The following is a 144,179-nucleotide window of genomic DNA, read 5'->3' as shown; positions in this document are numbered from 1 at the left end:
TCAGATTTTTGTCCGAGGGCAAAGCTTAGTCTGCTGTCTTTGGGTCAGTGAAATTGCAAAACCAAGCTGTCTTGCTGACTGAAGGATCAGAGGACAAATTTGGGGCAACAAAGTTGGAAAATCAAGGGGGAAAACCCCACTGTGGTGCAATTAATTGCTTTTGTGTGTGGTCCTTCTAGCCAATGTCTTCCAATTCCTACCCTGGTGACTGTGTGATAGGGTAGTTGTGGCCTACCAAGGGGATTGGTCAGTTTTGCCTTAAAAGAGAGCCAATTCCAAAGCAGAGAGGAGGAGATGCCCACCACCATCACCAAGTTAGGAGGAACCAGCAGGAGACCCAGCAGCAGAGACCCAGCAGCAGGAGACTGCACAGTGGACTTCCTAGCCCATGAAGAGAGAAAGTGGAGTGCCTTTGGGCAGAGGCTGAGGGCCAGAGAGAGGTGGTGCCTGTAAGCAAGGCTGGGGAGAGGCTATCCTGACGAAAGAACTGTATCCTGAGTGTTCCTAAGCCTGAATTACAACTATTACTTCCCTTAGAATAAACCTCAGAAACGTGAATTTGGTCTTTGAGGTCTGTGTGGCCATCTCAATGAATTATCAAACCCAGTAGAGAGTGCTGTGGGAGGGACAGTTGGTGTCAGAATTGGTAAAGATGGTGGACAGAAAAGCCTTTGTGGCCTCCACCTCATGGGAGCCAGCCTTATGCTATGGAACTTGATTCTCCTTTCCCCTTGTGAAGTTAGAGGAGGTCAGACATCACCCCTATGCGGTTTTTACACCCAGAAAGGGAGAATTCATGGAACGGAAGCACCAAGCTCTGTGTAAAAACTCTGCCCGAATTTCTGACTGACCCCTGAATTATGCTTGTATGGGCAGGCACCCTCCAAGCAGTCCAGCTGTGGCTAAAGGACTGAAATGAGATTTTGCCTGCTCTCCATTGCAGAGGAGACAGTGTTTGCAGTTTGATATAAACCAAAGTAACAGCCTGCTTTTAAAAACAAACAAACAAAAATTCAGTACACTTTATAATACATAACAGCCAAGAGTCTCTACCTTTATCATTCATAACATCTACAATACAATCCAAAATTACACATATTACTCTACAAAATTATTACATAAGAGAAAGGAGAAAGGTGGCGCATGGTCAAGACAAGACAATCACGGGAGACTGACCATGAGAGGTCAGCTAAATGTTGGAAGTAGGAAGCAAGAAGTTGTAACCTGTAATTACAACTATGCTCCAGATTGTAAAGTAGAAGATGACGATAATAAGTGAAAAGATAGTGAATCTCATCAGGAAATAATAATTATAAATTAAGACATCACCACCTACAACTGAGGAGTCCCAAAGAATGGAGGATAGCAAAGAGTATAACAATGCCTGTCACCAGCAGCAACAACACTAGGATGTCTAACACATTCCAAGGCTTGCAGGTGTTCCAATATAAATACAACACACTCAGGCATTCATAACGCCCAGTGAAGCATCAGAACACTTTACTCACATAGGGAAGAGACAGCATGACCAACTTCAATAATAGGTGTCAGCCCTCTGTGGTCAGCAAATCTCACTCAGCAGCCGAGTTGGGGAGATGGTCTGCATGCTCTCCTCTGGTGCTGCAAGAGAGTGATCCATTCCCTCCTCTCCGGGAAGAAACCTAGAAGTGGGATAATGCACACCCTTAGCTAAGTAGTTTCTAGAAATATTAACAAGCTCTCATATTCTCCTCTGCCTTCTCCTTTGGCAGAGATTTGAGGTTCCGTGCAGGGGCTCTTCTGCATCTGGCCCTTGCAGTGCACCACAACTGCAAAAATAAGGAGGAAGATTCCCCTGCCTGACAGTTGCTGTGTGCCCTCAAATCGATGCCAACTGATAGTGACCCCTTATGACAGAGCTCAACTGCCCCATGGGGTCTCCTAGGCAGTATCTTTAAGATCCCTAGGATCCCCAGGTATTTCTCTCCTGAAGGGTGACCTTTCTCTAAACTGCCACGTGTTTAACCCTTGCAACAGCAGGGCTCCTCTGTGTGATAATACACATTGCAAAGGAATTTACTTACCCAGAATAGCAAAAGCTCCAAACCCTAAGGGTTAGACCATCAAGGAGCCACATCTGGCTACTTAAACCCTGAAGAAGTAACTAACTCTGCTTGAGCGGAGCTCTGGGAAACCCAGGCCCGCCTATCCTTCAGGTGGCGAGCTGCTCCTCTAGGGATCTTCCTGCACAGGTCACTATGCTCCTGCTTTCTTAAAAAGTGAGCCTGCACGCGAGGCACCAAGCCCTCCGGAAGTCCACTGACTCACACGGGGAGCTCGCAAGGTCCACAAGTCGCAGAGTGAGTTGGCTCTTCCCGGCCTCGCCTCAGAATCCACCTAGAGATAGGCAACAGCTCGTGAAGAGATGAGCCTCAGATGCACAACAGTGGACCGGGTTGCCGGGAGGAGGTGTGGAGGGAGGACGCCCAGGGTGAAAAGGGCCCCAGCACAGAGTCCGCAGGGTTGCCCTCGTCATAAAGGACACAGATGGATGCGGGAGCGGAGATAGCCTGGATAGAAAACTCTTTCAAGCAGGGCCGTGGGACCCTGAACTTGTTGTGCCCCTAAAATGTGCTGCAGCTGTACTTTTCCATTTTATTTGACGGCAACTCCATCCTTCCACAAGCTCGGGCCGGTAATTTCATCAGACTCCATAACCAATTAGTCAGCAATTAGTAGCGTCTCCTTGGTCAAGTGTGGACACTAATCTGCTCCACGGTTTCTCATGCCCGGCACTACTGCTGTTTTGGATCAGATAATTCTTTATTGTGGAGGGCTCTCCCGTGTAATGTAGGATGTTTAGCAACACCCCGGGTTTTGCCCACTAGATGCCAGTAGAATCTACAGACCCCCAAGTCATGACAATCAAAATGTCTTCAGACACTGCCAAATGTTCCAGCGGGTGCGGCAGGGGACGAAATCGCCCTCTTGTCAGAAACAGTTAGAACTATTGATGTGCACAATCCCTGTTTTTCTTGGTTTCCGAGCTTGGACTAAGGACTCTCTTGATGAAGGCGCGGTTTCGGTTCAATTCGTACCCCTCGGCTCACTCAGAGGTCAGGATTTCAGATCTCGGTATGTGGCGAGGATTGGCGCCAGATCGGTTGGTTGCCAATGTGTTGGCGACACCATCGTACCATTTCCTTGGCTGCTCTTTAGAATTGGAGCCCTGGTGGCACAGTGGTTAAGAGCTCCACTGCTAAGCAAAAGAGTGGCAGCTGGAATCCACCAACTGCCGCCCCTCGGAAACCCTATGGGAGGGTTCTACTTGGTCCTATAGGGTCGCTTTGAGTCGGAATCCACTCGAAGAAAAAGGGTTCGATTTTTTTTGTTTTGTTTTGTTTGGTCTTTGAAATTAGCCTGTTTGGCACTTGTCCTCCAGGGCTTAGCAGGGGGCTGGGTTCACCCAGCAAGCTCTTCTCTTTTGGAACCTTTCTCTTCTTTTGGTTCAGTCTCGGGGAAAACAAACAAACAAACTTGAGGGGCCAAGTTTTCCTTTTCCCCCTACCGGGAGGAGCAGGTGAAATGGTGCAGGCTAGCCAGCAAAGTCAGAGCGCAGTCATCCCAGCATTCGCTGCCCTCGAGGCTTCTCTTGGTCCCACAGGTTAGCACCTGAGTCAGCCTGAGCTCTACAGACGCCCAGGTGGCTGAGGGAGGACATGTAGGAGAAATCAGCGCACCCCAGTCCAGGAAGGCCCCAAAAGGGTCCTGAAGCTAAAGGAAGGTGGTGAATCCTCTCTTTTTGGGGGAGGGGGAGGCAGGAAATAGAACACAGAAAAGGAAAGAAATCCTAGAAATTTCCATTTCTGAAGTTACCAACAAGTGGGCCTCCTCTGGAATCAGAGAGTCCTCTAGTGACTGGTGAAGGTGTGTTGAGTCCCATTTCCACTTGCCAAAGAACACAAAAAGAGACACCCTTGGTCTGTTGCCAGTGAGTAAGCAATCCCCCTGTTTTCCCAGTTGAGTAGCACTTGAACTTCCCCACCCCAAATTTCTCTGAATTTCAAAGATGAAACTGAATTTTTTTTTTTTCAATTACCCTCATCTGAAGAAAGAATTAGGTGTGAAGGAAATATGAAAATCACCGCAGTGGGGAAAGCGACTATAGTTGAGAATGTCACATTCCTCCCCTCCCTTTAATTACAATTCCACTTTTCTACTAGATCTCCTAGATGGGGCCCAATGCAGAGTCTGTGGAACCTTAGGTGAGTCTAGGTTAGAGGAGCCTGGGAGGTCCACTAATGAATATTTGTAGTGTGAGAAGTCACTTTATATAGACATGCATATGCATTTATAAAAAATTAACAAGTCAATCAAGCACACCTGCATCATATTAGGAACATGGCAAAGAAATATTGTGTATAAACAAATGAAAAGCAAATAAAATCTGACATTCACTACCAAACCCTAAAACCAGTTTCCTTGTTCTAGTCTATTTTTCCATTCTGTATCTCGGCTTCTTCCCACATCTTCTTACATGTGCAGAAAGAATCAACTCTCCCTCAACTTTTAATCTCCAACATCATACCCAACAAAGAGTGAAGCAAATTATGGGCACTTGTAGGACACTTTCTTCCCAGAAAAAAAGAAAGAATTATAAATAACATAAGGATTTGCAAATTCTATGGTTAAAAATAAGGAAAACATCTTATGTGAATAAATGACTCAAATCTTAAATATATAGAGAATTTTTTAGAAATTGATAATAAACAGCCAAGGTAATTAAAAGTGTGAAAATACTTGAGTAGGCCTTCTTCACGAAACAGGGTTTCTTAATGGCCAAAATATACAAGAAAGTACGTTTCAACATCATTGCTTGCTATGGAAACACAAGTTAAAAGCTCGAAGATGAACAACTGCCGCCTTTGCCATGAGACGGGAAGAACCGGATGGTGCCCGGCTACCACTACTGAACATTTTCAGCCAGCATTCTATAAAGGAATCCTGATCAAAAGGGGGAAAAGTAGAACAAACTTTCAAATTCTCATGGACTCTAGACTTTCTAGGGCCATGGAGGGTGGATGAACCCCTGAAACTGTTGTCCTGAGACAATCTTTAAACCTTAAACCAAAAACACCCCCCTGAAGTCCTCTTAAAACCAAGCAATACTTTAGCGTAACTAGTAGAAAATATCTGCCCTGAGCGTTATGTTCTTTTTTAAAAAATAACATTCTGGCAGTTGGAAGGAAGGACGAAACCAGGTCCTGGTAGTGGTGTAAAGGCTTAAGGAAACAACTGAACAATGTGGAATGCCAACGCCAGGCAGACAGGGCCAAATCCATGTCCCCGTAGCACTGCGTACTCTGGAGGTTCCAACACTGTCCTCCAGGCCTCTTTCCCACTCCCCCAGAAGTTCCCCAGGGGAATCCAGCTTTCCCCCCATGTGTACCCCCTCTACCTGTGCAACAACCAGGGTATCCAGGATGCCATCCCCCAGGATCCTACCTACCTCCTGACCCCTGCCCTCCTCCATACCCACCACCTGCCCCTGGAGTGACTCCAATGAATCCCTTGGCTCCTGGCATAGTAGGACCAGGAATAGTGAAGGACAAGAAGATGCAGAAGGAAACGAAGAAAGCTCATAAAAAGATGCACAAACACCACAAGCATGGCAAGCATTCCTCTCCCTCCTCCTCCTCCTTCTCCTCCTCTCCCAGCAGTGACTGTGTCTGAATACAGGGCCTGGACCCTTCCCTCAAGTCTCAGGAGGTCTGCTCTCCCATCAAGCTTCAGCTGCCATATTGTACTGAAGGAAATTAACCCTTGTGCCTCTAGCCTGAACCTCACCCTGCCTCTGAGTCCTAACTGCCTAGGGAAAGTGGAACAAGGATTGCCGGAGGGCTAGCAAAGGCTTTCTTGCTTCCTGGATAGAATTTTTAACTAATGAGTTTAGCAAGGGAGTTGTTTTTTGAAGATGGTGAGCCCTTCGAACGAAATGCTGAAGACAAGTTTAAGATCTGTAAAATGTGATTTAAAAAAAAAAATCTTTTGTAATGGTGGTTGGGGGTGTGTTTGGAAATTTAACCATATAAAAAAAAATCCTGTACCTTTTTTGTAATGGTAGTGTAACCTGAAGCCACTCAGGTTCTTCTTCTGTCTTATTAGCAGATTGAAATAAGGAGGACGCTGATTGCAAAGGAAACAGAAAATTGCAAGTTTTTTGTCTGTGTATACAAGGAGCACATGGGGTCTGGTGACCATAAGGCCACCTGCTCCCTGCCAAAGGGGCTGGGGATCTTTTTGTTTCCAGTGGGGTCAGAGGTTGGGTTTGGTACCTGGAACTTTCTTCCCTTAGGCCTCCTGTGACCATATTTGGGGGTGGGGGGGTGGTCAGTTGAAGGATGTGATTTCTGCAATCTGTGCATGCTTCAAGGTGTAACTGGGGCTAGTTCAGTGGATGGGGCCACTACCTGCTGTGACTTCCTGAAAAATGTTGCTCAAAACAAGCTTGTGGTTAGCAAGACAAAGGGGAGGGGGAAGGGGTGTTGATTGGGGTTTCCAATATTACTAAGCAGCCTTTTTCAGTGGCATAATTCAGTAGTTCAGGGTCAAATACAATTCCCAGCAAGCCTTTCATTGTTTCTACTAACTGCAAGCCTGCTGGGAAGTGGAGTCCCTTTGGTTGGTGAGCTCTGACTGCCATTTGGGAACTTCATCTCTACTCTTCAGCTCAGTAAGGTATCTCAGGTCCACTCTCATTCTCCAGCTCTCAGTCCAAATAAAGCTATTTCTCCTGGAAAATAAAAAACAACATTCAATTGTGTTTTCAGTGAAAGTTTATACAGCAAACGAGGTTCCCACTTAACAATTTCTCCCCGATGTGTTCAGTAACAATGGTTACATTTTACACAGCGTGTCAACTTTCTTATCTCCATTGGGTTGTTCCGTTTCCACTAATCTAGTATCCCTGTCCCCTTGCCTTCTCGTCTTTGCTTTAGAGTCAGTTTTGACATTTTGGTCTCATACAGATGATTTTTTAAAAAAATTTTAAGGAGTATACTACTCACAGGTGATATTGTAACCGAATGCCACTTGGGTTCTTGTGCTGTCTTATTAGCAGATTGAAATACCACGGACACTGATTGCAAGGGAAACAGAAAGTGGCAAGTTTGTCCTCTGCGCATACAAGGAGCACGTGGGGTCTAGTGACCTTAAGGCCACTTGCTGGCTCACTAAGGGGGCTGGGGAGCTTTTTGCTTCCAATGGCTTCAGGGGGTTGGGTTTGGTACCGGGAATTTTCTGGCTTTAGCCCTCCCATGCCTATATTTGGGGGTGGGCTGGGGGGGGTCAGTTGAAGGATGTGATTTCAATCTGTGCATGCTGTGCATGCTTCTAGGTGTAACTAGGGCCAGTCAGTGGACAAAGCCACACTACCTGGTGAGACTACCTGCTCAAAACAAGCTTGTGGTTAGCAAGTCAAAGGGGGGGGAAGGGGTGTTGATTGGGGTTTTCAATATGGTTGAGCAGTCTGTTTCAATATCATTTATTTTATGAGCCAATGTATTATTTAGCTACACGATGACCTCAAGGAATAGTTTTGGTTCAAGTTTTAAGAGTATCTCGTGGCGATAATCATGGGGAGTCAAGTAAGTGTGGAGTTTTTAAGAACTTGAGTTGTGTTCCACATTTTGCTTCCATTCTATCAGAATCCATCAATTATGCTCCTGATCAGAACGGTCCGTAGTGGTAGCTAGGTACCATCTAGTTCTTCTGGTCTCAGGGTAGATGAGGTCATAGTTTACATAACCTATTTGTCCTGTGGACTAATTTCTTCTGTGATTTTTGGTATCCTTCATTCTCTTTTGCTCCAGGTGCATAAAGACCAATAGTAGTATCTCAGATGGCTGCTCGCAAGCTTTTAAACCCTAGAGTCTACTCACCAAATTAGAATGCAGAACATAAACTTAACGTACTATATTATGCCAATTGACTGAGTTGTCCCACAAGACTATATGGTCCTAAGCCTTCAGGCCCCATAAACCAATCCCACAAGGCGTTAAATAAGCATCCGTTTTTGTGCCACCTGTGTGCTCTATTGCATATATGCATATATACGGACGCATACACTTACATGTATATACATGAACACCTGCACATACTAAAAACAAAACAACTGTTGCTATTGAGTCAATTTGGACTCATAGGAACCCTATAGGACAGAGTACAACTGCCCCATAGGGTTTCCAAGGAGTGGCTGGTGAATTCAAGCTGCCAACTCTTTGGTTAGCAGCTGAATGCTTAATCACTGCACCACCAGGGCTCCTACACCTGTTTTACTGTGTATATGCTCAACAACAGTAACAAAATAAAATAAAAATCTCACCTAGAATGAAACAAACAAACAAAAAACCTCAATGAGATAGCATTACACTACCCACCAACACAGGCAACATTGAAAAGACAGAGAACAGAAAGCCCTGACAAGATACGGAGTAAGTTATTGCTGGTTAGAATTACGTTCTAGAAAACTGTCTGGCACCTTCTGATGAAGTGAAACTTGCACCTACCCCATGACCCAGCCATTCCAGTACTTGGTATATGTGTACTGAATAAAAATGCAACATATCAAAATTTGTGGGGAGCAGGTAAAGCAGTGCTGGGAGGGAAATTTATGGCACTAAAAGCTTATATTAGAAAAGAGTCTCAAGTCAATAACTTTAAGCTATCACCTCAAGAAAGAAGAAGAGTAAGATTAACTCAATTCAAACACAACAGGAAATGAAGATAAGAGCAGAAACCACTGACATTAAAAAGTGAAAAAACAACAGAGAAAACTAAAGGAACAAAAGTCGGTTTTCTTCATGGAAATGCTTGGCTCTGGAGGTTTGAAAGAGGAGACTCTGGAAAAGGCATACCTGGGGGCATGTGGTTTGTCCGCATCGTTTTCATCAACTCTTTTCTTCAGCAAAGCTGTGTAGTCCCCGGATATCATATCAGAGCTACCACATTGGTGGTTCCAGTGCACCTGATTCTTTCTTGAAGGAGCAAGAGGCCATTGGAGTGAGATGTAAGCACAGGACTTCAAATGCTTTTCTCCATCTTGTCCTATGTCTGCTACATCTGCACCTGACCTTTCACACAACGGCTCAAAATAGCCCATATTCTCTTTGTTTTTGTAGTTGTGGGGTGCCGTGGGGTCGATCTCAATTCATGGCAACCCCATGAGACAGAGTAGACCTGCCCATAGGGTTTCCTAGGTTATGATCTTTACAGAAGGAGCCCTGCTGGTGCAGTAGATAAGTGTTTGGCTTTTAACCAAGAGGCGAACAGTTGGAACCCTCCAGCCCTCTGCGCAAGTAAGATGTGGTCTTGGAAACCCTATGGGGTAGTTCTACCCTGTCAAATAAGGGTTTGATGAGTTGAAGGAAGTCATCGGAAACGGGTTTAGTTTTCCTTCAGTCTTTAAGGGAGCAGATCGCCAAATCTTTGTCTTGTGGAGCCTCTGGATAGGTTCGAACAGCCAGCTGAGCAGTTAAGCAGCCAAGTGCTTAACCGTTGCACCACCTGGGCTCCTTTTACAGTGTCTCAAAAGGTTTACAATTCTTCATACTTCCTGGAAGTAATGTTTCCCTCTTAATCCTATAATTCCTCCAGGACTGACTCTTTTGGAGAGCCAATCAGTATCCCGGACTAGTTCAACATCCTGAGTTACCCGAATTTCCCAAACTGCCATAATTATCACATTTACAAACCAATAACCCATATAACCAATCATCTGGCTCTACCGCTCCTTATCTCTAAAGAAATATTCTCGTGCCTTGATATTCCAGTTTTCCACTCCAGGCCCTGCAGACAGCCTGCAAGGGGAAAAACGCTGTGCATATGGGTTGATGGGTGCATCGCCTGCTAGTCAACAGCAAGGAAGCCCACAAGGCTCTTCGCTTGGCTTCCACTCACTTGCCAACCAACTTAATCCACTTCACCTGTACACACAGTGAAAGGAAACTTTGCAAGAACAAATACCAGGCAAGCAGCTTTGAGGTTTATGGGTGGAACCGGGTTCTCAGGTGGGACAGGAAGCGATGGGGGCGCTCCTGAGTGAGGAGCTGAGGTGGTTCACACCCAGCAACTGAAACCGCTGCTGTGATCTCCCACTTCCTCTTCGTCCCATTCCCTAGTTCCTCCGTTTTTCTTTCCAATTCTTTTCTCTGTTCTTTCCAGTCTCTCCTCCTTCCTAAGCTATTTTCTGAGGGTTTCTGAGAGTTCAGTTCCTGAGGAGGAGACTAGTGGAAAAGGAGACCTGGCTGCGAGGCAGAAAAGCCCACGGAGAACAGGAGGGGAGCCAGGATCTGTAGCTGCTCGCGCTTTTTCCCTCCGGCCCGAAACCTTTGTACCTCCTAAAGGAGGATCAGCGGTGGCAGGAGGAACAGGGAGTACCAAGTTCTGTTCCCAATTTAAAGAGGTTTTTTTTTTTTTAATCCTTCATTTAAAGGAAACCCTAAGGTTCCACCGAGACTTGAACTTGTATCGCTGGATTCAGAGTCCAGAGTGCTCACCACTACACCATGGAACCACCACAAGACTTTGCAATCCTATGGCGGTAACCCAGAAAAAACCCAGTGCCTTTGAGTCCATTCCGACTCATAGCGACCATATAAGACAGAGTATAACTGCCCCATAGAGTTTCCAAGGAGTGCCTGGTGGATTTGAACCCCCAAATCCACAGCCCCAAGGGAATCGATTCAGACTCATATCTATGATCATTTCAATTAAAAAAAAAGAACAAACCTCTTGCAGACTCTTAGGGACAGTGCATGAGTATCTCAATAAAAAAAAAAAAAAATAGACGTGTGTAAATACTCATTCAGCTTCCATAGTTTCCACAACTAATCTGAAGGCAATCCTCTATCAGAGGCGACTCGAGGATCCTTGACATGTGTGAGTGGACTCATCCATCTTGCTTTCTCTCTGCATCTCTCCTTTTATTGACTTCTATTATTTCATTCGCATCTCAGGAAATGGAGGTAAAATTCACTTTGTGTTTCAGGCGATGGCACAGCTCTTTAAGCCTCTGTCAGAAATCATATTCTCGGCCTCATTTACCAGAGTTTCCTGCCCCAAGGTGAAATTTCTGCAAACAACAGTGTTATTTTCCTTTTCTTTGCCTCCACCCATTTCTCATTGCCCAGGGAGAGTAGATGATTGTCAGGGCAGGACTTGGGAGTTTCGGGGTGCCTTGTCCAAACAGCACCTATTACACTCCAAAGCCACCACAGCTTCCTATGTGTAATACAGAAAGGTGTCTCAGCAGTGTTTTATCTGGGGAGTGAGTTTGCCAGGCAGGAGAACTCTCATTTTCTTCTTTATACATTTCTTTGTTGGCAAGTTTTTCTTACAAGAAACATATTTGTTAGATATACAACAAAAAACAATTAACCTTGTTTTTTTTTTAACATTCATACACTCAGACAAACCAGACTAACCACATCTGCTGTGACTCAAAATCGACCACATGCTGTTGAGGCTACAAGACAGGGCTCTGGCACTTATACAGCCACAGTCTGTTTTCTGAGAGATTGGCTACATCCATTACATTCCAATTTCCCAATGTATCATGAGCGAGAAACTTCACAGTTTTTTATTTGTTTTTGAAGCGCAGGAAAGATTTAACTTCATCCAAAGAAAGTACTCTTTGTCCTTGGTTTCTTGAAGATAACTCCAAAACAAAGACAAGCAAGCAAACAAACAAACAAAATACTAAACACCTTCCTGTCAGGTTGATTCTGACTCCTAGTAACTCTATAGGACAGGGTAGAACAGCCCAGTAGGGCTTCCAAGGATGGAAATCTTTACAGACACCCATTGCTCCATCTTTCTCCCTCGCAGTGGCTGGTGGGTTCAAACCATCAAGCCTTTGGTTAGAAGCCCAGAACTTACCCACTGTTTCTCCAGTGCTCCTTGAGATAACTCTAAATGTTTGGAATTTGCTGAGTAATTGAGATGCTTTTGTTTTCTATAGGCCTCCAGACGACACTCAAGGGTTTATGCTAACAAAGTGACTCAAGTGGCAAGGCTAGAAAGAGGACCTCCTGATATTAGCCAACCTAGGGTGAGGGGTGCAGAGGCTGGGGGAAAATTCATTCAGTCATAGCTAAGTAGTGAGGCTCAGAAAAAGGCTGCGGACACAGAAGCTCCATGGGCTTCCTGGTTGGTGAGAGACATCTATACACATGGAAGGGTAGTAGAGCCCTTTTTGAGACAAGGGCTCTCCATGTTTAGAACCTTCCCAGTCCTTCCCTATGTGTCTCCTCATTTGTATCCTTTTTGCTATAAAACTGTAATTGTAAGTATAGGACTTTCTGTGAGTTCTGTGACTCATTCCAGTGAATTATCAAACCCAAGGTGGTAGTGAGAGCCAGTAGGTCAGAAGTGAGGGGAATGAGCACCTCCGAGCTTAGGGTTGGTATCCTGAAGGGGTAGAGGGAACTTCTGAGTATGTAGCCAGCAGGTCAGAAGTGAGTGGGTCACGAGGACTCCCAAGGTTGCAGCTGGTGTCTGTGCCCTATACTTGTGAGGGCTACTCTAGCTCCAGATGGTTAGTTAGGGTCAGAGGAAGATGCTGCATGTGCACCTGGTGTCAGAACAAAAGTGGAAGAGAATTGAATTGATAGTAGGTAGATTTGGGTTGATCAATAAATATTTGGTGTTAGAGAAGTGGGAATTGATTTGGGCTTTTCCTACATGTAAATATATCAAGATATCCAGGGGCACCCATTGCTGTGTCACAGGGTAGGTGTATCCAAGTTGCCTTACAGTATTGTCTCATTATTTCATTTATGAACACAAAACACCACAACACTATCTATGTGTGCAATAGATGTAAACTTTGTATTTAAATTATACACATAGTTTTAATACCTTACAAACAGATTATTATCATGCATTCCTTTGGCAGTCAAAATTGCCTTTCTTCTTCCTAAGGCTAGTTTGTGCCTTCGAAAAGTGAGTTAGATCTCTTAGGCTAATGCTTTCAAAATGGTTAGACTGCATATAAGACATTAAAGAATGACCTGGTCATGCATACACATAATGGAGTTCTACGTGGCCAAAACGTGAGGGTCTCTATGGACTGCTGCTGAGTTATTGCTAGGATAAATTGTTTATGTGAAAAAAAGCAAAGCAAGAAGTGCAAAAATGTATACAGTAATCTACCTTTTCTTTAAGAAGGGAGAGGATAGAAGTGTTTGTACTTATTATTAATACTTGCTTATTTTTCAGGAAGGATAAACCAGAAGGTAATAAAAACGTTTTCATCTCGGGAATGTGGTTTAAGCTATAGGCATGATGGTGAGACTTTGCTAAATATTATCTTTTTTTATAATGTTTTGATTTTTAAACCATGTGATGTTTTCCATTTTCAAAAAAGAGAAGAAAAAGAAAACACTGCAAGTGATAAAAGTAGAAAATTTTAAATTTACCTGTTTATCAGAATGATAATACAATCACACAGAAAATATTCACATGAATTTTTTTCACCTCTTTCCAGAATGCTCTGCTATATCAGCATCCATTTATTTTATTATTTTTTAAAATAATTTTTATCGTGCTTTTAAGTGAACGTTTACAAATCAAGTCAGTCTCTCACACAGAAACCCATATGCACCTTGCTACGCACTGCCAATTATTCTCTCCCTAATGAGACAGTCTGCTCTTTTCCTCCACTCTCTCTTTCCATGTCCTTTTCTCCAGCTTCTAACCCCCTCCACCCTCCCATCTCCCCTCCAGGCAGGAGGTGCCAAGATAATCTCAAGTGTCCACCTGATCCAAGAAGCTCACTCCTCACCAGCATCCCTCTCCAACCCATTGTCCAGTCCAATCCATGTCTGAAGAGTTGGCTTCGGGAATGGTTCTTGTCCTGGGGCAACAGAAGGTCTGGGGGCCATGACCACCAGGCTCCTTCTAGTCTCAGTCAGACCATTAAGTCTGGTCTTATGAGAATTTGGGGTCTGCATCCAACTGCTCTCCTGCTCCCTCAGGGGTTCTCTGTTGTGTTCCCTGTCAGAGCAGTCATCGGTTGTAGCCAGGCACCACCTAGTTCTTCTGGTCTCAGGATGATGTAGTCGCTGGTTCATGTGGCCCTTTCTGTCTCTTGGGCTCGTCCTCGTAAATCACCTTGTGTCTTTGGTGTTCTTCTTTCTCCTTTGATCCATGTGGGTTGAGACCAATTGATGCATTTTAGATGGCTGCTTGCTAGTGTTTAAGACCCCAGACGCCACTCTTCAAAGTCGAATGCAGAATGTTTTGTTAATAGATTTTATTATGCCAATTGACTTAGATGCCCCCTGAAACCATGGTCCCCAGACCCCTGCCTCTGCTACGCTGGCCTTCGAAGCATTCAGTTTATTCAGGAAACTACTTTGCTTTTGGTTTAGTCCAATTGTGCTGACCTCTCCTGTATTGTGTCTTTCCCTTCACCTAAAGTAGTTCTTATCTACTATCTCATTAGCGAATACACCTCTCCCACCTTTCCTCCCTCCCGCCTCTTGTAACCACAAAAGAATGTTTTCTTCTCAGTTTAAACTATTTCTCAAGTTCTTATACTAGTGCTCTTATACAATATTTGTCCTTTTGCAACTGACTAATTTCACTCAGTATAATGCCTTCCAGGTTCCTCCATGTTATGAAATGTTTCACAGATTCCTCAGTGTTCTTTATCGATGCGTAGTATTCCATTGTGTGAATATACCATAATTTATTTATCCATTCATCCATTGATGGGCACTTTGGTTGCTTCCATCTTTTTGCTATTGTAAACACTGCTTTAATAAACATGGGTGTGCATATATCTGTTCATGTAAAGGCTCTTATTTCTTAGCATATATTCGAAGGAGTGGGATTGCTGGATCATACGGTAGTTCTATTTCTAACTTTTTAAGGAAGCGCCCAATCGATTTTCAAAGTGGTTGTACCATTTGACATTCTCACCAGCAGCGTAGAAGTGTTCCAGTCTCTCCACAGCCTCTCCAACATTTATTATTTTGTGTTTTTTGAATTAATGCCAGCCTTGTTGGAGTGAGATAAAATCTCATTGTAGTTTTTTTTTCTTTAAATTTTATTGTGATTTAGGTGAAAGTTTGCAGCAGAAATTAGTTTCTCATTCAAAAATTTCTATACAGATTGTTATGTAACATTGGTTGCAATCCCCCACAATGTGTCAGTACTCTCTCCCTTTCTCTTTCCACTCTGAGTTCTCCATGTGCATTATTCCTGCCCCTTCCTGCTATCTTGTCTTTGCTTTTGGGCAGCTCTTACTCATTTGCTCTTGTATACTTGGTTGAACTAAGAAGTACATTCCTCACATGTGTTATTGTTTGTTTTATAGGCCAATCTAATCTTTGACTGAAAGGTGGACGTCAGGAGTGGCTTCAGCTCTGAGTTAGCAGGGTGCCTGGGAGCCATAGTCTTGGGGGTTCTTCCAGTCTCTGTCAGACCAGTAGGTCTGGTCTTTTCTTTGTGAATATGAATTTTGTTCTACATTTTTCTCCCACTCAGTCCAGGACCCTCTATTGTGATCCCCGTCAGAGCAGTTGGTGGTGGTAGCTGGGCACCATCTAGTTGTTCTGGGCTCAGGCTGGTGGAGGCTGTGGTTCATGTGGTCCGTCAGTCCTTTGGACTAATATTTTCCTTGTGTTTTTGATTTTCATCATTCTCCTTTGCTCTGAACATGATGGGACCAATACATGTATCTTAGATGGCCACACACAAGCTTTTAAGATTCCAGATGCTACTCACCAAAGTAAGATGTAGAATAGTTTCTTTATGAATTGTGTTATGCCAATTGGCCTAGATGTCCCCTAAGACATGATGCCCAACCCTCAACCCCAATAACTCAGTCCTTCAAGGTGTTTGGATGTGTCTAAGAAGCTTCTATAACTGCCTTGGTCAAGTTGTGCTGACTTCCCCTATATGGTGTGTTATCCTTCCCTTCACCAAAGTTACCACTTGTCTACTGTCTGTTAGTGATTTTCCCTCCATACCCCTCTCCTCCCTGGTAGCCATCAAAGATTATTCTTTTTCCGTGTGTAAACCTTTTCTTGGATTTTTATAATAGTGGTGGTCTCATGCAATACGTGTCCTTTTGTGATTGACTTATTTCACTCAGTATAATGCCCTCTAGATTCATCCATGTTGCGCCCACATATCATGTGCATCTAAAATTGGAAGGAGCTTTGGAGTGGTTGAACTTACTTTTCAGTTGGGGCAACGGGATTCTGAAGAGGGTAAGACACTTACTCAAGGTCATCCAGTAATTTAGTTGGTGATAGCAGGCTCCCAGTCCTGGGCTAAGACCATTTCATAACATGCATCCATCCATCCACAATGCACCTTAAGAGGATCCAAGTGAAAAAGAGGAAATGCAGACTCAGAGCAATTCATTCCACCACATTGAAGATTTCCTAATTGACATTTCGGTCTGGGAGTCATGGATGCCTCTGCATCTACCTCATTTCCATGGCTCCCTGGTGAATACAGCCTCTCTCAATGTCGCATCCTTGCATTCCTGCCCCAGTTTCTTTCATGAAAATGAATTGCAGCTGTTCAGCATCTCTGTAGAGGGGACCAAGTTCTTAATCCTAAACTGAGCTCATCCTGGGGAAAGCATGTAGTGAAATGGGGAAGTGCTCTTTCCTGTAAGAGCTCACCCTCTTTTCCTCTTAGTCATGTTTATTTCTAGTCTGCTGCCTAATTATTTCTTCAAAGTGGGTTACTTGAACCCCTGCCAGAGACATTTCCAATGAGTTAAGAAATCTGGCTTTCAGAATTGCATTTTGACCAATTTCATTTTCACTGATGTTATGCTTTCTCTTCCCTGAGCCCTTTTCTTTTCTTTTTAAATAATTTTTATTGAGCATTAAGTGAACATTTACAAATCAAGTCAGTCTGTCACATATAAGCTTATATACACCTTACTCCATACTCCCACTTACTCTCCCCCTAATGAGTCAGCCCTTCCAGTCTCTCCTTTCCTGACAATTTTGCCAGTTTTTAACCCTCTCTACCCTCCTATCTCTCTCCAGACAGGAGATGGCAACACAGTCTCAAGTGTCCACCTGATACAAGTAGCTCACTCTTCATCAGCTTCTCTCTCCTACCCATTGTCCAGTCCCTTCCATGTCTGATGAGTTGTCTTCGGGAATGGTTCCTGTCCTGGGCCAACAGAAGGTTTGGGGACTATGACCGCTGGGATTCCTCTAGTCTCAGTCAGACCATTAAGTCTGGTCTTTTTATGAGAATTTGGGGCCTGCATCCCACTGATCTCCTGCTCCCTCAGGGGTTCTCTGTTGTGCTCCCTGTCAGGGCAGTCACCGGTTGTGGCTGGGCACCATCTAGTTCTTCTGGTCTCAGGATGATGTAAGTCTCTGGTTCATGTGGCCCTTTCTGACTCTTGGGCTCATAGTTATTGTGTGACCTTGGTGTTCTTCATCCTCCTTTCATCCAGGTGGGTTGAGACCAATTGATGCATCTTAGATGGCCGCTTCTTAGCATTTAAGACCTCACACACCACATTTCAAAGTGGGATGCAGAATGTTTTCATAATAGAATTATTTTGCCAATTGACTTAGACGTCCCCTTAAGCCATAGTCCCCAAACCCACGCCCTTGCTCCGCTGACCTTTGAAGCTTTCAGTTTATCCCGGAAACTCCTTTGCTTTTGGTCCAGTCCACTTGAGCTGACCTTCCCTGTATTGAGTATTTTCCTTCCCTTCACCTAAAGTAGTTCTTATCTACTAACTAATCAGTAAATAACCCTCTCCTCCCTCCTCCTCGTAACCACAAAAGTATGTGTTCTTCTCGGTTTATACTATTTCTCAAGATCTTATAATAGTGGTCTTATACAATATTTGTCCTTTTGCCTCTGACTAATTGCACTCAGCATAATGCCTTCCAGGTTCCTCCATGTTATGAAATGTTTCACAGATTCCTCACTGTTCTTTATCGATGCGTAGTATTCCATTGTGTGGATATACCACAACTTATTTAACCATTCATCCGTTGACGGACACCTTGGTTGCTTCCAGCTTTTTGCTATTGTAAACAGAGCTGCAATAAACATGGGTGTACATATATCTGTTCGTGTGAAGGCTCTTATTTCTCTAGGGTATATTCCGAGGAGTGGGATTTCTGGCTTGTATGGTAGTTCTATTTCTAACTTTTTAAGAAAACACCAGATAGATTTCCAAAGTGGTTGTACCATTTTGGATTCCCACCAGCAGTGTATAAGATTTCCAATCTCTACACAGCCTCTCCAACATTTATTATTTTGTGTTTTTTGGATTAATGCCAGCCTTGCTGGAGTGAGATGAAATCTCACTGTAGTTTTGATCAGCATTTCTCCAATGGCTAATGATCGTGAACATTTCGTCATATATCTGTTAGCTACCTGAATGTCTTTTTTAGTGAAGTGTCTATTTATATCTTTTGCGCATTTTTTAATTGAGTTATTTGTCTTTTTGCAGTTGAGTTTTTGCACTATCATGTAGATTTTAGAGATCAAGCCCTGATCACAAATGTCATAGCTAAAAACGTTTTCCCAGTTTGTAAGTAGTCTTTTTACTCCTTTGCTGAAATCTTTGGGTAAGCATACGTGTTTGATTTTTAGGAGCTCCCAGTTATTTAGTTTTTCTTCCACGTTCTTTGTAATGTTTTCTATACTGTTTATGCCATGTATTAGTGCTCCTAACGTTGTCCCTATTTTTTCTTCCATGATCTTTATCGTTTTAGATTTTATATTTAGGTTGTTGATCCATTTTGAGTCAGTTTTTGTGCATGGAGTGAGGTACGGGTGTTGTTTCATTTTTTTGCAGATGGATATCCAGTTATACCAGCACCATTTGTTAAAAAGACTGTCTTTTCCCCATTTAACTGTTTTGGGGCCTTTGTCAAATATCAGCTGCTCCTATGTGGATGGATTTATGTCTGGATTCTCAATTCTGTTGCATTGGTCCATGTATCTGTTGTTGTACCAGTACTAGGCTCTTTTGACTACTGTGGCGGTATAATAGCTTCTAAAATCAGGTAAAGTAAGGCCTCCCACTTTGTTCTTCTTTTTCAGTAATGCCTTATTTATCCGGGGCCTCTTTCCCTTCCATATGAAATTGGTGATTTGTTTCCCCATCTCATTAAAGAATGTCCTTGGGATTTGGATCAGAATTGCATTAAATGTATAGATCGCTTTTAGTAGAATAGATATTTTTATAATGTTAAGTCTTCCTATCCGAGAGCAAGGTATGTTCTTCTACTTATGTAAGTCTCTTTTGGTTTCTTGCAGAAGCGTACTGTACTTTTCTTTGCATAAGTCTTTTACATCTCTGGTAAGATTTATTCCTAAGTATTTAATCTTCTTGGGGGCTACTGTAAATGGCATTGATTTGGTGATTTCCTCTTCGATGTTCTTTTTGTTGATGTAGAGGAACCCAAGTGATTTTTGTATGTTTATCTTGTACCCCGATACTCTGCTGAACTCTTCTATTAGTTTCAGTAGTTTTCTGAAGGATTCCTTAGGGTTTTCTGTGTATAAGATCATGTCATCTGCAGACAGAGATACTTTGACTTCTTCCTTGCCAATCTGGATGCCCTTTATTTCTCCATTTAGGGTGATGTGGGCTGTTGGCTTTGTATAAATGCCCTTTATTATGTTGAGGAATTTTCCTTCTATTCCTATTTTGCTGAGAGTTTTTATCATGAATGAGTGTTGAACTTTGTCAAATGTCTTTTCTGCATCAATTGATAAAATCATAGGATTCTTGTCTTTTATTTATGTAGTGGATCACATTAATTGTTTTTCTAATGTTGAACCATCCCTGCATACCTGGTATGAATCCCACTTGGTCATGGTGAATTATCTTTTTGATATGTTGTTGAATTCTATTGGCTAGAATTTTGTTGAGGATTTTTGCATCTACATTCATGAGTGATATAGGTCTATAATTTTCTCTTCTTGTGATGTCTTTACCTGGCTTTGGTATCAGGGATATGGTGGCTTCGTAGAATGAGTTTGGTAGTATTCCATCCTTTCCTGTGCTCTGAAATTCCTTTAGTAGTAGTGGTTTTAACTCTTCTCCGAAAGTTTGGTAGAACTGTGCAGTGAAGCCATCTGAACCAGGGCTTTTTTTTTTGTTGGGAGTTTTTTGATTACCTTTTCAATCTCTTCTTTTGTTATGGGTCTATTTAGCTGTTCTGCCTCTGTTTGTGTTAGTTTAGGTAGGTAGTGTGTTTCTTGGAATTCATCCATTTCTTCTAGGTTTTCAAATTTGTTTGAGTATACTTTTTCATGGTAATCTAATATGATACTTTTAATTTCAATTGGGTCTGTTGTGATATCACCCATCTCATTTCTTATTCAGGTTATTTGCTTCCTCTCCTGTTTTTCTTTTGTCAGTTTAGCCAATGGTTTATCAATTTTGTTGAGTTTTTCAAAAAAACAGCTTTTCGTCTTGTTAATGCTTTCAATTGTTTTTCTGTTTTCTATTTCATTTAGTTCAGCTCTGATTTTTATTATTTGTTTTCTTCTGGTGCCTGTGGGTTTCTTTTGTTGCTCTCTTTCTATTTGTTCAAGTTGTAGGGATAGTTCTTTGGTTTTTGGCCCTTTCTTCTTTTTGGATGTGCACATTTATTGATGTAAATTGACCTCTGAGTGCTGCTTTCGCTGTGTCCCAAAGGTTCTGATAGGAAGTGTTTTCATTCTCATTGGATTCTATGAATTTCTTTATTCCAACCTTAATGTCTTCAATAATCCAGGCTTTTTTGGACAGGGTATTGTTCGGTTTCCAAGTGTTTGATTTCTTTTCCCTCCTTTTCCTGTTATTGATTTCCACTTTTATGGCCTTTTGATCAGAGGAGATGCTTTGTAATATTTGAATGTTTTGGATTCTGCTAAGGCTTGCTTTATGACCTAATATGTGATCTATTCTAGAGAATGTTCTATGTGCACTAGAAAGGAAAGCATAGTTGGTTGCCGTTGGGTGGAGTGTTCTGTATATGTCTACAAGGTCAAGTTGGTTGATTGTGGCATTTCGATGTTTTGTGTCTTTACTGAGCTTCTTTCTGGATGTCCTGTCCTTCTCTGAAAGTGGTGTGTTGAAGTCTCCTACTATTATTGTGGAGCTGTCTATCTCACTTTTCAATGCTGTTAGAGTTTGTTTTCTGTATCTTGCAGCCCTGTCATTGCATGCATAAATATTTAATATGGTTATATCTTCTTGGTGTATTGTCCCTTTAATCATTACATAGTGTCCTTCCTTATCCTTTCTGATGGATTTAACTTTAAAGTCTATTTTGTCAGAAATTAATATTGCCACTCCTGCTCTTTTTGATTCTTGTTTGCTTGGTATATTTTTTTCCATCCTTTGAGTTTTAGTTTGTTTGTGTCTCTAAGTCAAGGTGTGTCTCTTGTAGGCAGCATATAGATGGATCTTGTTTTTTAATCCATTCTGCCACTCTCTGTCTCTTTATTGGTGCATTTAGTCCATTTACATTCAGGTTAATAATGGATAGGTATGAATTTAGTGATATCATTTTGACGTCTTTTTTTGTGTGTTGAGAGCTTCTTTTTCCCACTTGATTTTATGTGCTGAGTAGATTTTCTTTATATATTGTCCTTTCCTCATATTTGTTGTTGTTGATTTTGTTTCTGCTGAGTCTGTATTTTTCACTCATATTTTATTTTGATGAGTAGGATAGTTTGTCTCCTTTGTGGTTACCTTATTATTTACCCCATTTCCTAAATTTATAACTAACTTTTATTTCTTTGTATCACCGTACCTTCCTCTCTATATGGAAGGTGTATGATTACATTTTAGTCCCTCTTTATTATTTTAATGTTGTCTTCTTTTATATAATATTATCGCCGTTACACTGTGTTGTACTTTTTTTTTTTTTTTAAATCTTGCTTAGTTTTTTTTATTTTTTTGGATTTCCCTGTCTGGGTTGACTTCTGGTTGCACTGTCCAGTGTTCTAGTCTTGGGTCGATACCTGATATTATTGATATTCTAACCAAAGAACTCCCTTTAGTATTTTTTGTAGTTTTGTTTGGTTTTTACGAATTCCCTCAATTTGTGTTTATCTGGAAATGTCTTAATTTCACCTTCATAAATAAGAGACAGTTTTGATGGATATATGATTCTTGGCAGGCAATTTTTTTCCTTCAATTTTTTAAACATGTCATTCCATTGCCTTCTTGCCTGCATGGTTTCTGCCAAGTAGTCTGAGCATATTCTTATTGGCTCTCCCTTGTAGGTGACTTTTCTTTTATCCCTCGCTACTCTCTTAATTGTCTCTTTATCTTTGGTTTTGGCAAGCTGGATTATAATGTCTTGGTGACTTTCTTTTAAGATCTACCTTATGTGGAGAGCGATGAGCATCTTGGATAGATATCTTCTCATCTTTCACAATATCAGGGAAGTTTTCTGCCAACAAATCTTCAACAATTTTCTCTGTATTTTCTGTTATCCCTCCCTGTTCTGGTACTCCAATCACTCGTAGGTTATTTCTCTTGATAGAGTCCCACATGATTCTTAAGGTTTCTTCATTTTTTTTAATTCTTTTATCTGATTTTTCTTCAAATATATTAGTGTCAAGTGATTTATCTTCGAGTTCAGAAATTGTGGCTTCTACTTGGTCAATTCTGCTCCTCTGACTTTCTATTGAGTTATCTAATTCTGTTATTTTATTGTTAATCTTCTGAATTTCTGATTGCTGTCTGTCTATGGATTTTTCCAGCTTATTAAACTTTTCATTGTGTTCCTGAATAATTTTTCTAATTCCTTCAGTTGCTTTATCTGTGTGTTCCTTGGTTTGTTCTGCATATTGCCTCATTTCCTTCCTGATGTCTTGAAGGGTTCTGTATATTAAACTTTTGTATTCTGCATCTGGTAATTCCAGGAATGCACTTTCATTGAAAAGATCCCTGGATTCTTTGTTTTGAGAGCCTGTTGAGGTGATCTTGGCTTGTTTCTTTATGTGACTTGATATTGACTGTTTTCTCCGAGCCATCTATAAGTTATTGTATTAGTTTATGCTTGCTTACTGTGTCATAGCTGCTTGCTTTGTTTTGTTTTGGTATACCCCTATGGGTTGCTTGAGTGAGCTAGCTTGATTATTTTCACCTTTGGTGCTCTGGTGTCCTGTCCCCAGATGGCTAGAGCTGTTATCAGGTATATCAGTCTAGAAGTCCATTCAGTTTTCTTGTATGAATTCAGCTCAGGTTTCCAGGTAGCTGATACCAAGTGTGTGGTACAGGCTCTGTCCTACAGTCTTAGAGGGGCAGGGTGATTGGCGTATATACCCGTATCTGATTGTAGCAGGGGATCACGCCCTGAACAAGGCAGGGGGCTGAGAACTGACCCCCAAATGTCTCTGAGGAAAACGCGTCTCTGTTCCCTAGAGCGTGCTGGTGGGTGGGTTCTGCAGAGGGACCATGGGCACCCAAAATTTTTTTTGTAAGGACCGGGAGGTACCAATTACCCCTGGAACCCTGACGCGGGTGGCTGTGCAACCCAAGTGGACCCACCAGTCCTTAGGTCCCTGTTGTGGGTAGGTGAGAACCTTGTTTAATAGGCAAAGCAACATCAAATGTCAAACACCCACCTCTCCACCACACCGCTGAAATGGTTGGAGTTTGCCAACAAGGGCCTATTCTCCCAAAATAGGCCCACACAGGTCTATGCACAAGGGAAAGACATTCATGGTACATGGACAGTTTATGCCTGGAAAGGAGCCTCTTCTGTCCTGAGCTCCCCCAGTTAATTCAGCTAGCAAATTATCTTTTGCCCCCAGTTGCAATTTTTTTCCTTCCCCAAGGCTGGGAGGACAGCCCCAGGTGCTCACCAGGGTCTATCTCAGGCCCAGGGATTCAGCCACTGAAGCTGGCTTCGGGGTGAGGGTGCGGGTGTGGCACGGTAAAACATACACAAGTACTTAGTTTTTGCAAGAGCACGCCATTCTCATCAGGTTCCAGAGGTGTGAGTGGGCTGTGTGGCTGGCTGCTTCTCCCTGAAGAAACAGCGGCCCAACGCTAGGAGCAGCCTGCCACCACCGTTCCTGCTCCTGGAATGGTGCCTGAGGGCTCCCCGTGATTCAGATCCGGTAACTCCTCCCCACTTCTGAATGGCCTCTTCCTTCCCCTGTCCCTCAGTTCCTCCTCTAAGCTTGCCTTTGATACTCAGGGCTCCCAGCTTGTCACAAATATTTTACTTTCACTTGTTTTTTCAGGTGTTTGTTCTAAAGTGGGCTCAAGGGAACCATCTGTCTATTCCTCATCTTGGCTTCACCTCCTCACGTGAATTTTAAATGCAGTTCTCTGATTGTGATCCACAGTGGTGTAAGTTCTTAAGTCAAAAGCATCTACAAAGAAATTTTGAACTTTACTTTGTAGATTTATTGTTGGTAGTAATATTGATGGAATAATTTCAAAACAATTTTGTGTGTATTACAGGGTAGAGCTCATGAGAAATGTATTAAAAATTGTTTGAAATCAGGGTTATCAACATGAGAGAGAAGAGATGAAAATATGGACTAGGGGAAGTTGAGAAAGAACCTCGTGGTGTTGAATTGGAATTGAAAGTGTCGGTATAAGCTCATGAATTAAAAATGAATATTTTCTTACCATGTCCATTTACAGAGCCTAGAAGCAATGCTACCTAGTGGCTATATCTTTGTTGTGAATGCCATTCTCCACCAAAAGAACCGGATTCCTAGGAGAAATGACTGATTTTGGAAAAGGAAATCACAAGTTGAGCTTGGAACTTCTTGTGCCACAAAGGAAGAATGTGCTCCTTGATTCTTGGAAGCAAGTCAAAAGATCACAGGAACCAACCTGAAGAGATCCAAACTGGTCCAAATGGAGACAATTTGAGCATCAAAAACAATAATGGTAACGGATAGTAACACATTGAAGTAAAAAAACGAAGTTACGAGTTCATAGAATCTAAGATTGGGGACGAAAGTGGTATAATAAGATAAGAATGCGGAGGGAAGCTGTAAATAAAAAGCCCTGACTAGAGAAAAATGCAGTTCCACTGGTGAAAACTAGTCCCTCATCCTCTCAGATCGTGGCAGTGTATTCAGATATTCTGGTGGCTTGCACTAGTGGGCGGAGAAGAAGAGCCAGAGAAGGAAGTAGGAGGAGGAGCAGGAAGGAAAGAAGAAAAGAAAGAGAGAAACCAGGAAAAGTTTAAGAACTGCACAGTGGGGAGCGAGGCAGCTGGACACACTCACTTAGCAGTTTATATCTACGGATTCATTTACATATGGTAACAGAAGTCTCATTCAAGTCAGTGTTTGAATAGCTGAGGGGAATAGGGTTAAAGGCGAGTCCATCTATAACTAAGGTATTAGTTTGCTGATAGACTTATTTCTATGTATTTGATGGGTTTTCTTTTTATTCTTTCAATTTTTTCATTTTTCTATGACTGTATCTAGGAAAGACTTAGGGAGTAGTAGCTTTATTTTGGAGCCCTGGTGGCACACAGGTTAAGAGCTCAGCTGCTAAACAGAGGTTGGCACTTCAAGTCCACCAACTGCTCCTTGGAAACCCTACGGGGCAGTTCTACTCTTTCCTACAGGGTAGTTATGAGTCAGAAACTTTTGGGTTTTTATAATTTTAGATTTATTTCTAGAAGGCAAAAACATGGTTAATTTTCCTCAAACAATGTTATTGAGTGTCTATCATGCAATTTTCAAAAATCCTTCTCAATTTAATTAAAAAAAATTATTATATTTAGTCACGCATGAATAAATTCCCTAAACCACTGTTTTTTCAAACTCCTCTGCTGTCTACATGCATCACAATCACCAGATAGCTTGGTAAAAAGTAAAGATTCCAGGTACAAGGATTGGTCTTCATTCGCCTGGAGGAACAAAACAAAATGGAAAGTTAGAAAGAAGAGGACAAAATAGAATGTGTGGCTAATTGCCTCCATGAACATACAGCCTCCTTTGCATTGAGACCAGAAGAAAAGGATTGTGCCTAGCTATACTGTACATTTTGATCAAAGATTGTATAAAAGAATTCCGATCAAAGGGGGAAAATACATGTCATGGATTGAATTATGTCCCCACAAAAATGTGTGTATCAATTTGGATGGGCCATGATTCCCAGTATTCTGTGGTTGTCCTCCATTTTGTGATTGTACTTTTATGTTGAGAGGAATAGGGTGGGATTATAACATCCCCCTTACCCAGGACTCACCCCTGATCCAGTACAAAGGGAGTTTCCCTGGAGTGTGGCCCGCACCACCTTTTATCTCTCAAGAGAGCAAAGGAAAGGGAAGCAAGCAGAGAGTTGGGGACCTCATACCACCAAGAAAGCAGCACCAAGAGAAGAGCACGTCCTTTGGGCACCGGGTCCCTGAGTCTGAGAAGCTCCTTGACCAGGGGAAGATTGAAGACAACGACCTTCTTCCAGAGGCGACAATGAAGGAAAGCCTTCCCCTGGAGCTGACACCTTGAATTTGAACTTGGAACCTACTAGACTGTGAGAAAATTAATTTCTTTTTGTTAAAGCCATCCACTTGTGGTATTTCTGTTATGGCAGCACTAGATGACTAAGACAATGCAGAACAGAATTTCAGATTCTCATGATTCCGATTTTCTGGAACCGTGGAGACTAGATAAACCCCTGAAACTATTGCCCTAAGATCATCTTTAAAACTTCAATAAAACTATTCCGTGAAGACTTCTTAAAACCAAAAAATAGTTTACCTTAACCACTAAAGAATGTCTGCCTTGAGCATTATGCTCTTTTAAGATCCATTTCTATGGAAACAAATTGACAACAGCAACTTAAAAGGTTAGATAGAAACTTGGGAGGCAGTGAGTTAATGTTAATGAGGAAGGAACAACTCAGAAAGGAGGGTTGCACACCTCAAAAAATGTAACCCGTGTCACTAAATTGTACATGTAGAAACTGTGAAATTGGTATATGTTTGGCTGTATATATTCTCACCACCAACAAGAAATAAATTAAATTAAAAAGAAAACGCATACTCTATGGCCTCACAGCTATGAAATCACTAGAAGTGGAGCCCAGGAATTTCTTCCAAAAACACTCTGGTAATTCCAGAGCACACGTGAATTAAAGAATCGTGTGGAGTTTTGTATAATAAATGGTTTGGGGAGCAAAGATCACATTCTTCAACTTATAACTCAGTCACTAGAGTGCGACCTTTTTGAAGGCACAGGTTGTAGTGCCATCTTTGTACCCTCAGACCAGAATCTGGCCCAGAACTAGAAAACTAGATGGGGGGTGGTGGAAAAAACCACAATTACTTACTTACAAATAGTTTTCCTTAAAGCCACTGAAAGGGCTAAACTATTTACCTAGTTCTGTTCCATGTTGGACATATCACTAAAGCGATAAGTGCAATAACCACCCCTGCAGCATGTCTTACAAGCTGGGAAGTAAGTTCTGCTGTGTTACAGTGGTATGAAACATTTAGAAATAATATTCTTGTCACATTTCCCTATTTTTCTGGCATATGTGAGGAGCCCAGGCAATGAATCCTAATGTTACTGTTGATCTGTGATATGCATGCTGGGCTTTGGACTGGGCACTGTGCTCACCACACAGTGGGGAATCAAGCAACTGAACCTGCAGAAAAGAGAGTAGCTCTGAGGTGGTACAGATACCCAGTGGTGGTAAAGGTGTTAGCGACCATGGCCTTAGGGTCCCAGGAAGGGTGAGGATTGTTGATAATAATACAGATAGAGTTGGCAGGAAGCAGTCACTAGGACCCTTAGGCCAGAGTCTGGATGAATCAAGAGCCTGTTATCTTCAACTACACCAAATTCCTGTGCTCAGCTGCCCTCAGCAGTGTCATTTGATGCCAGAGAGGAGTGGGACATCCAAGTAGGTGTGAAGCTGAGGAAAGCAATGGCAGCTGCAGTGGCCGGGATCTAGACAGAAATAAGAATGTACAGAGACAAAGCGGGAGAGAAGGGTGGGCAGAAGCAGTGAGAATCTGCCTGGAACTGTACACCACATACCATAAATGCATTTATTTAAATTGTCAGTTCATGTTTGTATGTAGAAATCTAAATTAGGCTTTTAAAGGGAGTAAATATAAATATTGACTTTAAGTAAGGTGTTTATTAGTCGCTGTGGAGTCGATTATGACACATGGTGACTCCATGTGTGCAGAGTAGAATTGCTCCATAGGGTTTTCAAGGCTGTGATCTTTGGAAAGCATATCACCTGTGTTCTGAGGTGTCTCTGGCTGGGTTCAAACTGCCTAGTTGAACACTTAGCTCTTTGCTCCAACCAGGGACTGCTTTAAAAAAAAAACAAAATGATGGAGGTAGATCAAAGGGAGACAGGAGTCCATTGAAAGAGCTCCTAATGTCCAAGCTAACATAATTTTAGCAACAATATAAACACAGTAACATTAGATTAACCCAAAGTATAAAATGCAGATTCACAAGTTCATATTAATATAAACAAATGATTGAAGAAATGAATATAAATGCCCGCATTGTCATAAGAATAGATTAACGTCCCTTGCAGAAGAATCCCAAATAATTTTTGTACTTTTTTTTTTTTTTTAGACTTGTGTTAAAAAACCCACTACTTAAATGTGCTACTCATAGTGACTTCCTTCGAAAGAATTAGCCTGGAAGGGGCCAGTGGGAGAAGAGCACCTTTACAACAAAGACCTGAGGAACACTACCTCAACCAGGTGACCAAAATTAACATCAACATTGCTAAGTCATGTTGATATCATGTGATGGAATAGCATTTTACCTCCCAAACCTATACCCCCAGTCTAATCATGAGAAAAACATCAGACAAATCCCACTTAGGGACATTTTTCAAAATGGCTGACCAACACCCCTCAGCATTGCCAAGCCATCACACACAAGGGATGTTTGAGGAGCTGTCACAGTTAAGAGGAGCTTAAGGAGACATGACAACTAAATATAATGAGGTATCCTTGAAGAGAAAAATGGTATCTAGCAAAAGCTAAGGATACCTGAATAAAATATGTACTTCAGTTCATAATAATGTATCCATATTAGTTCATTAATTGTGTCAAATGTACCATTTAAGATATTAATAATAGGGGAAACTGGTTGTGAACTGTATGTGAAATTTCAGTGGTATCATCTCAACTTTTCTGTACGTATAAATGTATCCTAAGATAAAATGTTTATTTAAAAAGTTAAAAAAATAGAAGTTAAGTCAATTAAAATTGAAGAGGCTCTCTTCACAAAAGAGGATTTTTTTGGATATATAAGATGAGAAATGTATTCTTTAACAGCTCTGGAGGCCAAGAGCCCAAATTCAGGGTGTCAGCAGAGCCAAGCTCTCTCTGAAGGCTCCAATAAAAAACCATCCTTGTCTCTCTTTCAGTTTTGGGTAGCCCCAAGTATTTATTCACGTTCCTTGGCTTGTAGATGAATCTTCATGTGGCCTTCTTCCCAAAAGAGGATTTTTTAATACCCAAAAGGCATAAGAAAAAATCTTTAACATCATTACTCATAATGGAAACAAAAATTTAGGTCACCATGTGTCTTAGTCATCTAGTGCTGCCATAAAAGAAATACTACAAGTGGATGGCTTTCACAAAGAGAAATTTATTTTCTCACGGTCTAGTGGATTATAAGTCCAAGTTCAGGGCATCGGCTTCAGGGGAAGGCTTTCTCTTTCTCTCTCAGCTCTGGAGGAAGGTCTGTGTTCACAATCTTCCCCTCCTCCAGGAGCTTCTCACTCGAAGGGACCCCCCCGACCAAAGGACGCACTCTGCTCCTGGTGCTGCTTTCCTGGTGGTATGAGGTCCCCAGCTGTCTCCTTGCTTCCCTTTCCTTTTATCTCTTCAAAGATAAAAGATGGTGCAGGCCACACCCCAGGGAAACTCCCTTTACCTTCTATCAGGGAGGGGACCTGAGTAAGGGTGGTGTTACAATCCCACCCTAATCCTCTCAACATAAAATTACAAGCACAAAATGGAGGACACCCACACAATACTGGGAATCATGGCCTAATCAAGTTGATTCACACATTTTTGGGGGGACATAATTCAACCCATGACACCATGATATACCATCATACACCCATCAGAATGGGTGAAACGTAAAACACAGAAGATGAAGTAGAGAAAATATATTTCCTTTGGTGTTTTAGTATTGGAATAGAGAAAATGTATTTTTCTAGTGTTTTAGTATAGCTGTCTAAACTGTGATTAATTTCTAGTTTTTGAAACATAATTACTTCTTCTGAAGTCTGTCTCATGATTGTTACTTTAAAGAAAAATAAGGTAATCAATTTTTAGTTACTGCTTTTTTTTTTTTAAGCTACTTTCCTCTCCTAAGGAAAAAAATACCCAAAACCGAGATAGCTGAGCAAAGCTTACATCATCTTGTAAGAGACACCAGGACGGCATGAAGAGGCTTGCAGGTCTCCAGGATGGCATGAAGAGACTTCCAGGACTTGATTAATAGATCAATTTATCGTCATGTTTACCTCAGAGAAAAACCAACATTCCTGAAAACCTCTAAACCCTGACCTTCCCCCTATAAAAAACCCCGCAATTAGTCGTCTAGGTTTAGACAGAATTTGAGAGAAATTTAACCCCCTCTTTCTCTCGTGTGCCAGTGCTCATTAAAGGCCTCTTGCTGCTTATCTCCTCCTGTCTCAGTATTGGCTTTGCGGCAGCCGGCTCGAATCCATGATTTGCGGTAACAAAAACACCAGTTGTTGACAAGAATGTAGATCAACATATCTCTTGTTCATGTTGAGGCAGTAAAATAGCACAACCATTCCGGCAAGCTCCAAAACCCAGCAATCCCCGGAAGAAATGAATCCATATATCCACAAATAGACTTGTACAAGAATTTTCATACCAGTCTTAGTCACAGTAGCCAAAACTAGAAATGACCCAATTGTTCATCAACTGTCTCTTGTTCACACATTGAAATTACACTCATCAATAACACCAAAATAACATACACACACAAATGCAGGGATATATCTCAAAAAAGTTAGGTTGCATTAAAAAAGAAAAAGCACAAAAATGTATAGTCATTTATGTAAATTTCAAGAGTCAAAACTAATCTATGGAGATAGAAAACAGAATGGTGATTGCCTAAAAGGGAGTGAGGTAGAGATTGACTAGAAAACTGTTCAAAGGATCTTTGTGAGTTGATGAAAACCTTCTGCAACATGATTGAGGTGATGGTTATCTTTGTCAAAATTCATCGGAATGTGTACATAAGATTTGTGCATTTTACTAAGCTCACACTTATCCATAATAACGCTGAATGTAAATGGATTAATGCACCAATAAAGAAACAGTGAGTGGCAGAATGGATTAAAAAATACCATGAGTCTTTATGCTGCCTACAAAAGACACACATTAGACTTAGAGACAAAAACAAACTCAAATTCAAAGGATGGAAAAAAATATATCAAGCAGACAACAATCAAAAGAGAGCAGGTGTGGCAGTATTGATTTCTGACAAAATAGACTTTAAAGTTAAATCTACCACAAAGAATGAGGAAGGACACTATACCACGATTAAAGGGACAATACACCAGGAGGATATAACCATATTAAATATTTATGCATCCAATGACAGGGCAGCAAGATACATAAAACAAGTGCTAACAGCATTGAAAAGTGAGATAGACAGCTCCACAGTTATAGTAGGAGACTTCAACACGCCACTCTCAGTGAAGGACAGAACATCCAGAAAGAAGCTCAATAAAGACACAGAAGATCTAAATACCACAATCAACCGATTTGACCTCATAGACATATACAGAGCACTCCACTGAACAGCAGCCAAGTATACTTTTCTTTCTAGTGCACATGGAACATTCTCTAGAATACACCACATATTAGGTCATAAAGCAAGCCTTAGCAGAATCCAAAATATTGAAATATTACAAAGCATCTTCTCTGACCATAAGGCCATAAAAGTAGAAATCAATAACAGAAAAAGCAAGGAAAAGAAATCAAACACTTGGAAACTGAGCAACACCCTGCTCAAAAATGACTGGGTTATAGAAGACGTAAAGGATGGAATAAAGAAATTCATAGAATCCAATGAGAATGAAAACACTTCCTATCAGAACCTTTGGGACACAGCAAAAGCAGCACTCAGAGGTCAATTTATATCAATAAAGGCACATATACAAAAAGAAGAAAGGGCCAAAATCAAAGAATTACCCCTACAACTTGAACAAATAGAAAGAAACAAAGGAAACCCTCAGGCACCAGAAGAAAGCAAATAATAAAAATTAGAGCAGAATTACATGAAATAGACAACAGAAAAATAATTGAAAGAGTTAAAAAGACCAAAAGCTGGTTCTTTGAAAAAATTAACAAAATTGATAAATCTTTGGCCAAACAGAAAAACAGGAGAGGAAGCAAATAACCCGAATAAGACATGAGATGGGCAATATTACAATAGACCCAACTGAAATTAAAAGAATGATATCAAATTAATACAAAAAATTGTACTCTAACAAATTTGAAAATATAGAAGAGATGGATGAATATCTGGAAACATATACCTACCTAAACTAATACAAACAGAGGTAGAACAACTAAATAAACCCATAACAAAAGAAGAGATTGAAAAGGTAATTAAAAAAAAACTCCCAATGACAAAAAACCCTGGCCTGACCGAAGGGCTTCACTGCAGAGTTCTACCAAACTTTCAGAGAAGAGTTAACACCACTACTACTCAAGGTATTTCAGAGCATAAAGGACGGTACACTTCCAAACTCATTGTATGGAGCCAGCATATCCTTGATACCAAAATCAGGTAAAGACATCAAAAAAAAAAAAAAGAAAAGAAAAGAAAATTATGCACCTACATCCCTCATGAACTTAGATGCCAAAATCCTCCACAAAATTCTAGCCAACAGAATTCAACAACATATCAGAAAAATAATTCCCCATGACCAAGTGAGATTCATATAAGGTGTGCAGGGATGGTTTCAACTCAAGAAAAACAATTAATGTAACCCATCATACAAATAAAACAAAAGAGAAGAACCAGATGATCTTATCAATTACTGCAGATGCATTTGAAAAAGTCCAACACCCATTCATGATACAAACTCTCAGCAAAATAGGAATAAAAGAAAACTTCCTCAACGTAATAAAGAGCATTTATACAAACCCAACACCCAACATCACCCTAAATGCAGAGAGTCTGTAGCATTCCCCTTGCGACTGGGAACCAGACAAGAATGCCCTTTATCACCAGTCTTATTCAACAGTCCGCTGGAGGTCCTAGCCGGAGCAATTAGGCTAGCTAAAGAAATAAACGGCATCCAGATTGGTAAGGAAGAAGAAAAAGTATCTCCATTTGCAGATGGCATGATCTTATACACAGAAAGCGCTAAAGAATCCTCAAGAAAACTACTGAAGCTGAGAGTTCAGCAGATTGTCAGGATACAAGATAAACATACAAGAATTAGGTGGATTCTTCTACACCAACAAAAAGAACATCCAACAGGAAATCACCAAATCAATGCCATTTAAAGTAGCCCCCCCAAAAATAAAATGCTTAGGAATAAATCATACCAGAGACATAAAAGAAGTTTTTTATTGAAATGGAGAAGAAAATAACCAGCTTCATATGGAAGGGAAAGAGGCCCCGGGTAAGTAAAGCATTACTGAAAAAAAAAGAGCAAAGTGAGAGGCCTTACTCCACCTGATTTTAGAGACTATTTTACCACCACAATGGTCAAAACTGCCTGCTTCTGGTACAACAACAGATACATAGACGAATGGAACAGAATTGAGATTCCAAACAGAAATTCAAGCACATATGAGCAGCTGATATTTCACAACAGCCCAAAATCAGTTAAATGGGGGAAAAGACAGTCTCTTTAACAATCGTGCTGGCATAACTGGATATCCATCTGCGAAAAATGAAACAAGACCCATACCTCACACCATGCACAAAAACTAACTACAAATGGATGAAAGACGTAAATGTAAAATCTACAACGATAAAGATCATGGAAGAATAAAATAGAGACAGCTCTAGGAGTCCTATTACACAGCATAAACAGTATACGAAACATTACTAACAATGCACAAACACCAGAAGAGAAATTAGATAACTGGGAGCTCCTAAAAATCAAACACCTATGCTCATACAAAGACTTCAACAAAGTGTAAAAAGATTACCTAAAGATTGGGAAAAAGTTTTTAGCTATGACATTCCCAATCATCATCTGATCTCTAAAATCTATATGATACTGCAAAAATTCAACTACAAAAAGACAAATGACGCTATTAAAAAATGGGCAAATGATATGAACAGGCACATCACTAAAGAAGACATTCAGGTAGCTAACAGGTACATGAGGAAATGCTCCCAAACATTAGCCATTAGAGAAATGCAAATAAAACTACAATGAGATTCCATCTCACTCAAACAAGGCTGGCATTAATCTAAAAAACACAAAATAATGAATGCTGGAGAAGTTGTGGAGAGACTGGAACACTTATACAATGGTGGTGGGAATGGAAAATGGTACAACCACGAAGGAAATCATTTTGGCGCTTCCTTAAAAAGCTAGAAATAGAACTACTGTATAATCCAGCAATCCCACTCCTTGAAATACAGCCTAGAGAAATAAGACCCTTTATATGAGCAGATATATGCATACCCATGTTCATTGCAGCACTGTTTACAATAGCAAAAAGATGGAAGCAACCAAGGTGCCCATCACGGATGAATGGGTAAATAGATTATGGTATATTCACACAATGGAATACTATGCATTGATAACAACCATGATGAATCTGTGAAACATTTCATAACATGGAGGAATCTGGAAGGGATTATGCTGAGTGGAAGTATTCAGTTGCAAAGGGACAAATATTGTATGAGACCACTATTACAGGAACTCAAGAAAAAGTTTAAACACAGAAGAGGATATTCTTTGATGCTTACGAGAGTGTGGAGGGAGAGGGGTATTCACTAATTAGATCGTAGACAAGAACTATTTTAAGTGAAAGAAAAGATACTACACAATACAGGAGAGGTCAGCACAACAAGATTAAACCAAAAGCAAAGAAGTTTCCTGAATAAAGTGAATGCTTCGAAGGCCAGCTTAGCAGGGGAGGGGGTTTGGGGACGATGACTTCAGAGGACATCTAGGTCAATCGGCATAATAAAATCTATTCAGAAAACATTCTGCATCCCACTTCGGAGAGTGGCATCTGGGGTCTTAAATGCTAGCACGGGGCCATCAAAGATGCATCAATCAGTCTCAAACAACCTAGAGCAAAGGAGAATGAAGAACACCAAACACACAAGGTAATTATGAGCCCCACAAACAGACTGGGCCACATAAACCAGAGACTCCATCAGCCTGACACCAGAAGAACCAGACGGTGCCTGGTTATAACCCATGACTGCCCTGACAGGGAACAGAGCAGAGAACCCCTGAAGGGGCAGGAGAGCAGTGGCATTTAGACTTCTAATTCATGTAAAAACGCCAGACTTAAAGGCCTGACTGAGACTAGAGGGACCCCGGGGGTCATGGTCTCCAGACCTTCTGTTAGCCCAAGACAAGAACCATTCCCAAAGCTAACTGTTCAGACAGGGATTGGATTGGATTATAGAATAGAAAATGATATTGGTGAGGAGTGAGCTTCTTGGATCAAGTAGACACATGAGCCTATGTGGGCAGCTCCTGTCTGCATGGGAGATGAGAGGGCAGAGGGGGTCAAAAGCTGGCCAAATGGACAAGAAAACAGAGCGTAGAAAAAAGGATTCTGCTGTCTCATTACAGGGAGAGCAACTAGGAGGATATAAGAAGGTGTCCATAAATTTTTGCATGAGAGACTAACTTGAATTGGTAAACTTTTACTTAAAAAAACCATAAAAATTAAAAAAAAAAAAACACCCTTTTTAAAAGAAGCGTCTCCCATTTATCTGATCCTTCCCCCCACTACCCCAGCCCTTGAGCCAGCTTCAGTGGTGGCCAATTTCCCTGGGCCTGAGATAGGTCCTGCTGTGCACCATGAGCCATTCTCCTGGCCTTGGAGAAAGAACAAATTCACAAATGGAGGAAAAACAATCTGCCAGTTCCCCTAACCTGGGAACTCAGGGCAGAAGCAGCTCCTATCCAGGCACAAGCTATCTATGAGCTTTGAATGACTTTCCCCACTGGGTGGACCTGTGTGGGCCCATTTCAGCAGCTTAGGCCCTCGTTGGCATAGTGCAACAGTGTACGTGCCTGAGGTCTGACTTCAACTGTTTCAGCTGTGGGGCAGAGAGGCTGAATTTTGACATATGACACTGCTCTGCCTATTAAGCAGGGTCCTCACCTACCCATATCAGGGGCCCAAGGATTGGTGGCTCCACCTACAGCACCTAGCCACCCACAACAGGGGCCCAAGGATAAGTGCTGCCTGCTAATCCTTACAGCCAAAAGCATTGGGTGCCCATTGTCCAGCTGCAGACCCCACCCAACTGTGAGCTCTAGGGCACAGGGACTCCCCTTCCTCACAGACACTCAGGGGACAGTTGTCAGCCCCTGCCTTGCTCAGAGTGTGACTCCCGGCTGCAACCAGATATCTGCGCCTACACCAATCACCCCTGCTCCTCTAAGACTGTAGGTGAGATCCTGCACCAACTACTTGGACACCTCAGCTGAATCCATACAAGAAAAAAAGTGAATGGACTCCTAGGCTTATATACCCGGTAACAGCTCTAATCATCTGGTGACAGGACGTTAGAGCTTCAAAGGCACCAACAATCAAGCTAGCTCACTTGAGCAGCCTATTTGGGCATATCAAAACAAAACAAAGCAAGAAGATAAGACACAGTAAGCTAACATAAAATAAATTAAGACAATAACTTATAGATGACTCAGAAACAATAGTCGAAATCAAATCACATAAAGAAGGAGAACATGTTCACATCAACAAGCTCCCAAAACAAAGACTCAAGGAATCTTCTGGACAAAGATATATTCCTGGAATTACCAGAGCTAGAATACAAAAGATTAATATACAGAACTCTTCAAGAGATCAGGCAAAATGCAGAACAAACCAAGGATCCTACAGATAATGAGCTCGAGGAAATTAAGAAGGTTATTGAAGAGCATAATGACAAATTTAACAGGCGGCAAAAATCCATAGAGAGAAAGCAATCAGAAATTCAGAACATTAACAAAATTTTATAATTAGACAGCTCAGTAGAAAATCCGAGGAGCAGAATTGAGGAAATGGAGGTCAGAATTAGTGATATCAAAGATAAAACTCTTGACACCAATATATTCAATGAAAAATCAGATAAAACTGACAGGGGCCCTCACACCTGGGGAAGAAATGTTTTCTTGTCAACTAGAAGTTGTTTCAGGGTCTTCTGGCTGTGAAAACACAGGATTTTTTTTTTTTTTTTTTTTACCAACGTTAAGAAGATCATCAAAAATGGTCATGAGGAGAGAGTGGAAGGAGGGAGCGGGCTGTCTCATGGGGGGAGAGTAATTGGGAATATGTAGCAAGGTGTATATAGGTTTTTATGTGAGAGACTGGCACAATAAAAATTAAAAAAAAAAAAAAGTATCAGCCATAGAATTCTCTCTCCCTCTAGTGTTAGGGATTGAATTGTGTCCCCCGAAGGGAAAAATCACACTCCTAACCCCTGTACCTGTGAATGTGACCTTTTTGCGGGTAATAGAATTTTTCGTTGAAGATAAATCCACTGTGGGTGGACTCAATTTTGACTCACAGCGGCCCTATAAGACAGAGCAGAAGCCAACTGCTACATCTTTCTCCTGCTCTTTGAAGAGAGTATCAGTTAAGTAATACCAGAGAAGGGTGGGTCCTAATCCTAATCCTTTCTGAGTGCTGTTTCACAAAAGAGAAGAGACGTGTAGAGAGGGTCAGGCTTGGCAGGTAGACAACATGTGAGGGTCTCTCACAGACCAATGAACGCCAGGAGATACCCGGGGACTACTGACAAGGACAGTTCTTCCTGCATGAGCCACACCACCGCCCCACACCACTGAACTCCTAGAAATTTCACTGAGGTGGAAGGAGCCTGAATTTTTGTGGGATTTATTTCCCAACTCCTAGCACGCAAGTGTTTTACCAATAAGTCCAGAGTCTTTGGCAACTCGTCCTTACTATGTCCAATCAGGGTAGGGTCATCAATGCAATGCAATGGACCGGTATGATGGCCTGAGGGATGGAAATGCAATCAATGTCCCTCAGGTCTAAATTAAGACATAGGGCTGGAGAGCCAATATATCACTGAGGTAGGACAGTAGAGGTGTATTGTTTGCCTTTCCAGCTGAGGAAAAGCTGTTTCTGATGTTTCTTCAAAACTGAAAATAGGAAAACAACATTGGTCAGACCAATAGCTGGATACCAGGTACCAGGAGATATATTAATTTGCTCAAGCAATGAAACCACATGTGGATCGGCAGCTACAACTAGAGTCACCACTTGATTAAGTTTACGGTAATCCGCTGCCATTCAGCAAGATCCATCTGTTTTCTGCACAGGCCCAGTAGGTGAGCTGAATGGGGATGTGGTGGGAATCACCACCCCTTGCATTCTTCAAGCCCTTGATGGTGGCAGTACTCTCTGCAATTCCTCCAAGAATGCAGTATTGCTTCTGGTTTACTGTTTTCCTAGATAGCAGCAGTTCTAATGGCTTCATCTTGACTTTTTGTACCCTGATAGCCCCTATTCCTCTTGTCGCATATCCAGTGTGGAGGTTCTGGGGCTTGCTGAGTAAATCTATGTTGATTACGTATTTTGGAACTAGGGAAATCACTACAAGATGGGTTTGGGGACACACCAGACCCACTGTGAGACGAATCTGAGCTAAGAGTGCAATAAGAATCTTACTTTCATATGCCCCTACTCTGACTGGTGGGCCCCGGTGATGTTTTCGGTGTCCTGGAAGTAGTGCGTGTTTCTAACCAGTATCCAGTAATGCCAGAAAATTCTGATTATTTCCTTTCCCCAGTGAACAGTCACTCTCATAAAAGCCTGTAGACCACTTTGGGGGAGGCTGGGAGAAATTTCACAGCATAAATTTTTGGCAGCCTAGGGGGTCTTTCCTCAAGGGGACCTGGCTTCCCCTTCATTCAAGGGGTTGTGGGTCAGTAAACTAGCTCTAGGCTGGGAATTGATTGAGAGGCTGCAACTCTCTATTCTGGTGATTCAAGATAGATTACCATTCACTTGACCTGGAATTCTTCTGTTTGTAGAGATCAAGTAAACATTTAGCAGGTTTCTTGTCTATTTTACCCTGAGGACGGTTGACTCATTAGCCAAAACCATAATTCCATACAAGTCAGACTATTCTGATTACTGCTTTGACTCTGCTGTCCATTGTGGTAACCGCTAACCACTCCCACCTTCTCTTTGTCAATTGAGTGGTGCCACTTGGTCCCTAACATCACTGGGCCAATCAGCACCATTGTAGTTAGGTGTTTTAATTCAGTTAGGGCAGTTCTCACTGTCAAGTCTTACTCACATAAAAGGGCAATCACAACAGTCTTCAAGAATGCTGTGACCCCCTTAGCAAATTTGTTTCTCGCTGTTGTGGTAAATGGTGTGTCCTCTGGCACTCCATGTGTGCGAATGTGGGTCTAACCTGATAAATACACTCTAATGTACCAATTTTTCTAAGTCTTTGAATACCTTCTTCTACAGTATACCAGGGCAGGTCTTGTACTTCAACTTGATTTACTCTAGGCCACCATGTAATCTGCACTTCATCAACCCAACCAAATAAACTATTAGATCTTTTCCTAACCTCTTGAGCAGAAACACTGAATGAGAATCTGTGCTTAGTGGGCCCATATCAGTAAACTCAGACCGATCCATGTTTGTGTTCCTTGCACCATTATCCCACACTCTTAACAGCCATTCTTACACATATTCCCCAGGTTTCTGTTTGTACATATTAGGAAAGTCAAGCAGTTCCTTTGGAGTGTGGCGTGCCTCCTCCTTGTTCACACTTTGTACTTCACCTTTTGGGACTTAAGTCTAGTTACAGACCTAGAACAAAAACGGGAAGTGAGGGTGAGCCGTGGGAATATTCAGAAATGTCTTGAAAGACATCTACCTAAGGTGATGCCTCAGGCAAAGCACCAGCTGCCGCCTCAGGTGATATCTCAAAGACTCTTCAGACACAGTTTGGCTAATCTCGTCAAATGGGGGTGGAAGGTATAAGGGTTTTACTGGAGGGCAGTGGCTTCGCTGAAACCCTGGTGCCATAGTGGTTAAGAGATGGCTGCTAACCAAAAGGCCGGTAGTTCAAATCTACCAAAAGCTCCTTGAAAACCCTATGGGGTAGTTCTATTCTGTTGTATGGGGTCACTATGAGTCGGAATCACCTCCTATTAGCCGGAAATGGGTTTTGTTTGTTTGTTTGTTATATTTGTTTTGGTGGCTTAGCAGAAGAAGATGGAGTAATCTCTTCAGATGGGTGTAAGAGTGTTGATTCTCCTGGCAGCAATGATTCAACAGAATTTAGAGCCTCAGGGTCCCCAGTTCCCTGATTATCTGCCCATATGTTCCCATTCCAAGTTTCGGGGTCCCATTTCTCCTCAATCAATGTCCTCGTTTTAACTTGAGGCACCATTTGAGGTTAGGAAGTTAATTAAATTCTTATTCAGCCACTCTTACAATAAGACTCTGCCTTATATTTTCAGGAATATCAGCTCTCTTACTACAAGAAATAAGGCTTTCTTTCAGGGCACATGTTGCAACTTTGAGGTATTTCATAAGACACTTGAGCTGTGACTCTGAAGCCCTGAGCTCATCTCTCTCACGTCTTTGTCCAATGAAAGTAGGACCAACCAACCAGCTTCTTTACTTCCCGACAAAATCGTGGAAAATTTTCAAACATGTGATCACCCAGAGCCTTGCTCCTCACCAATACTTGATCTACATCTGATGATACTTGGCATATTAAAATTGCCACTTCTTGCCATGGATTAGCAGCACTCTTTCTACTACTGGAGGTAGAGTCGTCAGCACTTCTAGGACTAGTCAAACTTGAGAACCAATTGAGAAAACTCATCCTTATGATTCTGTTTTTCTGGAACCACTCTCAGCACCAAGTGTCTTCGGCCAGGTTCTCAAGAGAAGCAAAACTAGTGGAGCGTATGCATGGATGTCTGTGTGTTTGTGTGTGTATATGTATGTACATATAACTACGTATATGTGTAGAGAGAGAGAGCTTTATCTGAAGTAAATTGCTCACATGGTTGTAGAGCTAGTAAGTCCCAAGTCCATGGGTCAGATATCAGGTTGGAGACCTCTCCCGTCTCACGTACCTGCAGGGGCAGAGGAACGCAAGTTTGGCAGGAAAGGAAGCAGGCTTCTGGCTAAAGTCCAAGGAACTGGAGTTCAGATGATAACCAGCTGGATGCAGGATCCAGAGCAATCGAGTAAGCTTTGCCAAAACTTCTATACATATATTGGATGCAGGCCACATCCCCGAGGAAAATCCCCTTACAGCTGATTGGCTGATCATATCAGATCACATCATGCAGGATGACTACATCACTATATAACTGCCAAACCAGTGAGAATCATGGCCCAGCCAAGCTGACACACAACGTTAACCACCACACATTACAAGCCCAGTGATTACCTTAATCATTTTCCCAACTGGTAGCTAAAACAGCCTGTAAATAATTTTATCTACTCCTCTAAATGTGTTAAGTCCTGTTTAAATATACATTTATCTACTCTACTTTTCTTCCTAGGAAATGTAAATCTCATGACAGTCGAAGTCAAATAGATGTTCACATTCTAAATTTACCTCATTCTGGTTTCAGTGATGATAACCCTGATGACAATCCTTCTGAAATATTTTTTGATTATGAAAATGAGCTAATAACACACCTAAGGGTTTATACTATTATGGTGTAAATTCCAAATATTCTGGTGTTAAATGATATTTACTAAGAGGTCATTTTACTCGGGTAACTTTGGTGGGAGAACACCATTTGGCTAAAGGCCTAAGACAATTTCTTTCTGACTGTATAAACAGGTTCTTCCTTGAGGGGATCTACCTCTTTTTCATTCGAAGAGCTCTGTGCTTGTGAATTTGTTGAGGATATGAGACTGTCTTGCTGTGATTCAAGTCAGACTATGTTCACCAGACCTAGAGTGTTTCTGCTTATACAAATCAAGTAAGACTTTAATAGATCGTCCATCTACTGCATTTCTAGAGACACTCACGAAGGGGTTCATGCCAAAGAGGTTTGATGGACAGACCATTCTGATTACTGCTTCAGCTCTGTATTCAGTGTAGGAAGTAAGGTCACCTTGTTTTTTAGGCTTAAATGTTGTGACTTGACCCTTCCAATCCCATCTTCCCATCATCCCCATTCATTTCAATGATCCCAGTTCCATGGTAGCAGTTCCCACTATCCTTCATGAAATAGCCACCACAGAGTTCTTTGAGGATGTGAAGATAGCTCTGTAGGATCTATTTCTCACAGCCTTGTTGAAGGTAGTGTCTTCTGGACCTCTCCAGGGGATAAAAGTAGGGGCGAATGAGCATGTCTGTGGAGTGTACAATTAATTTTTCCTCAAAGGATTTGGAGTTTTTTCCTGATTCCTGAGAGGTAATCTCTAAACACCTAAGATTTTCCCAGTGACTGGAGTCTTTGTAATTTCTGGAGGGGCTCCAGGTCACACCTGAGAGTTTATGCTGAAGGGGCAAGGGGGGCCTGATTGAGAGGACAAAGAGGAAAAGTCCCTAAGCGGCTGGTTTAGAGGGATATTGCCAAAGGAAAGGAGTAACCAAAGGATTTTTTGAGATATCAGCAAGTTACTCTGAAATGGGGTAGCAAATACATATATATGGAGGGATGGACAAAGGAAATGTGGGAAATGTTCATTGGCAAATGGACATGAAGAATATATAAAGTCATTACTCTTCCAACTTTTTTATGTTTCTAATTCTTTTGAAAAGGAAGATCGGAAGCTCTTGTCCCAGGTTCTACTTTGTTCTCTTGATATGAACATTCTGAAAGATGAGGACCACAGCTTTCCCTGACCGGGAATCGAGCCCGGGTCGCGGAGGTGAAAGCGCTGAATCCTAACCACTAGACCACCAGGGACCTGACCGGGACCTGTGATCTCCGGACTCCAAAACGTACATGTCTTTGCACCCAACTCAGGGAAACCTGGACTCCTACCTTCCTACATGCTGCCCTCTCTTTCAGCGATCCTCCCCTCTTCGCCTTCTCCAAAACGCGAGACAGCCTTCCACAGGCCGAGCGCTGTCAGGTCTTCCCAAGTTTTGGAGCCAGGTGGCTCTGCCCTGCCGCACCTCAGACCTGACCTAGAGATGCGCCTTTGTGCGCGGCAGCGTGCGGAGAGGCGGCGGCCGGGTCCACCGCAGGGAACAAGCCTGCAGGGAGGAGGCGCCCAGGGTGGGAAGTGGGCCGAGCACGAGCCCCCGAGAACTCCACTATCAAAAAGGGCTCTCAGACGGATGCAGAAACGGAGGCAGCCTGGATGAATAACTCTTGGAACCAGGGTCCCGGGACCCCAAATTGAACTCCGGATTTTCCCCCTAAAGTCCTCTGCCCCTGCCTTTTCCCCATCTTTGCCGATGGCCACTCCATCCTTCCCTATGCTCAGGCAAAAAACTGAGAGTTTTCCTTGGCGACGGTCTTTTCCTCAGACCCCACATCTAATTACTCAGGGATTTACGTGTTCTTCTTGGTGGTACAATGGTGAAGAGTCGGCAGCTCGAATCCACCAGCCGCTCCGTGGAAACCCTATGGGGCTGTTCTACTGTGCTCGCTAGGAGTCGTGATAGACTAGACCGCAACGGATCTTTTGGGTTTTGTCCGTCAAGTGTGGACGTTGCTCTACGCAGTCCCTCCCTTTCCTGAGCTCTAAATTTGCACCGACGACTTTCCTGATAAAGGCGGGAGGCCAATTTAAGGCGTAGCCCTCGGCTCGCTCAGACCTTAGGGTTCCAGACCCTTAATTTCAGGGCGTAGGATTCGGCTGCATTTGCCCCTTTTCTTTGGCTCTGTCTCTCAAAATCAGCCTGTCTCTCTCTGGAGAGTTGCGGACATGCCTGGGACCCCTCCGCTCCTCTCTTGTCTCCAGGTTGGGAAACCAACCCCCTTGGGGTTCCTCCTGCAGAGAAGCTTCGGAAGGAGCTTTTTTCCCTGTCTTGAAGTGCGCGCGCCCCATGTGTGCGGTACGCAGGGGCGCACGCGGTGAGTCTGTGGTTCTCCAGTAGCCTTCTCCTCTCTCCCCCTATGTAAGGGGAGGACAACCGCCCCCTGGGTCCAATTCAGGAGGGATCCAAAAAGGGTCGTGACCCGACAGAAAGGCGGTGAACCCTCTCCTCTGGGTGGGCGGGGAGGCGGGAGATTGATCCAGAAGGGAAGGGGAAATGCACCTTATGAAATTTCCTAATTTAAAGCTACCTGGAAGGCAGCCTCATCTGGAATGGGGTCCTAGGTCGCTGAAGAGCCTAACGTAGTCCAGGTGTGTCCCCGTCTCCACTTTGAGCCAAAAAACAAAGTCGAGCACTGAGTCCTGGTTTCCAGTGAGGAAGGAATCTGCGCCCTCCCCAGGGTGGGGGAGCACTTGAACTTTGGGTGTGAAGGCAGCGCGGTAACCTCAGCACCTAGAGCAGCAACTGCAGGAGAAAAGGGCACATTCTAGCCCCAAACTTTTTTTTTTTTAATCTTCTTTTCCAAAGGAAATCCTGAGGAGAATAACATTAAAGCCTGTGAGCTACAGAAACTCTTTGCCTATTGGCGGTTGTCCTGAGGCGAAGGTGGAAAACCTGCACAAACCGCCTCCGTTAACTTTCCCACTCCATGATCTGTTGAGCAGAAAAATAAAAAAGGTAAACAAAGATGAGTTTCCAGTACTGAAATAAAACTGCCCTTCCAAAAATCTCGAAGAGTGAGGAGGGAGAAGTAAAAAAAAAAAAGGGATTGTGAATTCTGCAGGAGCTTCCCCTAGGTCCTACGGTTTATACTGGGCTTCTTGGTCTGGTGTCCAAAAGAATCCAGCGCAGGCCTTCAAGGCTGGCTTGGCCTGTGTTGGTTGTTCGATATTTTCAAAGAGCCAATTGTCCTAAGACACATGTTTCAGCTTTTGGGAAGGCAGGGCTAAAACATGAAGGCGTGATTAAAGTAGTGGACTGAAATCCAGCCGCACAGTGGAGAGGTGCTGAGGCAAAAGGGCTTGAGAGGAGAGAGCACAGGTCAGACCCCAGGGAGAGTGCACGGTAGGGCCTGGAGGGAGGGTTCTACTGTTCCTGGGTGGACCGGAAGTGTGGACCATTTTGAGTGTGTGTGATAAAATAGGAAACAAAACACTTGCAATTTCAACCTTCAGTGACAGTGCTTAGGTTCACCATGTTGTGGAACCATCACCACTATCCATTTCCGTAGTTTTTCATCACCCCTAACAGAAATCCAGTGCCGCATAAGCAGTCATTCCTCCCTTTTCCCTCCCACCTGCCCCTGGTAACCATTAGTAAACTTTGGCTTCTATGCATTTGCTGTTGTAGAAATTCCAAGTAGGTGGGATCATATAATATTTGTCCTTTTTCGTCTGGCTTATTTCATTCAGCATAATTTTTCTAGGTTCATCCACGTCTTAACATTTATCAGAATTTCCTTTCCCTTTACGGCTGAATAATATTCCATTGTATGGATATACCACATTTTGTTTATCCACTCCTCTGTTGATGGACTCTTGGGTTGTTAACACCTTTTGGCTCTTGTGAATAATGCTGCAGTGAGCATTGGTGTACAAGGATCTGTTTGCATTTCTGCTTTCAATTCTTTGGGGGTATATACCTAGTAATGGAGGTGTTGGGTCATTTGGGAATTCTATGGTTAACTTTTTTGAGGAACCATCAAATGGATTGCCACAGAGGCTGTACCATTTTACAGTCCCAGGAGCAATGGGTGAGGGTTCCAATTTCCTACATCCTCATCAATGCTTGTTTTCCGGTTTTGTGCTAAAAGTTTGAGCACTCAACTACTAACTGAAAGGTTTGTGCTTGGAACCCACGCAGAGGCGCCTCGGAAGGCAAGTGTGGTGATCTGCTCCTGAAAGATCCAAAACTCCAAGCCGTTGCCATCTAGTCAATTCTGATTCATAGCGACCCTACAGGACAGAGTGGAGCTGCCTCCTAGGGTTTCCGAGGCTGTGATCTTTACAGAAGCAGGCCACCACATCTTTCTCCCACACAGGGGCTGGTGGATTCAAACTGCTGACCTTTCAGTTCGCAGCCGAGCGCTTTAGCCAGTACACCACCAAGTCACAGCCTTCAGAACACTATGGAGCAGCTAGTTCTGCACTGCACTCATGAGATGGTCATGAGTCCTAATCGACTCCATGGCAACTAACACCAAGTGGGGGAATGAATAAGGAGTAATGACATTGAACATCTTTTCATGGAAACACGGATCATTTGTCTGGAACATCAGCGCCCTTAAAGGGGCCACCGAGGCGCTGGTCTGAAGCCCCAGGGTGAGAGCCTTCACAGCTCCTGGGCTGTGGGAAGCTGGAGAGCCCGAGAGGAGCTTAGGTCTGAAAATGGAAACTCTAGCGAACTTAGGGTTTTTGAAGCCCGGTGGAGCACCCCACACCACCCCCTCTCCCGAAGTCCTAGCTTCCGGGATAGGCGCAGAAAACTACTTTAAGGCCTAAGGGAGGCCACAGACTCCTTTGCCTGAAGGGATTGTTGGTGTTTTCCCCGAGGGCTTTCTCCAGGACTTTGTTGCAGGCAGTTGAATTACAAATGTAGTTGAATTTCATATGCTCCAAGCCAAAGTACTTGGAGACTGCAGGGCTTAAGATTTTTTGGGACAAATTCTTAGGCTAGCACAGTCACGTGGTTTCCATTGCGTAGTAGTTACCATGTTCGGCTCATGCGGGAAGGGTCCCTGTTTAGAAGGCAAGCTAAAACAGTTTTCTTTTCCTAAAGGGTTAAGCCTTTGCCAATAGCCTTTAAGGAGAACAAACAAACAAACAAAAAAAAGACAGGCGGACTTCATTACTGAGTACCTAAGCCAGACCTCATTTCTCTGCGCTAAGTCAGATGGGAGACCAGGACACAATTCTCACCTGGTTCTTGGGAGGCGGGGCACCAAACAGGACATGCTTTATGTTAGTTTTAGTTCCAGAGAGTTGTAAAGGTTCTCTTTGTTCTCTTCTATCACCTGCACCTTCTCCACAGGCTGACACTGAAGAAGCAAAGGGCCTCAGGAAGCACCGAGCGGACGCTTTAGCCAAAGGAGACTGAGACTCCCGGCGATATGCCCTGGCTTAGGGTTCCTTGCCTACCCTCGAAACAAGGACCATGGGGCCCCACACACTGGATTTGAGATCTCACATCAAAAGCAAACTAAAATGACATGAACAAGAGAAAAAGATAACAAAGAGGCGTTAAAGCTAAGTCTTGAGAGAAATGACCAGTCAAGGCAAATGCAGTGAGCCTTGGTTCGCTTGGTGCTTAACGAGGCCCTTTCCAGGACTTTGCTGCTGGCAATCGAATTTCGAATTGGGATTGAATTTGGTACACTGAAAGTCACAAAAGTTCAAGAAGGCCACCATAAAGTTGTCACAGATGTTCCTTAAGTTACGTGAACCTCATGGTTTCGGTAGTGTAGTGGTGACCATGTTGGCCTCACAGGCGAAAGGTCCCCGGTTGGAAACCCGGCAGACACAGTTGCTTTTTTTACTCCTCAGAGCCCCTTGCTACTGTTCCCCATTGCTTTAGATCTAGAATCAGACACGAGTCCTGGAAAGTCCCAGAGGGAAATGCACAAACTGTGATGACCCATAGGAAGGTGCAATACCACCAGAAGCACTGCAAGATTTTTGCCACTCTATATGAACCTAAATCATAGGGTTCATCTATGGAAATGGATCCTAAGGGAGTAGAAGCAGGACGGAAGGAATATTGTGTTGGATACGGCTAGGTTTACTTCTTGATACAGGTGCACTAGGTAGAAATTCTGGAGCCACTGTATTAGTTTGAGCAGCTGTCAGCAATTCTACATTGTTCACTTGAACCAGTTCACTGAAAACTTGCACCCAAAGGTGGCCTACAGGAAATGAACTCTAAATGCCTCAGTGTCTTTGATACATTTCTTGTAGTCGAAAATATGTAAAGCCTTAGCTGGATTAGAAAGCTACAGTAAATTTATCATGTAAGACATGTTCATTCGCCCACATCTATAGCTCCAGGTATTATCAGGAAGACATAACCTTCAACAAGTCTGTGAGAAACATACTTATGGGAACTGTCCTTGCAACCTCAAAGCATTCTGTGGTGGCGATTTTATGAAGGACGGTGGGAACCACTGCCATTTCCTGGGATTTCTGAAATTAATGGGAGTGTCTTAGTCAGGGTTGCTAAAAGACACAGAAAGAGCGAGTAGAGATAGCTAGATAGCTCATGGTGATTACAACTTTTTTTATATTCATAAAACCATAGACCAAACTTAATTTCCAAAGTATATGAAACGGGTTAAATAAATAATACCAAAACCAAACCTGTTGCTGTCGAGTCGATTCGGACTCATGGCGACCATGTAGGACACAGTAGAACTGCCACACAGGGTTTCCAAAGAGCGCCTGGTGGATTCAAACTGCCGACCTTTTGGTTATCAGCCGTAGCACTTAGCCACTACAGCACCAGGGTTTGAACAAATAATAGTACAAGTAAACAAAGTGGGAAAAAAAAAAAAAACTTGTTAGTCAAAAGGAACTGCGGGGGAGGCGGGGCCAAGATGGCTGACTAGGTAGAAGCTACCTCGGATCCCTCTGGCAACAAAGACTCGGAAAAACAAGCGAGTCGATCACACACATGACAATGTATGAACCCTGACCATCAAACACAGATCTAAAATGTTGACCTGAGTGACAGAGACTGAGAACCAGCAACCATGGGGAAGCAATGACTGTTTTCAGAGCCTGGAGCCAGCGTCCCAGTCAGAAAACCTTGGCACCGGGCTTTGGACTGGGCACAGGGGAGCTGAGCACCGCATCTTGAGAGGGGACAAACACGGGGTGCAGCCCTAGCCCCCAGACGTGACCTCGGGGGAAGCCCACCCAGTGCACTCAGGCAGTGCAGTGACGCGGCTGACAGGAGGAGAAGTCACCGGGAGGCAGTGACTGGTGTTGGAGCCTGGAGTGTGGAGTCCCAGCAGGGGAACCTTGGTGCTGGGCTTTGGACTGGAAGCGGAGGAACTGACAACAACTTCTGAGACACCACAAGCAAAGGACGCGGGCCTGAACCTCGGGGACAGTCTGGACCCAGCCAAGGCGTACAGGCTACACACCCCTCGGGAATCTCAGATAAAACAGTCATCACCAAACAAGATAAGTAACTTTGTCTATATTCCGGGGTGCTACTCTCTCCTATCTATCTGATGCCTCCCCTCCCCTTCCCAGGGGGCTTCATTAACACTGGAATTTCCTGAGCCAGAGAGTGAAGTGCTCTGTGGTTTTTGTTTTCTTTTGTTTTGTTTTTTTGTCTTTTCCTAACCCATTCTCCTGGCCTGAGAAAAACAGCTACAAAAAACCCAGGGACCAAAAATCCTTCTCTGACTTCCCAAAATTGGACTAAAAATACAGAACCAGCTCCAGCCAAGCATATGAGATCCACAGTCTTGGGTTTTCATCCCTACAGGGAACAAGGTGGCTATTATAATGCAAAGGCAATTCTGATAGGGATCTGACTGTAATTGTTTTAGCAGATTACTGGAAAGACAAGTTTCCCAGGTCTGATATCTCTTCATATTAAACAGACCCCTCACTCGCCCACAACGGGGAACTGAGGGCTGAAGCTCCCCCCAGGCCACCTAGCCTCGTGCCTTAGCGGTCTGAGAATGGTATTACCTACCAATCTGTAGAGGTACATGCACTGGGTGCCTAAGGTACAGCGGCAGAGCCCACCCACCAAAGTGCTTTAGCAATAGAGACACACCTACCTCACTGGCACTTGGGGGAAGCATGTCAGTATCCTGCCCCCCCTGGAGTGTGACCCCCTGCTGCTACTAGAATCTGGTGCACACAACTAGCACCGCTACTCCTCTAGGTGGACAGGTGACAGTCTGCACCACACACTTGGTGACACAAAATCAGATTCTACTGAAGAATAGTGAATGGACTCTCAGGCTTATATTTGTGGTAACAGCCCAAACCAGCTGGTAATAGGATATAATTGATTCAAGGGCTACAGCAATCAAGACAGCCAATCTAGTAGCCCATCTATGTATATTGAAAGAAAACAAAACAAGATACGACTCAGTGAGCAAATATAAAATAAATCACTACAATATCTTATAGATGGCATGGAGACAGCAGTCGATATCAAACCACATAAAGAAGCAGGCCATGATTGCTTCTAAAACTCCCCAAATTAAAGAATCAAAATCCTTCCCAAATGAAGATACAATCTTGGAATTACCTGATGCAGAATATAAAAAACTAATTTACAGAATGCTTCAAGACATCAGGGATGACCTCAGAAATGAAATAAGGCAATTTTTTTTTTTTTACAGAAAAAGCCAAGGAATACACTGATAAAGCAGTTGAAGAAATCAGAAAGATTTTTGAAGAACATAGTAGAGAAATTAATAAGCTCCAAGAATCCGTAAAGAGACAGCATTCAGAAATCCAAAAGATTAACAGTAAAATTACAGAATTAGACAACTCAATAGGAAGTCAGAGGAGCAGAATCAAGCAATTGGAATGCAGAGTGGGGGACCTGGAGGATAAGGAAATTGACACCAATATAGCTGGAAAAAATCAGATAAAAGAACTAAAAACAATGAAGGAACCCTAAGAATCATGTGGGACTCTATCAAGAATAACTTGCATGTGATTGGAGTTCCAGAACAGAGAGGGATAACAGAAAATACAGAGAGAATAGTTGAAGATCTGTTGGCAGAAAACTTCCCTGACATCATGAAAGACGAAAGGATATCTATCCAAGATGCTCATCGAACCCCATATAAGATTGATCCAAAAAGATCACCAAGACATATTATCATCAAACTTGCCAAAACCAAAGATAAAGAGAAAAATTTTAAAGCAGCCAGGGATAAAAGAAAGGTCTCCTACAAAGGGGAATCAATAAGAATAAGTTCAGACTACTCTTTTTTTTTTACTCAGCAGAAACCATGCAGTCAGGAAGGCAATGGGATGACATATATAGAGCACTGAAGGAGAAAAACTGCCAGCCAAGGATCATATATCCAACAAAACTCTCTCTGAAATATGAAGGTGAAATTAAAACATTTACAGATAAACACAAGCTTAGAGAATTTGCAAAAACCAAACCAAAGCTACAAGAAATACTAAAGGAAATTGTTTGGTCAGAAAATCAATAATATCAGATACCAGCACAACACAAGGTCACAGAACAGAACATCCTGATACCAACTCAAATAGGGAAATCACAAAACAAATTAAGATTAATTTTTAAAAAGAAAAAAGTGCTCAAAACAGGGAATCATTGAAGTCAATATGTAAAAGATCACAATAATCAAAAAGAGGGACTAAATACAGGAGGCATAGAACTGCCATATGGAGAGGAAAACAAGGTGAAATAGGATGATACAAGTTAGGTTTTTACTTAGAACAATACGGGTAAATATTAAGGTAACCGCAAAGAGATATAACAATTCCATAACTCAAAATAAAAACCAAGAAAAACATAACGACTCAGCAAACATAAATTCAACTACTATGAAAATGAGGAACACACAATTTATAAAGAAAAACGTCTGAGCACAAAAAAGTAAGTGGAAAAATGAAATTGTCAACAACACACATAAAAAGGCATCAAAATGACAGCACTAAACACACATCCATAATCATGCTGAATGTAAATGGACTAACTGCACCAATACAGAGACAGAGAGTCTCAGACTGGATAAAGAAACACGATCCGTCTATATGATGCCTATAAGAGACACATCTTAGACTTAGAGACACAAACAAACTAAAACTCAAAGGATGGAAAAAATATATCAAGCAAACTACAAGCAAAAAAGAGCAGGAGTAGCAATATTAATTTCTGACAAAATAGACTTTAAAGTTATAAAGGATAAAGAAGGACACTACATAATGATTAAAGGGACAATTGACCAGGAAGATATAACCATATTAAATATTTATTCACCCAATGACAGGGCTGCAAGATACATAAAACAAACTTTAACAGAACTGAAAAGTGAGATAGACACCTCCACAATTACAGTAGGAGACTTCAACACGCCACGTTCGGAGAAGGATAGGACTTCCAGTAAGAAGCTCAATAGAGACAGGGAAGACCTAATTGCTACAATTAACCAACTTGACCTTGTAGACTTATACAGAACACTCCACCCAACAGCTGCAAAGTATAGTTTCTTTTCTAGTGCACATGGAACATTCTCTAGAATAGACCACATATTAGGTCATAAAACAAACCTTTGCAGAATCGAAACACTGAAATATTACAAAGCATCTTCTCACACCACAAGGCTGTAAAAGTGGAAATCAATAACAGAAAAATCAGGGAAAAGAAATCAAATACTTGGAAACTGAACAATACCCTACTCAAAAAAGGCTGGGATATAGAGAACATTGAAAAAGGGAATAAAAAATTCATAGAATGCAACGAGAATGAAAACACTTCCTGTCAAAACCTCTGGGACACAGCAAAAGCAGTGCTCAGAGGTCAATTTATATCGATAAATGCACACATACATAAAGAAGAAAGAGCCAAAATCAGAGAACTGTCCCTACAACTTGAACAAATAGAAAGCGAGCAACAAAAGAATCCATCAGGCACCAGAAGAAAACAAATAATAAAAATTAGAGCTGAACTAAGTGAATTAGAGAAGAGAAAAACAATTGAAAGAATTAACAAAGCCAAAAGCTGGTTCTTTGAAAAAATTAACAAAATTGATAAACCATTGGCCAGACTAATTAAAGAAGTACAGGAAAGGAAACAAATAACCCAAATGAGAAACGAGATGGGCCACATCACAACAGACCCAACGGAAATTAAGAGAATCGTATCAGATTATCACGAAAAATTGTACTCTAACAAATTTGCGAACTTCGAAGAAATGGATGAATTCCTAGAAAAACACCACCTACCTAAACTAACACAATCAGAAGTAGAACAACTAAATAGACCCGTAACAAAAAAAGAGATTGAAAAGGTAATCAAAAAACTCCCAACAAAAAAAGCCCTGGCCCAGACAGCTTCACTGCAGAGCTCTACCAAACTTTCAGAGAAGAGTTAACACTACTAAAGGTATGTCAAAGCATAGAAAATGATGGAATACTACCTAACTCATTCTATGAAGCCACCATATCCCTGATACCAAAACCAGGTAAAGACACCACAAAAAAAGAAAATTACAGACCTATATCCCTCATGAACATAGATGCAAAAATCCTCAACAAAATTCTAGCCAATAGAATCCAACAACACATCAAAAAAATAATCCACCACGACCAAGCGGGATTTATATCAGATTTTTTTTTATGCAAGGCTGGTTTAATATTAGGAAAACCATTAATGTAATCCACCATATAAATAAAACAAAAGGCAAAACCTACATGATCTTATCAATTGATGCAGAAAAGGCATTTGACACACATTCATGATAAAAACTCTCAGCAAAATAGGAATTGAAGGAAAATTCCTCAACATAATAAAGGGCATCTATACAAAGCCAACAGCCAACATCATTCTAAATGGAGAGAGCCTGAAAGCATTCCCCTTGAGAACGGGAACCAGACAAGAATGCCCTTTATCACCGCTCTTATTCAACATTGTGCTAGAGGTCCTAGCCAGAGCAATTAGGCTAGACAAAGAAATAAAGAGCATCCAGATTGGCAAGGAAGAAGTAAAATTATCTCTATTCGCAGATGACATGATCTTATACACAGAAAACCCCAAGGAATCCTCCAGAAAACTACTGAAACTAGTAGAAGAGTTTGGCAGAGTCTCAGGTTATAAGATAAACATACAAAAATCACTTGGATTCCTCTACAGCAACAAAAAGAACATCAAAGAGGAAATCACCAAATCAATACCATTCACAGTAGCCCCCAAGAAGATAAAATACTTAGGAATAATTCTTACCAAAGATGTAAAAGACCTATACAAAGAAAACTACAAAGCACTAGTGCAAGAAACTAAAAAGGACCTACATAAGTGGAAAAACATACCTTGATCATGGACAGGAAGACTTAACATAGTAAAAATGTCTATTCTACCAAAAGTCACCTATACATACAATGCACTTCTGATCCAAATTCCAATGACATTTTTTAATGTGATGGAGAAACAAATCACCAACTTCATATGGAAGGGAAAGAAGCACCGGAGAAGTAAAGCATTCCTGAAAAAGAAGAAGAAAGTGGGAGACCTCACTCTACCTGATTTTAGAACATATTATACAGCCACAGTAGTCAAAACAGCCTGGTACTGGTACAACAACAGGCACATAGGCCAATGGAACAGAATTGAGAACCCGCATATAAATCCATCCACATACGAGCAGCTGATATTTGACAAGGGCCCAGTGTCAGTTAATTGGGGAAAAGATAGTCTTTTTAACAAATGGTGCTGGCATAACTGGATATCCATTTCCAAAAAAATGAAACAGGACCCATACCTCACACCATGCACAAAAACTAACTCCAAGTGGATCAAAGACCTAAACATAAAGACTAAAATGATAAAGATCATGGAAGAAAAAATAGGGACAACGTTAGCAGCCCTAATGCAAGGCATAAACAGAATACAAAACTTTACCAAAAATGACGAAGAGGAACCAGATAACTGGGAGCTCCTAAAAATCAAACACCTATGCTCATCTAAAGACTTCACCAAAAGAGTAAAAAGACCACCTACACATTGGGAAAAAATTTTCAGCTATGACATCTCCGAACAGCACCTGATCTCTAAAATCTATATGATTCTGTCCAAACTCAACCACAAAAAGACAAACAACCCAATCAAGAAGTGGGCAAAGGCTATGATCGCGCACTTCACTAAAGAAGATATTCAGGCAGCTGACAGATACATGAGAAAATGCTCTCGATCATTAGCCATTAGAGAAATGCAAATTAAAACTACAATGAGATTCCATCTCACTGCAACAGGGCTGGCATTAATCCAAAAAACACAAAATAATAAATGTTGGCAAGGCTGCGGACAGATTAGAACTCTTATACACTGCTGATGGGAGTGTAAAATGGTACAACCACTTTGGAAATCTATCTGGCATTTTCTTAAAAAGTTAGAAATAGAACTACCATACAACCCAAAAATCCCACTCCTCGGAATATACCCTAGAGAAATAAGAGCCTTTATACGAACAGATATATGCACACCCGTGTTTATTGCAGCTCTGTTTACAATAGCAAAAAGCTGGAAGCAACCAAGGTGTCCATCAACGGATGAATGGTTAAATGAATTATGGTATATTCACACCATGGAATGCTACGCATCAATAAAGAACAGTGATGAATCTGTGAAACATTTCACAACATGGAGGAACCTGGAAGGCACTATGCTGAGTGCAATTAGTCAGAGGCAAAAGGACAAATATTGTATAAGACCACTATTATAAGATCTTGAGAAATAGTATAAACTGAGAAGAACACATTCTTTTGTGGTTATGGGGGCGGGGGGAGGGAGGGTGGGAGAGGGTTATTTACTGATTAGTTAGTAGATAACTAACTACTAGGTGAAGGGAAGGACAATACTCAATACATGGAAGGTCAGCTCAACTGGACTGGACCAAAAGCAAAGAAGTTTCCGGGATAAACTAAATGCTTCAAAGGTCAGCGGAGCTAGGGCGTGGGTTTGGGGACTACGGCTTAAGGGGACTTCTAAGTCAACTGGCAAAAATAATTTTGTTATGAGGGCATTCTGCACCCCACTTTGAAGTGTGGCGTCTGGGGCCTTAAATGCTAACAAGCGGCCATCTAAGATGCATCAATTGGTCTCAACCCACCTGGATGAAAGGAGAATGAAGAACACCAAGGTCACACAATAACTATGAGCCCAAGAGACAGAAAGGGCCACATGAACCAGAGACTTACATCTTCCTGAGACCAGAAGAACTAGATGGTGCCCGGCCACAACTGGTGACTGCCCTGACAGGAAGCACAACAGAGAACCCCTGAGGGAGGAGATCAGTGGGATGCAGACCCCAAATTCTCATAAAAAGACCAGACTTAATGGTCTGACTGAGACTAGAAGAATCCCGGTGGTCGTGGTCCCCAAACCTTCTGTTGGCCCAGGACAGGAACCATTCCGGAAGACAACTCAGCAGACGTGGAAGGGACTGGGCAATGGGTTGGAGAGAATTGCTGATGAAGAGTGAGCTACTTGTATCAGGTGGACGCTTGAGACTGTCTTGGCATCTCCTTTTTGGAGGGGAGATGGGAGGGTAGAGAGGGTTAGAAACTGGCAAAACCGGCACAAAAGGAGAAGCTGGAAGGAGGGAGCCGGCTGACTCATTAGGGGGAGAGTAAGTGGGAGTATGGAGTAAGGTGTATATAAGCTTATACGTGACAGGCTGACTTGATTTGTAAATTTTCACTTAAAGCACAATAAAAATTATTAAAAAAAAAATTTGCTGGGATTTTGATTGGAATTGTATCGAATCTGTAGATCAAGTTGGGAAAAATTGTCATCTTAATAATATTAAGTCTTCCTATGGATAAACATGGTATAACTCTCCATTTATTTAGATTTCCTTTTATTTGTTTCACCAAAGTTTTGTAGTTTTCCTCATATAGATCCGCTACATATTTTAGTTAGATTTATACCTAATATTTCATTTTTATGCTAACAAAAATGTGTGTTTTAAATTTCGAATTCCAATTTTTTATATAATTTTATTTATTTTGTTGTTGAGAATATACACAGCAAAACATAACCAGCTCAACCAGTTTACATGTACCATTAAATGATATTGATTACGTTCTTTGAAAAAAAAACAAAACAAAAAGCAACTCCGATGATTCCTCTTTCAATCATTACTGAGTTCTCAGTTTCCAAGCAAAGAGAATGGAAGGCTAACTAAGTTGCTCTCTGCCTTTATATAGTAAGATGTAAGGAGCAGAAGCTCTGGGGACATCTTAACACTTACAAAATTTGAGGCGCGTCCCTGGGTGGGCTCAACCACCAAATTTTCGGTTAACAGCCGAACGCGCTAATCGATTTCGCCACAGAGAACACAGATAAATGTTTCCTTTTCAACAAGGAGTGAACGCCTGTGAAGCACTAGGCGGTGCCAGACGCTTTCTGCGGAGCCAATTGCGCAAATCCTCGAAAAACGCGACATGCTGGGGCAACAAATCCTGTTGTTCTTCGCGTTTGGGTGAGTCTGAAGCTAGGAGGACAGCCGAATGGCCTTCGCCCCTCCTTGCTCCTCGTCCGCCTCAGATGCCAGCGACCCCCGGAGACCCTCGGGTCTGCAACCCCCGCCTGAGCCCAGTGGGATCCACGGCACGGCTGCTCCGCCTTCGCCCGCCCGCCCGCGCCCTGGACGCCCCCTGCTCTCCTCGGTTGCGGTCGGTGTGGCGGGAGCGCGGAAAATAAACGGGGAAAGGGGACTGGTGAAGAAGAGCGAAGGAAAGCTGGGAGGCGTAGAGGATAACCAGACCTTCAGGAGGCCTGTGCACAGACTCTGGCGAGGTCCTGGGGAGGAGAGAATGGTTTTTAAGGTGTAGCACAACGGGGAAGGAGGAGCTGAGAGACGGCAGGAAATGGGAGAAAAGCGGCGCACCGGTGGCTGTTCAAGAACAAAACGACAAAACACTGTGAATGTTTTTCTCTCAATACAGTTTAAGAAGACCAGCGAGCGCTGGTAGGTTTGTGGTGCGCCGTGATCGTATACTGGTGAGTACTCTGCAATGTGGCCTCAGCAACCTCGGTTCGAATCCGAGTCATGGCAGTATCTGGCACATGTTTTGTCACGTACCGCCGCGCTTCTTATGGCTTGGTTTGCGTTTCATTCCCGCACTGCATCGCTCCCCACCTGCGGCTAGAAGGCAGCAAGCCTTCCAGCTAGGGGTCAGAAGGACAGGAACCCTGACAGTGAGCATACCTGGAGCCTGGTCTAAGGGAAACCTTGCGTGCGCCCCATATCCGGGCAAAAGGTGAAATGCCTCTCACTCAGCCTTAGAAGCACCTTCCACTGTTGAGATGATGTGGTCATAACCGTTTTCCTGGTAAAGGTATTTCAAATACAAGCCTGGCTTTTTTACACGAAACCAGAATTTACTTTTTTTTTTTTTAATAATTTTTATTGTGGTTTAAGTCAAAGTTTACAAATCAAGTCAATATCTCACACATAAACCCATATACACCTTGCTACACACTCCCAGTTACTCTCCCCCTAGTGAGACATCCCACTTTCTCTTTTCCTGTCCATTTCTCCAGCTTGTAACCCCTCCACCTTCTCATCTCCCCTCCAGGCAGGAGATGCCAACAGAGTCTCAAGTGTCCACCTGATCCACGAAGCTCACTCCTCAGCAGCATCCCTCTCCAACCCATTGTCCAGTCCAACCCCTGTCTGAAGAGTTGGCTTTGGGAATGGTTCCTGTCTTGGGCTAACAGAAGGTCTGGGGACCATGAACTCTGGGGTCCTTCTAGTCTCAGTCAGACCATTAAGTCTGGCCTTTTCACAAGAATTTAGGGTCTGCATCCCACTGCTCTCCTAGTCCCTCAGGGTCTCTCTGTTGTGTTCCCTGTCAGGGCAGTCATCTGTTGAAGCCAGGCACCACCTAGTTCTTCTGGTCTTAGGCTGATGTAGTCTCTGGCTTGTGCGGCTCTTTCTGTCTCTTGGGCTCATAATTACCTTGTGTCCTTGATATTCTTCATTCTCCTTTGGTTCAGGTGGGTTGAGACCAATTGATGAATCTTAGAAGGCTGCTTGCTAGCGTTTAAGACCCCAGAAGCTGCTCTCCAAAGTAGGATGCAGAATGTTTTCTTAAAAGACTTTATTACGCCAGTTGACTTACACGTCCCCTGAAACCATGGTTTCCAAACTCCTACCCCTGCTGCGCTGGCCATAGAAGCATTCAGTTTATTCAGGAAACTTCTTTGCTTTTGGTTTAGTCCACTTGTGCTGACCTCACCTGTATTGTGTGTTGTCTTTCCCTTCACCTAAAGTAGTTCTTATCTACTATCTAATTAGTGAATACCCCTCTCCCTCCCTCCCTCCCTCCTCCTCTAGTAAGCATCAAAGAATATTTTTTCTCTGTTCTTATAATACTGGTCTTATACAATATTTATCCTCTTGCAACTGACTGATGTCACTCAGCAAAATGGCTTCCAGATTCGTCCATGTTATGAAATGTTTCACAGATCCATTTCTTTGTCGATGCGTAGTATTCCACTGTGTAAATATACCGTAATTTATTTATCCATTCATCCATTGTTGGGCACCTTGGTTGCTTCCAGTGCTGCAGTGAACATGGGTGTGCATATATCTGTTCGTGGAAAGGTTTTATTTCTCTAGAATATATTCCAAGGAGTGGGATTGTTGGATCCTATGGTCGTTCTATTTCTCGTTTTTTAAGGAAGCGCCAAATTGATTTCCAAAGTGGTTGTACCGTTTTCCATTCTCTCCAGCAGTGTATAAGCGTTCCAGTCTCTCCACAAACTCTCCAACATTTATTATTTTGTGTATTTTGGATGAATGTCAGCCTAGTTGGAGTGCAATGGGATCTCACTGTAGTTTTGATTTGCATTTCTCTACTGGCTAATGATCCTGAGCATTTCTTCATGTATCTGTTAGCTACCTGAATGTCTTCTTTAGTGATGCCTGTTCATATCTTTTGCCCATTTTTTCCTTGGGTTATTTGTCTTTTTGTAGTTGAGTTTTCCCAGTATCATGAAGATTTTAGACATCAGAAAAGTCACAGCTGAAAACTTTTTCCCAGTCTGTAGGTAATCATTTTACTCTTTTGGTGAAGTCTTTGTGTGAGCATAGGTGTTTGATTTTTAGGAGCTCCCAGTTATCTTGCCTTGGCGATCTGGTACCCCCACACCCTTCTGGTTCAACCTGCAGAGAAGCTTAAGGCTGAGCTGTATTCTGAACCCTGCCAAGCACACACGTGTGATGCGAAAGGGCGCACTGGGTGAGCTGTGGTTCCCCTGGGGCCCCGGCTGCTCTTTCTGCTCCTGTAGGGGAAGGACAACTGGCCCCTTCATTCTGTGCAAAAGAACATCAAAGGGACACCAGGATAGAATAGCAGTGAATCCTTTCCTCTGGGTGGGCAGGGGAAGAGGTGCAGGAGACAGATCAAAGAAGGAAGGAAAGGGAAAAAAAACATGTTATGAAATTTCCTGATCTAAAGCTACAGTGAAGTCAGAGTCCTCTGGAACTGAGCCCTCGGTAGCTGAGGGCGGGGGGACAGGTGATCTAGTCCAGTTGTATCCCTGTCTCCAGTTTGAACCAAAGCAGAACAAGGCCAAGCACCGCGTCCTGGTTTCCAGTGAGCAGGCAAGTCCTCACCTTTCCCAGAGTGAGAACACTTGAACTCTGGGTGTGAATGGAACATGGTAAGCACTGCACCAAGGACAGCGACTGCTGGAAGAAAGGGCACGATTTTCCCAACCAGTGGTTTTTGTTCGTTTGTTTGTTTTTGCCTTTTCTTTGTTAAAACTTAACTTTCAAAGGATGAAAATGCTGAGGCACATGAAGTTTAAGACACCTATCCAGGCCATACAAGGGCTGAATCAGATTCCTAACCCAGAGCCTGCCTTCTTGAACACAGATTAGACTAGGCCTCTCCAATTCTGTTTCAGTTTTTTCTGGGTTTCTCAGCTACAGAAAAGGAGAGAGAGAATGTCAGAGATGGAGGAGTAATAAGGGGGAGATGGAGGGATGCATGGCTCCTGTAGCTGTCAGAGAGCAAAGCGCGTAACTATTGTGAATGTTTTGCAATATAGAGAAGATTCCTGTGAGGCCAAGACAAGCTTATTGTGATCAGGAGAGGAATCTGAGATGTCAGAGATTCAAAAATTAAAACAACAATGGTAAAGTCCCTAGAAGAAAATTGGGGAGAATACATTCACCATCCTGGGGTAAAAAGATTTTTCTTAGAGAACACAATAGGCCTTATATATAAAGAAAAAAAAGTTTTTTAGATACATTAGATTTCATTGAAATTAAAAGCTTCTGTTCATGAAAAACCACCTAAGAAAGTGAAAAGGCAAGCTACGGACTGGGAGAAAATATTTACAACATGATTATCTGCAAAATGACTCAAATCTTGTATACAGAACTTTTAGAGATCAGCAATAAAAAGTCAACTCCAATAACAGTGTGCAAAATATTGAATAAACTTTCTCCACAAAGGAGGATTTCTAAATGGCCAAAAGGCTGAGGAAAACAAGACCCATGTCATTACTCATTAGGGAAACACAAATTTAAACCATGAAAAGGTACCCTTACAAACCCACCAGAATGGTGCATTTAAAAGGCAGAGAACACCAAGTGCTGACAAGGATGTGGAACAACTGCAACCAGCTTTGCTGGTGAGAAACCATCGTAGGGGACCCTTTGGCATCTTCTATCAAGGTTTAACTGGCACCTATCCTTTGATCCAGGAGTTCCAGTCCTTAAACGGAAATGGATGCACGTGTCCACACAAAGACTCAGGCGAGCATACTCATAGGAGCGTTTTCACAATAGCCGAAACTGGAAATAGCCCAAATGTCCATCGACTGTGGTTTACTCACACATTGGAATAACATCAACAATACTACAATGAAGAAGTGATAGACGAACAACATAGACATATCTTGAAAACATAATGTTGTGTGGAAAAAAAGAAATAGAGTCAGACACAAAAAATGTGCATTCATTCATGTGCATTTCAAGAATAGGCAAAACTAATCTCTGGTGAGAGACCTCAGAAGAGTGATTAATTAAACCGGGAGGGGGTAAGGGATGGGGATTACCCAGAAAGGAGCTCCTTGGACCTTGGTGGGATGATGGAAACTTTCTGTAACTTGATTACATTTGTCAAAATTCAGTAATTGTTCACTAAAGATTCCTGTATTATTGTTGTTAGGTGCTGTCGAGTCGGCTCTGACTCGTACTGACCCTATGCACAACAGAAGGATACACTGCCCGGTCCTGCACCATACTTAGAATCGGTATGCTTGAGCCCATTGTTGCAGTCACTGTGTCAATCCACCTTGTTTAGGGTCTTCCTCTTTTCTGCTGACCCTGTACTTTGCCAAGCATGATGTCCTTCTCGAGATACTGATCCCTCCTGATAACATGTCCAAAGTATGTAAGATGCAGTCACACCATCCTTGCTTCTAAGGAGCATTCCGGTTGTACTTTTTCCAAGACAGAGTTATTCCTTCTTCTGGCAGTCCACGGTATATTCACTATTCTTCACCAACACCACAATTCAAAGGCAACAATTCTTCTTTGGTCTTCCTTATGCATTGTCCAGCTGTCACATGCATATGATGCGATTGAAAATACCATGGCTTGGGTCAGGTGCACCTTAGTCTTCAAGGTGACATCTTTGCTCTTCAACACTTTAAAGAGGTCCTTTGCAGCAGATGTACCCAATCAGTGCAGCGCGTCTTTTGATTTCTTGACTGCTGCTTCCATGGCTGTTGATTGTGGATCCAAATAAAATGAAATCCTTGACAACTTCAATCTTTTCTCTGTTTATCATGATGTTGCTCATTGGTCCAGTTGTGAGGATTTTTGTTTTCTTTATGCTGAGGTGCAATCCATACTGAAGCTGTGGTCTTTGATCTTCATTAATAAGTGATACTCATACACTTCAATAATGTACTGTTAGCATAAAAACGGAGGGACAAGCGGTGAGGGACATGGCCCGCAAATGGACTATGGCAGGAGGTTTGGATTTTACTGTAAACGCATTAAAAGTTTATTCTGGTTTCGTGTACAAAAGCCCAGCTGGTATTTGAAATACCTTTACCAGGAAAAAGGTTATGACCACATCATCTCAACAGTGGAAGGTACTTGTTAGGCTGAGTGAGAGGCATTTCACCTTTTGCAGGTTTCCCTTAGACCTGGCTCCAGGTATGCACGCTGTCGGGGTTCCTTCCCTTCTGACCTCTAGCTGTAAGGCCCGCTGCCTTCTAGGCGCAGATGGGGAGAGATGCCCCTGCGGGAATGAACTGCAAACCAAACGAAGCGCGCCAGTGAGTGACAAAATTAGCGCCAGACACTGCCGTGACTCGGATTTGAACCGAGGTTGCTGCGGCCACAACTCAGAGTACTAACCACTATACGATCACGGCGCACCGCAAACCCGTCAGCGCTCACTGGTCTTTAAACTTTATTGACATAAAAACATTCACACTGTTTTGTTCTTGAACAGCCACAGGTGCTCTGCTTTTCTCTCACTTCTTGCCATCTCTCAGCTCCTCCCTCCCCACTGTGCTACAGGATAGAAACCTTTCTCTCCTCCCCAGCACCTGGCCCGAGTCTCTGCACCTGCCTCCTGGAAGTCTTGTTCTCGCCCACGCCTCCCTGCTTTCCTTCGCCCCTCTTCACCGCTCCCCTTTCCTCACTTATTTTCCGCGCTCCGGCCCCACCTACAGCAAGCGAGGCGAGCGGGGGGCTTCCATGGTGCGTGCGGGCGGGCGAAGGCGGAGCAGCAGTGTCTTGGACCCTATTGGGGTCAGGCAGGGGTTGCAGACCCGGGGTCTCCGGGGGTCGCAGGCATCTGAGGCGGAGGAGGAGCAAGGAGGGGCGAAGGCCATTCGGCTGCCCTCCTAGCTTCAGACTCACCCAACGCACTGATTTTAACGCGATCAACAACACCATTTGTCACTCCAACCTGCCGGATTTTCCGAGGGTTTGTGCAGGTCGTACTGCAGAGAGCCGCTGGCACCGTCCGGTGGTTCAAAGGCATTCACTCCTTGTACAAACAGGTGGGGTTACCTGTGGTCTCTGTGGCGCAATCGGTTAGCGCGTTCGGCTGTTAACCGAAAGGTTGGTGGTTCGAGCCCACCCAGGGACGGTCCCCAGGTTTTGCACGTGTTAAGATATTCCCAGCGTTTCTGCTCCATAAATCTTACTAGTGAAAGGCAGAGAGAAATGGCAGTCACCCTTCTATCCTCTTCGCATGGAAACTGAGAACTCGGAAATGACTGAAAGAATCAGGGGAGTTGTTTTTGACTAAGAAGTCCCCCCCCCCATATTATTTATTTGTAGTGTTATTTATTTAAGCCCCGGTGGAGTGGTGGTTGGAATCCTTGGTGACGTCGTGGTTAAGTGCTACGGCTGCTAACAAAAGAGTCGGCAGTTCGAATCCGCCAGGTGCGCCTTGGAAACTCTATGGGGCAGCTCTCCTCTGCCCTATAGGGTCGCTATGAGTCGGAATCGACTTGACGGCCCCGGGTTTTTGGTTTGGGTTGGTGTAGTGGTTAAGTGCTACGGCTGCTAACCAAAAGGTCAGCAGTTTGAATCCACCAGGCGCTCCTTGGAAACCCTGTGGGGCAGTTCTGTGTCCTATAGGTTCCCTATGAGTCCGAATCGACTGGACAGCAACGGGTTTGGGTTTAGCATGATTTATTTAACCCTCGCCATATACTTTGCAATTTAAGTTGCTTCTATGCTTTTATAATTACAAATAAAGTTGTAATCACCATCAGTTATCTAGCTATCTATTTATAATCCCTCGTTCTGTTTCTTTAGCAACCCTCACTAAGACTCCCATTAATTTGAGAAATCCCAGGTCAATGGCAGGGTTCCCACTATCCTTCATAAAATCGCCACCACAGAATGCTTTCAGGATGCAAGGACAGGTCCCTTAAATGTATTTCTCACATACTTGTTAAAGGTAATGTCTTCCTGTCCGTACCTGGGGCTGTAGATATGGGTGAATGAACATGTCTTACGTGATAAATTTCCTGTAGCTTTTTAATCCCCCCAAGGCTTTTTAAGGCTTTCGGTATTTTCCTCTACAATAAATGCATCAAAGACGCTCTGGCATTTCAAGTTCATGTACTGTAGGCCACCTTTGGGTGCAAGTTTTCAGTCAACTGCTTCAAGTGAACAATTTAGAATTGCTGGCAGCTGGTCAAAACACAGTGGCTCCAGAATTTCTATCTAGTGCACCTATGTCAATAAGTAAACCTAGCCGTATCCAACATTATGTTCCTTCCGCCCTGCTTCTAACCCCTTAGGATCCATTTCCATAGATACACCCCAGGATTTAGGTTCATATAAAGTGGCATCAATCTTGCAGTACTTCTGCTTGTATTGCACCTTCCTATGGGTCATCACAGTTTGTGCATTTCCCTCTGGGACTTACTGGGACTCGAGTCTGATTCTAGGTCTAAAGCAATGAGAAAAAGCAGCACTCCGCTGTGAGGAGTAAAGAGCAACTGTTTCTGCCCGGTTTCGAACCGGGGACCTTTCGCGTGTGAGGCGAACGTGATAACCACTACACTACAGAAACACCCGGGAAAACTCTCTGCTGCTCTTCTTTAACTTTTGCGGCTTTCAGTGGACGAAATTCAATCCCAGTTCGAAATTCCACTGCCAGCAGCAAAGTCCTGGAAAGGGCCTCAGTAAGCACCAAGCGAACCAAGGCTCACTGCATTTGCCTTGACTGGTCATTTCCCTCAAGGCTTAGCTTTAATGCCTCTTTGTTATCTCTTTCTCTTGTTCCTGCCACTTTCGTTTGCTTTTGGTGTGAGAACTCAAAGCAAACGTGTGGGGCCCCACTGTCCTTGTTTCGAGGGTAGGCGAGGAACCCTAAGCCAGGGAATATCGGGAGGCTCAGTCTCCTTTGCCCGAAGGGGTCGCTCGGTGCTTCCTGAGGCCCTTTTCTTTTTCAGTGTCAGCCGGTGGAGAAGGTTCAGGTGATAGAAGAGAACAAAGGGAACCTTTAGAACTCTCAGGAACTAAAACTAACATAAAGGATGTCTCGTTTGGTGCCCCGCCTCCCAACAACCAGATGAGAATTGTGTCCTGGTCTGAAATCTGATTTAGAGTAGAGAAATGAGGTCTGGCTAAAGATGCTGAGTAATTGGAAGTCTTCTTGCAATGTTTTTTTTTTTTTTTTTCCTTTTTCTCCTTACAAGGCTATTGGCGAACACTTGTCTATCCGCAAACAAAACCTGTTTCTGCCCGGTTTCTAAACAGGGACCTTTCGCGCATAAGACGAAGGTGATAAGCACTGCACTTCGGGAACCAGGCGAGTGAGCTAACCTAAGAATTTGCCCATGAAAATTGTAGGACCTGCAGTTTTCAAGTACTTTGGCTTCCAGCACAGGAAATTCAACTACATTTGAAATTCGACTGCCAGCAGCAAAGTGCTGGAGAAAGCCCTCGGGAAAAGCACCAACAATCCCTCAGGCAAAGGAGTCTGCAGCTTCGGTTAGGACATGATGTAGTTTTCTGCGCCAGATAAAAAAAAAAAAAAAAAAAAAATTTTTTTTTTTTTAATCTGTTAAGCTAGGACTTGGAGGAGGGCCCCGCCCCGAGAGCTTCGAGATCCCGCAGCTCATTAGAGTTTCCATTTTCAGAACGAAGCTCCTCTCGGGCTCTCCAGCTCCCCACAGCCCCGGAGCTGTGAAGGCTCTCACCCCGGGGCTTCGGACCAGCGCCTCGGTGGCCCCTTTAATGGCGCTGGTTCCATGAAAAGATGTGCAATGTTATTCATCCCCCCACTTGCTGGTAGTTGCCATGGAGTTGGTTAGGACTCAAGGCGACCACATGAGCGCAGTGCAGAACTTCCCCATAGGGTTTCAAGGCTGTAATTTGGTGCTGCCGTGGTTAAACCGCTTGACTGCTAACTGAAAGGTCAGCAATTCGAATCCAGGAGCCGCTGTGCGGGAGAAAGATGTGGCAGCTTGCTTCTGTAAAGATGACAGCCTTGGAAACCCTGTGGGGCAGTTCTACTCTGTCCTATAGGGTCGCTATGAGTCAGAATCAACTGGATGGCAACTAAGCGCCCCTGCGTGGGTTCCAAACACAAACCTTTCAGTTAATAGGCGAGTGCTCAACCGTTTGGCAGAAAACCGGAAAACAAGCATTGCTGAGGATGTGGAAAATTGGAACCCGCACGCATTGCTGAAAGGATTGTAAAATGGTACAGCCTCTGGAAATCCGTCTGGCAGTTCCTCAAGAGTTAACCATAGAATTCCCAGATGACCCAACACCTCCACTACTAGGCATATGCCCCCCAAAATTGAAAGCAAAAAGTGCAAACAGATATTTGTACACCAGTGTTCACTGTAGCATTACTCACATTATCCAAAAGGTGTAAACAACCCAAGTGTCCATCAGCAGATGAATGGATGAACAAAATGTGGTCTATCCATACAATGGAATATTATTCAGCCATAAACAGGAAGTTGTGATACATGTTAAGACATGGAAGAACCTAGAAAAATTATGCTGTATGAAAGAAGCCAGATACAAAAGGACAAATATTATATGATCCCTCTTACTTGGAATCTCTAAAATAGCAAATGCGTAGAGACCAAAGTTTATTAGTGGTTACCAGGGGCGGGTGGGAGGGAAAAGGCAGGAAAGATTGCTTAAGGGGCACTGAATTTCTGTTAAGGATGTGGAAAAAGTCTGGAAACGGATAGTGGTGATGGTTCTGCAACATGGTGAACGTAATTACTGTCACTGAATTGTGCACATAAAGTGGTTGAAATAGCAAGTGTTTTGTTATCTATGTTATCACACACGCACACACGCAAAATGATCCACACGTCCGGGCCACCCAGGAACACCAGAACCCTCCCTCCAGGCCCTACCCTGCACTTTCCCTGGGGCCTGACCTGCACTCTTTCCTCAGAAGCCCTTTTGCCTCAGCTCCTCCCCTCTGTCCCCCTCTGACACTTGTGGAGTCTCTTGTTCTGTGCCACTCAGTTTCAGTCCACTACTTTAATCACACCTTCATGTTTTAGCTGCACCTTAGCAAAGGCTGAAACATGGGTCTTAGGGCACTTGGCTCTTTGAAAATATCTAACAAGCAACACGGGCCAAGCCAGCCTTGAAGACCTGCATTGGATTCTTTACAGAGGCAGAGAACAGCAGGCTACTGGAGAGCCACAAACTCACAGCGTGCAGCCCCGCATATCGCACACCTGGTTAGGGCCCAGTTCAAGAAATGGAAAAAAAGCGCTTTTGAAGCTTCTCTGCAGACAGAACACGAAGGGAGTTGGTTTCTTGACCCGGAGAGGCCAGTCGAGCAAGGGGTCTCAGGCATGTCCCCAACTTCCGAAGACAGGCCAGGAACAGGCTGATTTTGAGGGACAGAGCCAAATAAAAGGGGCAAAGGCAGCCCAACCCCAGGCCTTGCAATTAAGGGTCTCGAACCCTAAGGTCTGACCAACCGAAGGGCCACGCCTTAAACTGATGTCTCGCCTTTATCAGGAGAGTCCTTCGTCTAAACTCATAGCTCAGCAAAGGGAGGAACTGTATAGACCAACGTTCACATTTGACGGACAAAAAACCAAAACGTCTACCGCGTTCGAGTCTATTGCGACTCATAGCGAGCACGGTAGAACAGCCCCAAAGGGTTTCCAAAGAGCGGCTGGTGGATTCCAACTACGGACTCTACATAGCAGCCTGAGCTCTCAACCACTGTACTACCATGCGGAATACGAAAATTCCCTAATAATTAGATGTGGAGTGTGAGGAAAAGACCTGCGCCAAGGAGAGCTAGCACTTTTTGCCTGAGCATATGCAAGGGTGGAGTTGCCATCAACAAAGATGGGAAAAAAGGCAGGGGCAGCAGAATTTCGGGGACAAATCCGGAGTTCAATAAGGGGTCCCGGGGTCCTGGTTCAAAGAGTTATTCATGCAGGCTGTCTCCGTTTCTGTATCCATCTGAACCCTTTTTGATGCTGGAGTTCTTGGGCGCTCATGCTCGGCCCTCTTCCCACCCTGGGCACCTCCTCCCTGCAGGCTCCTGCCCTTCGCTGGACCCCAGCCACCGTCTCTTCACACGCTGCCGCCGCGCTGCCGCCGCGCAAAGGCGCACCTCTATGTCAGGTCTGAAGTGCGGCGGCGAGGAAGAGCCAGTTCACTCCGAAACTTGCGGAGACCTGACCGCCCTCGGCGTGCTGCAGGCTGACTGGCGTTTTGGAGAAGACAGGAGGAAAGGGCCTTGGGGGACGATCGCAGGAGTAGAGGATAGGCGTCCTGGCTTCCCGAGTTTGGTGAGAAGAGATGTACTATCTAGAGGCGGGGGATTACACCAGCCCCGACAGGTCCCCGGTGGTCTAGTGGCTAGGATTCGGCGCTTTCACCGCCGCGGCCCGGGTTCGATTCCCGGCCAGGGAGAGCCGTTTTGCGCTCTCTCTCCTCCGCCTGTTTGATGCAGAAGAGTCCTAGAATTGCCCAGGCTTGGAGAGGTGAGAGGCGACGAGCAACTGTTCAGCGGCTTGGGGCTCCCAACAGCTGTACCTTGCCCTTGGCCACCAGGAACCTTCACCGCTCCTGTGGTCCTCATCTTAGAAACCTAACCTTTCGCTCTCAGAATGTTCATCTCCAGAGAACAAAGTAGAACCTGTGACAAGAGCTCCAAATCTCCTTTTTCAAAACAATTGCAAACATAAAGTTGAAAGAGTAGTGACTTTATGCTTCACGCATTTACCAATGAACATTTTCCACATTAGCTTTCTCCATCTCTCCATATGTATGTATTTTCTACCCCATTTCTAAGTAACTTGCAGATATCTCAGGATCCTTTGGTTACTCCTTTCCTTTGGCAATACCCCTCTAAACCAGCCTCTTGGGGACTTCTCCACTTTATCCTCTCAAAGAGGTCCCTCTTGCTCCTTGAGCATAAAGTCTCAGGTGTGACCTGGAGCCCCTCCAGGAATTACAAAGACTCCAATCCCTGGGAAAATCTCAGGTGTTTAGAGATTCTCTTTCAGAAACCAGGGAAAAAGTCCAAATCCTTTGAGTAAAAATTAATTGTACACTCCACAGACATGCTCATTCGCCCCTACTACCTTCAACAAGGCTGCGAGAAATAGATCCTACAGAACTGTTTTCACATCCTCAAAGAACTCTGTGGTGGTCATTTTATGAAAGACAGTGGGAACTGCTACCATGGAACTGGGATCATTGAAATGAATGGGGATGATGGGAAGATGGGATTGGAAGAGTCAAGTCACGACATTTAACCTTAAAGGACAAGGTGACCTCAGTTACTACATCGAGTACAGAGCTGAAGCAGTAATCAGAATGGTCTGTCCCTCAAAGCTCTTTGGTATTAACTCCTTGGTCGGTGTCTCTAGAAATGCAATAGATGGGCAACCTATGAACGTCTTACTTGATTTGCATAAGCAGAAACACACTAAGTCTGGTGAACATACTCTGACTTGAATCACAGCAATAGACAGTCACAGACCCTCAACAAATTCACAAGCACAGAGCTCTTTGAATGAAAGAGAGGTAGATCCCCTCAAGGAAGAACCTGTTTATACAGTCAAAAATAAATTCTCTTAGGGTTTTACCGAAATGGCGTATTCCCACCAAAGTTATCTGAGTAGGATGAGCTCTTAGTAAATATTATTTTATAGCAGAATATTTGGAATTTACACCACAACAGTATAAGTACTTAGGTGTGTTATTAGTTCATTTGCATAAGCAAAAAATATTTTAGAAGGGTTGTCATCAGGGTTGATCATCAGTGAAACTAGAGTGAGGCAAGATTAGAATGTGAACATCTATTTGACTTTGACTGTCATGAGATTGACCTTTCCTAGGAAGGAAAAGTAGATTAATGTGTATTGAAACAGGACTTAACATTTTTAGAGGAGTAGATAAAATTATTTATAGGTTGTTTTAGTTACCAACTGGGAAAATTATTAAGGTAATCACTGGGTTGGTAATGTGTGGTGGTTAAGGTTGTGTGTCAGCTTGGCTGGGCCATGAATCTCAGAGGTTTGGCATTCATGTAATGATGTAATCTGGCAGTTATATAGTGATGTAGTCATCCTGCATGATGTGATCTGACATGATAAGCCAGTCAGTGGTAAGGGCATTTTCTTCAGAGGTGTGGCCTGCATCCAATATATGTATAGATGTTTTGCCAAACCTTGGTTGCTTGCTCTGGATCCTGCATCTAGCTGGTCATCGTCTGACGTCCAGTTCTTGGGACTTTAGCTAGCAGCCTGCCACCTTACCTGCCAGTCTTGGGTTCATGAGCCCTTGCAGGTACATGAGATGGGAGAAGCCTCCAGCCTGATGTCTGACCCATGGACTTGGGACTTGCTATCCCGTACAACCATGTGAGCAATTTCCTGGAGGTAAACTTCTCTCTTTATACCCATATATAGCTATATATATATAGATATCTATATATATACACCCACACACACAGTTATGTATGCATACACTCACACACACACCCCCATACACATGCTTCGCTGGTTTTGCTTCTCTTGAGTATCCGGCCTAAGACATTTGGTGCTGAGAGTGGCTCCAGGGGAACAGAATCATAAGGATGAGTTTTCTAAACTGGTTCTCAAGTCTGATTACTCCTAAAACTGCTGACGACTGTACCTCCAGTAGTAAAGTGGGTGCTACTAATCCATGGCATGAGGTGGCAATTTTAATATGCCAAATATCAACAGAAAGAGATCATGTATTGATGAGAGGCAAGGCTCTGGGTGATCACACGTTTCAAAATTTTCCACAGTTTTGTCAGAATGAGAAGTACGGAAGCTGGTTGGTTGGTCCTCCTTTCATTGGACGAAGTGATAAGAGAGAGGAGCTCAGGGCTTCAGAGTTACAGTTCAAGCGCCATATAAAACACCTCAAAGTTGCAACTTGCTTCCTGAAAGAAAGCCTTATTTCTTGTAGTAACAGAGCTGATATTGCCGAAAATCTAACACAGAATCTTACTGTAAGAGTGGCTGAATTACAATGCCAATGAATTCCCAACTTTGAATGGTGTCTGAAGTTAAAGTGAGGGCATTGATTGAGAAGAAATGGGACCCTATAGGACAGAACAGAAGTGGCGCATAAAGTTTCCAGGGAGTGCCTGGTGGATTTGAACTGTGGACCTGTTTTGTGAGGAGACTTAGCACTTCAGCACTATGCCACCACACTTCGCATATTAGGTATGGAAGATAGGAAATAACATCGGAGATAGTTTTTTTTTCCCCCTTAATTGTGAAATATAAGAAAAGTGTACAGGTTTCTGCTTTGAGCCATGTTGGTGTTAGAGAAAATGGTATTTACTGTTCTACCTTAAACCACTAGAAGACAAGACAAAATATGTGAAATAGCTCTTTGGAGGCACTGTACCACAGGAAGTATATGACAGAGCTCAGACTAAGGCAGTAACAGTGTGTGTTTCCACCAGGCTGAATGGAAAGAGCATCTAACACATGTGGCAGGAAGGAGAGTCTTCAGAAGGGTAATGCCTCAATACCCTGTCCACATTAGCCTAGAATGTTCTGAACTTGCCCCAACAAAGCTTAAAAGCAAGCCTGGAAAGAATGAAATTGTTTGCAAGTCACTTCACGGCATCCCAGAGCAAAGTCCTAAAATATTTAAAGGAGTATATGAAGAACAACTTTTTAGTAATCCTGATGTAGGAAAACATGATCCATAAGCATGAGAAAAATCAACTAACAGAAATAACAGATGACAGAATCAGTAGACAAGATATTAAAACAGCTATTATAAACACACTGTATAGGTTCAGAAAAATGGAGGAAAGCATGAGCTTCATGAGGAGAGAAATAAAAAATAGAGATTCAAAGAAGTCCTGTTGGGCTTCCTGGCAGCCTTTGTGACAGACTCCATCTTGGTTCCAGCAACCTCTGTGAGGAAGTCCATCTTGAATTCTAACTTCCTGTGCATTTGATTTTCATAATCCCTCCCCTTCTCCTGGAAATCTCAACCTATCTAATGAATAAAGATAATGCCTTCTCCCCTCCCCCAAAAAACTTTTATACGCCCCAGGATCTGCTTTCTTCATTGAGAGACTGGAGGCTAGCTAGGTAGAAATCCCTCTCCCTCTCTCCTTCCGGAGCCTTTTACTTTCTTTCTGTCCCTAATAAACCTTTGCTCGTGTGGAACCTCTGAGCCTCTCCTGGTCATTCCTGGTCACGCAGGGCTTAGTCCTGAGCTGGGAAGCCCTGCCCTCTAACAATTTCTACAGATGACACAAACCCCAGAACCTTTAAAGAGTGATACATATGACTACATCAAAATTTCAATTCAAATACAAATGACGAACTTTAAAAACATTCTACATAACAACGAAATTATTTTTCTTTTCATTGTTGCTGTTGTTAGGTGCCACTGAGTCGGTTCTGACTCCTAGCAACCCTACTTAAAACAGAATGAAACACTGCCCGGTTCTGTGCCATTTTCACAATCGTTATGCTTGTTTCCATTGTTGTAGCCACTGTGTTAATCTGTCCTGTTGAGGGTCTTCCTCTTTTTCGATGACCTTTTTTTAGTATGTATCTTTATCAAAGTAATATATGCCCAAAAGTTTGTTATGAAAAACTGTAGTCCCCTGATCCCTTTCTACATTTCCTGTTCTCCAGAGAAAACCACTTTCAACCCATATAACCAATTATCTGGCTATTTCTCTCTTTAAAGAAACATTGTTACGCCTTGATTTTCCAGTCTACCCCCTGCAGACAGCCTGCAAGGTGAAAAAAGGAGTGCATCTGAGTTGGTGCCTGCATCAACTGCTAGTCAACACCAAGGGAGCCAATAAGGCGCTTCACTTGACTTCCACTCAGTTGCCAACCGATTTAATCCACCTCACCCCTCCACACTGTGAAAGGAAACTTTGCAAGAACAAATGCCAGGCAAGCTGCTTTGAGGTTTATCGGTGGAACCGGGTTTGGGTTTTCGGGTGGGTCAGGAAGGGATGGGATCCCTCCTGAGTGAGGAGCGTGGTGGTCCACACCCAGCAACTGAAACTGCTGCCGTGAACGCCCAGTTCCTCTGCCTTCCCCTCCCTACTTTCTCATTTTTTTCTTTCCTATTCTCCCCTTTGTTTTTTCCTGTCTCTTCTCCTTCCTCAGCTATTTTCTGAGGGTTTCTGGAATCTCAGTTTCTGAGGAGGAGAGAGAAGGACGAAGGGACAGGCTGCAAGGCCTAAAAGGCCGCGGGGAGCAAGAGGGGGATCTGGAGCAGCTCAGTGCTCTGCGGAGCCTGGGACTCCCCTCCTGTTTCTTCCCTTCCAGTCTGAAACCTTTCTGGCTCCTAAATGACCATCAGGAGGGGGACACAGAAAAGGGGGTAACGAGTTTCATTTACTAAAGATTAAAAAAAAAAAACTTTAATTAAACCGTCTTTATTCAGAGTCCAGAGTGCTCACCATTACACCATGGAACCCCCTCAGAAGTTGATGACTGCATCCCAACACCAGACCTGATTTCCATTGCTGTCCAGTGGATTTTGACTCGTACCTATGAGTATCACAGCGAAAACCCAGACCCAATAACACTACTGTCAAGTTGATTCCAACTGATATATATGACTATCTCAATAAAAACCAAAAACAGCAAGCCCGTTGCCATCAAGTTGATTACAACTCATCTCAATAACCCAGACCCAGTGCCATCGAGTCGATTCCGACTCACAGCACCTTATAGGACAGAGTAGAACTGCCCATAGAGTTTCCAAGGATCTCAATAGAGGTGTGTAAATACTAATTTAGCATCCATAGTTTCCACAGGCTAATTTCAAGGCAGTCCTCTGTCAGACAGGACTTGAGTACGGTTGACCTGTGTGAGTGGGCTCACCGGTCTTCCTTTCTCTCTGCCTCTCTCCTTTTATTGACTTCCATCATTTCATTCAGAGCCCTGGTGGCCCAGTGCTTAAGAGTTTGGCTGGTAACTGAAAAGGCTGGAAGTTTGAATTCAACAGTCGCTCCTTGGAAACCTTATGGGAGCAGTTCTACTCTGTAATATAGGGTCACTTTCAGCTGGATGGATCGCAAAAAATCATTCACATCTCAGGAAATGAGGTAAAATTCACTTTGGGTTTAGGGCAATAGCACAGCTCTTTAAGTCTCCATCATAAACCACAAACTCTGCCTCATTTGCCAGAGTTTCCTGTCCCAAGGTGAAATTTCTGCAAACAATAGTGTTATTTCCTTTTCTCTGCCTTCACCCATTTCTCATTGCCCAGGGAGGGCAGATGATTGTCAGGGCAGGACTTGGGGCTTTGTGTGTCCCTTGGGCAAACAGCTCCCATTACACTCCAAAGCCACCACAGCTTCCTATGTAGAGTATAGAAGGCGTGTCAGCAGTGGTTTATCTGGAAGTGGGTTCACGATACAGGATAACTTTCATTTTCTTCCTTATACACTTCTTTTGTTTTGTAAGTTTTCTTACAACAAGCATCTATTTGTCAGATTTACAATAAAACAATTAACAATGCTTAACATTTACACACTTAGACAAACCAGACTAACCTCATCTGCTGTGACTCAAAATTGATCACATGCTCTTGAGGCTGTAAAGACAGAGGTCTGACACTTATACAGCCACAGTCTGTTTTCTAAGAGCTTGGCCACATCCATCACATTGCAATTTCTCAATATGTCATGCATTGTTTTTTTAGATGTTTTCTAAAATGTAGTGTAAAGAATTTAACTTCATCCAAGGAATTTTATCTTTGTCCTTGGTTTCTAAGAGATAACTCTAAACCAAAAACTAAAATAAAACAGCAAACTATTGCTGTCAAGTCAATTCCAACTCATACATACATTTATGTAGTACAGGGCAGACCTGCCCAATAGATTTTCCGAGGATGTAAGTCCTTAGGGAAGCAGATTGACACAACTTTCTCCAGTAGAGTGCTAGTGGATTGAAACCACTGACCTTTGGGTTAGCAGCCCAGCACTTAGCCACTGTCCCACCAGGGCTCCTTGAGATAACTCTAAACTCTTGGAATTTGCTAAGTAATTGAGATTCCTTTGTTTACTACGAAGCCCTGGTGGTGTAGTGGTTAAGTGTGAAGGCTGCTAACCAACAGGTCAGCAATTTGGATCCAGCAGGCACTCCTTGGAAACTCTATGGGACAGTTCTACTGTGTCCTATAGGGTCGCTGTGAGTTGGAATGGACAACAGGTTTGTTTGCTATAGGCCTCCAGACCACACCTGAAGGTTTATGCTAATAAAGCAACTCAGATGGGGGCTGGCCAACCTAGAAAGACCACCTCCTGTTATCAGCCAATTTGGGGGGAGGTGAGTAAGTTTTGCTGGAACATCCATTATACTGGATACAGGCCACACCCCTCAGAAAACTCTTACAACTGATTGGCCAATCACATGAGATCCCATCATGGAAGTGAATACACTATATTACATTATGAAAAAGCAGTACATCCAACATCTCCCAAACCAATATGCTTGTTCTGCCTATTGCCTCATTTCCTTCCTGATGTCTTGAAGGGTTCTGTATATTAAACTTTTTGTATTCTGCATCTGGTAATTCCAGGAATACACTTTCATGTAGAAGATCCCTGGATTTTTGTTTTGAGAGCTTGTTGAGGTGATCATGGTCTGTTTCTTTATGTGACTTGATATTGACTGATGTCTCTGAGCCATCTATAAGGTATTGTATTAGTTTATGCTTGCTTACTGTGTCATAGCTGCTTGCTTTGTTTTGTTTTGGTATACCCCTATGGGTTGCTTGAGTGAGCTAGCTTGATTATTTTCGCCTTTGGAGCTCTGGTGTTCTGTCCCCAGCTGGCTAGAGCTGTTATCAGGTATATCAGTCTAGGTGTCCATTCAGTTTTCTTGTATGAATTCAGCTCAGGTTTCCAGTAGCTGATTATCAAGTGTGTGGTACAGGCTCTGTCCTACAGTCTTAGAGGGGCAGGGGTGATTGACGTATATACCCGTATCTGATTGCAGCAGCAAGTCATGCTCTGAACAAGGCAGGGGATTGAGAACCGACCACCAAGCGTCTCTGAGGAAAACGTGTCCCTGTTCCCTAGAGTGTGCAGGTGGGTGGGTTCTGCAGATGGACCATAGGCACCCAAAGTTTTTGGTTGTAAGGACTGGGAGGTAGCAGTTATCTTTGGACCCCTGTTTCAGGTGGCTGGGTGACCTGAGTGGAGCTACCAGTCCTTAGGTCCCTGATGTGGGTAGGTGAGGACCTTGTTTAATAGGCAAAGCAATGTCAAACATCAAACACCCACCTCTCCACCACACAGCTGAAATCGTTGGAGTTTGCCAACAAGGGCCTATTCTCCTGAAATAGGCCCACACAGGTCCATTCAGAAAGGAAAGGTGCTCAATGTCCACGGATGGTTTATGCCTGGACAGGAGCCTCTTCTGTCCTGAGCTCCCCTGGTTAGTGGAGGTAGCAAATTGTTGTTTCCCCCCACTGCAAATTTTTTCCTTCCCCACGGCCGGGAGGGTGGCTCTTGGTGCTCAACAGGGCCTATCACAGGCCCAGGGATTTTGCCGCTGAAGCCAGCTTGGGGGTGGGGGGGTGCAGTAAATATAGGCAACTACTTAGCTTTCGCCTAGAGCACCATTGTTCTCAGGTTCTGGAGGTGTAAGTAGGCTGTGCGGCTGGCTACTTCTCCCTGAGGAAACTGCAGCCGAATGCTAGTACCAGCCCACCACCGCTGCTGCTGCTGCTCTGGGAATGGTGCCTGAGGGCTCCCCGCGATTCAGGTCCAGTAACTCCTCTCCACTTCTGAACAGTCTCTTCCTCCCCCTGCCCCTCAGTTCATTGTCTAAGCTTGCCTTTGATGCTCAGGGCTCCCAGCTTGTCACAAATATACTCATTTCCCTTGTTTTTTCGGGTCTTTGTTGTAAAGAGGGCTCGCCAAAAGCGTCTATTCTGCCATCTTGGCTCTGCCCCACATAATTTTTGGGCATGAGTTTTTGCACAGGGCTCTAAAAATACCGAGCACGGCCCTAAAAAAAAAATGGTGACCACTGGCTACTGCCACCCCAGGAAGGTCATATAGCAGGTGAATTTGGAGTTGGTGTGCCTGTACCTCGGCCTCCTGCCAGAGTAAGAAAGGAAACCTGGGGAATCAACCAATCATGGTGAGGAGTTGTAAAAGTTGTAGCAAAAATATAACAAGAGTAGACTTTTCTGAAAAATGGCTATTATGGGATGGCCAATAACCCTCTGCATGCTTCAGAATGTTTACCAAAATATTGGTATGAGACAGAATTCTAGATCTATGCATGAGTCATAATATTTTCCAATCACCTATTAATATTTACCTGTTTATACAGGTTTTTCAAGATACCAAGCACACAAAGGTAAAAGCAAGCATAAAATTTGTTAACATAGCATTTTACATTTTAAGAATAGTGAACACTAGGTCTATCTATGCAAAGTGATTTGGTGAACCTAGTAAACTATTTAGAAAATCCAGAAGGAGAAACTCTCCAACCAGACAAATTTAGAAAAATGAGGGAAAACTTTTAGTGCTTGGATCAAGCAGATAATTTCTTACAAGGAAAGAGTAGGTTATATAAATGAGTACTTACTGATGAAATGAAAGAAAACCTGATAATGAGAGAGAAAATAATCAGCACCCAGGAGACACTGGCCCCACAGAGACTTCCTGTGCTGACCAGGGTGCAGTCTTTTCAAATGTAAGCAGAGTAAACTTTGAGTGCCCTGGCTTCCTGGTGGGTATGAAATTACAACACTGATCACTTTTCTCATTCCAAAACTCTTGGCCAAGAGTAAACCAAAAAAAAACAAACCAGTTGCTGTGGAGCCAATTCCAACTCGTGGCAACCTCATGTGTTGTAGAGTGGATAGAGTTTTATGTGGTTGTGACCTTTCAGAAGCAGATGGTCAGGCCTTTCTTCCAAGATGCCTTTGGGTGGACTCGAACCACAAACTTTCAGTTAGCAGCCCAGCTTTCAACCATTTGCACCACTCAGGGACTCTTTGGCTGAGAATGCTCAGGCTCTAATTTGGGGCTATAAAATGGGAGTCTGAAAAGAAATAAGGTAGAGAGGCCATGCCTTTCAGTGAGCAGTGCGTTTGCTTACTAGCCAGCAAAACAATGCCTGACGACCTCCCCCTCAGTTGCTTCCCCTGTGCAGGGGGCCAGGAATATGAAGCCACCACAGGACATAGGCAGCCAGGAATGTGTGCTTTGTGCCTTGCTTCCTCACCGTTTCACCGTGTGAACTGAAGAGTATTCTTTCCTTATTTATGAGTTTATTTCCCTTTGTATAGACCGAGATAATAATACCCACTTACTTTCCTTCAAAGGTCTCAGGGATGACTCACGAAAATGCTTGTTCAATTTAGCCAGCGTGCTCACATGTTTTAAATAATAAATAATTTCTTTAAAGTCTGCAGAACCTTTCATCTGGTTATATATAACTATTACCTAGAATCTCAACTGACTTACCCTATTTCTCTTAGATTTTCAGGAGTTTCAACTGTAGGTGGTCACAATGTCCTGACCTCTTTACAGCTGTAGATTTTCTAGCCATGTGATCTTACAGTCAACTTAGTGCAGTGAAAGTAGCTCATTATGGTGTCAAATGGCTCATGTTCAAATTTCAACTATGCCTTTCATTAACCCTGTGACCATGGCTAACTTAAGGCATCCCTCTGAGCCTCAGTATCTTTATCTATAAAAAGGGAAAATGATACCTGTCTGCACTTAATCACAGGATGGCTAGGAAGCTCAAGTTGACAAGTATGCAAAAATGCACTGTAAATCATCATTATATACCTGTAGCAGGATTTTTAACAGTGTTTTAAGAGTTTCTTGTGGTCCTTTCTTACCTATTGGTCAGCTATAAGTACTGTTAAGATTTTCATTTATATTCTCCAAGTCTTTTTCCAGAGTATGTGTATGCGTGTTTATGTTTATGAGGGGATTTACTTTTAAAAATATAATTATTTCATTATGGTATAATTATGCATTATAATAACTGTATATGTTACGGTATATGTATACATATCCAAAAAACCACACCTGTTGCTGTCAAGTCAATTCCAACTCATGGTGACCCCATGTGTGTCAGAGTAGGGTTTTCAATGGCTGTAATTTTATGGAAGTAGATCACCAGGCCTTTCTTCTGCAGTGCCACTGAGTGGATTTGAACCACTAAAATTTCCATTAGTAGCCAAACACAAACCATTTGCATTACCCAGGGACCAAGAATGTATTCATAAATACTTAGGTTAGTAAAAGTTCTTTCAAAACGTGGTTAATAACGGCTTAGCATAACAAGCCCATCAAATACACATACATATATATAAAAAATATTATGTATAAATGTTTCCATTTTCATGTTATTGAGAGTTATTTCCAAATATGATTGATGGCTACAACAAAAATATTGTGGCTAATAATTCTACCATGTGAGTGAACAATAATTTATTTGATCATTTTCTATTTTTAACTCATTAGGAATATCTCTTTCCAGTTTTTTTTGCTGTGGTTGTTTCGGGGCTTATTTTGTTTTGTTGTTGTCATTAATATGGTTGGGGTTTTGCCACCATAAACAAGGCTACAGTAAGCAAATGCTTTTATGAACCTCTAATTCCATAGAGATTTCCAGACCTGAAATGTCTGGCTGAAAGGGTATGGACTTTTCTAAGGCCCTTGCTAACATACTGTCAGATTCTGTTCCTGAATTATACTATTTAAACAGTGTAAGAAAGAATAAATCTTATGGTAACCTTGCCAGAACTGTTACCTATTTTAATCATTACCAGCTTCATAGGCAAAAAATAGTATCTCTTTATTATTTGTTTATATGATTACTACTGCAGTTGCATTTTTTCATGTTTATTGATTTTAATTATGTCTGCTATGAATTATCCCTTCTCATCCTTGCTCCATTTTCAAGATTTTCCTTATTGGTTGGTCAATGTTATTTACACATTCAGGAAACTAATTTTTCATTTGTCATAACTCATAAATATTTTCCAAATTTGTTATCTGCATTTTAATTTCACTTACGATTTTTGACATTGAAGTTTTTTACCATAAATTTAACAGCCAGTGTCTTCTATTGCTTTCCTTTCGTATACTTTGTAAACTAAGTAGAAGGAAAAACCGAAAAACCAAACCCACTGCCGTCAAGTCGATTCCGACTCACAGAAACCCTAGAGGACAGAGTAGAACTGACCCATAGGGTTTCCACGGCTGTGATCTTTACGGAAGCAGACCGCCACATCTTTCTCCCACAGAGCAGCTGGTGGGTTCAAACCGCCAACCTTTTAACACCGTAATCACTGCACCACCACCAGAGCTCCTTAAGTAGAAGCAAGGCATCCGTGGATCAATTCGCCCTTTTAATAATAACTAGCCCATATATCAAAGACTTAGCGATCTAGAACAAAGTTACAAGTGTGATGATGCTGTTATTGTTGTTCTGTTAGGAAGCCATTTTGGAATCATCAGCAAAGAGATTGTTAAGTAGTTCTGGTGCAGGAAACCTTGGGCTCCATTTTGTGATGTGTTGTAAATCCTAGCCTCTGTGCCTGTGGGTATGGTCCCGTTTGGGAGTCAGCTGTCTGCTATGTTAATAAGGCAGGATTAGATCATGTTAATGAGGATTAGCGTGGGATGAAACACCTTGACTCAGATCACAGCCCAGATCTGATGTAAGGCGAGTTTCCCTGGGGTGGGGCCTGTATTACCTTTTATCTTACAAGAGATAAAAGGACAGTGACTCAAGCAGAGAGAGAGAGGGACCTCCTACCACCAAAAAAAAAGAGCCAGGAGCAGAACACGGTCTTTTGGACCCAGGGTCCCTGAACTGGGAACCTCCTAGACCCAAGGGAAGAAGGTTGATGCCAAGACACATGTAGATCTCCAAGGGATGCTGAGCTCACAGATGCTGAAAGGAGGCAAGGACCTTTCCCCAGAGCTGACAGAGAAAGCCTTCTCCTAGAGCTTGTGCCCTGAATTCACACTTCTAGCCTCCTAAACTGTAAGAGAATTAATTTGTTTGTTAAAGCCATCCACTTGTGGTATTTGTTATAGCAGCACTAGATAACTAAAACAGTAAGCAAACTCAGCAGCATGAATATTAATAATGGTTAATAATAGTAATCAACCCTGATTAAACTTTTACTATGGAACAAAACCTGATTTAAGTGTTTTATGTTTATTTCATCCTTCAAAACACTTTAAAGCAGGCAGAACTTATAATTTTTTCCATTTTATAATTGAAGAAATTAAGGCACAGAAAGGTAAATAACTCATCCAAATTCACACAACTAGCAAGAAAATTAGCCAGGATTTGAAACCAGGTAGCGTGGTTCCATAGTTAACATCCTTACACGCTATGATACTTAGCAGTTATTATTAAAAATTTCGAGAACAAATTTAATTTTTCTTTATGTATATGGAAAGGTATATATGTATGAAGTAGAGAAAATATATTTTTAGTGTTTTAGTATTAAACCAGAGAGAATATATTTCCTAGTTTTTTATAGCTGTGAATAATCTCTAGTCCTTGAAACACATTTACTTGCTCTAAAATGTGTCTCATGATTGTTCCTTTAAAGAAAAATGAGGTAATCAATTTTTTATTGTTGATTACACTATGTTCCACTCACAGGGGGAAAAACACACAAGACCGAGATAGCTGAACAAAACTTAGGTCCACCTCAAAGAGGAGTCAAAATTCCTCGAAAACTCTAAACCCGACAGAAACCAGGACAGTGTGAAGAGACTGGCAAGACTCCACGATAACATGAAGAGACTTACAAGGCTGCAATGATAGATCATGATGTCCACCTCAAAGAAAAGCCAGGATTCCTGGAAATCTCTAAACCCTGACCTTTCCCCTATAAAAGCCTCCAGTTAGCCCTTTAACGTTAGACAGAATTTGGGAGAAATTTAACCCCCTCTGTCTCTTGGACACCGGTGTTCAATAAAGCCCTCTTGCAGCCTACCTCCTCCTGTCTCAGTGTTGGCTTTGCAGCAGGTGGCTCAAATCCACAATTTGCGGTAACATGTGTAACTATAGAATTTATATATATGGAAAAGTAGATATACAATTTCCTTTGGTATCTGTTTATTTATTATGGTCAATTCGGGAGAACAATTAGGAATTGATTAAAGAATTCTTGGATTATCTAGGCCTCTGGCTTTCCCACCTTCTCACACTTCTCCCAGAAAGCAAAGATTAGAACAAAGGAAAAACACAAACATGACCAATTCTGCTACTACAGTTTGATGTTAGTTCTGCTTGGGATTGATTTAAAAGGGAAAATAAACTGAATGAAACAATCAAAATAAGATCAGTTTTATATACCCAGCTATTATATTTCCATCATAATAGGTACTTCCCTGGGTACCAGCTATAGAGCAGACCAGTAGAGGGTGTGGCATGTGGGGGCAGAGGGGTGAATTCCCAATAACAACACAATATTGCAGTCTCTGAGTGAGCCTGGCCAGCAGAATTGATAGGCTCTTCCCCCACAGTCCCTCTTTCTTCCCTCCCTGGTCTCAGAGCAGACTTGGGCTTTCTCTTAACTGCAGTTTCAGGATCCTTCATGGCCAAGTCACTGTCTGAGGCCTCCCATAGTGAACAGCAGAGGCTGCCTTGCTGCCATGAATTTCCTTCCCATCTCCATCCTCCACAGCCCTGCTAGATTGATATTTTGGATGTGTGAATTTAATCACATCCACTCCTTCAAATCTTCCCTAGATTCCATCTCCTATGGGAGAAGAACAAACAAATAAGTGTTAGAAGAAATATAAGCAGAATGCTCCTTAGAAGCAAGAATAGTGAGGCTTTGGCTCTCCTACTTTGGGCACATCATTATGAAAGATTAATTGCTAGAAAAGGACATCGTATCTGGTAGAGGGTCAGCGAAAACAAGAGAAACCCTCAATGAGATGAACTGACGCAATAGACAAAACAATGTTGAAAGGAGGCACAGACCCTTCCCCAGAGCTGACGGAGAGAGAAAGCCTTCCCCTAGAGCTGGTGCCCTGAATTCGGACTTCTAGCCTCCAAACCTCCAAACATCATGATGGCACAGGACCATGCAGCTTTTCGGTCTGTTATACATAAGATCTCCATGAGTTGCAGCCAACTCGATAGGACCTAACAAAAACATGGGACAAAATCTAAGCTCCTTAACATGGTGCACAAGACCCTTGATGATCTTCCTTCGCCTCCCTGTGTGTCCCTCTCCTACCCTCACCACCTTGAGGTTTGCAAGCTAGGTTGAATGATCTACCTGCAAGTACTCAAATGTGCTATACTCTCACAGTTCCTTGTCTTGGTATAATCTGTCACTCTCCTGAAGTATCCCCCACCTACCCCTACCCACATCAGCCTATACTTATATGATTTACATCTTTGGGTCTCCTTTTAAATGCTGCCCCCTATGTGAAGCCTCCCTGATTGCTTCAGGCACCTTAAGTGGTTCATATAAACTAATTATATTCAGAGCCTGCCTCCAGGTATATTCATCAAGTTTTGTGGTGATTGTTACTTTGTCTGTCTCCTGCTTTAATTGCAAACTCCTTAAGGGGAAGGAACCATATTTTTCACCTTTGTGAATGGCATTAAATAAATACTTAATGGATGAATGAATCACTCAATGAAAGAATGGACGTATGGTATCTTTTATGCAATGATAATTTCGTACATTTATAGTGTTCTTTTTTTTAGATTAGCAAAGAACCTCAATATTATCTCCTTAAAAATGACAACATATCTCTGGATAGGGATTATAGCCCATTTATACATAAGAAAACAGGCTCAGAGAGGTTAAGTGACTTGTCAGAGGTCACAGTTTCAATCACACCAAAACTTATGACGTTTCTATTATACCACAGCTCCTTTTCATAATATATTAGATGATTCAGATGTACTCATTCAATGGTCGATAGAATTACAGAGTTTTTACAGCAGAAAACTTCCTTAGTCAACCCTTCTTATTTGAAACATGAGGGACCTGAGTCCAGAGATGTGAAATGGAATTGTTGAAATTTACACCACTCAGTAGTAGCAGAAAAAGGGCTGGAAAATGGCTTCATGGCTCCTAATACCAACTTGCTAGTTTTTAAATCCAGGCTCTGCCATTCATTGGCTGTTCGGCTTTGGGAAAGTCTTTTGACCGTTCTGTCCCAGTTTCCTAGATTAATAACTGGAGATAATAATAGTACCTGCCTCACAGAGTTATTATGAGAATTTAAATGAGATAATTCATGGGAAACTCTTAGAAGAGTCTGTGGTGCACAGTGAGCACTATGCAAACATTAGCTATTAAAACCAGAAAATGAAACCCGTTGCCACTGAGTTGATTCCGACTCATAGGACTGAGTAGAACTGCCCCACTCGGTTTCCAAGGAGCACCTGGTGGACACAAACTGCCAACCTTTTGGTTAGCAACTGTAGCTCTTAACCACTACGCCACCAGGGTTTCCATTAGTGATTAAGCATCATCATTTGACTTAAGTGGATTCTTCCCCTTACACCATCAGTAATGTTACAGAGGTGCTAGTATACTGATAACAGTCATGTTCAAAGGACAAAGGTAAAAGACAAAGATGTAATATAATGCATGTGCAGGAATGGTAACAATAATTTATAGGACTGGATGAAACTATGGAAGAATCACAAAAACAAAACTACCCTGACGTCACAGGCAAGTCGTGTTAGGCTTTTTCTTCCTTGAAACAACCCACTTTTTTTGAGTAGAGGTGAATTAACATGAATCACATTGCAAGTCTGAAACCATTTCTCATCAGTTACTCCCCCTCTTTGAAATCATTAGATTTATCCCACTCTCCAATAACTGAAAAAGATAAATGCACAAATACATACATAAAATACAACTCCAGAAGTGAGTGTGCACTTTTTTTTTATCTATGGAAGAACAATTAGATTATGATCACTGTCTCTCCTATTGCGTTCCCTTCAGCTGGTTTTCTCTAGAAGGAGGGATTTTCCAGTTCTCATTAATCACACTCATCAGCATTGCATTTAATCATTGATGTGTTTCTAATGTAGCTTTCAGCAGCAGTCAGATTAGGCAAGGTTAAACTGTAGTAACAAAATTGCATTAATTTACAAGAACAAAGGTTTGTTTCTCACTTATGCTTCATGTCATGGCAAGTCGCCTGCAGCTCTGCCCCTCTTCTTACTCTGGGATCAAGCTGACAAGGCAGCCTCCATCTGGAACGTTGTGAGCATCAGTGTAGAGAAACAGAGAATGTGATAAAACGGGAACCAGTTCTGAAAGCTTCTGCCTGGGTATTGACATGCATCACTTCCATTCACCTTCATTGGTCAAAGCAAGTCACATGGCCAAGCCTATTCTCAGCGGGGTAGGGAAGTGGATATTGATGAACATAATACAATCTAGGACTATTCCTACTAGCTACAATTATTCTTTTTTTTTTTTTTTTTTTTGACCCTACTGAGCTAGGGTGCAATTCTACTTTTCCAAGATCAATATAAATTGTCTTTCCATGTTTCCTGATTACTTCTGTGTGACTCCTGATTAGTTCTGTTTTGTTTAAATCTGAGACTGAACATAGTATTACTGTCCCATACGGGACATATTTTGAAAAGGCCAAGTTTTTTTTTTACCACGTTAGGTTAGCAGATCACTACATGAATCCATTCTAAAGCAAATCTTTATGAGTTTCTATGTTGTTTTCCAGTTCTCTATTAGACCAGTGAATGTATCATCTATATCTTTTCCCCATGGGACCTGGCACTTGTAATAATTATACCTGTCTTAGACTGGGTTCTCTAGAGAAGCAAAACCAGTGAAGCATCTATGTATATATACTTAGAGAGAGAGAGATTTATATCAAGGAAATGGCTCACGCTGTTGTAGAGGTTGGAAAGTCCCAAGTCCGTGGGTCAGTCTGGAGACTTCTCCTAACTCACATAACTGCAGGGGCTGTCAAACCCAAGATCAGCAGGTCAGACAACAAGCCTCTGACTCACAAGCTCTGAAGACTGACAAATCCCAAGATCTGCAGGTAAACTGGCAGGCCGCTAGCTAACAGACTGTGGAGGGTGATGAATCCCAAGATGAGCAGGTAAGCTGCTAGCTCAAGTCCCAAGAACTGGAGCCAGATGAACAGAAGCCAGCTGCAGGATCCAGAGCGAGCAGAAGCCCACAAGCCTTGCCAGAAAGTCTACAAATGTTGGATGTAGGCCACACCCTCCAGGAAACTCCCTTTCAACTGATTGGCTACTCACAGCAGATCCCATTATGGAGGTGATCAGATTATATCAGATCTCATCATGGAACTGATTACATCATTATATGACTGCCAACCTACATCATAACTGCCAAACCACTGAGAATCATGACCCAGCCAAGTTGACACACATCCTTAATGATTACAATACCTTTTATGTTTTTATAAATATTTGCTAATAAATTGATAAAAATCAAATTTTAGGGCATCTCTTAGAATAAAAACCATAACCTTGATTCCTAGCTCTATCTCCACCTGCTCTGCAATATAAAAGCAGCAGGTTCATGTCTTGTCTCTGGGTTTAGATAATGATGATGTCACTCAATGGAATTGGTGAGATTGTGAGAGTTCATTATTTAATGACTGTAACCGTTTCTCAGAGCATTCTGCAATCCATGTGCCTTATAATACCAAGCTGCCCAAATCAAAGGGAAGGCCAACATTACTTTGGAAGTCATTCGCTCCATGAGTCAGGGAAGAACTAACTTTTGCATAATTTGCCTTACACACAGTTTCCATGATTATGTTAACCAATTTGAGTTTGTATTTTTATCCAAATTACCTACATTCACCTCAACCCAGAAACTTATCTCCACGAAACAGACCTGAACAAGAACTGAGGAAAGGCAAATTACTTTCTTCAGGGGGCTCCATAAAATTCACCATTTTGTCAAAATCCATCTATAGCAGTGTTTCCCAAACTTTTTCCTTATTGTGCCATTAGAGATACGTTTTCAACATTTTTTTTCCCAATCGCCACCTAAGCAATAACAATATCACAGAAAAACTATATATCTGATTATTGATTATACTCATATCTGTATTTTATATCTGAAAAAGTAAGAGACATTTATCACCCCCATTGAGAATGCATGATCTCAGGACCAAAAAAACCAAACCCAGTGCCGTCGAGTCGATTCCGACTCATAGCGACCGTCCAGGACAGAGTAGAACTGCCCCACAGAGTTTCCAAGGAGCGCCTGGCAGATTCGAACTGCTGACCCTTTGGACAGGTGCCTAATTCTCAGTCTTGTCCTTCCTGTGCAACGCCTACTTAGTTTACACTTTAGTCATAATGTTCTGCTCTTCTTCCTCAATGTTCCCTGCTGTATTCTCTCACCTCTGAATCTTTGTCATGCTGTGCCTTCCCTTTGGAGTAACCTCCTCATTGTTGTCTATTGATATCCAACAATTTTCCAAGTACCAGATCAAGCCCTACTTGCTCCAAGTAGAATTTTTTCCAAATGTTAATCATTGGAATTAACCCCTTCACCCTACAACTTTTACATTTATGATTATGTTTATTGTCTTTATTGTAACGTCTCAGTCTTCTTTAGACTGAAATTATTTAAGTATATGACCCCCTCACTAGATTGTAATCTTTTAGCTGGCAAGGACCATTTATCTTCGTATTTCCTACTATTCTTAGCACAAGAATTCATTCGAGACTTCAACCATAAATATTTGTTGTATTGAAAATTATTAATCTGTGGCTTAATTTATTCCTACTAGCATTTTATATTGATGATAGTCTTCACTGCCAGAGAGCTCATGTCGTAAATTAGACACATACATTGACACAGATGCACAAATACACACATGCCATATACCTTGAGTGGCGAAGTGGGCTATTCCTTCATCTCTCCATCCTTCTGCATATCAAAAGTGAGGTTCCTTCTTAGAAGGTTTCCTGAATCTATCAGCAGCACCACTGTTCTTCATATTGCACAAATTCAGTACTTCAGAGGCATTGTAATGTCTCCCTCTCCTTCATCCCCCATATCTAAGTAGTCGCCCAAACTTGTTGCTTTCTTCATTTTCTATGAATGTTAGATTTCTGCTTTTCTTCAGGATCCTTTTGCCAGCAGCTTAGTCTAAATCTATGGTATCTCGTTCCATGGTTTATGTCTCTATCCAATGTTCACACTCTCCACATCTCTAGTCATAATCACCTGGAACCCTCATACTCACCCAATGGCGACTTCCTGAAACTTAGACTGTGATTTTATCGTTCTGCTTGGCTGCTTAAGAATCAGCAGATGCTTTAGAATAAATCCAATTATTGCAACATGCTCCTCAAGGTTCTGCTTCAAACGGATTTACCCAATCAACCCTACCAGCCAAGGGTATTTACAAAGAGTATTCTTGGTGAATACTCTTTGTATAGTTAGGCCTATGTCTTTTCAGTCTTCCACACTCTAGGATGAAATTATGTGGCATCTATTTTTAAATTAGTTAAAAATTTTTTTTTTCCAAAAGAATTGATTGCAATACAATTGCTATTGTTTAGACAGCCTCTCTAAGGAACATTCTTGCTAAAGCATTCTAGAAGTTTCAACAATTGTAAAACTTGTACGTTGTGATCTACCCTAACGATCAGAGAAGTATGGTTGTATCTAAATCCAAAAACCCATTAGCTTCTTAAATTGAAAGTAATATTAAGAGGGGAAATGTGATCACTTATTTATTCATACATTTTACAAATATTATCATTCACCTATCATAAGTCAGAGCCCCAACCAGGTGCTATGAATACAATGGTCAAAATGGGCAGTTTCTACCTCCGTGGAGCCTACAGTCTAGTCTGACAGATAAGTCCAAATCTACTCTTAAGCAAGTGTAGAAAGTAGCTTCCATTTGCTTGGGAAGAGATTTACAGGTGGTTTTATCTTTGTAACATGGAGAAGCAATTAAGTGGTGTGCTCCTTCTCTCTTTTATTTTCATATCCGAGGCTATGTTTCTCTTTTTTTCCCTCTGTCTCTCTTTCTCTCACTACCTTCCTCTTATGTATGGATGAATGAAAGAAAGTTCTCCCCTGCCCTGTCGACTATTACCTCATTCAACTACAGAAGAGAAGACTGAAGAGACAATGCTCCAGTATACTTAAGCAAGACTATCTGGAGAATTGCCAGACTTTCTTGGAAACTCATAGCAGGAAATCATTGACGAGAAGCTAATGGAAGTTTTCATGCCTAATGATTTACTCCCTATGGACTTTTCAAAATAAACTAGCTAAGTAGAATAGTAGGTATCTAAGAAACCAAGCCTTATTTCATGTTTTGGAGGACATTTTTTCCATTCTACAGTTTAACATGTACTCTACAAAAGATATGAATTTAGAGAGAATATTTTAAATTCAAATCTATGAATTTTCTAGGTTTCACCAGAAAAAATGCAGCAAGATCAAAAAGAGCTGCTAGTTAAACTAGTATTTTTCTATAATCTCAGCTTGTTTTATGGTATTCCCAAATGCAATCGCCTAGAAGACATAGAGTGAAAGAAATTTTTTCCGTTTTCCTTCCCTGCTCCAAAGTCAAATCTAAAATGTGTTCAACTTTTCAGCCACCCTACATTACCATAAAATTGGAAAATCCGAAATTTTCTCAACACTTATGAACATGCATCCACAAAGTGAAACCTCCAAATAATAATTTATCAATCTTTGCAATCTACAAGCCACTTCTACTATTCCTTGCTCTTGCAACACCCCACCACCGCCACCCCGGCCAGGAGTTGGGATTTATTGTTCCCAATTGGAGGATTAGGAAACTAAAGCACAAGGCCAACCAGTTAGTAAGTGCTGGAGCCACAATCCAATTATTTAATCTTCTGAACCCAAGCCCTTTGTTCATTCAGAACTGCATGCTTCCTCAGCCTCTTTAAAGGAAACACTTTGTTTTCTTTACTGAAACTTGGTTGTCCATAAAAAAGCAAAGTGATCCAACAGTCAGGATACATGAGGAGGACAGAGGAACCCCTAATTTTTCTTTTGACAGTTATTGAATGACCAGGAGATGCAGCAAATGGTCTATGGGCCTCCAGATTGCCTCCTGTGAAATAGACATTCTCATTGCCTTCGAGAGAAGGCAGTAAGAGCAGGAAGGGAGGAGATGAGAATGGGAAGGCATATCACATGGTAACTGCTCTTGAAAGATGAGGAGCTGACTTCAGCCTTTCCAACTGTGTGGTATAGCACAGACCTTGGCAGATGGTATGAACAAATGCAGAGTGGCTAAGAAGAGATGGTTAGCAGGATTCCAACAGAATACCAACAAGCATTTCTTATTGGCTATGAATCTAGCATCAGGCAGAGCAACAGCAGCCTGACACACTGAGTCTATTAGTCAACTCTGGTTGAACTCCCATGTGTGCTAAGCACAGTACCGGTGCAGTGTGAGTTTATCTGAGAGGATAAGGGATCTAAAGAACAGACAATGTGCCCATGAAGTACTTTGAGCTCTTTAAAGACAAGTATTGCTACTATGGGACTCCATCAGCAATGACTGTCTGTGGTACTAGAAGGGAGATGTTAACTGTGTATTATAGTAAGCTTGTTTTGCTTACACCTACAAGAATAAAAAAAAAAATTTTTTTTATACTGACTGATAAATCTGACTCACTAAATAGACATAGTTTATAATCTCACGCTCACTAGTATGCAAGGAGAAGGGTTTAACAGCATCATTTCTTTTCTTTCTATGTCATAACTTAGAGATTGGTCACCTTCATCATGTGCTTTATGAGCTATGTTCTTCCTTTTTCCCCAAAGACCTGCAATGAAGAGCTCTGCCTCCAGATATGATCTTGCCTTCTTCCCCTTTTAGCTATCTCTTCACCAATCCTTTTGCTAACATCCCCTTTCCATTCTTGTGCACACCATTACACAGATACATCCAAATTTAAGAAAGTTTAAGATATAAAAAAAATTGAACTTAGAAATGTAATAACCATGAATGATGTTTCTCAAATATTTCCTTAGTGTTACAAAAGATTTAACATAGAGTATAAATAATCATCTTCCAAAACGTATTTTAAAGGTATTTGTTGTTGTTGTTAGGTGCCGTTGAGTCATTTCCAACTCATAGAGACCCTATGCACAACAGAACTCAACACTGCCTGGTCCTGCACCATCCTCACAATCGTTGTTATGCTTGAGCCCATTGTTGCTGCCATTGTGTCAGTCTACCTCATTGAGGGTCTTCCTCTTTTCTGCTGACCCTCTATTTTACCAAGCATGATGTCCTTCTTCAGGGACTGATCCCTCTTGATAACATGTCTTGCCATTCTTGCTCCTAAGAAGCATTCTTTTTTTTATATATAATAATTTTTACTGAGCTTTAAGTGAACGTTTACAAATCAAGTCAGTCTGTCACATATAAACTTATATACACCTTACTCCTAAGGAGCATTCTTGTTGTACTTCTTCCAAGACAGATTTGTTTGTTCTTTTGGCAGTCCAGGGTATATTCAATATTCTTCAGGAACACCACAATTCAAAGTCATACTCAGTGAGTCAAGATGCACTCTAAGGGAGATAGTTTAGGGGTGGACTAACCGGCACCCATCTCGTTTATAGATCTTCACTCCTTCTAATTAGCTGGCCAGAAGAAGGATCTATTGGAGAGGCCCTGGCTATACGGAGGCACGGAACTTGGTTACCCTGATAAATAATCTCTGGCAGCGCAACTCAAGTACCACACCTTCCAGAGCCAATATTTGTAAGAAGTGTATTTTGTTCCAACTAAGACTGCAAGACTCAGTATCTGAAGTTAAAAAGACTCTTCAGTGCACATGTTAGAAGAGAGATAAAAATTGTCCTGCACAGGGAGGGTCCTGGGCTTGAGCCAGTTGAATCTTCTTAACTAACACACGAGACAAACAACGGGGCCCAAGGCAAAAAGACAATAGTTCTTAACCAGATCCCGACCAAAACAAACAGAAAAAACATGCAGGGATCAAGACAAAAGACCAGATGGAGACCTGTGCCCTCATGCAGGTGGGGACTTGGCCCCTGGACAGTGACAGGCTCCCCAGGTGTCCTCTGGATGCGGGGATCAAGGGCTGTGCTCTCATGCAAGTGGGGACTCAGCCCCAGGACACAGCGAGATCACCACAAGGCCTATACCCGTTACCGAGGACACAATCCACCACCCAGTAGCTACTCCAAAATAAAACTTAAAATAGGCACGTATTTCACTGCGCTGTCAGAATGTTTCTGTGCTCCAACGAGGGACTTGTGGGTTGTCTGGTCAGGGTTGATGCCGCCAGAAAGTCCTTCAGAGGAGGTTTCAGGACCTAACTTACCCGGAGCCGTAGTGTCCACTGTGTCTCACTTGGGGTACCAAAATGAAGTGGTCAACTAATAGGTTCTTGACAAGCAGACTGGTGAACTGAAGTCAACCAGAGGCAGGGTTGGAAGAACAGAAAGGTTTATTCACAGTTTGCAAACTGGGAGCCAGGCAGGGTCTCATGACCTAAGGCTGCCTGCTCAGCTTAACCAGAGTAGATTCACTCTTATATACATATGCACGAACAGAGGGGAGGATCTTCAATCTTGTGATGTGTGCGCAGTCCTCATAATTTTATAAATAATTTTTTGCACACGGCTCTAAAAATATTGTGCATAACCTTAAAAAAATGGCGATGGTTCACTACTGCCACCCGAGGTAGGACGTATTTCAGGTAAATTCAGAGTTAGTGCATCTGCTCTTTGGCCTCCTGCTAGGAGAAGAGAAGAAACCTGGGGAATCAACCAGTCTGGGTGAAGCGCTGGAAAGGTTGTAACAAAAATGTAGCCAGAGTAGACTTTTCTGAAAAACAGCCATTATGAGATACCCTTAATAACACTTTCATGGCTGCCTGCTTCAATACCATGCCTTCTTCCAGGTTTCCCACCTGATTGGCTTGTGGGAAAAAACAGACAAGTATGATTTAGGAATCACACCTAAGGCCCGAAAGGCTACCAAATTGTGCTTCTGCTCACAGACCTAGATGAACCCACATCACACACACAGTTTATTTTCCTAATATAAAAGAATATACATACTGATACACTTTTTTTTCCACTTCTATGGAGTTCTGACCCAGTATTCTGACATGATAAATGATTACAGTTTATCTTCTATTTCCAGACCCTCCACAATCCTGAAATACCTAGCAACACTCATCTAGCTGCTTCAGAGAGACCAGAAAAAGTCATTCTATGTTTTGATCTTCTGAAATACATCCAGGTCAAAGGAATCTGTCACTATTAACAGGTCCCAGGTATGCTTAGTACCACCTTCAGTACTGCTATCACAATATTTACCACCTATTTTTTTTTTTTTGCCCGCCTACTCATCCAATGCTGTGTCCAAAAAACCACCAATATAAAAAAAAAAATTAAAAAGGAGAATATTGCAGCATCTCTCCTCGTCCTCTCTTAGGCTCAAATTTATCAATTGTTTCTTTTCCTTCCATGACTCCTCTTAATGTTCAAATGACAATAGGCAAGCACTTCCACTATCACATACCCAGACGCCATTTAGCAGTAAACAGGGTAATTGCTGGTATCAAGGATGGTCAAGGTTAAGCAGACAAACACCACCATGCAGTAGGTGTTTGGTTGGCTCTGCAGTGGCTTGCTTGGCATGTGGCGTCTGCAAATACATTGTACCCTCCCACCATTGTGGACAGCTGGGCCTGAATTAAAAGGAAAGGCCTGCATTTTAATTTACTTTATCCCACATTGTATGCTCATTTCCTTCCTTTGTCCTCCCTTTCCTCCATTTCTTGCTGTCCTCGGTCTGAGCTGTGGTTGGGGGGAGGTGGGAAGAGCTGGCAGGAGGTGGGGGCAGCGGTGCAGGCGGACCGCCCCCCCCCCGTCCCCCGCCACCCTTCACCGCTATCGAGCCATTGACTTGCAGCCTGGGGCCCACTCAGGCCAGCAACGCTAGTCAGGAGTACTACACCGCGATCCAGAACTTGACGGTGCAGGACCCAGGCCGTGGCAACCCCGCTTACATTCTGCATAGATCATGGGCGCTACGGGCTGGAGTCACCCAAGGCCGAGGTCGGAGGCCAGGTGGTGGCCTCACTGCCCAAACACGGAGTTCCTGATCATCTGGGCTGTGATCCTCAAATGGGGTTCTTTGTTCCTCCTAATATCAGTGTATTGCCTTGCTGCAGAGGGGAAATTGTACATTTAAAGAGAAAATACCATGGCCTGCTTTCCACGATGCAGTTGCTGTAGTCATCTATAATAATAAAGCCAAAGAGGAGCCAGTCACCATGATTCATCCAGGCACTGGAGATTTTATTGCTGTCATGATTATAGAATTGAGGGGTATGGATATTTTGAGTTATCTGGGAAAAAAATCTCTGTACAAATGACAACAGCTGCTGGAGCTCGTATGCCAACAAAGAACTTCAGCTGTAGCTCTCTAGTCTTCATGTCAATATCCTTTACTGTTTTGATGATTATCTCTTCAGCATGGCTCACATTCTACTTCATTCAGAAGATCAGGTACACAAATGCAAGTGACAGGAACCAGCGTCGTCTAGGAGATGCAGCCCAGAAGGCCATCAGCAAATTGACAACCAGGACAGTAAAAAAGGTGATAAGGAAACATACCCTGATTTTGATCACTGTGCAATCTGCATAGAGAGCTATAAGCAGAATGATATTGTCCTTATTCTCCCCTGCAAGCATGTTTTCCACAAATCCTGCATAGATCCCTGGTTTAGTGAAAACTGTACCTGTCCTGTGTCCAAACTTAATATTTTGAAGGCTCTGGGAATTGTGCCAAATTTGCCATGTATTGATAATAGAACATTTGATATGGAAAGGCTCACCAGAACCCAAGCAGTTAACCAAAAATCAGCCCTTGGTGACGTTGCCAGCAACTGCTCCCTTGGCCTCGAGCCACTTCCAAGTTCGGGGATATCTCCTCTTCCTCAGGATGGGGAACCTACTCCTAGAACAGGCGAAATCCGAGGATCCAAGGTGGCAGCTCTAACTGCTGGGACCCTGCTGCTCTTGACAGGCGTCCGGGCAGCATCTTGGGTCATTGTGACTGTTCTACTCAAGAGGAATCAGGAGCAGCTGTATCTGGTGCAGGTCAGCCCAGGGGACTCTCCACTCATGTTGTTTGATGAGACGGGAGGGACATGGTGGCTACTGTGCTCCTCGTGCTCCAATGCCAGGGTGGCCAGGCTCAGCTGTGAGGAAATGGGCTTCCTGAGGACACTGGCCCACTCGGAGCTAGACAGGCAGATGACACACTGGGCTTCTGCGTTGATGAGGGAAGGCTTTCCCATTGCTGGAGCTTGCTAGAGGTCATCTCTGTGTGTGACTGTCCCAGGGGTTATTTCTTGGCTACCATCTGCCAAGACTGTGGCTGCAGGGAACTGCCTGTAGATCGCATTGTGGGATGCCAGGACACCAGCCTGGGAAAGTGGCCATGGCAGGTCAGTCTTCCCTACGATGGGGCACACCTCTGTGGGGGGTCCCTACTGTCCAGAGACGGGGTGTTGACGGCTGCCCACTGCTTCCCTGAGCAGAACCAGGTTCTGTTCAGACGGTGCGTGTTTGCTGGTGCAGTGGCCCAGCCCTCACCATATGGCCTGCAGCTGGGAATACAGACAGTGGTCTACCACAGGGGCTGTCTTCCCTTCTGTGATTCCAACAGTGAGGAGAACAGCAATAACACTGCCATTGTCCACATTTCCAGCCCCTGCCCCTTACGGAGTACATCTAGCCTGTGTGCCTCCCGGCTGCTGGCCAGGCCCTGGTGGATGGCAAGCTGTGCACCATGACTGGCTGGGGCAACACGCATTACTATGGGGAGTCGCTGCTCTCTGCTATGAAGCCACCAAAAGGGAGACTCTGACCTGGGGCTGCTCAAATGACTTCTGGGCCCTGGGGTGGAGGGACCCTGAAGGACCTGCGGTGGGCACCAGGAGGGAAAGGGGTTGTGCATGCTCCCATCTCTGGCCAGCCTTGCCTGCATGACCCCAGGCCAACAGGCTGGGGTACTCCAGGATGCTTGAGTCCCCATAATCAGCAATAATGTCTGCAACAGCCCAGACTTCTATGGGAATCAGATGAAGCCCAAGATATTCTGTGCTGGCTACCTAGAAGGTAGCACTGATGCCTGCTAGGGTGACAGCAGCAACCCCTTCGTATATGAGGACAGCATCTCTCGGACCCCACGATGGCAGTTGTGTGGCATTGTCAGATGGGGCACTACCTGCACGTTGGCCCAGAAGCCAGGTGTCTACAACAAAGTCAGCTACTTCTGGGAGTAGATCTTCCAGGCCATAAAGACTCACTCCAAAGACAATGGCATGGTGACCCATCTCTGACCTGAGACTTCCCAAGTGGAAACCGCTCATCCCTGGTACCACCCAAGTCACACCCTCCTGATTCATATGTAAATATTTCCCAGCCCTACATGGACCTATATGGCTAGGCTAGGCTTAGGCTAGGTTTAGGCTAAACCTTTAGGGAACATATTACATATTTACCTTTCCCATTCTAATATTTTTTTTTTTTATATATAGTGGCATAAAAGGAGCCATGTAGGTGGAAATGGTTAAGCACTCAGTTTATAACCTGCAGGTTAGCGGTTCCAAACTTACCCAGTGGCTCCATGGGAGAAAGACCTCACCATTTGCTTCCAAAAAGATTACAGCCAAGAAAACTTCTTGGGGCAGTACCCTGGTGATATAGTGGTTAAGGGCTATGGCTGCTAACCAAGAGATCAGCAGTTCGAATCAGCCAGGCGCTCCTTCCAAACTCTATCGGGAAGTTCTACTCTGTCCTATAGGGTCACTATGAGTCAGAATCGACTTGACGGCAGTCAGTTTGGGTGTTTTTGGTTTTTGTACTCTGTCACATGAAGTCAGTATAAGCTGAAATCCACTCGACACCTAACAACAAAACACAATGGTGTAAAGTACTTAAAAAACAAAAACTGTTTAGTGGTTTCTCAAAAAAAAAAAAAAAAAGATCATAGAACTACCATATGACCCATCAGTCCCAATTCTAGGTTTTTTTTTAACCCAGAAGAAGTGAAAGCAGGAATGCAAACTAGAATGTGCAATCCAGCAGGGACTATCCAAGTACAGTTCCACTTTTGCAGATGAGGAGACAGTGGTGGCAAGAGGGTGAAGATCAGGTACACCTGCATGACCTGCAAATGACAAACTGGGACCAGAACCCAGGTCTTTGACCTTTTCCAGTGCATCTCAGAGTTTAGGGAAAGGGAGAGTAAAAGCTTCAGTCTGGTTAAAGCCAATGAGCACCAGAGGCTATTGGGCCATCTTGGTAAGGAAAGGAAAAAGGCTTTACAGAAGGGGCTTGCAAGCGTTCTTCTAAAGAGATCAGGGTAGAAAGGAATCATCGGAGAGAGAAAAATGGGAATTAGCACATGAAGAATGAGGCACACCAATGTTCTTACAGCACTTCACGACAGCCAAAATGTTGCAACAACTGAAATGTCTGTCAGTGTGAATGGATACACAACATGGAATATTACTCAGCCATAAAGAGAAATGAAGTCATGATGCATGCCACAACATGGATGAACCTTGAAAATGTTATGACGAGTGAAATAAGTCAGTCTCAAAAGGACAGCTATCATATGATCCCACTTAAACGAAATAACGAGATATGTGTTGTTGGTCGGTGCTGTCGAGTCACTTCCAATCATAGTGACCCTATGTACAACATAATGAAACACCACCTGTTCCTGCGCTATCCTCATAATCATTGCTATATTCTAGCCCATTGTTGTGGCCACTGTGTCAGTCCATCTCATCAAGGGTCTTCCTCTTTTTCACTGGCCCTCTGCTTTACAAAACGTGGTGTATTTCTCCAGGGACTGGTCCCTCCTGATAACATGTCCAAAGTACGTGAGATGAAGTCTTGTCATCCTCGCTCCTAAGAAGCATTCTGGCAGTATATATTCTAAGACAAATTAGATCATTCTGGCAGTCCATGGAATATTCAATATTCTTCGCCAACACCATAATTCAAAGGCATCAAATTCTTCACTCTTCCTTATTCATTGCCCAGCTTTTGCATGCATGTGAGGCAACTGAAAATACCATGGCTTGGTCAGGTACACTTTAGTCCTCAAAATGACTTCTTTGCTTTTTAATGCTTTAAAGAGGTCTTTTGCAGCAGATTTGCTCAGTAGAATAAGTCCTTTGATTGCCTGACTGCTTCTTTCATGGACATTGATTGTGGATCCAAATAAAATGACATTCTTGACAACTTCAATCTTTTCTCTCTTTGTCATGATGTTGCTTATTGGTCCAGTTGTGAGAATTTTTGTTTTCTTTATGTTCAGATGTAATCTCTACTGAAGGCTGTATCTTTGATCTTCATCAGTAAGTGCTTCAAGTCCTCTTCAATTTCAGCAAGCAAGGTTGTGTCATCTGCATATGACAGGTTGTTAATGAGCCTTCCTCCAATCCTGATGCTGTATTCTTCTTCATATAGTCCAGCTTCTCGGTTTATTTACTCAGCATACAGGTTGAATGTGTATGGTGAAAGGATACAACCCTGACACACACATTTCCTGATTTTAAACCACACAGTATCCCCTTGTTCTGTTCGCATGACTGCCTCTTGATCTATGCACAGAGTCTGCATGACCACAATTACGTGTTCTGGAACTCCCATTCTTCGCAATATTGTCCCTAATTTTCTATGATCCACACAGTCAAATGCCTTTGCGTAGTCAATAAAACACAGGTAAATATCTTTCTGCTTTCAGCCAAGATCCTCTGATATCAGCAATGATATCCCTTGTTTCACTGACAGACTGACAGATAAGTGGGGGAAGGAAATATGTAGAAACCAAAAATTATCAGTTAAGGGTGGAAGGTAGGTGGAAATGGGGAGTTTTTTGCTTAGGAGACATTGAGTTTATGTTAGTGGTGGTGGAATAATTTGGAAAAGAATAGTGAGAATGGTTGCACAAGTGGAAAAATGTAATCAATGCCAATGCTATATATATGTAGAAATTAGGAAACTGGCATATGTTTAGTTGTGTATATTATCACCACAGCTTAAAAACAATTCTTTTCCCCTAAGAACTCATTTGAAATGTATCAGGTTACAGAGACCACGTAAAAACAAGAAATTAGTAGTTTTTCACTTTTCACTTCAAAATTTGCTGATCTATTGAAAATATTCCTAGAAATTCCCCTTCCACTTTTTGCAAACATGGACTAACCAAAACCAAACCCTTTGCCCTGGAGTAGATTCCGACTACTAGCGAACCTTTTATACAACTGTCCCAGAGGGTTTTCAATGCTGTGATCTTTACGGAAGCTGATTTCCACATCTTTCTCCCGCACAACGCCTGGCGGGTTCAAACTTCGGACTTTCGGTTAGCAGGTGAGCGTGCTTAACCACTGCGGCAACGGGGCTCCTGAACAACAACAACAAAAAAAGAGGAATTTTATGAAACACCGGTTTTCAAAACACTGGAAATCAGGCAACAAGGGTGACCAACCCTTGAAAACCAGGAAACAAGGTGAGGCCTACGATTGCCCCAGCATACTGCCTTTTCTGCAATTGCTCTTCCAGACTGTACCCTATAGAAATACTTGCACAAGTCGCCAAAGATTTGTGTACAAGAATGAGGAAAGTCTTCAATAAATAACAGTACAAACAACAGGAAAAGCTCGTTTAATGCTGATGATTTTATTCTTTCAAGCATTTCGGGATTCCCAGGCGCGTTCCTAATTTGTTCTGAATGACTCTTCTGGGAGGCTCTGAGATGACAGGAGGGTAAGGGAGGTCTCCGCTTCCCGGGGTGGCCTGCGAACTACCAACCTTTCGGTTAACATTCGAATGCGCTAACAGGTTGGGCCACGGAGCCTTCAGTAGCCAGTGTTTCTGGTGTCGATAAACAGGGATTTCTAACTAACCACGATGTCTGCCGCACAATTGCGCTAGCTCCACAGCCTCGGAAAAACCGGAAGGGTTAGGGCGACGAATCGCGTTGGTCTGCACATTTGAAACCCGTGTTTTGGGTGAGTCCCAAATTAGAAGGGCCGCGGAATGGCCTTCACCCTCCTTGGTCCTCTTCCGCCTCAGAAGCCAGCAACACCCGGAGACCCCTAGTGCGACCTCCGCCTAACCCGGGCGGGGCCCACAACATGCTGATCCCCAGTGGGCTTGGGGACGTGTCTTCGCATGGCGTCTCCTGCTCCTCCTTCGCCCGCCCGCGCCACTAGACTCTCCCGGCTCAACTTGGTTGTGGTCGGTGGGGAGGGAAATGGGAAAATAAGGGGGAAAGGGGAACCGTGAAGCGGAGCGAAGGAAAACAGGAAGGCGTGGGTGAGGACAAGAGCTCCAGGGGGCCCTGTGCAGAGACTCAGGAGGCATCCTGGGGAGGAGAGAATGGTCTTTCCGAGGAAGCGGGATGGGGAGGCAGGCGAGGGACGGAACTGAGAGAAGACTTGAAAGAGAGAAAAGCAAATTATCTGTGGCTATCCAAAAACAAAGCAAGGAAATACTGTGAAGGTTCTTACTTCAAAAACATTCAAGGAAACGCATCATCTGTTAACAAGTTTATGGCATGCGGTGATCAGACAGTGAGTGGTTGGTACTCTTCGTTTACCCACAGTAATCTCGGCAGTGTCAGGAGCCTGTCTTGGCAGGAACTCACTCCTCTTGAGGTTTGCCTTTAGTTCTTGCGCAGGCTGCACGCTTCTATGAGGCCATAGAGTGGCAGGACTCGGAGCTGCGAGTCAAGAGAAGCGAAAGCAACGTGATAGTGCAGAAACCTGGGCTCTGGTCATTCGGAAACTATAGCTGTTCCCCACAAGTGAGGAGAAAGTAAAATGCAGCCTCTCACTTAGTCTGAGTTGTGGTCATAACCGTTTTTCTGACTGAGATATTTCAACTATCAATATGACTTTTTTAGACTAAACCCATTAAACTCATTCCTGTCAAGTCAATTCTGACTCATAGCGACCTTTTTAGACTAAGGGAGAATGAATTTTTAGTGAGTTTAAAATGTAATCCAAGCTCTTTTCCGTGCTCTACACAGTCTTATCCCCATCCTCCGTCCCCCATGTTTATCCCAACAGTTAATTCTTCAAATATAACTCAGTGTGAAATGTAAAAACCTTAACTGGGTGACTTATTAAAATGGAAAAATGTAACCATCACGCAGATCAAGTTACAGGGAATTTCCATCATCCCAGCAAGGTCTGTAGAACCCTTTTCCAATCAATCGCCGCCCGCCCACGCTTAGTTATTCACTATAATGATTTCTATCACCAGAGATTAGTGTTGCCTACTCTTGGAGTTCACGTTAATGAATGTACATCTTGTAATACCTGGTTTTGCTTTGTTTTGTTTTTTCAGTCAAGCATTGTCATGTTTTTGAAATATATTCATACACATTGTTGCCTGCCTGCGTCACTGGTTAATTTCTACAATATTAATGCAGGTTATTCCAAAGTGTGAATACAGCAGTATTGATGGGCAGTTGGGTTACTTGTAGTTTTTGCTCGTGACTAAGGCTGCTATGAATATTTTCAGATGAGTCTTTTGTGGACGTGTGCATCCATTTTCCTGGGGAACTTAAGTACAGTTGTCCTAAACGAGTGGCCTTGATGGTACACTGGTTAGGACTCTGCACTGTGGCCTCAGCAACTTTGGTTCAAATGCCAGTCGCGACATGTAGTTAAACTTCTTTCTGCAGCCCAGTCTTTTAAAAGTTGTAATGCTACTTTTGCTGGAGGCAGCCTCTCAGGAGTGCAGCCAAAGAATTGGCAAATAGTAGTTTCCACCAACCATACGGAGAGACACTTCAGGGCAAAATGAAAATCCATGGGAGCAGTAACTAAGGCTGCAAGGACAGTTTCCTTCACCTTCACGGGAGCAGCGGAGAAGACCCTTCTAGAGGATGACCCCGGAGCTCCAACCTTTCAGAAGCTAGAGATTGGAACGCTTTGGGGAGAGGAGCCAAGGATCCCGTGAGCAAGGATGCATGAGGCCCTGAATCCGATCTGAGTTTACAAATCGATACTCCCAGTTTATATATTTAAAAACTGTGCTCCCCAATATATAGGACCTACTTTCCAATAACACGTCGCCCTCTTCCCTCTGCCCCCACCCGCATCATGGTTTAGGAGAGAAAAGGATTTTGGACCGGGAAGACGGAGCTCGGGCTGCAGCTCGAAGGTTCCAAGAGCAAAAGAGTGTCCGCTTTTCCTCCTGCTCCCTGCGGTTGTTTGCGGCACTCATCCCCCTCCCCTCAAGCTCTTCCGGAGCCGGAGTCCTCGAAACCGGGTTCTCAGAATGACCAGGTCCAGAAGGAATTTTCGTAAATATCCGGGTTTCAGGACTCTTGAGTCCCACGTCTGGTGAGTCCGAGGAACCCTGCGCAAGCTCTGTCTTTGAGCCTCGAGCGTTTCAGCGGTAAAAGGTAGGAACTGCGTCCATGAATTTGTAAACTCAGGAACTACTGTCACACTGAGTGATTATGACTCTAGCTCACTAAAGATAATGACAATTATGTAGAAAGTGAGTGGCTGTGGTGCCCGACTAGCTCAGTCGGTAGAGCATGAGATTCTTAATCTCAGGGTCGTGGGTTCGAGCCCCACGTTGGGCGGGTAGTTTTTATCCTCCCTTCCATTGTTAGAGAATCTTCTCTAGCCGCTTACCAAGAGAATTAAAAGAAGAAGAAGAAGAAGAAAAACCCATTGCCATCCTCATGGCCATCAAGTGAATTCTGACTTATAGAGACCCTATTCAACAGAGTAGAACTGCCACATAGGCTTTCCAAGGACCACTGCTGGATTTAACTGCCGATCTTTTGATTAGCAGCTAAGAGATCTCAACCACCTAGCAAACTAAGCTCCACCAACAGAATCAGGAGCTTTTAAATTGTCAGTTGCTGCCACTGAGACTTCCTCTCACTTACTTTGGACATGTTATTAGGAGGGACCACTTCCTGGAGATGAACATCAAGCTTGGTAGAGGGCCTGCGAAAGAGAGGAAGACCCTCAAGGACATGGATTGAAACAGTGGCTGCAACAATGGGCTTAAACATAGCAATGACTGTTAGCATGGTGCAGGACCCGGCAGTATTTCATTCTGTTGTACATATGGTGGCCAAGAGTCAGAACGCACTCAAGTGCACCTAACAACAGCAACAATATATTTTTCACACATTACGAAAAAGGGAGAGAAGAAATATAATTTTGAGTGCATGTGGTGAAAATCTACATAATAAAACCTACGCCTACTCAATGATCTCTCCAAGTACAATTCTGTGACATTGATTACATTCTTCAAGCTGTGTAACCATTCTCACTATCCTTTTCCAAATCATTTTCTGGGAGATGATTTATCCTTAAACATAAAAAGTGATTCTCCCAGAACAAGAGACCTTGGAGGCATGTAAAGAACCGCCATGAGGCTTGTGAAGAACTACCCTGAGACCATCTCTCCACTTGCCTCCCTATCTTCTCTGGGAGGCAGTCATGGGACAGTTTCTCACCGCGTTCCAGGTTCTGATGTGAGATACGAGGTTTTATGGTCTGTTCACCTTCAGGCTATAGCTGCAAAGTATAAAACTGCTTAGCTGCAGTCTAGAATTTGCTCATCAGCAACAGATATCCTACAACTCTTGCTGTAGTCCTCAGGCCCCTTTTGTTTCCATGTCTTCCTTTTTGGCGTGTGGGATTAGAACCCAGGCACCTTTGGCTCCTCATCTTTTTGTTGTCTACATAAGTAATAAATTGTCTGAATCTGAATCACCCAGACCTTGGCCTTGTTCGGTGTGATGGATCGCTTCTGTGTGGCGTCTCTAGACATGATCTTATAACTCCCACCCAAGCGATTGGGCAGAACTGTGTAATAGGGTAATTGTGGCCCACCAAGGGGATTGGTTAGTTCTGCCATCTTGCTGGACTGAAAGGAGCTACCCCAGAGGTGGAAAAGAAAGAATCCCACTACCACCAATGGAGAAACAGCCAAGAGCCAGCACATCCCTTGGACCCAGGATCCCAGCCCAGAGAAGTTCCTGGAAGCAGGAGTCTAATCTGTTACTTCCCTCATAAACCTCACAATCGTGACTACGGTCTATGAGTTCTGAGTGGCCACTGCAATGAATTATTGGACCCAACAGAGAAGTAGAGAGCACCACGAGAGGGCTGGTTGGTGTCAGAATTGGTAAAGATGGAAAGAGAAGAGGCAAGTCTGCCTCATAGGAATCAACTCTGGGCTGCTAATCTTGACTCTCCTTCCACCTTGTGAAGTTAGAGGGGGTCAGATACCACCCCCACACCATTCTTACACCTTGTCTGCTGCTGTGTGCTTGACAAATTTCTTTATGACTTGTTTTTTGTCATACAAATTCTTAAAATTTTTATGTAGTTAAACATATCAGTCTTTCCCCTTAAGGCTTCTGAGTTTTCTGTCAGGCTTAGAAAGGCTTTTCAAGTATTTTGCCAGTTTGTTGTCTCTTGACTTTTGTAGGGGAATTGCTCTGCCTATGAGACTATGAAATTTTTATTGCAGGTAGTTTTGAAGGAAGAAGGGTGTGTTTATTCTTGTGCTAATGAGTTGACTAGAGATACAATTAGCTCCCAGATAATTCTGTGGTGCATCCCCTGAGCTTCTCTGAAGACCCTACCTGCTGAGGATTGAGGCTGTTTCCTGGGACCTCCATCTTAAGATTACTGGACTCTGTCTAAGAGGAGAATGCAGTCACCAAAAGATGGTGCAACATCCCAGCACTAGCAACAGTGAAGAGTCATTACCATCCCTAGACCTAGTGGGGCAAGGAGAGAGAGATATTTCGGGAACCTGGATGAAGTCATAGTTGTAGCTAAGCCTGCAGCTGTCACAGAGTGGCCCTGGACGATAGCTGTGGACTTCATGGATGGAACACAACCTCTGCCGGCCTGCAGGGGATAATTACCCCCCATGTCATATTCTTGCATCCCATTGGCTGTATCCACCACGAATCAAGTGGGCAAGGGAAATCTTTTATGCAGGGGTCAGCTTCCTGGGACATAAAATGGAGTGGATAATGGTGAGAATGGATCTAGAGGGACAAATGCAGAATACCCAGCACACATGACTTTATCATTCTTAAGATTTTGTTGTGATTAATTTTGTCACTGGCAGAATTTGGGTGTCAAATAGGCTTTTTTTTTTTTTTGAAAGTCTGTATTTCCTGATTTATATGAGAATGAGCTTGCTGTCTTTGGGCCTGTATCACATTTTGACTGGAAAGCTATCTCTCTGTGTGTACTCATTTTATTCACTCTTTCTTTCACTCAGATCATTATAAGCACTGAGACAAATTTTTCCCCCAATCTAAACCAGAGACTACCAGCCTGAGAACAGAAGAACTAGACGGTGCCTGGCTTACCACTAATAACTGCCCTAACAGGCAACACAACAGACAGTCCTGGACGGAGCAGGAGAAAAGAGTGGAGCAGAACTCAAATTCACTTAAAAAGACCAGACTTAATGGTCTGACAAAGACTGGAGGAACCCCTGAAACTACGGCCCCTGGACACTCTGTTAACCCAGAACTAAAATCATTCCCGAAGCCTACTCTTCAGACAAAGATTAGGCAGGACTATAAAACAAAAAATAATACACATGAGGAACATTCTTCTAGGTTAAATCAGATATACAAGGTCAAAGGGGTGGCTCCTGTCCAGAGGCAGGATGAAAAGACAGGAAAGGACAGGAACTGGTTCAATGGACACAGGGAACCTGGGTGGAAAGGGGGAGTGTGCTGTCACATTGTGGGGATTGCAACTGATGTCACAAAACAATATGTGTATAAATTTTTGAATGAGGAATTAACTTGAGCTGTAAACTTGCACCTAAAGCACAATAAAAGTAAATGAATAAATTAGTAAATAAAGGAAAACAGCTAAACAACAAAATTTCCAAAAATCATGGTCAGAACCTTTATATTTTTGTCAGAGGCTGCCTATTTCATTAAAATAAAGTTATGTTGCCAATGTATGTTTTGAATGCCATAAGTGGATTTTCTTTTTCACAAAAAAGTAATAGTCATGTTTCTAGAAATTCAAAACAAAGGTTTTTGTTTTGTTTTGTTTTGTTTTGCATCTGTTGGCTTCTAGCCCAGAGAAGACTGGAAAAACCATGGAAAGAAAATCCTGTGGAAACTTCTGCATTATGATGCATTAAGAAGTCCCTAAAGACTGCGACTTCCCTGAGCTCTCAGAGAAAGGCAATGATTGTGGGTTAATGGCCTGCCTTGTGACTTCCGCAGCCTGTGGTCAACTTTGAGTCACAGCAGGTCAATATGGTCTGGTTTGTCTGAGGATTTTAATACATACTTTTAAATTCAGTCATTTATTTGTTATACAAGTAATAAAGTCATGCTTGGTGTAAAACAAACAAATCCATACACTGCAAAGAAGAAATTAAACTTCCCGTTTCTCAATTCCAATCATAAGAGGTAATTCTCATTAATATTTTGCTATATGGCCTTTTAAAACAATAGTACAGGTGTACAACTTTATCAATTATATGGATGAAGTGGTAATTGGTTGAGATGCTACTAGATGCTGTTTAGCCAAGAGACACAGGAAACCCTGACTCTTACCCTGACAATAATCTGTCTACCCTGATGAGTGGAATAAGGAATGGTACCATTTTTTTATAGGGCTTTTCATCCTACTCAGGGAATTCTTATAAACTGAAGGAGAACACGTGTCTTGGCTGAAGTCCTAATGTGTTCTTTCTTTCCTTCTCCTAAACCTAAACTGGGTATTATCTCATTATCTCAGATATACTTGGATGATAGGAGTCAACAAAAGGAGGTGGGTAGGAGAAAGTGAGAGGGGGTGGGGGACTCCTCCCATGCAAGAGTCAGCCTCACCAGTGATATATCATTTGTGAAATAGAGCCTCACGCCTGTGCTTTTGCTCCACACTCCTAAACACTTATCGAACTTCAATACATAGTCTGTATTTGAAACAATGAGATTAGTATTTGTTCAGTCATTGGGAGCTAGCAGCTTAAGTAGAGAACTGAAAATGTCCTCATGGCATCTGCCTTTCTGTATATTCCCTGAATTTTCTGTTGTCAGACAACCACATGCCTATCTCTCTGGGAGGAAAAGATCACGAAAGGACAAAAAAAAAAAAAGTCCTACACCCACCTCATGTGACTCTTCCTAAGAACTTGTAACCTGGTTACTATGGCAAGCACTTTAGACATTCAAGGGATGTCTCTTTAATGTTATCACCCAAACCTCTAAAAGGATCAAACTAGGGATTAATTCTAGGTAAAATTATGTGAGAATTCATCCTCTATTTCCTGTGACAAGTTTTTGTTAACTACTTGTCCACCCCAGCTCACCAGACAAGATTTTACAGCCAGCACTACATACCAGCACGGACCAAACAATTCCACAAGCACAACAGAACACCCTCTAGTATTAAGTTCCCTGAAAATAAAGTCTCAAGGATGCAATCTTTCCTCTAGTTGCCACAGAAAATAAGAAAAAATCCATTATTTAAAGTTCTAATCTCATGGAAGATTAAACTTAAGAGTCTTCCCTTTCCAAAACACTTAGTAGACAATAGATAAGAGGTAACTTTGGTGAAGGGTAAGACAGAACACAATACTGGGGAAGCCAGCACAACCTGTACGAGGCAAGGTCCTGGAAGCTCCATAGACACATCCAAACTCCCTGAGGGAACAAATTGCTGGGATGAAGGCTGTGGGGACCATGGTCTCAGGGAACAGAGTTGATAAAGAAAATGTTCTACATTCTACTTTGGTGAGTAGCGTCTGGGGTCTGAAAAGCCTGTGAGGGGCCATCTAGGATGCTCCACCACCGGTCTCACCCGCTAAGGAGCAAGAAATACTGACGAAAACTAAAGACACAAGACAAAGATCAGTCCAAAGGACTAATGGACTACATCTACCATGGCCACTACCAGACTGAGTCCAGTACGACTAAGATGGTGCCCGGCTACTACCACTGACTGCTTTGACAGGGATAACAAAAAGGGTCCTGGACAGAGCTGGAGAAAACTGTAGAATAAAATTCTAACTCAAAAAGAAAGGCCAGAATTGCTGGCCTGATGGAGACTGGAGAAACTCTGAGAGTATAGCCCCTGGACACCCTTTCAGCTCAGTAATGAGGCCACTCCTAAGGTCCACCCTTCAGCCAAAGATTGAACAGGCCCATGGACAAAAACAAGACTAAAGGGGCACACCAGCCCTAGGGTAGGGACTGGAAGGTAGGAGGAAACAGGAAAGCTGGTAATAGGGAACCCAGTGTTGAGAAGGGAGAATGTTGACATGTCATGGGGCTGTTAACCAATGTCATACAACAGTGTATGTACTGTTTGATGAGAAACTAGTTTATTCTGTAAATCTTCATCTAAAATTAAATAAAAAGAAAAAAAAGTCTTCCCTTTTCCGTTTTTATTTGGCTCAGGAGCAGCCATAAAGGTCCCACTATGGAGAGTGGGTGAGTTCTGGGTTCCTCAGAAGATGCAACCTGTACTCTCTGTCACAGGATCAATGGGAACAGGGTTACCTCTGTCCACCCCTCTACAGTCAGGTCAAAGCAAGCTCAAGTCCCTCCTGGGAACCACTTTTCCAGAATCCCAGGGGTCAGGATAATACAGAAGAACATCACAAAACCAGCCTCTCATCCACAAAATTCATAGTGTGTGAAACCAGCAAGCAATAGCATTCTCCAAGCAAAAGTTATATGCTTCAGCTGCTATTAAAATGCCAGATCCTGTGCTGCCCAGAAAAGAGCCATTCTCTCAGAATGTGGGGATATGACTAGGTACAGCCCCTTTGGAGGGCAATTAGACACTAACCAGCAAAATCAGAAATGCACAAATACTTTGATCAGGCAACACCACATCCGGGAATGCATTTGAGAGAAATACTTGCACACCTAATTAAACATATCTGTATAAGCTGTCCTCTGAAGAATTATGACAATAAACATTAGAACCAATGTCATGTCCATCAATTAGGAAATGCTTAAATATACAATGGTCTATCTGTGCTGTGAAAGGATATGCAGTTGTCAAAAGGACGGGGTAGATAACAATGGTGATGATGATGCCACTGAAAACAATTGTAACAGCTGATGTCAGTGAGCATTTATTAAGTGCTAAATTTTTTTTTTAAATGCTTTATGTGCCTCTCTCATTAAAATTTAGGTTAACCCATGAGGGAAGTACTCCCATCTGCCCCTCTTTATGCACGAAGAAACAGAGACACCCCAAATTCCATAACTTTTTCCAAGTCTCACCGTGGCGGAACCAAGATTTCCTCACAGAGCTTGCAGCTGCACCACACATGTGGGGTTTTCTTATTCTCCATTATCAGGACTCTTCAGGTTTCTGGGCTGCACCGTGTAAAACCTCAGCATCAGGAAGTGAGAGAATCCGTGCAGTGGCTCTGGGATAAGTAAACACCGAAGCCGCTTTCGCTGGTTTTTTGGAGATAACACTTTTTGCAGAAAAAAATCCTTCCTTTAGTCACTTTTATGGGACTTGAATCTGTGTAGCAATTTTGGCGTCTGATTCAAAGTGGATAGAGATCCAGAGGACTCTGAGAATAAAAGTCGCTAACGGCCTAAAACTTCTGTTGTTGCTGTTGTTGTTGTTAGGTGCCATTGAGTCGGTTCTGACTCATAGCGACCCTATGCACAACAGAACGTAATACTGCCCGGTGCTGCGCCATCCTTACAATCATTGTTATGCTTGAGCTCATTGTTGCAGCCACTGTGTCAATCCACCTCCTTGAGGGTCTTCCTCTTTTCCGCTGACCCTGTACTCTGCCAAGCATCATGTCCTTCTCCAGGGACTGATCCTTCCTGACAACATGTCCAAAGTATGTAAGACACAGTCTCGTCATCCTTGCTTCCAAGGAACATTCTGGTTGTACTTCTTCTAAGATAGGTTTGTTCGTTCTTTCTACAGTCCATGGTATATTCAATATTCTTCGCCAACACCACAATTCAAAGGCGTCAACTCTTCTTCTGTCTTCCTTATTCATTGTCCAGCTTTCACATGCATATGATGCGATTGAAAATACCATGGCTTGGGTCTTTGGGTCAGGTGCACCTTAGTCTTCAGGGTGACATCTTTGCTCTTCAACACTTTAAAGAGGTCCTTTGCAGCAGATTTACCCAATGCAACGCGTCTTCTGATTTCTTGACTGCTGTTTCCATGGCTGTTGATTGTGGATCCAAGTAAAATGAAATCCTTGACAACTTCAATCTTTTCTCCGTTTGTCATGATGTTGCTCATTGGTCCAGTTGTGAGGATTTTTGTTTTCTTTATGTTGAGGTGTAATCCATACTGAAGGCTGTGGTCTTTGATCTTTATTAGTAAGTGCTTCAAGTCCTCTTCACTTTCAGCAAACAAAGTTGTGTCATCTGCATAACGCAGGTTGTTAATGAGTCTTCCTCCAATCTTGATGCCCCGTTCTCCTTCATATAGTCCAGCTTCTCGTATTATTCGTTCAGCATACAGATTAAATAGGTATGGTGAAAGAAAACAACCCTGACGCAAACCAATCAGTATCCCCTTGTTCTGTCCGAACAACTGCCTCTTGATCTATGTAAAGGTTCCTCATGAGCACAATTAAGTGTTCCGGAATTCCCGTTTTTCGCGGTGTTATCCATAGTTTGTTATGATCCACACAGTCAAATGCCTTTGCATAATCAAGAAAACACAGGTAAACATCCTTCTGGTATTCTCTGCTTTCAGCCAGGATCCATCTGACATCAGCAGTGATATCCCTGGTTCCACGTCCTCATCTGACACCGGCCTGAATTTCTGGCAGTTCCCTGTCAATATGCTGCTGTAGCCGTGTCTCGATGATCTTCAGCAGAATTTTGCTTGTGTGTGATATTAATGATATTGTTCTATAATTTCCACATTCGGTTGGATCACTTTTTTTGGGAATAGGCATAAATATGGCTCTTTTCCAATCAGTTGGCCAGGAAGCTGTCTCCCATATTTCTTGGCATAGACGAGTGAGCACCTCCAGCGCTGCATGTGTTTGTTGAAACATCTCAATTGATATTCCGTCAATTCCTGGAGCCTGGTTTTTCGCCAATGCCTTCAGAGCAGCTTGGACTTCTTCCTTCAGTACCATTGGCTCCTGATCATATGCCACCTCTTGAAATGGTTGAATATCGACTAATTCTTTTTGGTATAATGACTCCGTGCATTCCTTCCATCTTCTTTTGATGCTTCCTGCATCATTTAACAGTTTCCCCATTGAATCCTTCACTATTGCAACTCAAGGCTTGAATTTTGTCTTCAATTCTTTCAGCTTGAGAAACGCTGAGTGTGTTCTTCCCTTTTGGTTTTCCATCTCCAGCTCTTTGCACATGTCATTATAATACTTTACCTTGTCTTCTCAAGAGGCCCTTTGAAATCTTCTGTTCAGTTCTTCTACTTCATCAATTCTTCCTTTTCCTTCAGCTGCTCGATGCTCAAGAGCAAGTTTCACAGTCTCCTCTGACATCCACCTTGGTCTTTTCTTTCTTTCCGGTCTTTTCAGTGACCTCTTGCTTTCTTCATAGATGATGTCCTTGATGTCATTCCACAACTTGTCTGGTCTTCACTCACTAGTGTTCAATGTGTCAAATTTATTCTTGAGATGGTCTCTAAATTCAGATGGGATATACTCAAGGTCATATTTTTGCTCTTGTGGACTTGCTCTGATTTTCTTCATTTTCAGCTTGAACTTGCATATGAGCAATTGATGGTCTTTTCCACAGTTGGCCCCTGGCCTTGTTCTGACTGATGATGTTGAGCTTTTCCGTTGTCTCTCGCCACAGATGTAGTCAATTTGATTTCTGTGTGTTCCATCTGGCGAGGTCCATGTGTATAGTCACTGTTTATGTTGGTGAAAGAAGGTATTTGGAATGAAGAAGTCGTTGGACTTGCAAAATTCTATCATTTGATCTCCGGCATTTTTTCTATCACCAAGGCCATATTTTCCAACTACTGATCCTTCTTCTTTGTTTCCAACTTTCGCATTCCAATCGCCAGTAATTATAAATGCATCTTGATTGCATTTTTGATCAATTTCAGACTGCAGCAGCTGAAAAAAATCTTCTATTTCTTCATCCTTGGCCCTAGTGGTTGGTGCGTAAATTTGAATAACAGTCGTATTAACTGGTCTTCCTTGTAGGCGTATGGATATTATCCTATCACTGACAGCGTTGTACTTCAGGATAGATCTTTAAATGTTCTTTTTGGTGATGAATGCAACACCATTCCTCTTTGAGTTGTCATTCCCAGCATAGTAGACGATATGATTGTCCAATTCAAATTGGCCAATACCAGTCCATTTCAGTTCACTAATGCCTAGGATATCAATGTTTATGAGTTCCATCTCATTTTTGATGATTTCCAATTGTCCTAGATTCATACTTCGTACATTCCAGGTTCCGATTATTAATGGATGTTTGCAGCTCTTTCTTCTCTTTTTGAGTCGTGCCACATCAGCAAATGAAGGTCCCGAAAGCTTTACTCCATCCACATCATTAAGGTCAACTGTACTTTGGAGGAGGCAGCTCTTCGTCAGTCATCTTTTGAGTGTCTTCCAACCTGGAGGGTTCATCTTCCAGTACTATATCAGACAATGTTCCGCTGCTATTCATAAGGTTTTCACTGGCTAATGCTTTTCAGAAGTAGACTGCCGGGTCCTTCTTCCTAGTCTGTCTTAGTCTGGAAGCTCAGCTGAAACCTGTCCTCCATGGGTGACCCTGCTGGTACCAGAATACTGGTGGTGTAGCTTCCAGCATCACAGCAACACAAAAGTCTGTCACTTTGTCGTACTGTGGGGGCTTGTGTGTTGCTGTGAAGCTGCTATTAAGCAACTACAAAGAGCTTAAAGTAAAGCATAACGTCCCTGGGTGGGTTCCAACCACCAATTTTTGGTTAACAGCCAAATGCGCTGACCAATTGCACCACAGACACACAGAGCCCTCTTTTTCCAAATTTACTATCTGATGTCAAGAATTGTCCGTTAAGCTCAGGCTGAGGACATCTTAACATTGTTCTGGCCTCTTCAGCCGCGCGCTCCAGAGACTGGTAGTATAAGAGACACTTAGGCCGAGAGTCCTGCCTTTGGACACATTTGGGCGTTGACATCGAGCCCGAGTGAGCTGGGGGACTCCAATACACGCACCCTCTCGCAGTGGGAGACGCACAGTGGCTGCTCACCACCAGCAGGGGAGGATGCACCACAAAACACCGCCCTGCAGGGCTCCACATTCTGAGGCCTCTGAGATCTGCCCCAGCCTCCCTGCCCGGGGTCCACGCCCCAACCGCTCACCCCCGCCCCCTCTTTGAGCTCTGGGACTTTCCGAGGACGAGGACGTTGAGAAAGTAACTAACCAAGTGAAGTGTGAAGTGCATTATTGTCATGGGCAACCGTAGGAGGTACTGGTAAGGAATTAGGATGGGCAGAGCATCAGAGTAAGGTTCATACCAGCTTAACTTGAGTAAAGTTGATTGTTCACTAACAGTAGGGTAATGTACAGCTGTTACTTTAATTCCATATGGAGCTTCAAAACCAGTATAGCTTTGTAGGCCTTTGTGTGCTACTTGCAAACTTGTATTCTCTCTCTTTTTGGATTGATAATAAACTTAACTAAAGTTATGTTTATTAATAAGTGTGTTTCTTTTGCTGTAGTATTTCTCCCAGAGCCTTCAGAAAAGAAGTGAAGAGCGTACAGCTCCGACCACGCAGTAAGGAAGGGGAGGCAGATAAACAGTAGGTGCACTTGGAGCCCCGGGAACTTTCTCTTGTGCCTAAAGAACTGGGAGAAAAGTACCCACGATGGTAGTGGAAAGCTTGCACATTCCAGTAACAGGACCAAGAAGGTGGATCCGTGGTAAGTCTTGGTAGGACCTTATGGGGTAGGTTGGAATAGACCCTTAGATCCTGGTCGTCCTTTCTTTCCATGAACGCCTGGAGTTCCACCTGGAGGAAAAGAGCACAGGCGGAGGCCATTCTCAGAGGCCCAAGGGAGGGCGGAGTCGCTCCCGCAGTCAGATGCCCCTTCTGTGCAGCAGTTTCAATCCACTGCCTGGCTCCCCTCTTGTGCTCTGAAGCAAGACGTTCAGGGGGCTGGAACAGTGACTTAGTCCCTACCGGTCCTGGAACCGAGGAGATCCATTAAACTCCCTGCAAACCTCCCTTTCGTCATCGGCAATGCGCCCAGGTATCTTACATTTCGGCAACTGATCTCAGGCTGCTAGCTAGGGAGAAGAGAAGCTCACAGCTTTTCATCATCCTGCTTCTTCAGTCTGCACGGTGCAGGGCTTCTAATTTCAAGGTCTTCACTACCGCCCAGCTTCCAGTCAGTGTCTTTTATTTGGATCAGGGTATGGCTGCTCCCGGGGACATGCAAATCCCTGGGGTGGCCATGAGGGGTCCGGTGGTCCTTCCTCTTGGAACTCTACTGATGGGAACTACTGCTTTTTTTGTTTGGCCAGTAAAGAAGAATGATGTCTGAAAGTTTAAATTTCCCTGAGAGTGACTGAATTTCAGATTTCTTATTTTGGACTACCCCAATTCTGGGGTCTTGGGTCTACGGTGCTTCCTATGTTTGCAGGGTTGGTGCTATTTCACTCTCCTATCAGACTTGGAAGGCTCACAAAGATAACTAGATTTGACAGTTGCCTCTTTTTGTCATTCTAAATGTTCTGTTCCACACATTAAAAGCCATTATTCCGAGAAAGATGTACAGGCTTCAACAGGCCCCCAAAATGGGTACCTATAGAAGAAAGGTTAGCTTGTATGGGAGAGAAGATGCAGTGGGACCAGACCTCTGCCTCCACCCTGTCTAGACAGTGATGGAGAAGATTATCCAGAGGGAGGTTCAGAGGGAAGAGGGACAGGATTGTGAGAATGAAGAGGAAAGTGAAGAAGACCCCACCTGTTCAGTCTGTCTATTCACTATATCTATTCACTGGCCCCAGTAAAGGCAGCTTGTCTCTCTGGGCCTCTCCTCCCCACCTTTGCCCCTCATGGTGGCCTCTCATCCCTCCACCTGCCTCCCCATTCTGGGAATGTTATCATTTTCTACTGCACCTGCCCAGCCTAGGCCCAGTCCTCTCTAACAGGACCAGTGTTGGTGCTTTACAGGTCTCCTTTTGCTAATCCTCTCTCTTGTGGTCCTAGGAGAGTTAGAAGTATTGAATTATCCCCAGAGGACAGGGTATTCAGCCTAGGTATTGTGAGACCATCATGCTGAAAGTAAACCCAGCAGTCCCAGGTCATTTTTTATTGTACTCATTAAGAAAATAAAAAGAAAATCCTTGGTCCAGGTCATTCGTAAATGTGGAAAATGATGCTCAAATTATTTTGAAATCAGTAACACATGTGATTAAGCCCTCATTTGCAAAGGCACTGACAAGAATCAGTCATCAATGTGGAAAAGCCCCCGTTTAAAGGTGGTCTGCTGAAGCCTGTGCACCGCTCTGTTCACCTGTAGCTATGACATAGTAACTCCTCCCAAATTAGTCTTCTTCCTTTAAATAACCATAAAAATGACAATATATGAGGCTCCAGTTTACAGATGTTGGACCGAAGCAGTGTAAGACTGTGATCGCTGAGAGAGGAATTGGGAGAATTCCTGATGGTGGTACAGCAAGCTGAAATCCCAGCAGAGCATGGTGTTCACATGAGGAGGCAGAGACCAGAGTAAGGAAAGATTAGAGCACCAGAAGGGAGAAAGTCATTTAGAGGTCAATTTTCAGAATTCCATATGGGGGTTCTCTGCAGGCTATTTGCTGAGTGCTGGGCTGCTCATGTGCAGGAAAGTACTACCCAGGCTCGCCAGAGGACAGATGCTACAGGATGGAGAACAGAACAGAGGTCCTAGAGATCAGTACCAGGTAATGTTGGAATTCAAGCTTTGTTAACTCTTTACCACTGAGCATCCAGCTGAGACTCTCTCCAGAAAACTGTACTTGAAGAGCACAACCCATACCCTAATATAAGATTTACTTATATGACAGGCCCTAACAAAGTGCAAACCAACCCCTGAGAAGAGCTGCAGAGGAGTCACAGTTTGGAGGTGGAGTTCCAACAAGGTGAGGGTTTTGGTAAACACCTTGAACTTTCCACAGATTCATCTTAAAGCCTAAATCCAGTCTTATACAAATGTAAGGTAATCAGCCAGTAATCAAAATGCTTGTTGTTGTTGTCGTGTGCCATCAAATCAATTCCAACTCATAGTGACCCTATATGACAGAGTAGAGCTGCCCATAAGGTATCCTAGAACAAAAATTGATACTCTGGAGAAAGATATCAGAACACACTACAATGTATCATTCAAAGCGTCTAATAATTAAAAAATACTATACATTCAAAGAAACATGTGACTCATATTCAAAGCAAAAATAAGTCAATAGAAACCAACTCTCAGCTCAAAAATGTCCCAGATGTTAGATTTAGCAGACTTCAAAGCAGCTATTGCACACACGCACACAGAAAACATGATTTCAGTGAGTGATCTAATAGATAATGGAGCTGTAAAAACCATCAAAAGAAACCAAATGGAAATTCTAGGACTGCTCAAAGGGCTCATAAAGTGGCCTAGCAGCGGTGATAGAAATTATGCATGGGCTCAGTGACATGGGCTTCCACTCACCAAGGCTAAGCTGGCTACAGCCACTACTCAGTGCCCAAAACCAACAGTGGAAAACAACTCTGAGTCCCTGATATGACACCAGTCCCCAATGGAGGTGGGACTATCAGTCAGCCACATGATGGCAGGTTGAGGACATACGACCCATGATGGTTACTATTATGTGTCAACTTGATTAGGTTATGATTCTCAGTGGTTTGGCAGATGCTGGACATACTGCTTTTTCATAATGTAATATAGTGTATTCACTTCCATGATGGGATCTCATGTGATTGGCCAATCAGTTGTAGGAGTTTTTTGAGGGGTGTGGCCTGTATCCACTGTAATGGATGTTCCAGCAAAACTTACCCACCTCCCCCCAAATTGGCTGATAACAGGAGGTGGTCTTTCTAGGTTGGCCAGCCCCCATCTGAGTTGCTTAATTAGCATAAACCTTCAGGTGTGGTCTGGAGGCCTATAGTAAACAAACCTGTTGACCATTCCAACTCACAGCGACCCTATAGGACACAGTACAACTGTTCCATAGAGTTTCCAAGGAGTGCCTGCTGGATCCAAATTGCTGACCTGTTGGTTAGCAGCCTTAGCACTTAACCACTACACCACCAGGGCTTCGTAGTAAACAAAGGAATCTCAATTACTTAGCAAATTCCAAGAGTTTAGAGTTATCTCAAGGAGCCCTGGTGGGACAGTGGCTAAGTGCTGGGCTGCTAACCCAAAGGTCAGTGGTTTCAATCCACTAGCACTCTACTGGAGAAAGTTGTGTCAATCTGCTTCCCTAAGGACTTACATCCTCAGAAAATCTATTGGGCAGGTCTGCCCTGTACTACATAAATGTATGTATGAGTTGGAATTGACTTGACAGCAATAGTTTGCTGTTTTGTTTTGGTTTTTGGTTTAGAGTTATCTTTTAGAAACCAAGGACAAAGATAAAATTCCTTGGATAAAGTTAAATTCTTTACACTACATTTTAGAAAACATCTAAAAAAACAATGCATGACATATTGAGAAATTGCAATGTGATGGACGTGGCCAAGCTCTTAGAAAACAGACTGTGGCTGTATAAGTGTCAGACCTCTGTCTTTACAGCCTCAAGAGCATGTGATCAATTTTGAGTCACAGCAGATGAGGTTAGTCTGGTTTGTCTAAGTGTGTAAATGTTAAGCATTATTAATTGTTTTATTGTAAATTTGACAAATAGATGCTTGTTGTAAGAAAACTTACCAAAAAAAGAAGTGTATAAAGAAGAAAATGAAAGTTATCCTGTCTCGTGAACCCACTTCCAGATAAACCACTGCTGACACACCTTTCTATACTCTACATAGGAAGCTGTGGTGGCTTTGGAGTGTAATGGGAGCTGTTTGCCCAAGAGACACACAAAGTCCCAAGTCCTGCCCTGACAATCATCTGCCCTCCCTGGACAATGAGAAATGGGTGAAGGCAGAGAAAAGGAAATAACACTATTGTTTGCAGAAATTTCATCTTGGGACAGGAAACTCTGGCAAATGAGGCAGAGTTTGTGGTTTATGATGGAGACTTAAAGAGCTGTGCTATTGCCCTAAACCCAAAGTGAATTTTACCTCATTTCCTGAGATGTGAATGATTTTTTGCGATCCATCCAGCTGAAAGTGACCCTATATTACAGAGTAGAACTGCTCCCATAAGGTTTCCAAGGAGCGACTGTTGAATTCAAACTTCCAGCCTTTTCAGTTACCAGCCAAACTCTTAAGCACTGGGCCACCAGGGCTCTGAATGAAATGATGGAAGTCAATAAAAGGAGAGAGGCAGAGAGAAAGGAAGACCGGTGAGCCCACTCACACAGGTCAACCGTACTCAAGTCCTGTCTGACAGAGGACTGCCTTGAAATTAGCCTGTGGAAACTATGGATGCTAAATTAGTATTTACACACCTCTATTGAGATCCTTGGAAACTCTATGGGCAGTTCTACTCTGTCCTATAAGGTGCTGTGAGTCGGAATCGACTCGATGGCACTGGGTCTGGGTTATTGAGATGAGTTGTAATCAACTTGATGGCAACGGGCTTGCTGTTTTTGGTTTTTATTGAGATAGTCATATATATCAGTTGGAATCAACTTGACAGTAGTGTTATTGGGTCTGGGTTTTCGCTGTGATACTCATAGGTACGAGTCAAAATCCACTGGACAGCAATGGAAATCAGGTCTGGTGTTGGGATGCAGTCATCAACTTCTGAGGGGGTTCCATGGTGTAATGGTGAGCACTCTGGACTCTGAATAAAGACGGTTTAATTAAAGTTTTTTTTTTTTAATCTTTAGTAAATGAAACTCGTTACCCCCTTTTCTGTGTCCCCCTCCTGATGGTCATTTAGGAGCCAGAAAGGTTTCAGACTGGAAGGGAAGAAACAGGAGGGGAGTCCCAGGCTCCGCAGAGCACTGAGCTGCTCCAGATCCCCCTCTTGCTCCCCGCGGCCTTTTAGGCCTTGCAGCCTGTCCCTTCGTCCTTCTCTCTCCTCCTCAGAAACTGAGATTCCAGAAACCCTCAGAAAATAGCTGAGGAAGGAGAAGAGACAGGAAAAAACAAAGGGGAGAATAGGAAAGAAAAAAATGAGAAAGTAGGGAGGGGAAGGCAGAGGAACTGGGCGTTCACGGCAGCAGTTTCAGTTGCTGGGTGTGGACCACCACGCTCCTCACTCAGGAGGGATCCCATCCCTTCCTGACCCACCCGAAAACCCAAACCCGGTTCCACCGATAAACCTCAAAGCAGCTTGCCTGGCATTTGTTCTTGCAAAGTTTCCTTTCACAGTGTGGAGGGGTGAGGTGGATTAAATCGGTTGGCAACTGAGTGGAAGTCAAGTGAAGCGCCTTATTGGCTCCCTTGGTGTTGACTAGCAGTTGATGCAGGCACCAACTCAGATGCACTCCTTTTTTCACCTTGCAGGCTGTCTGCAGGGGGTAGACTGGAAAATCAAGGCGTAACAATGTTTCTTTAAAGAGAGAAATAGCCAGATAATTGGTTATATGGGTTGAAAGTGGTTTTCTCTGGAGAACAGGAAATGTAGAAAGGGATCAGGGGACTACAGTTTTTCATAACAAACTTTTGGGCATATATTACTTTGATAAAGATACATACTAAAAAAAGGTCATCGAAAAAGAGGAAGACCCTCAACAGGACAGATTAACACAGTGGCTACAACAATGGAAACAAGCATAACGATTGTGAAAATGGCACAGAACCGGGCAGTGTTTCATTCTGTTTTAAGTAGGGTTGCTAGGAGTCAGAACCGACTCAGTGGCACCTAACAACAGCAACAATGAAAAGAAAAATAATTTCGTTGTTATGTAGAATGTTTTTAAAGTTCGTCATTTGTATTTGAATTGAAATTTTGATGTAGTCATATGTATCACTCTTTAAAGGTTCTGGGGTTTGTGTCATCTGTAGAAATTGTTAGAGGGCAGGGCTTCCCAGCTCAGGACTAAGCCCTGCGTGACCAGGAATGACCAGGAGAGGCTCAGAGGTTCCACACGAGCAAAGGTTTATTAGGGACAGAAAGAAAGTAAAAGGCTCCGGAAGGAGAGAGGGAGAGGGATTTCTACCTAGCTAGCCTCCAGTCTCTCAATGAAGAAAGCAGATCCTGGGGCGTATAAAAGTTTTTTGGGGGAGGGGAGAAGGCATTATCTTTATTCATTAGATAGGTTGAGATTTCCAGGAGAAGGGGAGGGATTATGAAAATCAAATGCACAGGAAGTTAGAATTCAAGATGGACTTCCTCACAGAGGTTGCTGGAACCAAGATGGAGTCTGTCACAAAGGCTGCCAGGAAGCCCAACAGGACTTCTTTGAATCTCTATTTTTTATTTCTCTCCTCATGAAGCTCATGCTTTCCTCCATTTTTCTGAACCTATACAGTGTGTTTATAATAGCTGTTTTAATATCTTGTCTACTGATTCTGTCATCTGTTATTTCTGTTAGTTGATTTTTCTCATGCTTATGGATCATGTTTTCCTACATCAGGATTACTAAAAAGTTGTTCTTCATATACTCCTTTAAATATTTTAGGACTTTGCTCTGGGATGCCGTGAAGTGACTTGCAAACAATTTCATTCTTTCCAGGCTTGCTTTTAAGCTTTGTTGGGGCAAGTTCAGAACATTCTAGGCTAATGTGGACAGGGTATTGAGGCATTACCCTTCTGAAGACTCTCCTTCCTGCCACATGTGTTAGATGCTCTTTCCATTCAGCCTGGTGGAAACACACACTGTTACTGCCTTAGTCTGAGCTCTGTCATATACTTCCTGTGGTACAGTGCCTCCAAAGAGCTATTTCACATATTTTGTCTTGTCTTCTAGTGGTTTAAGGTAGAACAGTAAATACCATTTTCTCTAACACCAACATGGCTCAAAGCAGAAACCTGTACACTTTTCTTATATTTCACAATTAAGGGGGAAAAAAAAACTATCTCCGATGTTATTTCCTATCTTCCATACCTAATATGCGAAGTGTGGTGGCATAGTGCTGAAGTGCTAAGTCTCCTCACAAAACAGGTCCACAGTTCAAATCCACCAGGCACTCCCTGGAAACTTTATGCGCCACTTCTGTTCTGTCCTATAGGGTCCCATTTCTTCTCAATCAATGCCCTCACTTTAACTTCAGACACCATTCAAAGTTGGGAATTCATTGGCATTGTAATTCAGCCACTCTTACAGTAAGATTCTGTGTTAGATTTTCGGCAATATCAGCTCTGTTACTACAAGAAATAAGGCTTTCTTTCAGGAAGCAAGTTGCAACTTTGAGGTGTTTTATATGGCGCTTGAACTGTAACTCTGAAGCCCTGAGCTCCTCTCTCTTATCACTTCGTCCAATGAAAGGAGGACCAACCAACCAGCTTCCGTACTTCTCATTCTGACAAAACTGTGGAAAATTTTGAAACGTGTGATCACCCAGAGCCTTGCCTCTCATCAATACATGATCTCTTTCTGTTGATATTTGGCATATTAAAATTGCCACCTCATGCCATGGATTAGTAGCACCCACTTTACTACTGGAGGTACAGTCGTCAGCAGTTTTAGGAGTAATCAGACTTGAGAACCAGTTTAGAAAACTCATCCTTATGATTCTGTTCCCCTGGAGCCACTCTCAGCACCAAATGTCTTAGGCCGGATACTCAAGAGAAGCAAAACCAGCGAAGCATGTGTATGGGGGTGTGTGTGTGAGTGTATGCATACATAACTGTGTGTGTGGGTGTATATATATAGATATCTATATATATATAGCTATATATGGGTATAAAGAGAGAAGTTTACCTCCAGGAAATTGCTCACATGGTTGTACGGGATAGCAAGTCCCAAGTCCATGGGTCAGACATCAGGCTGGAGGCTTCTCCCATCTCATGTACCTGCAAGGGCTCATGAACCCAAGACTGGCAGGTAAGGTGGCAGGCTGCTAGCTAAAGTCCCAAGAACTGGACGTCAGACGATGACCAGCTAGATGCAGGATCCAGAGCAAGCAACCAAGGTTTGGCAAAACATCTATACATATATTGGATGCAGGCCACACCTCTGAAGAAAATGCCCTTACCACTGACTGGCTTATCATGTCAGATCACATCATGCAGGATGACTACATCACTATATAACTGCCAGATTACATCATTACATGAATGCCAAACCTCTGAGATTCATGGCCCAGCCAAGCTGACACACAACCTTAACCACCACACATTACCAACCCAGTGATTACCTTAATAATTTTCCCAGTTGGTAACTAAAACAACCTATAAATAATTTTATCTACTCCTCTAAAAATGTTAAGTCCTGTTTCAATACACATTAATCTACTTTTCCTTCCTAGGAAAGGTCAATCTCATGACAGTCAAAGTCAAATAGATGTTCACATTCTAATCTTGCCTCACTCTAGTTTCACTGATGATCAACCCTGATGACAACCCTTCTAAAATATTTTTTGCTTATGCAAATGAACTAATAACACACCTAAGTACTTATACTGTTGTGGTGTAAATTCCAAATATTCTGCTATAAAATAATATTTACTAAGAGCTCATCCTACTCAGATAACTTTGGTGGGAATACGCCATTTCGGTAAAACCCTAAGAGAATTTATTTTTGACTGTATAAACAGGTTCTTCCTTGAGGGGATCTACCTCTCTTTCATTCAAAGAGCTCTGTGCTTGTGAATTTGTTGAGGGTCTGTGACTGTCTATTGCTGTGATTCAAGTCAGAGTATGTTCACCAGACTTAGTGTGTTTCTGCTTATGCAAATCAAGTAAGACGTTCATAGGTTGCCCATCTATTGCATTTCTAGAGACACCGACCAAGGAGTTAATACCAAAGAGCTTTGAGGGACAGACCATTCTGATTACTGCTTCAGCTCTGTACTCGATGTAGTAACTGAGGTCACCTTGTCCTTTAAGGTTAAATGTCGTGACTTGACTCTTCCAATCCCATCTTCCCATCATCCCCATTCATTTCAATGATCCCAGTTCCATGGTAGCAGTTCCCACTGTCTTTCATAAAATGACCACCACAGAGTTCTTTGAGGATGTGAAAACAGTTCTGTAGGATCTATTTCTCGCAGCCTTGTTGAAGGTAGTAGGGGCGAATGAGCATGTCTGTGGAGTGTACAATTAATTTTTACTCAAAGGATTTGGACTTTTTCCCTGGTTTCTGAAAGAGAATCTCTAAACACCTGAGATTTTCCCAGGGATTGGAGTCTTTGTAATTCCTGGAGGGGCTCCAGGTCACACCTGAGACTTTATGCTCAAGGAGCAAGAGGGACCTCTTTGAGAGGATAAAGTGGAGAAGTCCCCAAGAGGCTGGTTTAGAGGGGTATTGCCAAAGGAAAGGAGTAACCAAAGGATCCTGAGATATCTGCAAGTTACTTAGAAATGGGGTAGAAAATACATACATATGGAGAGATGGAGAAAGCTAATGTGGAAAATGTTCATTGGTAAATGCGTGAAGCATAAAGTCACTACTCTTTCAACTTTATGTTTGCAATTGTTTTGAAAAAGGAGATTTGGAGCTCTTGTCACAGGTTCTACTTTGTTCTCTGGAGATGAACATTCTGAGAGCGAAAGGTTAGGTTTCTAAGATGAGGACCACAGGAGCGGTGAAGGTTCCTGGTGGCCAAGGGCAAGGTACAGCTGTTGGGAGCCCCAAGCCGCTGAACAGTTGCTCGTCGCCTCTCACCTCTCCAAGCCTGGGCAATTCTAGGACTCTTCTGCATCAAACAGGCGGAGGAGAGAGAGCGCAAAACGGCTCTCCCTGGCCGGGAATCGAACCCGGGCCGCGGCGGTGAAAGCGCCGAATCCTAGCCACTAGACCACCGGGGACCTGTCGGGGCTGGTGTAATCCCCCGCCTCTAGATAGTACATCTCTTCTCACCAAACTCGGGAAGCCAGGACGCCTATCCTCTACTCCTGCGATCGTCCCCCAAGGCCCTTTCCTCCTGTCTTCTCCAAAACGCCAGTCAGCCTGCAGCACGCCGAGGGCGGTCAGGTCTCCGCAAGTTTCGGAGTGAACTGGCTCTTCCTCGCCGCCGCACTTCAGACCTGACATAGAGGTGCGCCTTTGCGCGGCGGCAGCGCGGCGGCAGCGTGTGAAGAGACGGTGGCTGGGGTCCAGCGAAGGGCAGGAGCCTGCAGGGAGGAGGTGCCCAGGGTGGGAAGAGGGCCGAGCATGAGCGCCCAAGAACTCCAGCATCAAAAAGGGTTCAGATGGATACAGAAACGGAGACAGCCTGCATGAATAACTCTTTGAACCAGGACCCCGGGACCCCTTATTGAACTCCGGATTTGTCCCCGAAATTCTGCTGCCCCTGCCTTTTTTCCCATCTTTGTTGATGGCAACTCCACCCTTGCATATGCTCAGGCAAAAAGTGCTAGCTCTCCTTGGCGCAGGTCTTTTCCTCACACTCCACATCTAATTATTAGGGAATTTTCGTATTCCGCATGGTAGTACAGTGGTTGAGAGCTCAGGCTGCTATGTAGAGTCCGTAGTTGGAATCCACCAGCCGCTCTTTGGAAACCCTTTGGGGCTGTTCTACCGTGCTCGCTATGAGTCGCAATAGACTCGAACGCGGTAGACGTTTTGGTTTTTTGTCCGTCAAATGTGAACGTTGGTCTATACAGTTCCTCCCTTTGCTGAGCTATGAGTTTAGACGAAGGACTCTCCTGATAAAGGCGAGACATCAGTTTAAGGCGTGGCCCTTCGGTTGGTCAGACCTTAGGGTTCGAGACCCTTAATTGCAAGGCCTGGGGTTGGGCTGCCTTTGCCCCTTTTATTTGGCTCTGTCCCTCAAAATCAGCCTGTTCCTGGCCTGTCTTCGGAAGTTGGGGACATGCCTGAGACCCCTTGCTCGACTGGCCTCTCCGGGTCAAGAAACCAACTCCCTTCGTGTTCTGTCTGCAGAGAAGCTTCAAAAGCGCTTTTTTTCCATTTCTTGAACTGGGCCCTAACCAGGTGTGCGATATGCGGGGCTGCACGCTGTGAGTTTGTGGCTCTCCAGTAGCCTGCTGTTCTCTGCCTCTGTAAAGAATCCAATGCAGGTCTTCAAGGCTGGCTTGGCCCGTGTTGCTTGTTAGATATTTTCAAAGAGCCAAGTGCCCTAAGACCCATGTTTCAGCCTTTGCTAAGGTGCAGCTAAAACATGAAGGTGTGATTAAAGTAGTGGACTGAAACTGAGTGGCACAGAACAAGAGACTCCACAAGTGTCAGAGGGGGACAGAGGGGAGGAGCTGAGGCAAAAGGGCTTCTGAGGAAAGAGTGCAGGTCAGGCCCCAGGGAAAGTGCAGGGTAGGGCCTGGAGGGAGGGTTCTGGTGTTCCTGGGTGGCCCGGACGTGTGGATCATTTTGCGTGTGTGCGTGTGTGATAACATAGATAACAAAACACTTGCTATTTCAACCACTTTATGTGCACAATTCAGTGACAGTAATTACGTTCACCATGTTGCAGAACCATCACCACTATCCGTTTCCAGACTTTTTCCACATCCTTAACAGAAATTCAGTGCCCCTTAAGCAATCTTTCCTGCCTTTTCCCTCCCACCCGCCCCTGGTAACCACTAATAAACTTTGGTCTCTACGCATTTGCTATTTTAGAGATTCCAAGTAAGAGGGATCATATAATATTTGTCCTTTTGTATCTGGCTTCTTTCATACAGCATAATTTTTCTAGGTTCTTCCATGTCTTAACATGTATCACAACTTCCTGTTTATGGCTGAATAATATTCCATTGTATGGATAGACCACATTTTGTTCATCCATTCATCTGCTGATGGACACTTGGGTTGTTTACACCTTTTGGATAATGTGAGTAATGCTACAGTGAACACTGGTGTACAAATATCTGTTTGCACTTTTTGCTTTCAATTTTGGGGGGCATATGCCTAGTAGTGGAGGTGTTGGGTCATCTGGGAATTCTATGGTTAACTCTTGAGGAACTGCCAGACGGATTTCCAGAGGCTGTACCATTTTACAATCCTTTCAGCAATGCGTGCGGGTTCCAATTTTCCACATCCTCAGCAATGCTTGTTTTCCGGTTTTCTGCCAAACGGTTGAGCACTCGCCTATTAACTGAAAGGTTTGTGTTTGGAACCCACGCAGGGGCGCTTAGTTGCCATCCAGTTGATTCTGACTCATAGCGACCCTATAGGACAGAGTAGAACTGCCCCACAGGGTTTCCAAGGCTGTCATCTTTACAGAAGCAAGCTGCCACATCTTTCTCCCGCACAGCGGCTCCTGGATTCGAATTGCTGACCTTTCAGTTAGCAGTCAAGCGCTTTAACCACGGCAGCACCAAATTACAGCCTTGAAACCCTATGGGGAAGTTCTGCACTGCGCTCATGTGGTCGCCTTGAGTCCTAACCAACTCCATGGCAACTACCAGCAAGTGGGGGGATGAATAACATTGCACATCTTTTCATGGAACCAGCGCCATTAAAGGGGCCACCGAGGCGCTGGTCCGAAGCCCCGGGGTGAGAGCCTTCACAGCTCCGGGGCTGTGGGGAGCTGGAGAGCCCGAGAGGAGCTTCGTTCTGAAAATGGAAACTCTAATGAGCTGCGGGATCTCGAAGCTCTCGGGGCGGGGCCCTCCTCCAAGTCCTAGCTTAACAGATTAAAAAAAAAAAAATTTTTTTTTTTTTTTTTTTTTTATCTGGCGCAGAAAACTACATCATGTCCTAACCGAAGCTGCAGACTCCTTTGCCTGAGGGATTGTTGGTGCTTTTCCCGAGGGCTTTCTCCAGCACTTTGCTGCTGGCAGTCGAATTTCAAATGTAGTTGAATTTCCTGTGCTGGAAGCCAAAGTACTTGAAAACTGCAGGTCCTACAATTTTCATGGGCAAATTCTTAGGTTAGCTCACTCGCCTGGTTCCCGAAGTGCAGTGCTTATCACCTTCGTCTTATGCGCGAAAGGTCCCTGTTTAGAAACCGGGCAGAAACAGGTTTTGTTTGCGGATAGACAAGTGTTCGCCAATAGCCTTGTAAGGAGAAAAAGGAAAAAAAAAAAAAAAAAAACATTGCAAGAAGACTTCCAATTACTCAGCATCTTTAGCCAGACCTCATTTCTCTGCTCTAAATCAGATTTCAGACCAGGACACAATTCTCATCTGGTTGTTGGGAGGCGGGGCACCAAACGAGACATCCTTTATGTTAGTTTTAGTTCCTGAGAGTTCTAAAGGTTCCCTTTGTTCTCTTCTATCACCTGAACCTTCTCCACCGGCTGACACTGAAAAAGAAAAGGGCCTCAGGAAGCACCGAGCGACCCCTTCGGGCAAAGGAGACTGAGCCTCCCGATATTCCCTGGCTTAGGGTTCCTCGCCTACCCTCGAAACAAGGACAATGGGGCCCCACACGTTTGCTTTGAGTTCTCACACCAAAAGCAAACGAAAGTGGCAGGAACAAGAGAAAGAGATAACAAAGAGGCATTAAAGCTAAGCCTTGAGGGAAATGACCAGTCAAGGCAAATGCAGTGAGCCTTGGTTCGCTTGGTGCTTACTGAGGCCCTTTCCAGGACTTTGCTGCTGGCAGTGGAATTTCGAACTGGGATTGAATTTCGTCCACTGAAAGCCGCAAAAGTTAAAGAAGAGCAGCAGAGAGTTTTCCCGGGTGTTTCTGTAGTGTAGTGGTTATCACGTTCGCCTCACACGCGAAAGGTCCCCGGTTCGAAACCGGGCAGAAACAGTTGCTCTTTACTCCTCACAGCGGAGTGCTGCTTTTTCTCATTGCTTTAGACCTAGAATCAGACTCGAGTCCCAGTAAGTCCCAGAGGGAAATGCACAAACTGTGATGACCCATAGGAAGGTGCAATACAAGCAGAAGTACTGCAAGATTGATGCCACTTTATATGAACCTAAATCCTGGGGTGTATCTATGGAAATGGATCCTAAGGGGTTAGAAGCAGGGCGGAAGGAACATAATGTTGGATACGGCTAGGTTTACTTATTGACATAGGTGCACTAGATAGAAATTCTGGAGCCACTGTGTTTTGACCAGCTGCCAGCAATTCTAAATTGTTCACTTGAAGCAGTTGACTGAAAACTTGCACCCAAAGGTGGCCTACAGTACATGAACTTGAAATGCCAGAGCGTCTTTGATGCATTTATTGTAGAGGAAAATACCGAAAGCCTTAAAAAGCCTTGGGGGGATTAAAAAGCTACAGGAAATTTATCACGTAAGACATGTTCATTCACCCATATCTACAGCCCCAGGTACGGACAGGAAGACATTACCTTTAACAAGTATGTGAGAAATACATTTAAGGGACCTGTCCTTGCATCCTGAAAGCATTCTGTGGTGGCGATTTTATGAAGGATAGTGGGAACCCTGCCATTGACCTGGGATTTCTCAAATTAATGGGAGTCTTAGTGAGGGTTGCTAAAGAAACAGAACGAGGGATTATAAATAGATAGCTAGATAACTGATGGTGATTACAACTTTATTTGTAATTATAAAAGCATAGAAGCAACTTAAATTGCAAAGTATATGGCGAGGGTTAAATAAATCATGCTAAACCCAAACCCGTTGCTGTCCAGTCGATTCGGACTCATAGGGAACCTATAGGACACAGAACTGCCCCACAGGGTTTCCAAGGAGCGCCTGGTGGATTCAAACTGCTGACCTTTTGGTTAGCAGCCGTAGCACTTAACCACTACACCAACCCAAACCAAAAACCCGGGGCCGTCAAGTCGATTCCGACTCATAGCGACCCTATAGGGCAGAGGAGAGCTGCCCCATAGAGTTTCCAAGGCGCACCTGGCGGATTCGAACTGCCGACTCTTTTGTTAGCAGCCGTAGCACTTAACCACGACGTCACCAAGGATTCCAACCACCACTCCACCGGGGCTTAAATAAATAACACTACAAATAAATAATATGGGGGGGGGACTTCTTAGTCAAAAACAACTCCCCTGATTCTTTCAGTCATTTCCGAGTTCTCAGTTTCCATGCGAAGAGGATAGAAGGGTGACTGCCATTTCTCTCTGCCTTTCACTAGTAAGATTTATGGAGCAGAAACGCTGGGAATATCTTAACACGTGCAAAACCTGGGGACCGTCCCTGGGTGGGCTCGAACCACCAACCTTTCGGTTAACAGCCGAACGCGCTAACCGATTGCGCCACAGAGACCACAGGTAACCCCACCTGTTTGTACAAGGAGTGAATGCCTTTGAACCACCGGACGGTGCCAGCGGCTCTCTGCAGTACGACCTGCACAAACCCTCGGAAAATCCGGCAGGTTGGAGTGACAAATGGTGTTGTTGATCGCGTTAAAATCAGTGCGTTGGGTGAGTCTGAAGCTAGGAGGGCAGCCGAATGGCCTTCGCCCCTCCTTGCTCCTCCTCCGCCTCAGATGCCTGCGACCCCCGGAGACCCCGGGTCTGCAACCCCTGCCTGACCCCAATAGGGTCCAAGACACTGCTGCTCCGCCTTCGCCCGCCCGCACGCACCATGGAAGCCCCCCGCTCGCCTCGCTTGCTGTAGGTGGGGCCGGAGCGCGGAAAATAAGTGAGGAAAGGGGAGCGGTGAAGAGGGGCGAAGGAAAGCAGGGAGGCGTGGGCGAGAACAAGACTTCCAGGAGGCAGGTGCAGAGACTCGGGCCAGGTGCTGGGGAGGAGAGAAAGGTTTCTATCCTGTAGCACAATGGGGAGGGAGGAGCTGAGAGATGGCAAGAAGTGAGAGAAAAGCAGAGCACCTGTGGCTGTTCAAGAACAAAACAGTGTGAATGTTTTTATGTCAATAAAGTTTAAAGACCAGTGAGCGCTGACGGGTTTGCGGTGCGCCGTGATCGTATAGTGGTTAGTACTCTGAGTTGTGGCCGCAGCAACCTCGGTTCAAATCCGAGTCACGGCAGTGTCTGGCGCTAATTTTGTCACTCACTGGCGCGCTTCGTTTGGTTTGCAGTTCATTCCCGCAGGGGCATCTCTCCCCATCTGCGCCTAGAAGGCAGCGGGCCTTACAGCTAGAGGTCAGAAGGGAAGGAACCCCGACAGCGTGCATACCTGGAGCCAGGTCTAAGGGAAACCTGCAAAAGGTGAAATGCCTCTCACTCAGCCTAACAAGTACCTTCCACTGTTGAGATGATGTGGTCATAACCTTTTTCCTGGTAAAGGTATTTCAAATACCAGCTGGGCTTTTGTACACGAAACCAGAATAAACTTTTAATGCGTTTACAGTAAAATCCAAACCTCCTGCCATAGTCCATTTGCGGGCCATGTCCCTCACCGCTTGTCCCTCCGTTTTTATGCTAACAGTACATTATTGAAGTGTATGAGTATCACTTATTAATGAAGATCAAAGACCACAGCTTCAGTATGGATTGCACCTCAGCATAAAGAAAACAAAAATCCTCACAACTGGACCAATGAGCAACATCATGATAAACAGAGAAAAGATTGAAGTTGTCAAGGATTTCATTTTATTTGGATCCACAATCAACAGCCATGGAAGCAGCAGTCAAGAAATCAAAAGACGCGCTGCACTGATTGGGTACATCTGCTGCAAAGGACCTCTTTAAAGTGTTGAAGAGCAAAGATGTCACCTTGAAGACTAAGGTGCACCTGACCCAAGCCATGGTATTTTCAATCGCATCATATGCATGTGACAGCTGGACAATGCATAAGGAAGACCAAAGAAGAATTGTTGCCTTTGAATTGTGGTGTTGGTGAAGAATAGTGAATATACCGTGGACTGCCAGAAGAAGGAATAACTCTGTCTTGGAAAAAGTACAACCGGAATGCTCCTTAGAAGCAAGGATGGTGTGACTGCATCTTACATACTTTGGACATGTTATCAGGAGGGATCAGTATCTCGAGAAGGACATCATGCTTGGCAAAGTACAGGGTCAGCAGAAAAGAGGAAGACCCTAAACAAGGTGGATTGACACAGTGACTGCAACAATGGGCTCAAGCATACCGATTCTAAGTATGGTGCAGGACCGGGCAGTGTATCCTTCTGTTGTGCATAGGGTCAGTACGAGTCAGAGCCGACTCGACAGCACCTAACAACAATAATACAGGAATCTTTAGTGAACAATTACTGAATTTTGACAAATGTAATCAAGTTACAGAAAGTTTCCATCATCCCACCAAGGTCCAAGGAGCTCCTTTCTGGGTAATCCCCATCCCTTACCCCCTCCCGGTTTAATTAATCACTCTTCTGAGGTCTCTCACCAGAGATTAGTTTTGCCTATTCTTGAAATGCACATGAATGAATGCACATTTTTTGTGTCTGACTCTATTTCTTTTTTTCCACACAACATTATGTTTTCAAGATATGTCTATGTTGTTCGTCTATCACTTCTTCATTGTAGTATTGTTGATGTTATTCCAATGTGTGAGTAAACCACAGTCGATGGACATTTGGGCTATTTCCAGTTTCGGCTATTGTGAAAACGCTCCTATGAGTATGCTCGCCTGAGTCTTTGTGTGGACACGTGCATCCATTTCCGTTTAAGGACTGGAACTCCTGGATCAAAGGATAGGTGCCAGTTAAACCTTGATAGAAGATGCCAAAGGGTCCCCTACGATGGTTTCTCACCAGCAAAGCTGGTTGCAGTTGTTCCACATCCTTGTCAGCACTTGGTGTTCTCTGCCTTTTAAATGCACCATTCTGGTGGGTTTGTAAGGGTACCTTTTCATGGTTTAAATTTGTGTTTCCCTAATGAGTAATGACATGGGTCTTGTTTTCCTCAGCCTTTTGGCCATTTAGAAATCCTCCTTTGTGGAGAAAGTTTATTCAATATTTTGCACACTGTTATTGGAGTTGACTTTTTATTGCTGATCTCTAAAAGTTCTGTATACAAGATTTGAGTCATTTTGCAGATAATCATGTTGTAAATATTTTCTCCCAGTCCGTAGCTTGCCTTTTCACTTTCTTAGGTGGTTTTTCATGAACAGAAGCTTTTAATTTCAATGAAATCTAATGTATCTAAAAAACTTTTTTTTCTTTATATATAAGGCCTATTGTGTTCTCTAAGAAAAATCTTTTTACCCCAGGATGGTGAATGTATTCTCCCCAATTTTCTTCTAGGGACTTTACCATTGTTGTTTTAATTTTTGAATCTCTGACATCTCAGATTCCTCTCCTGATCACAATAAGCTTGTCTTGGCCTCACAGGAATCTTCTCTATATTGCAAAACATTCACAATAGTTACGCGCTTTGCTCTCTGACAGCTACAGGAGCCATGCATCCCTCCATCTCCCCCTTATTACTCCTCCATCTCTGACATTCTCTCTCTCCTTTTCTGTAGCTGAGAAACCCAGAAAAAACTGAAACAGAATTGGAGAGGCCTAGTCTAATCTGTGTTCAAGAAGGCAGGCTCTGGGTTAGGAATCTGATTCAGCCCTTGTATGGCCTGGATAGGTGTCTTAAACTTCATGTGCCTCAGCATTTTCATCCTTTGAAAGTTAAGTTTTAACAAAGAAAAGGCAAAAACAAACAAACGAACAAAAACCACTGGTTGGGAAAATCGTGCCCTTTCTTCCAGCAGTCGCTGTCCTTGGTGCAGTGCTTACCATGTTCCATTCACACCCAGAGTTCAAGTGTTCTCACTCTGGGAAAGGTGAGGACTTGCCTGCTCACTGGAAACCAGGACGCGGTGCTTGGCCTTGTTCTGCTTTGGTTCAAACTGGAGACAGGGATACAACTGGACTAGATCACCTGTCCCCCCGCCCTCAGCTACCGAGGGCTCAGTTCCAGAGGACTCTGACTTCACTGTAGCTTTAGATCAGGAAATTTCATAACATGTTTTTTTTCCCTTTCCTTCCTTCTTTGATCTGTCTCCTGCACCTCTTCCCCTGCCCACCCAGAGGAAAGGATTCACTGCTATTCTATCCTGGTGTCCCTTTGATGTTCTTTTGCACAGAATGAAGGGGCCAGTTGTCCTTCCCCTACAGGAGCAGAAAGAGCAGCCGGGGCCCCAGGGGAACCACAGCTCACCCAGTGCGCCCTTTCGCATCACACGTGTGTGCTTGGCAGGGTTCAGAATACAGCTCAGCCTTAAGCTTCTCTGCAGGTTGAACCAGAAGGGTGTGGGGGTACCAGATCGCCAAGGCAAGATAACTGGGAGCTCCTAAAAATCAAACACCTATGCTCACACAAAGACTTCACCAAAAGAGTAAAATGATTACCTACAGACTGGGAAAAAGTTTTCAGCTGTGACTTTTCTGATGTCTAAAATCTTCATGATACTGGGAAAACTCAACTACAAAAAGACAAATAACCCAAGGAAAAAATGGGCAAAAGATATGAACAGGCATCACTAAAGAAGACATTCAGGTAGCTAACAGATACATGAAGAAATGCTCAGGATCATTAGCCAGTAGAGAAATGCAAATCAAAACTACAGTGAGATCCCATTGCACTCCAACTAGGCTGACATTCATCCAAAATACACAAAATAATAAATGTTGGAGAGTTTGTGGAGAGACTGGAACGCTTATACACTGCTGGAGAGAATGGAAAACGGTACAACCACTTTGGAAATCAATTTGGCGCTTCCTTAAAAAACGAGAAATAGAACGACCATAGGATCCAACAATCCCACTCCTTGGAATATATTCTAGAGAAATAAAACCTTTCCACGAACAGATATATGCACACCCATGTTCACTGCAGCACTGGAAGCAACCAAGGTGCCCAACAATGGATGAATGGATAAATAAATTACGGTATATTTACACAGTGGAATACTACGCATCGACAAAGAAATGGATCTGTGAAACATTTCATAACATGGACGAATCTGGAAGCCATTTTGCTGAGTGACATCAGTCAGTTGCAAGAGGATAAATATTGTATAAGACCAGTATTATAAGAACAGAGAAAAAATATTCTTTGATGCTTACTAGAGGAGGAGGGAGGGAGGGAGGGAGAGGGGTATTCACTAATTAGATAGTAGATAAGAACTACTTTAGGTGAAGGGAAAGACAACACACAATACAGGTGAGGTCAGCACAAGTGGACTAAACCAAAAGCAAAGAAGTTTCCTGAATAAACTGAATGCTTCTATGGCCAGCGCAGCAGGGGTAGGAGTTTGGAAACCATGGTTTCAGGGGACGTGTAAGTCAACTGGCGTAATAAAGTCTTTTAAGAAAACATTCTGCATCCTACTTTGGAGAGCAGCTTCTGGGGTCTTAAACGCTAGCAAGCAGCCTTCTAAGATTCATCAATTGGTCTCAACCCACCTGAACCAAAGGAGAATGAAGAATATCAAGGACACAAGGTAATTATGAGCCCAAGAGACAGAAAGAGCCGCACAAGCCAGAGACTACATCAGCCTAAGACCAGAAGAACTAGGTGGTGCCTGGCTTCAACAGATGACTGCCCTGACAGGGAACACAACAGAGAGACCCTGAGGGACTAGGAGAGCAGTGGGATGCAGACCCTAAATTCTTGTGAAAAGGCCAGACTTAATGGTCTGACTGAGACTAGAAGGACCCCAGAGTTCATGGTCCCCAGACCTTCTGTTAGCCCAAGACAGGAACCATTCCCAAAGCCAACTCTTCAGACAGGGGTTGGACTGGACAATGGGTTGGAGAGGGATGCTGCTGAGGAGTGAGCTTCGTGGATCAGGTGGACACTTGAGACTCTGTTGGCATCTCCTGCCTGGAGGGGAGATGAGAAGGTGGAGGGGTTACAAGCTGGAGAAATGGACAGGAAAAGAGAAAGTGGGATGTCTCACTAGGGGGAGAGTAACTGGGAGTGTGTAGCAAGGTGTATATGGGTTTATGTGTGAGATATTGACTTGATTTGTAAACTTTGACTTAAACCACAATAAAAATTATTAAAAAAAAAAAAAGTAAATTCTGGTTTCGTGTAAAAAAGCCAGGCTTGTATTTGAAATACCTTTACCAGGAAAACGGTTATGACCACATCATCTCAACAGTGGAAGGTGCTTCTAAGGCTGAGTGAGAGGCATTTCACCTTTTGCCCGGATATGGGGCGCACGCAAGGTTTCCCTTAGACCAGGCTCCAGGTATGCTCACTGTCAGGGTTCCTGTCCTTCTGACCCCTAGCTGGAAGGCTTGCTGCCTTCTAGCCGCAGGTGGGGAGCGATGCAGTGCGGGAATGAAACGCAAACCAAGCCATAAGAAGCGCGGCGGTACGTGACAAAACATGTGCCAGATACTGCCATGACTCGGATTCGAACCGAGGTTGCTGAGGCCACATTGCAGAGTACTCACCAGTATACGATCACGGCGCACCACAAACCTACCAGCGCTCGCTGGTCTTCTTAAACTGTATTGAGAGAAAAACATTCACAGTGTTTTGTCGTTTTGTTCTTGAACAGCCACCGGTGCGCCGCTTTTCTCCCATTTCCTGCCGTCTCTCAGCTCCTCCTTCCCCGTTGTGCTACACCTTAAAAACCATTCTCTCCTCCCCAGGACCTCGCCAGAGTCTGTGCACAGGCCTCCTGAAGGTCTGGTTATCCTCTACGCCTCCCAGCTTTCCTTCGCTCTTCTTCACCAGTCCCCTTTCCCCGTTTATTTTCCGCGCTCCCGCCACACCGACCGCAACCGAGGAGAGCAGGGGGCGTCCAGGGCGCGGGCGGGCGGGCGAAGGCGGAGCAGCCGTGCCGTGGATCCCACTGGGCTCAGGCGGGGGTTGCAGACCCGAGGGTCTCCGGGGGTCGCTGGCATCTGAGGCGGACGAGGAGCAAGGAGGGGCGAAGGCCATTCGGCTGTCCTCCTAGCTTCAGACTCACCCAAACGCGAAGAACAACAGGATTTGTTGCCCCAGCATGTCGCGTTTTTCGAGGATTTGCGCAATTGGCTCCGCAGAAAGCGTCTGGCACCGCCTAGTGCTTCACAGGCGTTCACTCCTTGTTGAAAAGGAAACATTTATCTGTGTTCTCTGTGGCGAAATCGATTAGCGCGTTCGGCTGTTAACCGAAAATTTGGTGGTTGAGCCCACCCAGGGACGCGCCTCAAATTTTGTAAGTGTTAAGATGTCCCCAGAGCTTCTGCTCCTTACATCTTACTATATAAAGGCAGAGAGCAACTTAGTTAGCCTTCCATTCTCTTTGCTTGGAAACTGAGAACTCAGTAATGATTGAAAGAGGAATCATCGGAGTTGCTTTTTGTTTTGTTTTTTTTTCAAAGAACGTAATCAATATCATTTAATGGTACATGTAAACTGGTTGAGCTGGTTATGTTTTGCTGTGTATATTCTCAACAACAAAATAAATAAAATTATATAAAAAATTGGAATTCGAAATTTAAAACACACATTTTTGTTAGCATAAAAATGAAATATTAGGTATAAATCTAACTAAAATATGTAGCGGATCTATATGAGGAAAACTACAAAACTTTGGTGAAACAAATAAAAGGAAATCTAAATAAATGGAGAGTTATACCATGTTTATCCATAGGAAGACTTAATATTATTAAGATGACAATTTTTCCCAACTTGATCTACAGATTCGATACAATTCCAATCAAAATCCCAGCAAATTTTTTTTTTAATAATTTTTATTGTGCTTTAAGTGAAAATTTACAAATCAAGTCAGCCTGTCACGTATAAGCTTATATACACCTTACTCCATACTCCCACTTACTCTCCCCCTAATGAGTCAGCCGGCTCCCTCCTTCCAGCTTCTCCTTTTGTGCCGGTTTTGCCAGTTTCTAACCCTCTCTACCCTCCCATCTCCCCTCCAAAAAGGAGATGCCAAGACAGTCTCAAGCGTCCACCTGATACAAGTAGCTCACTCTTCATCAGCAATTCTCTCCAACCCATTGCCCAGTCCCTTCCACGTCTGCTGAGTTGTCTTCCGGAATGGTTCCTGTCCTGGGCCAACAGAAGGTTTGGGGACCACGACCACCGGGATTCTTCTAGTCTCAGTCAGACCATTAAGTCTGGTCTTTTTATGAGAATTTGGGGTCTGCATCCCACTGATCTCCTCCCTCAGGGGTTCTCTGTTGTGCTTCCTGTCAGGGCAGTCACCAGTTGTGGCCGGGCACCATCTAGTTCTTCTGGTCTCAGGAAGATGTAAGTCTCTGGTTCATGTGGCCCTTTCTGTCTCTTGGGCTCATAGTTATTGTGTGACCTTGGTGTTCTTCATTCTCCTTTCATCCAGGTGGGTTGAGACCAATTGATGCATCTTAGATGGCCGCTTGTTAGCATTTAAGGCCCCAGACGCCACACTTCAAAGTGGGGTGCAGAATGCCCTCATAACAAAATTATTTTTGCCAGTTGACTTAGAAGTCCCCTTAAGCCGTAGTCCCCAAACCCACGCCCTAGCTCCGCTGACCTTTGAAGCATTTAGTTTATCCCGGAAACTTCTTTGCTTTTGGTCCAGTCCAGTTGAGCTGACCTTCCATGTATTGAGTATTGTCCTTCCCTTCACCTAGTAGTTAGTTATCTACTAACTAATCAGTAAATAACCCTCTCCCACCCTCCCTCCCCCCGCCCCCATAACCACAAAAGAATGTGTTCTTCTCAGTTTATACTATTTCTCAAGATCTTATAATAGTGGTCTTATACAATATTTGTCCTTTTGCCTCTGACTAATTGCACTCAGCATAGTGCCTTCCAGGTTCCTCCATGTTGTGAAATGTTTCACAGATTCATCACTGTTCTTTATTGATGCGTAGCATTCCATGGTGTGAATATACCATAATTCATTTAACCATTCATCCGTTGATGGACACCTTGGTTGCTTCCAGCTTTTTGCTATTGTAAACAGAGCTGCAATAAACACGGGTGTGCATATATCTGTTCGTATAAAGGCTCTTATTTCTCTAGGGTATATTCCGAGGAGTGGGATTTTTGGGTTGTATGGTAGTTCTATTTCTAACTTTTTAAGAAAATGCCAGATAGATTTCCAAAGTGGTTGTACCATTTTACACTCCCATCAGCAGTGTATAAGAGTTCTAATCTGTCCGCAGCCTTGCCAACATTTATTATTTTGTGTTTTTTGGATTAATGCCAGCCCTGTTGCAGTGAGATGGAATCTCATTGTAGTTTTAATTTGCATTTCTCTAATGGCTAATGATCGAGAGCATTTTCTCATGTATCTGTCAGCTGCCTGAATATCTTCTTTAGTGAAGTGCGCGATCATAGCCTTTGCCCACTTCTTGATTGGGTTGTTTGTCTTTTTGTGGTTGAGTTTGGACAGAATCATATAGATTTTAGAGATCAGGTGCTGTTCGGAGATGTCATAGCTGAAAATTTTTTCCCAATGTGTAGGTGGTCTTTTTACTCTTTTGGTGAAGTCTTTAGATGAGCATAGGTGTTTGATTTTTAGGAGCTCCCAGTTATCTGGTTTCTCTTCGTCATTTTTGGTAAAGTTTTGTATTCTGTTTATGCCTTGCATTAGGGCTGCTAACGTTGTCCCTATTTTTTCTTCCATGATCTTTATCATTTTAGTCTTTATGTTTAGGTCTTTGATCCACTTGGAGTTAGTTTTTGTGCATGGTGTGAGGTATGGGTCCTGTTTCATTTTTTTGGAAATGGATATCCAGTTATGCCAGCACCATTTGTTAAAAAGACTATCTTTTCCCCAATTAACTGACACTGGGCCCTTGTCAAATATCAGCTGCTCGTATGTGGATGGATTTATATGCGGGTTCTCAATTCTGTTCCATTGGTCTATGTGCCTGTTGTTGTACCAGTACCAGGCTGTTTTGACTACTGTGGCTGTATAATATGTTCTAAAATCAGGTAGAGTGAGGTCTCCCACTTTCTTCTTCTTTTTCAGGAATGCTTTACTTCTCCGGTGCTTCTTTCCCTTCCATATGAAGTTGGTGATTTGTTTCTCCATCACATTAAAAAATGTCATTGGAATTTGGATCAGAAGTGCATTGTATGTATAGGTGACTTTTGGTAGAATAGACATTTTTACTATGTTAAGTCTTCCTGTCCATGATCAAGGTATGTTTTTCCACTTATGTAGGTCCTTTTTAGTTTCTTGCACTAGTGCTTTGTAGTTTTCTTTGTATAGGTCTTTTACATCTTTGGTAAGAATTATTCCTAAGTATTTTATCTTCTTGGGGGCTACTGTGAATGGTATTGATTTGGTGATTTCCTCTTTGATGTTCTTTTTGTTGCTGTAGAGGAATCCAAGTGATTTTTGTATGTTTATCTTATAACCTGAGACTCTGCCAAACTCTTCTACTAGTTTCAGTAGTTTTCTGGAGGATTCCTTGGGGTTTTCTGTGTATAAGATCATGTCATCTGCGAATAGAGATAATTTTACTTCTTCCTTGCCAATCTGGATGCTCTTTATTTCTTTGTCTAGCCTAATTGCTCCGGCTAGGACCTCTAGCACAATGTTGAATAAGAGCGGTGATAAAGGGCATTCTTGTCTGGTTCCCGTTCTCAAGGGGAATGCTTTCAGGCTCTCTCCATTTAGAATGATGTTGGCTGTTGGCTTTGTATAGATGCCCTTTATTATGTTGAGGAATTTTCCTTCAATTCCTATTTTGCTGAGAGTTTTTATCATGAATGTGTGTCAAATGCCTTTTCTGCATCAATTGATAAGATCATGTAGGTTTTGCCTTTTGTTTTATTTATATGGTGGATTACATTAATGGTTTTCCTAATATTAAACCAGCCTTGCATAAAAAAAAATCTGATATAAATCCCGCTTGGTCGTGGTGGATTATTTTTTTGATGTGTTGTTGGATTCTATTGGCTAGAATTTTGTTGAGGATTTTTGCATCTATGTTCATGAGGGATATAGGTCTGTAATTTTCTTTTTTTGTGGTGTCTTTACCTGGTTTTGGTATCAGGGATATGGTGGCTTCATAGAATGAGTTAGGTAGTATTCCATCATTTTCTATGCTTTGACATACCTTTAGTAGTGTTAACTCTTCTCTGAAAGTTTGGTAGAGCTCTGCAGTGAAGCTGTCTGGGCCAGGGCTTTTTTTGTTGGGAGTTTTTTGATTACCTTTTCAATCTCTTTTTTTGTTACGGGTCTATTTAGTTGTTCTACTTCTGATTGTGTTAGTTTAGGTAGGTGGTGTTTTTCTAGGAATTCATCCATTTCTTCGAAGTTCGCAAATTTGTTAGAGTACAATTTTTCGTGATAATCTGATACGATTCTCTTAATTTCCGTTGGGTCTGTTGTGATGTGGCCCATCTCGTTTCTCATTTGGGTTATTTGTTTCCTTTCCTGTACTTCTTTAATTAGTCTGGCCAATGGTTTATCAATTTTGTTAATTTTTTCAAAGAACCAGCTTTTGGCTTTGTTAATTCTTTCAATTGTTTTTCTCTTCTCTAATTCACTTAGTTCAGCTCTAATTTTTATTATTTGTTTTCTTCTGGTGCCTGATGGATTCTTTTGTTGCTCGCTTTCTATTTGTTCAAGTTGTAGGGACAGTTCTCTGATTTTGGCTCTTTCTTCTTTATGTATGTGTGCATTTATCGATATAAATTGACCTCTGAGCACTGCTTTTGCTGTGTCCCAGAGGTTTTGACAGGAAGTGTTTTCATTCTCGTTGCATTCTATGAATTTTTTATTCCCTTTTTCAATGTTCTCTATATCCCAGCCTTTTTTGAGTAGGGTATTGTTCAGTTTCCAAGTATTTGATTTCTTTTCCCTGATTTTTCTGTTATTGATTTCCACTTTTACAGCCTTGTGGTGTGAGAAGATGCTTTGTAATATTTCAGTGTTTCGATTCTGCAAAGGTTTGTTTTATGACCTAATATGTGGTCTATTCTAGAGAATGTTCCATGTGCACTAGAAAAGAAACTATACTTTGCAGCTGTTGGGTGGAGTGTTCTGTATAAGTCTACAAGGTCAAGTTGGTTAATTGTAGCAATTAGGTCTTCCCTGTCTCTATTGAGCTTCTTACTGGAAGTCCTATCCTTCTCCGAACGTGGCGTGTTGAAGTCTCCTACTGTAATTGTGGAGGTGTCTATCTCACTTTTCAGTTCTGTTAAAGTTTGTTTTATGTATCTTGCAGCCCTGTCATTGGGTGAATAAATATTTAATATGGTTATATCTTCCTGGTCAATTGTCCCTTTAATCATTATGTAGTGTCCTTCTTTATCCTTTATAACTTTAAAGTCTATTTTGTCAGAAATTAATATTGCTACTCCTGCTCTTTTTTGCTTGTAGTTTGCTTGATATATTTTTTCCATCCTTTGAGTTTTAGTTTGTTTGTGTCTCTAAGTCTAAGATGTGTCTCTTATAGGCATCATATAGACGGATCGTGTTTCTTTATCCAGTCTGAGACTCTCTGTCTCTGTATTGGTGCAGTTAGTCCATTTACATTCAGCATGATTATGGATGTGTGTTTAGTGCTGTCATTTTGATGCCTTTTTATGTGTGTTGTTGACAATTTCATTTTTCCACTTACTTTTTTGTGCTCAGACGTTTTTCTTTATAAATTGTGTGTTCCTCATTTTCATAGTAGTTGAATTTATGTTTGCTGAGTCGTTATGTTTTTCTTGGTTTTTATTTTGAGTTATGGAATTGTTATATCTCTTTGCGGTTACCTTAATATTTACCCGTATTGTTCTAAGTAAAAACCTAACTTGTATCATCCTATTTCACCTTGTTTTCCTCTCCATATGGCAGTTCTATGCCTCCTGTATTTAGTCCCTCTTTTTGATTATTGTGATCTTTTACATATTGACTTCAATGATTCCCTGTTTTGAGCACTTTTTTCTTTTTAAAAATTAATCTTAATTTGTTTTGTGATTTCCCTATTTGAGTTGGTATCAGGATGTTCTGTTCTGTGACCTTGTGTTGTGCTGGTATCTGATATTATTGATTTTCTGACCAAACAATTTCCTTTAGTATTTCTTGTAGCTTTGGTTTGGTTTTTGCAAATTCTCTAAGCTTGTGTTTATCTGTAAATGTTTTAATTTCACCTTCATATTTCAGAGAGAGTTTTGTTGGATATATGATCCTTGGCTGGCAGTTTTTCTCCTTCAGTGCTCTATATATGTCATCCCATTGCCTTCCTGACTGCATGGTTTCTGCTGAGTAAAAAAAAAAGAGTAGTCTGAACTTATTCTTATTGATTCCCCTTTGTAGGAGACCTTTCTTTTATCCCTGGCTGCTTTAAAATTTTTCTCTTTATCTTTGGTTTTGGCAAGTTTGATGATAATATGTCTTGGTGATCTTTTTGGATCAATCTTATATGGGGTTCGATGAGCATCTTGGATAGATATCCTTTCGTCTTTCATGATGTCAGGGAAGTTTTCTGCCAACAGATCTTCAACTATTCTCTCTGTATTTTCTGTTATCCCTCTCTGTTCTGGAACTCCAATCACATGCAAGTTATTCTTGATAGAGTCCCACATGATTCTTAGGGTTCCTTCATTGTTTTTAGTTCTTTTATCTGATTTTTTCCAGCTATATTGGTGTCAATTTCCTTATCCTCCAGGTCCCCCACTCTGCATTCCAATTGCTTGATTCTGCTCCTCTGACTTCCTATTGAGTTGTCTAATTCTGTAATTTTACTGTTAATCTTTTGGATTTCTGAATGCTGTCTCTTTACGGATTCTTGGAGCTTATTAATTTCTCTACTATGTTCTTCAAAAATCTTTCTGATTTCTTCAACTGCTTTATCAGTGTATTCCTTGGCTTTTTCTGTAAAAAAAAAAAAATTGCCTTATTTCATTTCTGAGGTCATCCCTGATGTCTTGAAGCATTCTGTAAATTAGTTTTTTATATTCTGCATCAGGTAATTCCAAGATTGTATCTTCATTTGGGAAGGATTTTGATTCTTTAATTTGGGGAGTTTTAGAAGCAATCATGGCCTGCTTCTTTATGTGGTTTGATATCGACTGCTGTCTCCATGCCATCTATAAGATATTGTAGTGATTTATTTTATATTTGCTCACTGAGTCGTATCTTGTTTTGTTTTCTTTCAATATACATAGATGGGCTACTAGATTGGCTGTCTTGATTGCTGTAGCCCTTGAATCAATTATATCCTATTACCAGCTGGTTTGGGCTGTTACCACAAATATAAGCCTGAGAGTCCATTCACTATTCTTCAGTAGAATCTGATTTTGTGTCACCAAGTGTGTGGTGCAGACTGTCACCTGTCCACCTAGAGGAGTAGC

The 144,179-nt window shown here is 43.0% G+C and overlaps 8 non-coding genes and 1 pseudogene across 8 annotated transcripts; 5 read left to right on the top strand and 4 right to left on the bottom strand.

The window, feature by feature from the left end:
• Positions 1–10,480: 10,480 nt before the first annotated feature.
• TRNAQ-CUG (transfer RNA glutamine (anticodon CUG)) lies at positions 10,481–10,552 on the bottom strand. The gene has a single exon. It is a non-coding gene; the product is annotated as a tRNA-Gln (tRNA).
• A 46,882-nt stretch (positions 10,553–57,434) lies between these two features.
• Positions 57,435–101,223, top strand: LOC126071376 (uncharacterized; annotated as a pseudogene).
• Positions 63,985–64,058, top strand: TRNAN-GUU (transfer RNA asparagine (anticodon GUU)). The gene has a single exon. It is a non-coding gene; the product is annotated as a tRNA-Asn (tRNA).
• On the bottom strand, positions 65,429–65,501 carry TRNAV-CAC (transfer RNA valine (anticodon CAC)). Its single transcript has one exon. It is a non-coding gene; the product is annotated as a tRNA-Val (tRNA).
• Positions 69,278–69,349, top strand: TRNAE-UUC (transfer RNA glutamic acid (anticodon UUC)). The gene has a single exon. It is a non-coding gene; the product is annotated as a tRNA-Glu (tRNA).
• A 2,317-nt stretch (positions 101,224–103,540) lies between the features above and the next one.
• On the top strand, positions 103,541–103,613 carry TRNAK-CUU (transfer RNA lysine (anticodon CUU)). The gene has a single exon. It is a non-coding gene; the product is annotated as a tRNA-Lys (tRNA).
• A 21,300-nt stretch (positions 103,614–124,913) lies between these two features.
• On the bottom strand, positions 124,914–124,985 carry TRNAE-UUC (transfer RNA glutamic acid (anticodon UUC)). Its single transcript has one exon. It is a non-coding gene; the product is annotated as a tRNA-Glu (tRNA).
• Positions 124,986–128,763: 3,778 nt separating this feature from the next.
• On the top strand, positions 128,764–128,836 carry TRNAV-CAC (transfer RNA valine (anticodon CAC)). Its single transcript has one exon. It is a non-coding gene; the product is annotated as a tRNA-Val (tRNA).
• Positions 128,837–130,205: 1,369 nt separating this feature from the next.
• On the bottom strand, positions 130,206–130,279 carry TRNAN-GUU (transfer RNA asparagine (anticodon GUU)). Its single transcript has one exon. It is a non-coding gene; the product is annotated as a tRNA-Asn (tRNA).
• Positions 130,280–144,179: the final 13,900 nt, after the last annotated feature.

Source organism: Elephas maximus, chromosome 3 (genome assembly GCF_024166365.1).
Source record: "Elephas maximus indicus isolate mEleMax1 chromosome 3, mEleMax1 primary haplotype, whole genome shotgun sequence".
Taxonomy (NCBI): Eukaryota; Metazoa; Chordata; class Mammalia; order Proboscidea; family Elephantidae; genus Elephas; species Elephas maximus.
This window is presented reverse-complemented; position numbering and strand designations above follow the sequence as displayed.